At 44.2% G+C, this 132,467-nt stretch overlaps 3 protein-coding genes across 16 annotated transcripts; 2 read left to right on the forward strand and 1 right to left on the reverse strand.

Annotated features, from left to right (window-relative positions):
* Positions 1–11,072: 11,072 nt before the first annotated feature.
* RANGAP1 (Ran GTPase activating protein 1) lies at positions 11,073–34,195 on the reverse strand. Of its 3 annotated transcripts, none has more exons than XM_063395997.1 (16): positions 34,044–34,176; positions 32,028–32,166; positions 30,352–30,479; positions 29,377–29,436; positions 28,593–28,772; positions 27,622–27,756; positions 26,276–26,434; positions 25,988–26,101; positions 24,062–24,161; positions 23,237–23,321; positions 22,723–22,852; positions 22,126–22,239; positions 21,704–21,806; positions 19,791–19,879; positions 17,193–17,314; positions 11,073–11,869 (listed from the first exon to the last, which is right to left on the reverse strand). In XM_063395997.1, exons 2-16 carry the CDS (start codon positions 32,137–32,139, stop codon positions 11,800–11,802), a joined length of 1,701 nt encoding a protein of 566 aa, XP_063252067.1. In that variant the 5' UTR covers positions 32,140–32,166; positions 34,044–34,176; the 3' UTR covers positions 11,073–11,799. The 3 variants fall into 3 exon arrangements, with proteins under 3 accessions (XP_063252067.1, XP_063252069.1, XP_063252068.1); XM_063395999.1 differs by lacking the exon at positions 11,073–11,869 and adding an exon at positions 14,999–15,107 and having other exon boundaries at positions 34,044–34,195; XM_063395998.1 differs by lacking the exon at positions 11,073–11,869 and adding an exon at positions 15,160–15,839.
* Positions 34,196–36,810: 2,615 nt separating this feature from the next.
* Positions 36,811–84,492, forward strand: ZC3H7B (zinc finger CCCH-type containing 7B). 8 transcript variants are annotated; one of them, XM_063396001.1, is made up of 23 exons: positions 36,811–38,485; positions 44,053–44,113; positions 45,994–46,027; positions 46,407–46,604; positions 47,453–47,611; positions 50,194–50,274; positions 51,750–51,809; positions 53,981–54,023; positions 59,225–59,478; positions 60,937–61,285; positions 62,246–62,304; positions 63,209–63,371; positions 63,457–63,618; positions 64,349–64,554; positions 67,243–67,343; positions 68,030–68,211; positions 71,750–71,835; positions 77,637–77,770; positions 79,332–79,437; positions 80,498–80,606; positions 82,276–82,409; positions 83,201–83,364; positions 84,138–84,492. In XM_063396001.1, the coding sequence occupies exons 2-23, from the start codon at positions 44,061–44,063 to the stop codon at positions 84,328–84,330; spliced, it is 3,030 nt and encodes a 1,009-aa protein (XP_063252071.1). In that variant the 5' UTR covers positions 36,811–38,485; positions 44,053–44,060; the 3' UTR covers positions 84,331–84,492. The 8 variants fall into 8 exon arrangements, with proteins under 8 accessions (XP_063252071.1, XP_063252072.1, XP_063252070.1 ...); XM_063396002.1 differs by having other exon boundaries at positions 36,811–37,660; XM_063396000.1 differs by having other exon boundaries at positions 36,812–37,856.
* A 14,415-nt stretch (positions 84,493–98,907) lies between these two features.
* Positions 98,908–121,617, forward strand: TEF (TEF transcription factor, PAR bZIP family member). 5 transcript variants are annotated; one of them, XM_063396017.1, is made up of 5 exons: positions 98,908–99,244; positions 109,660–109,983; positions 111,493–111,713; positions 112,355–112,566; positions 114,459–121,617. In XM_063396017.1, the coding sequence occupies exons 1-5, from the start codon at positions 99,142–99,144 to the stop codon at positions 114,478–114,480; spliced, it is 882 nt and encodes a 293-aa protein (XP_063252087.1). In that variant the 5' UTR covers positions 98,908–99,141; the 3' UTR covers positions 114,481–121,617. The 5 variants fall into 5 exon arrangements, with proteins under 5 accessions (XP_063252087.1, XP_063252086.1, XP_063252088.1 ...); XM_063396016.1 differs by having other exon boundaries at positions 120,217–121,617; XM_063396012.1 differs by lacking the exon at positions 98,908–99,244 and adding an exon at positions 103,549–104,208 and having other exon boundaries at positions 120,217–121,617.
* The last annotated feature ends 10,850 nt before the right edge of the window (positions 121,618–132,467 follow it).

A 132,467-nucleotide genomic window follows, 5' to 3' on the forward strand; every position in this document is an offset into this window, starting at 1 on the left:
TGTGTTAATCATGGACTCAGAGGGACTGTTTGCGATGGTTCAGTTTTATGTTACTGTAGCCATTGTGACTTTTGTGGGGAATGTGGTTTGGGGGTGTGGTTTGGGACAGAACTTCGATTTGAGTGATTTTTTTTTCTTGGAATACTCCTGCCTTTGCATGATATAGAAATTTGGAAAATGAAGGTTGTCTGGTCAAACCATTGTAGAATATGCTCGGGGTACTCTGAGCAGGTTACTGCAAGGGGGATTCAGGGTAAAACCCTGCATAGCAAAGGCAGAATCAGGCAAACAAGCAACCTTCACACCATGACCAAAATGAAGGTCGGTGAACTTTGTACAGGTTTTTTTTCTTTCTTTTTTTTTTTCCCTGTTGTACAATTGTTAATTTTTCTTTTTTTTGTTTTCTTTTTTTAACAGTTAAAAGGGTGAGATGTTACCATGAGATTTCTTAGTTTGCTGAGCGTTCATATTAAGTAGAAGGTTTTGCACCTTCTCACACCTGGTTCATGTAAACAGGAGATTGTGTTTTGTAAATATTGCCATTGCTTTGAATTCCTTCTCCAAGAGAAGGGGAGGTTGAATGACAGTCCCTTTGACCAATGTGGTTGAGAGGTGGGAATACCACTCTCCAATCCATGGGCACCTTGCTAAAAGTATATAATAGGAAGTAATAAACAAAGCAGGAGATTCTCCCTGCTGCTCTCTGCTCTCCCGAATTCTTGTCTCTGTGTATCTTTTCGAGCGAGGCTTACAGCGACACTGTTTTAAATTCCATGTCCTCTAATAAGACTTTAATACATCTACTTATAAAATGGAGAGGAACAAGAGTTCAGATCATAAATTTGAATAATTGTCTCATCATCCACTTCGATGCAGTGACAACAATTGACAACACTAGTAGCTGTGTATATGTTGTTATTCTACTCTGTGTGTTGGAAAAAGGGGACATTTCCCAATTGACTAATTGCTTTAGTAACCTCCCTTGCATAAATTTTTCAAGTTTTCCAGAAATCTTCATGTTCAGCTGCCAAAAATTGAAACAAATCTGAAATTATATTCAGCCCCTGTTCCAAGTCTGGCTCCATTTCAGTATCTCCTTAGGAAAGGATAAATAAAGCAGCTGCAAACAGAGCTGGAGGGAGGAATGTGGAGGACCAGAATTAAGAGTGCCAGCTGTGGATACGCTCTGCAAAAGTATTTAGCCAAAAATTAGAGACTACCTCTCACTTCTTCCCACCTGGTTAAAAATCTTCCTTTTGCCATTGACATATCACACAGTCCTACAAATTATTGCCATTTCAATTTCCACTGTGTCATTTCTATGGCTGAATATTCAGCCATATCAAATAATTAATCAGTCTTAATATTGAGGTCATCATGTTAAAGCACATCTCTCTTTTCAAACATGTTCTTAAGTATTGTGGCATTTTCAGATTGCTAATATATTAAAATTATATCAATAGATAAATATATCAGCAAAGTTTCTTCCTTTTTAATACAGATTTCCTTCTGAGAATTCAGCATATATTTCTGCATAAATTTCTGTAATCATAATGCTATTAATTTTAAATAGCCTAAATTTTGATCATATGGACATTTTCCCTTGAAGTAGTTGAAGACATTTGTAATTGTGGGGTGGGATGCTGTTATGGATTAAAATGTGATTAATTTTTATGAAGAACAGTGGATAAAATGTTCTGTTCTCTACAACACAGTTTAAAAGTATTGAAGTTCCTTATCAGGGTTTTTAAGAGTGTATTTTAAACAGCATTTTGCAACACTGAAATAGCTGAGACAAATGTAGAATTTAGTACGTTTTCATGAGTCTGTGATTATTTGTAAAAAAGTGAAGGGGATTAAAAACATATAATCAAAGAATGATGAAAAAAAATTTTGAAACCCAAAGATAAAAGCCATGTAAGATTTGATATCTCCTACAATAAAAGATAGGGCATAATTGGATTTTGTAATGAAAGCAACTTTCTCTGAACCTGACAATTCTTTGGTTATAAGGATTTTTCCAACAGCACTGAAGGACAATGCCAGCTTAAAAATTAGCCAATAAATATATCCTAAGTATCAATTGTCAGTGTAATAAGTATGTGGTGTCACTGTCATAACAATATAAAAATAGATTAAACTTATATTGTTCTACAACAGAAGATACAAATTCAATGGAAATATGAACTATAGTTACCAAATGACAAAAACCTAAAAAATCAGACAAAATTATTAGCAAGATACTGGCAGAAATATTGAATTGGATAAATAGTCTCATATATTCTTAGCCAATCCCAAATTTAGAGATTTGTGATTTGATACCAGAACAAAATTCATTTAAATTTCAATTATTAGTATTATGGACAGGACATGTTCTGAATTATTGAAATCTGACCAACTCAGGCACCTGCTTATGTAGTCAATAAAGATATTTCATCACTATGGCTGCAAAAACAAATCCTGACTGGCAAAATGTGTTTAAGTGAAATGAAATGCTTGAGAAATAGAATGACACACAGTCTGAATTGCATTAGCTTCCAGAGTGCTTTAGCAAAAGTGGATTTAACTGGATGAACTGGTGGAGTTTGCTTCTTAACTGCTACAGCAAGATATATTTTATTCTAATTTAAACCTGCAGGACCTGGAAGCAATTCCTACTTCCTTGATCAAGGACTTCAGTCCTTACTGCCACATCAGAGTGAAATCTGTTCTGAATCATCCCTCTCCTGTAACTTCATTTCCATTGAAAGAAAACCTATACATGTGTGCATGAGCTGAAGCTTTATGAAATTCATCTGTCCTTCATTCTGCTCTTCCATTGCTTTTTATTTTCCTTCAGTAAGTCCATTAACACTCACCGAAAATACCTTACAGTCAACTATAAGTTACTCTGTAACTAAAATTGACAAACAGAAAGGCAACTTGTTTAGATGTTGAATATTTGGACACAGTGGAATGTTTTCAAATCTTTTTTTAATTTATAGATCCCTTACATTTTTCCATCGATGGAAAGAACACTGTGCAATAAATCTGATCGACTGACAATAGAACTCTTGTTCCAAATCCATTGGTGGGCCACAGGTGGAACAAAATCTCATTTTTGCATAGCAGGTTCCAGAGTAATTTACAATTAACCTGAGGAGCACACTGGACCTCCAGTGCTTGACAGAAATTTCGTCATCACCTGCAGTTTTATGGAGAGTCAGATGTTTTCTTTTGGGAGCAAATCATTCAGTAGGCATCAAGGAAAGTTAAGTTTAAACAATATGTGTGTTTTGAGTCTAATCCAAAGCACACTGATTGTCAAAGGGAGCATTTGCCCACACATTCCTCTGCTAGCAAAGATAACTTTTATGAGAAGCAATCATTTTAATGACTCAGAGTATAAAAAAAGCATGAAGTCATAAAGGTATTTCCTTTGCCTCCCCTGCAAATCTGTGGTTGTTGCATGGCCCAGCAGTACATATTTAGAGTCGGACAGGCTGCTCACAGAGGTGCACTGCCATCCTCTATAACCTACAGGGATAAGACTCAGTTTTATTTGAGAAAAGGTCTGTTTAAAATTAGTAGACATATACTGAACCCAGCATGGATCCTGAGGCCAGGAAACATCTCAGCAGTCACACAACTTCACAGGACAGATGATGGATTCTCTTGCCTTGTAGTGACATCACACCCAGGCTGGATTTCACTGTGCACCCAAAGTGATGTAAATGTGCACTTAAATTACAGGCAATGAAGTGTGGTATATTAAAAAAACCCACCAGCTTCTAATTTAAATCTATGATTTAAAATTTAGAAACATCTTGCTAAAAGTAGACCTGAGTTTCTGCTTCCTGTAAAACAATGTATTACCATCCCGATGGAATTAATTAACTCAACTGAAGAACAAGTGGAGTGTACTGAAAAAAAAATTCTTTGTGACTCTGCTATCAGAGGATGAGAGAAGGAAAAGTTATGTAATTCCTTAGGACATGTAACTGAGCCTTTCCCAGCTCAAGGGTACCTGGATGCTGTGGATCTCAGTTTCCTCAGAGTATGTCAGCATCCCAACCAAATTCCATTGCCATGCAGTGTTTTCAGCCTGTAGTGTAAGATCACAAGTTTCTTCTAACTTAGAAATTGCTATAAATTACCCACAAGCACCATGGCTGTTTGTTTTTTTCAGTGGATGTGTTCATCCTTAAAGAATGTCTAAGAGCTATAAATAACCCTTAACCACCTCATGGTCGAACTGATGGAATGAGAGCTGGCAGTCAGAAGCCAAATGCTTTCCCTATACACCATAAGTATTCTTTTCAGTAAAATAAACTCCACATATTTCATGATTTAGGCACAGAGGCTCAAAAAATCCAACATGAGGACAGCCAACTTTGGTAAATAATCACATTTTGGAAAAATGCAGGACAAATTTCATGATGGGCAAAAGTGTGTTGACTTTCACAGACACTTTGTATAAGCAGCAGAATTACACCATTGGGTGTCAGAGACATCTAGACTTGAATATGCCTCAGGCAATGGAGCTTCTGTCATTTTTGGCCTTTGCTATCCCACTGGAAGACGTGAGAAATCCCTGCATTCTCAGAGCCCACTGAAGTAGCAGCTTGTGGTAGCAGTTATTGAACATGTTTAGCTGAGCTTGAAAAATCACAAATCTCATCTGTTTGAGATCAGAGCAGCTGATTTTGACAATTACACAGTGTCCACTTCTGTAATTTATCTGGGCCTTTCAAAGGCCCAACAAATGCAAGGAGCAAAAAGAACTAATGCTTATAAACCCAGCCTCTCAGGATGTAGTATCTGGGAAGCATGTATTAGCAATTTAAAGAATCCAAAGTCCCAAACTAAAACTTTACTCCCCTTTATCCTCAAATTACAGGAGTGCCAAGAGGCCAATTTTAAGCATGATTGTATTCACTGGGAGATCTACTGACCCTGTTGGGGGTTAGATTTGCCTCTTTTTCACTTTTTCCATAAGTTGCTAGGAAAACTTAACAACAGTGCTTAACCAGAACAAAGGGAGTAGCCGAAGGAGATGGCAGCACAAGGCTACACCTATTGTTCTGGGTCTCAGGGAGCTTCCCTCAGAGGGGAGATAACTCAAGCTTTGGGAAAAGTAAAAGAGCTGGGGGGGCAGTTGCTCTCTCTCGCTCTCGGCATCGAGGACAGTCAAGCTGCCGCTCACTGCAAGGAGAGTTCACAGCCATCACTCCATCTCATCCTAGGAAATCTACCATCATCTGCTCGTGTACCCAGGAATCCTGAGCTTGCTTTCTCCGGCCCTCCCCCCACCGCCACTGCTCCTTCAATGCTTTGAGGTTTTCCTCCTACTCTGTAGCCCTGCACTGCCCAGCCCTGCCGGGACGTCCCTGCCATTCCAGCTACCAGCGCAGTGCAGCTGATCACATCCACCAGACTATGACTTTCCACCCTTCCAGCTTGGCCTCTTGGAGTCCTGCAGGGGCACCGAGATCAAACTGCCCTGGGCTTTTGTGAAAGAAAGCCCTCGAGGTTCCTAGTTCTGTTTATTATTAATGCTGTGAAAAACATGAAATGATTAATTCATGTTCTTATGGTAAATTGGAAAACTATAAAATTGTATAAAATTGTATTGGGTAAAAGTCTATGTTTTAGGAGACCTTGCAGCAGATGGTGAAACTAACAACCCTGAAAAAAGCAGGCGCCTCCATTCAGAAAAGAGACAATAGGCTTACGGGAAACGGACAGCCTCCTCGAGCACCCGGCAGGAGACCCATCGAGATAAGGTGGCAGAAACATCAACGGTTCCTGACTATTCCCTCTCCGGTCATCACCCATATTTCGATCATTCATCAACCATAAGGATCTATAGAAATTGGACATTAACATATGAACTGAGAAAAGAACTCTTTTCAGCCTGGTCGGGGAAACTCCTGAATTTGTATAGCTAGTTGGGAAACAATGGGAAATATGGGGAAATATTGCCGAGGGCACAATAAAGGGTATAAAAACCAAGCCCCAAACCGGGCAAATTTGTGAACCGTTGGGGAGATAGCAGGTTGCCAGGCCCTGTATCTCACGGTTCACCCTTGGTGTTTTCCCGGGAAAACTCTGTCAAGTATCTCTGCTGTTGGTGGGTTATCGAAATTCTGTGATTCGATCTTTATTAATAAACCAAATTATTATTTTAATTGGAATATCGTATTGGCATTTATAACAATGCTGTAGTTGTTGTTTGTTTGTTTTGTCATTTATACTAGTAAAGAACTGTTATTCCTATCCCCATACCTCTGCCTGAAAGCCCCTCTAATTTTCTAAATTAGAATAATTTGGAGGGAGGAGATTTGAATTCTCCATTTCTAGGGAGTTCCTGCCCCCTTCTTAGCAGATACCTGTCTTTCAAACCAAGACAGGCCCTCAAGCAAAGAGGATCTTGAATTGAAGAGTTAACACCCTGAATTAAAAACAGCAGCAGGACAGAGGCAGCCAGCAAAGCCAGGGAAGGAGAGATACAAGTTAGTTATATAAATTAGCTCTGGAAGGAGTTAAACCTAAAACCAGAAACATTTTATGTTGTCTGAAAGCAACAGGCAAAGCCAGGTCTAAACCAAAGTGGAATCCACCTTTGTTCTCTGCTTTGAGATCTAAATGGAAGATCTAGAATATGGGGTGTTTTCTTCAGAAAAAATGAGAATCAGCATCTACAATCAATATAAAAAAAATCTGTCACTGCCACCCTTCAAAAAACCCCAAATACTACCAACACCACAACTCCCCCCCAAAAAAATCTTTTATTTGAAGACAGACAAAACCAGGTTGTTATTTGTTGGAGTCCTGGGCATCCCTCTGGTCGCCCTGGAGGGTCAGGGACCCCGTCAGGGGGGTCTGCAACCCAGGCAGTGGGGTTTGGAACGTGTACACAGAGGTCTGGGATCTGTACAGGGGGGTTCTAAGCATTGGCACAGAGCCCAGGGAGATGCAGGCTTTGACTTCAGTCCATGGGAGAAACTACCTACATTGCAGGAGGAGTTACAAGTCACCAAAGTGTGAAATAGATAATAATCAGTTTATCACTGGGGGTGCATGTATTTTGGGTGTGTGGACTCGAGAGGACAAGATGGAGGATTCAGGGTGTGGTCCTGTGCTTCTTCTTCTTCTGGTCCAACATTTCTGCTGTGAAGGTGGCACGTTTGGATAGGGTCAAAGTAGATATGACCTGTCTAGCATAGGTGTTGGGTATTGGTGATTAATTGTAAATAATAGAAACATAATGCGTAGTATAAGAGGTCAAGACCCTCCCAGAGGAGGAGAGAGCATCGTTGCCCCTGCTGCTGCACGGAGCTCCGCAGGGCACGAGAAGAGCTTGTGAGATAAGAAATAATAAACAGAGAGCGAGACCTTGAACATGAGAAACTTGAAGACTCCGTGTGTTTCTTTGCACCCGGCTCACGACTCATCAAAGGGCAGAGACATTTTATTACCCTAATCTCGGGGGTTTAAACCCGAGAGTTATTACCTTTAAAAACTGAGTCACACCATAGGGCCAGTTCTGGGTTGCAGCAGACCTCTGAAGAATGGGCATCCCTCCCAGAAGAGCTCTGAGAGGGGATGGCTACTAATGGTAAATAACTTTTTGGGGGGTAGGTGAACATAGGACAATGTTCAAGTTTATTATTTCATAGCTTGTGGATATAAATTTTAGGTCAAATAACCCTGATTTATAACTGCATATTTTTGTTATCTAATTTTCTATTTCTTCAGGTGGGGTCACATAAATATGAATCTTTCCCTGAAAATAAGAGTCCTTTGTGAAAAGAAGTGTGGCATTGTCACAGATCCTACACTCACTCAGAAAGTATAAATTGATACGCTTTTAAGAATTTTTAATTTCCTAGGTGAGCTTTTTCCTGTTGCTTTAAAAAGGGGAATTGTGAAAAATTTTCATCAGCTGGGTAATTTTTCTTGAAGACAAAAAATTCTTCCCTGTGAGGGTGGTGAGGCCCTGGCATAGGTTGCCCAGAAAAGCTGTGGCTGCCCTTGGATCCCTGGAAGTGTCCAAGGCCAGGCTGGAGCAGCCTGGGATAGTGGTAGGTGTCCCTGCCCATGAAGGTGTCTTGGGCTATGTAACAAAAAAAAAAAAAAAGTGTATTCTATCTTTCTATTTCATCTGTTGAAAACAGTTGGGGGATGATTTCTTTTTTTTCATTATCTCTTGTAACTCCAGGGGGCAGGAGGGTGGATGCCTTCTGAAAATAGACAGCCTGTTAAAACCAGGCAGGGAAGTGTTCCTTACCTCTTTTGCCACTGTCCACCTTCAGTGGGGGGTGGGGAAAGGTTTATCTTCTGTTAATGGGCCATTAAGGCTCACCAGTGACATGACACATTACATCATCCCATTGTGAGATGATCCACTCAGTGAGGGGGGAGCCAATAGCTTCTACCTAGATAAAAACTTAGATACAGGAACACCAAGTAGCCTGTTTTCCACTGGATTCTCAGAGGAAGACCGGACCCATCTCGCCAGTACTGGACCCTTTTTCTACAGGATCATCTCTACTCCACAGAACATCTGTTACTCCAGGAAGACTTATTTGGACTGCTTCCAACACCCTGACAACAGGGTGTCAGGTCATATCTCTGTCAGGGTTTTCTAGGACTTTTGTTTGTTAGCTTGTTTTGTTTTGTTTTTGTTTTTGTTTTGTATTACTGCATTTGTATTTTTAATATCCCTAGTAAAGAACTGTTATTCCTATTCCCATATTTTAGCTTGAAAGTGCCTAATTTCAAAATTACAACAATTTGGAGGGAGGGAGTTTACACTCCAAGGAGATTCCAAGGAGAGCTCCAACTTTCCCTGACAGATACCTGTCTTGCCAAACCAAGACAGAATTGAATGATATGAGCTTTAATGTCTCTTCCACCCAAACCATTCTGGGATTCTGTGATTTAATGAACAGGCTGAATAATTATCTTATAGCATGGTTTTGGAAAGTTTGATGAAATTGCATTTCCCATTTATGCTTTTTCTTCAGCATTTGATGTATTTTAAGACTCAGAACTTCTGTTCATTTCATAGGCTTGCAAGAAGTCAGAGATGACGGTTTAAACAAGCTTTCCTCCAAAAGTAGTATTGAGCTTAAAGAATTCCACCCATCATTTTTTTTTCTTCTTTTGTTGCTGCTCATCCTACAGTCAGGAATATTAAGTATTTTTTTCTTGTGTTTCTTAGATTAATTTTAAAGTCAGGTTTTCCAACTCTGTCTCAGAGCACTGAGAAGCCCTTTTTCACCTCTGAAAAGAAGCCCTTCTTACTTCAGCCTTGCTCTCTTGCTTGTCTTACCCTTTCTAAAAGACTACCGAAATAACTGAGTGATGCAGTTTGGCTGCTGTTCAGCTGAACTCAGGGACACAGAGAGCTCAAGTGTTCCCAAATGAAAGGAAGTGGAAGTACTTTTAAATTATAGAAATAATCATCATTAGTTGTGTTTCCTGTCACCTGCTGGATCCAAAGGCTTCTTTCCTTAGGAAGGTGAAAGAAGTTGTGGAAGAGTGAGGCACTCTGACAGTTTTAACAAGCCAAAATTAATCTAAAATTATTTTGTTTTCATCTTCAAGAAAATTAGGCCCATAAGAGAGGTATTGCTGTCCTATAGAATACATCCTAACTCCTCTCTATTTCTGCCTGGAGAAAAATCTTTATCTGCAGTCTCAGAACCGTGGCTGAGAATCTGAGCTGGAGCTTCAATTTTCCTTACCTGCCTGTGAGCTTTGTACCCACAACCACAGTAAACTATAAAAGTGGTAGATGAGCAAAATCACTGAGGGAGGACTCCATACAAAGCCACTGTGCTGTAAGAGCAAAGCACAGACACATTTTAGCAAGCCGAGTGTTCTGGTTTGCTAAGTAGGCCACATTAAAAAATATTATTTTACATATTTACAAAGGGCCAGCAGATATAAGCTAATAAGCCCCAAATTCTGAAGAAGCGCAAGACTGACCACACCAATTTGGAATCTGGCCAAAGCCCTAAATGTCACGTTACTCTCATGAGTCTGTAACCATCTGACCTTTATGAATGCTGGGGCAGCGCAAGCAAGTACACTGAGCTCTGCCTAACAGATCTGGCCCTTTGATTACATTTATTTTCTCACATCTGCAAAATTCAATAACTACTCCATGCAATTGGATAAGAGAGGGAGAAAAAAATCAGTATTCTAATGATGAGAGCATCAAGTCACAACTTTCCAGACAGAAATTCAGCGAGACATGGGCTGGCCAAATCCTGGTTGTGCATGAGATCACAACAGAAAGACTTGTGATGGAGTTTTTAGTCCAATCATTCTTATGGAAAGCTCACAGGTTCCTGTGAATATTCATGTGAATTCCAGCCTGTTTTTTTAGCCAATGAGATGAAGTACTTAAATTTACCTCATCCTGGGAATGTGGGACAGTAACAAGTTCAATGTTCGCCTCACGCTACTTACAACTGAGTAGCAGGATAGTGCACCTAAGTGTTGGCACTGTTTTTCCTATTTAGACCATGCTAGGAATTTGAAGATGCCTGGAGAGAAATCTGCTCCTCTGCCATGTTCCTGTTTTGGACAGGAGCAGGAGACCACCAAGAAAAGAGATGGGGTGCTGCAGAAACAAGGTTTGTGACTTGAAAGCTTGGCTTTCTCTCGCTTTACTAGTGCCTCTCTCCTCACACAAATCAGGCTCCATTCCCACTCCCATTTTGTGTTTCACTGCAAACTCTGCAATCACACAAAGCTGCAAAACAGGCTTCCAAATCCAAGTGTGTTATAAATCAAGATAAGGCTGTGGAGTAAATTTTAATTTACAAAACATTTCAGGCAATTGACATAAACATTTGTAAGTTGTATGGAGGAACGTCATGGTGGTTTGAAGGCATGTATGGGAACATGGTCAATCTTCCAGACAGATTTAGTAGCATCTGCTGCTACTTGTTCAGTGTAGGAGAAAAGCACAGCCTTCTGTCTCCATATTCTTACATGTGCTTGGCTTTCAAACATGTGAACAGTGTACACAGGCCCAATGTTTTGTCAAAGGGAAGAGAAAGACATTCCATGGATTGTATTAATTTCCAAACCAACCTATTTAATTAGGGCGAGAAGGAAATGGGCAGGAAGAATAAACAACATAGGCAATGGCAAAAAAAATTACAATAAAATATGCTCGCTCCCTTAAGCAATGGCCACCAGGATCAGCCACACTACACAAATATTCCAAGCCACAGCAGAAGAGGAAGAGTATATTAAAATAAAAATCAGCTACACACTGCCTTTGACAACAGACTTAAAAGAACCAAAGGGGATCACACCTCACCCCTCTGACCCATGAGCAGCACCCCCATGGCCTGGAGAAGCAGGGCAGTGCAGCAGCACAGCCTCCCTCTGGCACAGTGCTAAATGCTATAAGGCAGGAGTCAAAGTCCAATAAAATAAAACACCCATGTGGGTTGATCAAGATGAGAGCTTATCTGGGCCCTGTGTTAGTCTTGGCATCCTTGCCAATGCAACCAAGATAGAGAACTCTTCAATTCATGCTGAGCTCACAGCAGTACAGACTTATTTTAGTGTAAGCACCTGCCTTACAGACCAGAGAATCACTTCAAGAGGAGTAGGAAGACAATTCAGCAGGATTTGTTTATGAAAGCAGAAGGAAGAGCAGACTTCCTACAAGGAAAAAAAGAAAAAGGACAGCATGTCTGTATGGGCTCTGAGATCCTCTCCCACTATGCGGCTCCAAGCTCTCTGCTGGTGACAGTCCTATGAGAAAAGAAGGTCACATCTCGTCTCTTACAGCTGGTGGAGGGTCTGTAAGAGCATGTGTCGAGCAAATGAACAGGAGTCAAGAGCACGATTGGGTCTGTGGAAAGAAGAGAGAGAGAGATTTTTAACACTGAATTTAAGAATAGCTTTGTGTCTGCCTTTGACTGAGCAAATAAACACTATTTCCAATGCATTGGGTGTGTATGCCCCAAAACCTACAAATTTTGCCCTCAGTTATCTCTTCCAAAACCATTCCATCACTGCTACCCAGATCAATGCTTCCCATTCAGAGCCTGCTGAGGAAAACTCTCTCCTGAGAGTCCAAGTCAGGAAGACAGTAGCCAAGAATCAGAATATTTATTTCCCTAACTATAAACAATCTGCTACTGACTTATCTCTGCAGCTCAGCATCTCATTTTGGATAGAATGATGGAGGTAAAAAACCCCTTTCCTCTCTTCTGGCAATGGGTTTTTTCCAAAAAGTTTCACTGTTTAGAGCACCAAAACACAGGGGATGATCCTGCAAGCACTCAAATCTTTTCTCATCAAGTTTTCTGCTATCTATAACCTGATGGTGACTTTGGTCTTGGGACTTTTAAAGTCTTTAAAAGAGGCAGCATAACCTCCTGTTACTCTTGCCTGAGGTCAAGTAATACCTGACTGGCTTTGCTGGGCTGATGACATTTAGGTTTTGCCTTTTTTCCTATGTTCTCTCACACATGTATTTGCAGCTCTGTAGTCTATTGTATTAGTGACTAGTTTTCCCAATACTTTTCCACGGCCTTTCCTTAAGCAGAAAGTTAAAACAAATACCAGAGCTCCAAGCCCTGGGAGGTACTTATCTTAGCTCCCAGGAGGTATATACAGAGCCTTCTCTGTACTATCTTAGCTCTTCCTGGGAACCAAGGCCAAGAACAACTCTTCGAGATACATTTTCATGGACATAGTACCACTAGTGCTGAAGGGGAGCTCCAGAGAAGGGGCTTAACATGGGGGAGGAATTGCATCACCACTTGTCCTAATTGGTGCTGGTATCAATTATGCTAATTTCCTAAAATCTATAAAATTTCCTAAAACCTATAAAATGTACTCACCCCTGGGAGGGGTAGGCTTTTGTAGACATCTTTCCATAACTGCCTCTGGGGGCCTTCAAATAAAGATCCCCTTTTATATTACCTCTTTACTAAAATTATCTGGAGTTTCATTTCCAGGTTGGGAAAAAGGTAACAGGGCCATCTTTCAGGATGCCTTACAAACAGCCCACAGAATATGCAGAACATCACCTGAAAGGGCCTGAAAGACAAAGGCTGCAACAGCTAAGTCAGATTTACACAGAATAATCTGCTCCCTGAAATTAAACCATGGAAATACACTCACAGCAGGGTTAACATGAGGCTAAAGTTTCTGTAATGCTTCCCTTGCCTCCCAGTAATGTGTATCTGTTTCTGCAGCCTAATTGCTGGCTCAGCATCACTCAAACTTTAACCAGTCTCAATCCATCCATTAGAGAACTTCCTCCAAAGAATTTTAATCCAATGTTTTCCACCGTTCTGAGAATAGAAATCATTAATTTTACCTCTCTTCCACCTCACCACAGCAAAATAACCCTTAACAATGAACAGCTGTGAAGCCTAGTCAATTTGGGAAAGAAGGGTGAGCTGAAATAAAGAGTGGAGTATCTAGGAAGGAGCAAGGAGTTCACCTCCAGGTGTACAGCACATGACCAGTAGTTGCAGGTGTTGTTTGGTACATCTCTCCATGGCTGCTGCAGTTTAACAGAAACACATCTTGGAGAAGATTTAACTCTTTTTATTTCCCCCAAGAGCTATTCAATGCCTCATATTGAACACATAGTGTCACAGAATTACAGCTTGGAGTTTATCTTCAAAGTGACTAGCAGACATATTTCAGCCCTCATCTTTGGATACCAAGCTCTATTTGCAATGAGGGAGCAGCTTCTATCCAGAAAGCTGCCCATTTTTAGAAATAGAGAACCTGGACCACTGACGTTGATCACAGACAAGATGCTCAGCCTCTTCTCCTAACACTAAGCCTCCTCTAGCAATAAAATCCTCATATTTGCTGTGGAGTCACCTGCCTGCTGCAGTATGCTACAGCCTGCTGAAAGAGACCAGTGATGTGATGCAATTCAACAGCAAATAGCAATAGTAAAAAAAAAAATTCAAAAAACTAACCAAACGCAAACCCCATCACCTCCAGCAAGTCACAAGTGGGCAGGCAGACATGCACATACTTACAGTATTTCTATCTAAAACATTATGAAAAAGCAGACATACATTCACAGCACCCTCCTATATCAAAAAAAAACCAAGTAAGGCTTGACAGCAAGCAGAGTAAGATGGATGCTGTTTACAGTTTGTATCCATAATTCTGTAATTATTATTGAATAGAAACACTGCCTACAACAACAAATTGTCACAAAAGGAAGGAGGTAAGTGCCTATTCCAGAAGTCCTTTGCAGTGGAAGACAGCAGAGCTCCGGCCTAGGCAGCTACAAGAACTTTACAGCTCTAAAAGCCCAAAAGAGCTAACCACAACCCAAAAGGAGAAAAAAACCCCAGAAAATACCACAAAAATGCATACCAGTTTTCTGCAAGTGAAGGAATCATAGGTTTGATAGAGTGAAATTAGATTTGTTGCAGAAACAGAGACCAGATGAATTCTGAATATTACCAGGTTAACCAGATAGAGGTTTAACTTTAAAATTGCAATTTTACTCTGACTGAATTCCAAGAAGAGACAAGGGATGGAGGCTAATTGAGAAGCTGTGTGTTGGTTTTGGCTGGGATAATTTTCTTCACAGGAGGGGCTGTGTTTTTGATTTGTGCTGGAAACAGTGCTGATAACACAAGAATGTTTCAGTTACTGCTGAGCAGGGCTCACCCAGCATCAAGGCATTTTGTTTCCACAAGTAGGCCAGGGGTGCACAAGAAGCCACAGAGGGGACACAGGCAGAACAGCTGACCCCAACTGTCCAAAAAGATATTCCATAGCAAACGCATCATGCTTATCAGATAAAGCAGAAGGAAAAAGCTCGCTATGATGGAGCTTTCCTGGAGCTGTTGGAAGTGGTGAATTAATTCCTTGTTTTACTTTGCTTACAAATAGCTTTTGCTTTACCTATTAACTTATCTTCATATCAACCCCCAAGTTTGCTCACTTTCAGACTTCCCCTTCTTCCCACTGGGGTGGCTGTGTGAAGTTTAGGTGGCAGCTGGGGTTAAACCAAAAAAGGCTGTTTTACCTGGACTGTGGGGTTCTTGAACAGTTTACATTTACCCATAGACAGATTTAAGAGCTGTTGTCCTTGATCCCTTAAGGGAAAGCAGTGTAAGAAATGAATATGTTCATACAACACAGAGAGACTTCTTGTATCTAGTGTCGACTTTATTATGCAGCACAGAAGTTTCCCCATAAAAATCACACCTTGCAACAAATTTGTAAAGCAGAAAACTTCAGCTCCAAGCATTTCACAGCACCAGAGACAGCAGAGGCTTGGCATTAGCACTGGTATATACCACAGCAAGGCAGGAATATCTGCCTTCCACTGAGAGAGACTCCCAGCTCTCACTCAGCTTTTACAGAACCTATTAACAGTCTCATATTTCCACCAAGAGACTCTCTCCTCTAGTTCTTGTAGTGAAATGCTGGCTTTGGATTTAATGGGATTTTTCTTGATAAATTCATGAAGATCAAAATTTTACTCTTTATTTTGTCATATACAGCATCATTTACACAGCTTAAAACCATTTATTGGGAAAAGCCTACATGCAGACATAGTGGTAGAGGGGAGACAAGTGTCTTTTCTGAATAAAATTTGTTAGAACACTTAGAATTAAAATGCTACTCTGGGCACTGTTATAAACAAAGGCCCTGAACCAAAAGTCTTTCTTCTGTATTCTCAGCTTCCAGCAATTTAAATTCCATTTTGAGGGCTGGGGTTTGATCAACAAGCAAGAGCAAGGCAGCAGTGTAGGAAACAGCAGAAATTCAGTGATATGTCTGGGTAATTTCACATGGCAAGTTCTGGTACTTCTGGCTTAAACCTGTAATGATTGAGTTGGAGGTCTATTTGTTCAGTTGGTAAAGCACATGGTCACTAGCTTGTAAGTGCCTTAACCTAACCAACACAAAGACAGAAGGCAGCAGGCAGAGTTCCACAAGGGCCTTCAGTTAGCATTTGCACATGTGCAAAGAAGATACTTTATTTTCCAAAGCTGACCTTAGCATGGTTGGTGTTTATGGACACAAACCACTGCTACATATCAGTTTTGAGAGCTTCAGCCACACCAGTGCTTGGAAAAAATCTTTTCCCCTATCACAACTGGCCAGCTTCCAAGCCCAGCAGAACCAAGACAGACTACCAATATTTGACTGCATTCCTACTGTCCATGGTTCATGCTGACCACAACTATCTGATGTGTCTACCTTTCACCAGCAGCTAGTAATCCTAAGCAGCTGCTGCTAACCCATACCATGAAATTCAGGAAGGCTTAAGCCTCATTCTAAAAGGTACCTGCTAAAAAGCTGCTCTCAACCTACAGGGCACATGGTCCATGCTGAGCCAGCCACGAAGCTCCAAATGGATTTCAGGTCTCAGCTGTTTTGCCTAAAGTGACATTTTTGGAGTATTTTGCCTCTGTATACTGCTGTTTAACAGTCAATCCTATTGCAAATCTCCTTGGTGTTTTTTTCCCCTAAATCTCATCAATGCTGAAGTTGACACTGACTTAATTGAGTAGAGATACAGTTTCCATAGCCACTTAATACATGAAAAAAGCTAAAGCTGGTGGGGACAGGGGTTCTATACCTACACTGGAAGTAACAACATTAAGTACAGGCAGTCAGTAAAAGCAGCCTCTTCAGTACTTATGCTCCTCATTTAATTCTCAGAAAAACCATTAACTTTGTTGCTGTCACAGTAGGAAGTTCCATTCAAAACCAAGTTTGGTCTTCGTGTTTTGCAGTTTTTATCTGCTGGTGTTCAGTGTCACACAGAATGACAACTCCGGCAGAGCTCTGCTGACCCTTTTAACTCTGAAGTATGACTTGAAGGGCATAGTTAGAGCCAGTGTACCCACAGTTTACTCAAGCGGCAGCCAGAAACCCAGCAGGTTTCCTTAAGCTCAAAACGGTTCTTCTGTGAGAGGCATTAGCAGTCTCTCCTTCAGAGCCACTTCCTAGCAAAGCAAACTTCCCACTTTTCCCTCTTCAAGATTTTTTTAACTCTGAATCTCACATACTGAAGTAAACAAGATAAAATAGAGGGCCATTAAGCTATTAATTCTCATTTTCAGAACAGACATTTAGTGGCGTTTCACAACAGCTTACATGTAGCTATTAACCCTCAAAACAGTTTTACAAGCTCCCACACAGAAGACTGCAAATACAATACTCACTTTGTAACAAAAGCTGAGAGAATTGGGACCATGGATTTAGGGAAATAATCCTGCTGGACCATATGGTTCAAGGTCATAAGAATACCATAGAGGCTTGGAACAGTTTTGATCTTCTCTTCACTCTGAGAAATGGACAAGAAATGAGACATCAGACAATTGGGATTTGATCTAACTCACTGTAATTCACAGACAAGGAATTCTCTGCTGAATGAAGTGCTCTCACACACTCCAGCAATGAAAGCTGGTCACTATACTAAGTACATGACATAGGTGGCCAATTCCATAGTCTCCCAGCACCTGAAATAATGTATCAGGACAGTTGATAAGCAGTACTAATTAAGAAAGGGAAGTAGTGAACCTGCAAATGAAACATCCAAATCTTCTCAGAGGCTCTGTATCAAAGTGTTCTCCTGAGGAATTTCACCAGACTTCAGTCCATAAAGAATTCAGTTGCCTTAACAATTTTTATTGTATTATTCTGTAGCTCATTTTTATACCACCTCCAGCTCTTTGACAGGCTCCCTCCAAAACCTGATGCAGTGTTCCCAGAACTGGTCTCATAGATATGTACACAATAAAGCAAACAGTCATCCTCTTGCTTACATGATGAATAAGTTATTCTTACTCCTAACATGATGCTACCCTACATGTCCCAATTCTTAAATTGTTTTCACTTATTTCTCTACTAGCATTTCAACAAAACACCTCATTCTGCAGACACAACATAGACCCGTGTTCCTGCTGTATGACCCTGGAGTTCACCATACTGAGAATATCTGTTGATCACATGCTTCCAGCTACATAGGACTGAAAACGGAGATTGCACCTTCTCCACATGTAGGGGACTGGTGATGGATTAGGCATCACAGATAACAATCAGCAGTTTGATCCTCCAGGATCCTGGAAGAATTCTTCAAGAGCACAGGTTTGTGTCTCATGCATATATTGCTATTTTCCATACAAATAAGAGGCAGGTGGCAGTCCTCAAAACAGGCATTCTGCAGAACCAAATGCCACCTTGGATTCCATTGACCTTTCTTGGAAGTAGGACATTCAGTGTTGGTCCAGCATACAATGAATAGAAGGGTAAACTGATTTTTAGGAAATTAATTCATATGCATGCATGTCAACAAGGGTCTGGACCCCAAGCTGGATATTACCAGAAGGACACTCATAAACCTTTAATGAACAAACCTTTAATGAAGGACATTCATAAACCTGTTTAATAGCAGGCTGCTATAACAGATTACAGCTTTTCTGTAGTTTAGAATTGTCTTAGTCCAAGTTTATATTCTCAGTTTCCAGGTCTTGAGGCAGCGAGAAATGCTAACCCTTGTAGCACAAGCAGGCAAAGGTGTTTAAGGTTTTGCAGACAGAACCTCTCCATAGTCACATTAAAAATAAAGCTAATAATTCTATGAAAATCACAGGCTTCTTACTGAGATGGGGAACATATATGGCTAGGAAAATTTTAGAAGCATGTAAGAATTTAGAATTTTAGAAGCATGTAAGAGGTTTAAGCAGGTGAAGGGGAAACAGAAATATATACTGTTTGCATAATGATTTTTGCAAAAGAACAACTTGTAACAGCATATAGAACATAACTTGTTACGCAGAAAGAACTGGTAGCAGCGCACATAGGAATTTATCTGCTAGGTAAAAACTATTAAGATAAGATGTATATTGTGAAAATTCGGTAAAGCGAGACTTAGGTATTGTGAAAAATCAGTAAAGCAGAAAGCTATGGCTTGAATCCAGCAAAATCAGGCTCCTAATTTTTGGCAAGAATACAGTGACCTGAAAAATAGCCAAACCTCCACTGCACCTGCCCAGAAATGAAGATCAACCAGCAGACACCTGAGGAAGATATATGCCTTCCTTCCAAGACCCCAGCTCATGACCACCAGGAGGTGTGGCAGCTAATTAGAATACACAGCAAGAAAAGGCAGGGAATGGGCAGGTGGGGAGGTGTGGGATCAATAGGTATTTAAACCTGGACCTCATCTTGACCAGATACGCATATTTGGTGGAAATATCCCCTGTATCCCAGTTGGAATAAAACACACCTGCTTTACAATTTCTAACTGTAAAGTCCTTATTCCACAACAGACTATTGACCCTCCATCCTCTCACAATAAGTTTATTCCTTGCAACTTATTACTTAAAACTAGCATTTGGCAAAGAGTCTCTAAAACATGAAGTTGAATGCCATTGATCTGGCATGAGCAGCTGATACACATTTTTGAGACATGCTCTCAAGAAATGCCCTAAAGGACTCCAATAACACTGACATGGTTTTTATAGACACCATAGTCCAGCAACAGCATTATCACCCTACTTGACCCTCCCTACCTTCAGGGAATGACTGAGAATGCAGAGCATATTAAGCAGATGCACAAAAAGGTGACACTTCCTTCATCCTAATGCAACCTTGCAATTTGCAGTTTCTGCTGTACCTGCAGATTTCCATTGTCCCTGGGTATCAGGCATGCACAGGCATGTAGCAGCTTCCATGGCAATGTAATTACCCCAAATCCTGCCAGTCTGGCCTTCAACAGCCTAAACAGACCATGACTTAACTCCTTCCTGCTTCCTCACCTTAAGTAGTCCCATGTGGACCAAGAGGTTTGTGATGAAAGCATCTGAATTAAATGTGGCAGAACTGAAGGCTTTTTTCATCAAGGCATCTAAAAAGAGATAAGCACATTAGTTTAAGCAATACAGAAAAAGGACATTAATAGATTCTAAGATTAAAATGGATCATACAGAAACTCAGCCGTCAAACCATTTTTGTGATATAATATCTGTTAAGATTTCATTCATCTCTGTAGCTATAAAAGCTCTGAAACGCTAAAACAGGTAAAACCCCTTAAATATAAAGGAGAAAAAAACAAATTAAAAAAAAAACAGCAAAACACACAAACCCCATACAAGAATTCCCACACTGCCAAGCTTCAGATGCAATACATCCCAGTCCTATGCATCACCAGATGCTCTGCTCAGTGCATTTGAGCATGCGTGTTATGTGTACACTAGCATATAAACATGAGCAGGTGAACTAGAGCACCAAGAGGTAGAGCCTTGACTTCTTAAAGGCCAGCAACAATTCACCTTTCATTTGAAGCCATAAGGAATGAGAGAGCACAATGGGAGTTTGTTCAGCTGTTTTCTGAACAGCTCAGGACCAATACTGCGCCACAAATAATGGGGAAAACAGTGCTTTAACCTCTCATGTGTACAAGGTGGGCAAGGCAACCCATATTTGACCTCTGACAACTCTCTTTTCTTAGAATGGGCAGAATTCACTAGAGTGGCTGTAGAACAGTGCTGGACATTAACGAGGGCCCTCGTTGTCAGCTGATGGGTGCTTTTATGGAAGGAAACTAATTGCCAGATTCTATCTTTCCTAAGGAACCAGGAATAAAGATAAATATGCACACAAAGACACTTGGGACAACAGTAATGTCCTCTGTTCCATTTTTTACTGGAGACAACTCATAACAAGCATGAGCCAAGGTGCAAACGGACTTTTTCACTGACTGGACCCATAACCAACTGCAGAGAACTACTGTGTTATTGTTTGTAAAAAACAGTTTCACCATGTTTATGAATTCCAAACAAACAAAACAAAACAAAACAAAAAAAAAACCAAAACAAAACAACAACAACAACAACAACAAAAAAAAAAAAAAAAAAAAAAAAAAAAAAAAAAAAAAAAAACACCACCAAAACAAAAAAAAACCACAACACCCCACACACACAAAAAAAATCCAAACTAGGGAAATGCACAGTAGACCAGCTTAAGGGGTCTTCAAAATAATTGATCCAAGTCTTTTATACAATAACGATAGGTAGCTCATGTGTGGGAAAACTGAACTGCTGGGGGATTCGGAAAAGATGAGAGGCAGTGGTCAGATGCCAAGGATTGTTTTGAAATCCCTATTTCCAAGCAAAACTATGAAGGGATATACTGTTACTCCATACATCAATCAGACCTAACCTGAACTACTACTCCAATACAGTGTGAGAAATGGTCCCTTGTTTGAACATTGATTTCTGTGTCTTGCCCCATGTTGGAAATATCTGCTTCCTGAAGGAATTAAAGATAAGACACATCAACTAGGATGTGTCTCTTTACAATCTCATAACATTACGCTAGGCAGCCTACTTCCTGCAAAACACTTTTTAAATAAACAGCCATGGAAAGGTAACCGACATTAAAACACAGGACTACTGGCTATGGACAGTCCAACATCAAGGAGATGCAGTAAGGGCAGCACTGGTCCACTACAACACCAGCTACAACAGAGACAGGCTTTGGCAGCACAAAATATGCCAGGTTCAGAATGAATCTTCCACTCCACATGACAGCAGGGCACAGCTTGGCACTTTGTTATCTGCCAGGGACAAAAAGGCCCAATGGCCTGGCCTACACAGGCCTTATCCCACCTTGCAGTGGTGTCTATGGCACTGAATCAGGTCACAGCACAAAGGAAGAAAGGCACAGTCACCTGTTGTTTCATGCACTGCTGTTTTCACTGGGGCTTCATCTTTGAAGACTGAGGATATCCTTAGGAGGGTTCCAACTACTTTCTCTACATCAGATGTATCTGTCTGAAAGAGAAAAAAATAGAGATCAGTTAGCTGCTAGACAGCTACACAACATGAGTCTCTGCTAGGGCTGTGGCAAGAACTACAGTCTTCAGCTGACTGATATCAGCTTTGCCTTTGGCTATATCACAAGTAACAAGCAACACAATCAAAATTTTGTAGAAGCTCTGATGCCAGTTTAAGCATTAGCTGTGTTATCTGCTTTCATAATGTTCTTTGCAATCACTGGAGAAAAGATGCAAATCTAGGTCAAGTTATTACCTCTGGAAATTAAACAATTTGGAGAGAAAAATCAAGCCCAGACAAGCACCAGCTCACCTACCTGCTGAGCTATCAGGACAGAGCACTTTGGTCCTAATCGCAGCAGCTTCTCTGGTGATGGGAAAGCAAGGAACGTGGCAACATCCACAGGAGGAGATGGCACTGGAGTTGAAGCCTGAAACAGGTGGGATCCATCTCAGATTTTCTTGGAAATAAATAAATTGGTTCAGCAAAAACAGATGGGACAGCTCAAGGCACAGCTATACCAGGCCAGAATCCGTTCTGTTTGAAAACAGCCTGAGGCTGACCTAAGCCCAGAACTGGCATGGCCAGGATACACTAGCATGAGAGCATGGCACTGCATGTACAACATTCTCATCACTTTCTGAACATGGAAGACTTTTGCTACCCATGTGCTGCTACACCCACTATTCAGCCCATCCCTCTATGCACATGTACAACATGCACAAACATTAACAAAACACATTTTTCAATTAATCCATTTTATTTCCTGAATGTTATCCCTCTGTTACAATAGTGCCAGCCCATGCAGGAATGTGACTGCCTGTCAGCACTTCAAGTTCAGACTCCAGAATCTCATTTCTCCTTTACTCTTCTCCCCCTGATGAAAAAAGAATCCATCTGGCAGGAAGTTTACCTGTGAATCAAATATCTTCTTAGGAGTCAGTGACCCCTGTTCTTCTGCTCCTCTCTCCTTCAGCTGTTGTTCTTCCTCCTCCTCTTCCTCCTCTTCATCTTCCTCCTCCTCCTCATCCCCTTCATCATCACTAAGGTTTGAATGTTACATATTTCATTAATTACACACCTGGAATTCCTGTACACTGGCATTCAAAACTTTAAGAACAGAAGAGCAGCCTCTCCTCAAAGTCCTACTGCAAGAAGGACATCTCACCTACAACACACCAAGACAACACTCAGATATCAGTCACCCAGCTGAGAACAGCAAGAAAAGATCAACAAACAATTAGTTACTAATGTTATGGTAAGTCCATCAATGAAAACAAGACAAGTTTAAGACACATGTTTGGCTGTGCTCCATACTCAGATCAACATCCACCAGCAATGGATGGTAATAAAATGAGATGGGTCAATGAAAGTGTTGATGAAAATTGTCAGAAAACTTCTGATTTAAACACTGATACCATGCCTACCTCAAAGATCCCAGCACTGATGCCATACTGAAGCCTTCAAGGATCTCATGGAGTTGCTCACACACCTCTTCTCCCAGACAGTTACCTAGGTTGATAGAGGAAAGGGGGTGGACTTGGCAGATGCACACAAGTTTGTTCTTAAGGGCTCAGCTGTATATTCTTGTCTATCTCTTGTTTCTGAAATTAAACAGTTACATGCCATTTCTGCACAACACCTTAGAGGCAGCAACACAAACTGCACTTATCACATATAATCAAACAGTCATTAAACAAATTTCAGCAGCACTACACAAAAGAAGGTTGGAGACTAAAACCTCCTAATGCTTCAGAGTCTGTTTGAGAGACTTCTTTTATTTCTCTAAACAGCTCTTGTACTTAGTGATTCTAAAACAAGGACGCATAGCACCAGTGAAATGCAGTGACCCGAGGTATGAACAGCAAAAAAAAAAAAACCCAAACAAAAGTCAAAATTCTTATTCTTTTCTACAGAGGTGCACATAAAGGTTTTTGTTTGCAAGCATAAAGTATCTGAGATAGCACTGAATAATCAGTGTTTTACTGAAAACAGGTATAGATATCAGCCTAATCTTTCCACCTTATCAGGATTCCAAAAATGCTTACCAATTAACTGAGTTCATGGTTTAAGAAAACTTTCTAAGCATCTAACCATTTCCTGTCCCAAGGTCATGCAAGTTCAGCTACTGAGTATTGTTTTTTATATGCTGATAATTGCAAGGATAGAATATACGGTTCTGTCAATATTCTTCCTACTGGTTTCTCACTGGAATCAAACTAGACATACTTTGATCTAGCAAACTTACATACCATTGAGATCCAGCTTCTCCAACTCTGTCTTATCTTCAATAGCTTCAGCAACAGTCAGAGCAGCATCTCGTTTGATCTCACAGAAAGACAAATTCAGTTCCTAAAAATGCAGAAGAACTTTTTGTCTGCAGAATTCCTATTAACATCTATAATACCCATAAATTTCAGGTCCTCACAAGTGTCCTGGAAAGACCCTCATTTCAAGAGGCTCCCAGGAAAAAAAAAAGTGTTACTTATTGTTACTTATTGAAAATAAAGCCTAACACACTCCTACCTCATACACTTGAATGGAGAATTTTGAAACACACTGGTGGTTAAGAGCAGCACTATTAAAGGTGGTGATTTAAAAATACCTACAGACCACTGCTCATCTAAAAGGTAGCAGACATTTCAGTCCTTAGCAGTCAGCTGACTGGATCTTCACTTATCAAGGATCACAAGGGCACTCCAAACCTCACACTCCAGTAAGTCTAACAGAAGAAGAGCGCCTACTGTACTAAAGAGATTGCACATTTCCTTTGACACCTCAGTTGCAAGTTAAGGCCTTCAAAAAACAAGCTGTAAGTGGTACTATTTCTGACAGACCCAGCCAACAGAGAAACCATGTGGACTAGTAAGAGTAATACATCAGCCAGACACCATCCCCCACCATTCCACATTGCGCTCAATCAATCCCTTCCTGACAAAAGATGGAATATTAACAGCAGAAGGGAAGCAGTCCTTGAAGAGAATGAATCAGCTGCAATTGCTTCATGCTACCTTCCTGCCGCCCTGTTCTTTTGGAATTTTCCTAGCCTTCTGATTGTTCACCTTCTTGGAGTCAGTTTCTCACACTTCTAACAGTCTCTTAATGTAAATATAGCTCTGTTTACCTAATGGTTGTTTCTTGTTTACATTCCTTTCTGGAGGAGGAGAAAAACTGATTGACTGTCTGTTTGACCAGTGTGGTTGGAGGGGTCGTGATCCCATCCTCCAATCCACAACCAGTGCCAAAAATGTATAAATATGAAAGAAAGTAAAGTTCTGCCCCTTCTTTCCCATTGGGATACCTCTGAGCCCACATGATTCTTTTGTGTCCGATTGTGACACCTTCCCTTAACCATCTCTGCTCTGGAAAAAATTAACTTCTGTCTGTTCACCTCAATACCCTATTACTTCAGTTTGCTTGGGAGACTCTGACAAGTTCTAGTACAACCAGCAGATGCCAAGCAAGGGATCACACACCACAAAGAACCTACTTTCTGTACCAGGTTCATACACACAAATAAGTATTAGACTAATTTTTGTCTTTGCAAGATTAGGAATCACATGTTCAGCATCTATCTCAGGGCAGTTATGATTCATGCCATGTGTTTCTAGAGATCCTAATTTGCTTATATTATTAATTTGACTTCAGCCTACCCAGAGTGTTGTCAGATTCAAGTCCTGTGCAAATACTGATGTAGAAGGCTGTGGTATTACCAAAAAACTAAAAATACTTGGACCCTTGATTGATGTCCTAACAAAGAAAAAGCATTAACTGTAACTATGAAATAGCTATGTAGCTATGAAATTCTGAAGAGACAAGCTGTCAACGAAGTCCCCTTCATGTCAGTCCCCACTCTTGAAGCTCTGGGAAGTTTTAATGACAGGTACTTTCATTATCAGATTTCTTGAGTAGCACTTGCTGAGTTGAGCCAACAACAAAAACATCAAGCAAAGACTAAACAGATCACTGGTACATCTCCACACAGCACAGCCCTTGCTAGATGGTGGGACGCCACTGATCTATAGCACCACTTGTTGCTTGTCAGTTGTGAGCAGAGAGTCTGAATGGAACTAAATCCAATCTTAAAGAAATCAGTAGCGGTAGGAGAATTAACAGAAAAACACGAAGTTGAAAACTTGGCATTTTTCAAAGGAGCTGAACAGCAAAGAAAACAATACCTTTAATTTATGAAGCCCTTCTTTAACAGCATCAGCAATAGCAACAGCACCCTTAGAACGCACCAGGCAGTCACCAAAGTTGATCACTTCAATCTGTCGAAGTGCCTTCAGAGTCTGCAGAGCAAGATAACACAGATTTGAAAAGTGGACATGCAAGTAAGTGAACATCCTATTACTTCTGCACTGTCATCTTTCCCATTGCAGCATGACATGGTTCCAGCAACCCAAAGGGGCTAATGCCAGCCAGACTTGAGACAAAACCCAAAACAACAGTTTAAAACAACTCACCTCTGCCATGGCCACAGCTCCTTTTTCTGTGAAGGTGTTGTCATTCAAGTTTATAACCTTAAGAAGTGGGTTGACAGCAAAGGCCTGTGCCAGTGCTGTAATGCCAGGATGGTTAATTCCATTCTGTGGCATATGGACCTCTTCTAGAGTCCCAATGATCTGGGAAAGGATGTAGACAAAAAAAAGTTGATACCTCAGCTCAAGAGTATACTGCTCTACTCTTAGGATTTACTTTAAATTGTTTTGAGTTTCAAAACTCCATCAGTTCTTCTACACTGCATTATTTACCAGCAATTCTGTCACAAATCTAAGTGAAATCACAGACACATGGCAAGTGTCAGATAAATACAAAAGGCCTGATTCAGAGGCACACAAGTATCATTGTCCTATGTGCCTACACTAAATAACTTAAAACAAGAGTTCTTCACCCGTGGTTCAACAACACTGAAATAAACCACACAACATCACTTTCATTTCCTAATGAAAAATCTACATTTTCCCCTGACCAAAGAAGGAAACACATAAGAAAGTTAGTACAGATATCATTTATGGACTAAACAGCATGTCACATAGCACAGTAATTAACTCTATTTTGTTAGTGCCATTCAATTTTGATTCTCCATGAATCACATTGTTATACAACTCCTAAGTATTAAAAAAGTCTTCTTTTTCCCATGATTACTGATTAATCAGAATCACATCTAGGTGGTTCTTTACAAAAAATATCAACCTGTAACTTGTAATATCCTTGTCAATATATCTGACATACGTATGCATTATAATTCAGAAGTCACTTCTAGCAGCAATTGAGGTATGAAAAGGGAATTAGGTGGCCTCAACCACAGTGAATTCTCTTCCTGCCACAAAAGTGCAAGTGGGCAAGTGACAGCTAGAGAAAGCCAGGCAACACTTCAAGCTCTGACCAGATGATCCTAGCAAAAACACCGAGCTGCTTTGGACACATGACTGAGCAAAGCAGCACTCAAAGAGAACAAGCTGGAGTATCTATCCTAGTGCCAGTCAACGACCATTAGCATACAGAGAGGAAAAGGAACAGGACTATTAAATTACTTAGGAGATTACTATTTCTCCCTAAGGTAATTACTTTACACAGCTACTAGTTATGTGTTTGGAAATTTAGGTCACATAAACACTCTGTCATCAATTCTAATTCCACTTGTGGAAGACTCCAGTTTCACCAGCAAGAAACATCACGACTTTAGTGAACAGACTACCAGCTCCGGCCTCCAAGCTGAGGCCAACTCTGTGTGCATCATCTTTAACACTAGCACTGAATCAAACCTTGCTCCAATTTGCTGTCAAATCATCTCTAGTTTGATACTCACCCCGAAGGCTTCAGCCAGGGCAGTGGCACCATCATTCTCCAGACGATTTCTGCCAGCCACAAATATTTTTAAAGCAAGACGTTTGCCCTGGGCAATTGATTTCCTGTGACACTCTTTCAGAGCAGCTGCCAATATCTAAAGATAAAACAAGCAGCTTAAACTCCCCCAGCATATCACTCAACAGTGATATCTTACTGTGTTTTGTAGATCCACTTCTAGAGAAATACTTTGGGCATCACTGAAATGTACCTGTTTCTACAACAGGGTATACAATAAGACTGTCTACTGCAACACTTGCACACTGCGGTCTCAGGCAAGAACTGATAGTTTTGCAATACTAAAATTCACTGAGCCACCAAGAGCATTTTGTTTCCAATCAGGCAAGCACATATGGGGAGGAAGTTGACCATGAGCTACCAATACATACTTGAAGCAAAGGAATTTCACTGGGCTGCCTTGGGAAAAAACACTCACAGCAGGTCAGATCCTTCTCTACTTAGTCCTGTGAAACACATCCAAGCAGCGTCCAATACCAGGCTCCTACATGGATTTACTGGGGTGAGTCCAGCAAAGGGTGCCAAGGGCAACTGAAGAACTGGACAATTTTACTCTCTGGGATAATATTGACCCCTGAGATTATTAAGGTTGGAGAAGAAAAGGCTCTGGGGGAGATATTATCCATGTGTAAAAAGAGCCAGAACAACAAGATGAGGGGAGAAGGTGGTATAAAGAAGGCAGTCACACAAGTGCACACAAAGTGCAGAGAAAACACCATTTTAACACAAACTTCCTTTTTTTACTGAGAAGGTGGTGCAATACAGGGATAGACTATTCATAGAGCTTGTGAAGTCTCCATATTCAAAAACCTGACTAGACTAAGCTTGAAGAACCTGGTGTAGTTGTAGCTGCCTTAAGCAGTAATCACAAAAGATTGCTTCCAATTTCATTCCCAGAGAGGAGATAACCCTTACCTTGCCACCACCAATGCCCATGCCACAGTTATTGAGCTTGAGTTCTTGCAGAGTGTAGCATGCAGGGCTCTTCAGCAGAGCCTCAAAGCCACGCACACCGTCTGGCCCAAAGGCATTGTCACTCAGGTCCAACTCCACCAGCTGGGCTCCCGCAGCAATGAGTGCATCCCCTAAAGAGATCTGTAAGGAAACAGATGGCAGTGGGTGGGAGGGAAATGGATTAACTTTTAGTGACAGCATCACTGCAGTGGCTAGGTATGACAGTGATGCTGCAAAAAATTTCCACTTTGAAGACATTTCTGCAAAGCTGCATGGGGAAATAAGTTAAAGATAACCATAAAGCCGTTACCAAGACACCATCCCATCCCTTTAGGTCAAATACTTTTCAAAGTACTCTACACTGCTGAAATAAATACTGTTTTCATCAATGTTGAGCTTTTGTTCTGTCTTCAAAGGACTTAAAGAGATGAGGATCTCTGTAATGGTCTTAGAAGACATATCCATATAATTTATTTAAAAAGCTTAGCTCTCACTTTTTCTATTGGGTCATGAAGATGTTTTTCCCAGTGAAAAACTCCTTTACCAGCATGGACTTGTATTTAACCTTTAATCGACTCCTCTCCATTTCATACAGGAAGAGCAAAAGAGAACCACCTGAGACATTTAGTGCTAACAGCACAGAGAAGGATCAGCTCTGTACCAAAATACAAATTCCCACAAAAAGCACGACAGGTGAGAAAAGAGGTTATATTTGTCAGAAGTCTCAGATCTAGTTTTTACTTACCAAAGCAGGAGGGATCTCAGATCTTAGCCTGCCTGTGAACATGTCACTCCAATGACATCTCTAAAATAAGAAGCATACAGATAAAACCCACTAAAATATTTAGGTCAACACAGCTGTAATAAACACACATACAAGCTGCTTTACATCACTGAAGACAGCTTAATTTTGTCTCCCTTCCCTTGGGTTGTCATTTGATTGTACTAAAGAGCTGCAAGAACCAGTGTTACAATCACTTCACTTGCAAGGACAAAGTAACTGAAATTTACACCATAAACATTATAAAAGAGTTCTTGCTTGTGTTCAAACTGGATTTTTTTTCTGCTGAGAAAATTACCACAGAAAAAGGCAACAGGAAACAGAAGAATACATTAGCAATGTAGATTTTACTAAGGTATAAAGCTCAACTATCTGAACTTACTTGAAAAGCCACACTTGGGTGATTAATGCATATCAATGTCTCATACTACTCTCCTTCAAAGGAGAGTATACTATCTCTAATAGCACAGCATCCCCTTAAAATTAGGCTAGAGCAATAGTAGGAAAACACAGCTTGGGCAAAGCGTCTTGTTGCATTTCCTCCATTATTTCCTCCCTACTCAGACATTCTCTGAAGACTCACTCTCCAGAAGATCCAACTCAGCTTTCCAGAGAACTTCATTTGAACTTAGTGTTTTGTTGCTATGGCTCTTCGTTTAGATATGTTCCCTTCAATAGAGGCTCCTCCTCACACAATTTCCTAGCTTTAAGATTGGAAGCCTTCTAAACAGAAAGTTAGAAATGCAGAAGGTGTTCCCATTATTGCAAACTCTCCAAGTTATGCTGTATTTTCATAAGGTTGTTCTTCCTTCCTGGATGAGCCACCAAGCAAGCTTCAGGGGTAACTCAAGGCAGGTTTCTGCAGAAAGAGCCTAGACAGGCCTTCAGTATTTCCACATTATTTCTTCCCCTTGACTACTCCCCACTTAAGAATCTCACCTTGAGCTCACTTTTCTTCTCCAAGGCTTTGGCAATAACCTTTGCTGCCTCCACACCCACTGTGTTGCCTTCCAAGCGCAAGGCTTCCAGGCCATCAAATTCCTCAATTTGCTTGATCACTTCTTCAGCTGCAAGAAGCAGATAATCTGCTTTTAACCACTGTCTTGGCTATCACAGTAACCGTCTGAGATCCAGTAATACTTGTTCAACCTCTAGTGAAACCAGCTAGAACAATACCTCAAGCAGCAATGGGAACAGTGCTCAAGTGTCAGGTCACCAGAAAGAACACTCTCCATTCTCTACCCTGCCTTCTCAATTTTTTCTTGTTCGATTCTGATAGCCATCCTCCTATTTGCAAAAGTAAGTTTATTTACCTCCCAACTAAAATTCCTCTGCCATTCAACACATGGTTTAAAAGCTCGAGTGCATGACCCTAGTGACATGCAGAGACTAAGTTGATGGCAATTGGTGTCACATCAACAGGAAAAAGTTCCCACTGACTAGCAGAAGTAATGTCACAGTGGAATGATTTAACTGTACAGTAATCCTACACAAGGCAAAGAAGCAAGCTGCAGTCTCTCATGCCAATGGGCACTTGTTATTGTTCCCAAGCTCCAAGGTCTTTCTGCATAGTTCAGTGCCTTTGAACTACAAAACTGATGCCTTGTGAGGCTACCTGGAAGAGAGGCAAGGTGTTAAAGGAATAAAGTAGGTATTTATTAAAAAGGTCTTCAAAGGATACACCTTGGGGCAGTACAAGAGCCCAGCCGTGGCTCTACCCAAGATGGACACCTGGTCATGAGACTTCACACTTTTATAAGTTTTCGTCCATTTACATATTAAGGTTAATTAATTGTCCAACTACAGCTTCAGGTTATGAAGTTCCATCCTCCTAGACTGCTCTACTCAGTTCACTGTTTTTTATACTTTTTGGGCCTGAAGCTGCAACAGTGTCCAGGTCCATGGTTCTCAGGCTGGAAAGAATTGTTTTGTGTAACTACTCTGTGAGGAGAAGTTGCTAACACTTTATATGAAGTTCAGAGTTATATACCAATGTAGTACAGAATCTGGAAAATATGAAAGCAAAACTTAAAGCATCAAAAGCAATCTATAAAAAAGCTCCATCTTCAGCGTTAGCAAAAAAAAAAAAAAAAAGCACTATAGCAAATAACCTCTCTGAAAAACATGCTGTTTTTCTTGGCATGGCAGAAATGTTGATCTAAGAATATACACATTTTCTCCAGATATTTACATTAGCAGCCACTGTGAGACTTATTGCAAACACACATACAGCAACAAGACAGAAAGAAAGTGAACTATTGCAGTGGGCTCACATTCCTCTGTGCACATCTTGTTCCAAGAGCTGTGATGCACCTGTTTACTGTTTTTAAAAGGAGCACTGACTTCTAATGCCCAATGACTGTCAAAAGCACCTAGAACACCAAGAATACAACAACTGCAAACCAGGCACCCAAATATCAGTTACAGCAGCTGCAGCATTGCCAGGGCAGCAAGTCAAGGCAGGGTACCAGAAGGGAAGGAAATGTCTCTATCAGAAGCAGCTGTAGCTGATGGACCCCTACATCACAGATATAACAACTTGTCCATGCGGGATTAGCAGAATGTTTACCACAAAATTTCACGACTTCAGGGAGATGCTGGGTATTTTCTCTTACCATCTTCAGCTGTGTTGAGTTTAAGGCTCTGGCCTTTGAAGCTCAACTGTCCACCACCCACTTTGGTTTTGGCAAGTGACTCTGCAAGCTTCGTGATGTCTTCCGATGCCATTTTCCCGCTCTTTACAAAAGTTAAGAGCTGTCAATTAGAAGAAATTGTCATCATAAAAACTCTCTAACTACAATACATAATCTATTCAAATACCCATACTTATTTGAACACTAATGTAGTTTTTGTTACTCAACTACCCACTGAGTTCTCAATGTCATTACTACTTTTCCCCAGAGATCAATTAAGAAAGCTAGGCTAGATTAATATTCCAAAGCCAGCCAGTCAGACCGTGCTGATTCTTCCAACACTGACAAGACTTGGGTTTTGATGGAATCGTTATACTTCATAAATAAACAGCAGGTAAAATTATGGATTAAGGCCATATTAACACATTACTCTTTGTGCAAGATTAACAACTATGATGTAATATTCCTCTTGTCTCAAACTGAATTCTTTAATTGTATGTGCTGCATATTTCCCCTACTCTCCAAAGCAAGCTACAATGAACAGAGTTGCTTTTCCTTTTCAGTGATATTCCCAGTAGTGCCCTTGTCAGCACAGTTCCAGAACCATTGAGTTGCTGAAAACATGGTGTGTGCTGCATACAAAACTCTCTCAGCTTCCTGGGTGCTCTTTCCTTTCAGATGTTCCACACAAATTCATCACACATTGAACAGGGTGATTTACACTTACAATAAATTAGTGAACATTTAGCCTTGAGGAACAAGTTTGAAGATAGCCATACCTGGTAACATCTACATAGCATTATTTAATGAATAATAATCACTGTCTGAAGGAATTGGCCTCCATCCATTGAGCAGGATAAACAGAGAACATTTCTTATCCCACCACCTCCTCTGGGATAAAAGGCTACACACAACTAATGCTTAGAAACCACACACTTAGACTTTAGACATCAGAAGCAATGAAGTTTCATGTCTACAACAGAAAACTGGTTCCCTTCCATTCTTGTCTGATTAGAAGTGATCCCACAGTCTTGTACCTATTTGAGGTCAACGGTGCTGGTTTTAAAATATGCCCTACACAAAAGCTGTACACACACACTTTCCTCCTGATACCCATCTGTGAAGCCTCCAGCTTCCCCAGAGTATGACTTCTCTTCAGAGGTCTTCAATTTTAATACTGCTTTTGGAAACAAGAGGTGAAAATCTCCAAGGCTGAAGAACATACTTTTTCTAGGATGACTATCAGCTCAAGTAGGTGCTGCCAGTAGAAAGAAAGCCACATAACTTACTCCTACCAGACCACTTAGATGCCAAACTCATGGACACTCTCAGCCTCTGCCAATCCAACACTGAGAAGAAAGAGGACATCCTCCAAACCATGAAGGCTTTACCAGACAGAAACAGAAAATCAAGAACACAACCAAGATCTGGAAATGCCTGAAGACAAGTTTCCTTTTCACTTAAAGGCTGTATGAAACTTTACTCTTCCTGATGATCAAAAAATGAGTTCAGACGAATACTTTAATTACAGCACTTCGCCGACCCCAAGAGCCAACACACCGCCTACCCACCAACACCCGCTGCTCGCCCAGCAATGTGAGGCCCGGTAGCGCGGGCCGACAGCTCGAGGCCCCGCCCCGCCAGCCCTTGATAGCTTCCCCACGTCGCTCGCTCCAGGGACGGCCGAAAGCTCCTCTCTTCCCCCACAGGACCTGCCAAGCGCCGGCCACACGTTCCTCCCCAACCTCATGTAACGGGGGCCGAAGTACGGCCGAGACGCTGCTTCCCGCTCCGCGCGGGGAGCGGCAGCTTAGAGAAAGACCTGCGGACGGACACGCGTGACGCACGCACACCGGGGGGACCCCCGCCTGCGCGTGGGAGAGGCGCGGGTGGGAGCGCCCCACGCAAGCGGGGCCGAAGAGCGCGTCAGCCCGCGCATCTTACGCACGGCCCCCTCCGCCGGCCCCTAACGGCGGTGGCTGCAGCCTCTCCCCTCACCTCCTCGGGGATTCCGTCGCCGGTGGCTGCTGGGAAAGGCGCGGGCACCTCACGACACCGCCGCGCCGGGGCCGCTGGGTGAGGTGTAGGTGAGGAGGCGGAGGATTTGAACGCCGGCAGTTCTACTCCCCGCTTCGGGATTGGCTGCTGCGTCGGAACGTCACGGGACGCGCTCCACGGCCGCACCGCGGCCCCGCTGATGTCGCCGCGCAGCGCGTGGGCGGGGCTGAGGGGGCGCGCGCGGCGGCGGCCGCAGTGCACACCGGGAGCTGTAGTCCTGTGCCTGCCCTCGTCTCCGGGGGCGGCGCCCTGAATGGGCTGCGCGGAGCTGTGCCGGGGCCACGCTCACAACCCGCATTCTCGGAAGTGTCGCTGGGAGAGCTCCCGCAAGCCCCGCAGGTGGGACACGAGCATCTTCTGATGTGAAGCCTCACCCAGATAATATCCCTGGGGGTCTCCTGTTTGTACTTAGAATGTTACTGTTGGACCGTTCTGGTAAGGAAGGCATTTCACAGAATCACAGAATCTGTTAGCTTGGAAAAGACCTCTGAGATCATCGAGTCCAGCCTATGACCAAACAACACCTTGTCAACTACATTGTGGCACTATGTTCCACATCCAGTTTTTCTTTAAACACCTGCAGGGACAGTGACAACACCCCTGCACAGCCCATCCGAATGCCCAATCACCTTTTCTGTGGTGAAATTCTTCCTAATGGCCAACCTAAACTTCCTCTGGCACAGCATAGGACTATGTCCTCTCATCTGTCGCTTTCACCTTGGAATGCATAGTCATTACTGCTTAAGGATGCAAAAAAGCCTTAGTTTGTGCAACAGCTTTGTGTGCACATTTTGCATGACATTTTTTTCCTGAGTATAGAAATAAAAGTACACTGGATGAGGCAGGATGAGCTGTGCACAGGCCTGCCTGCCACTGCAGTGGGTTTGCACAGCACCTTGGTTCCCTTCTCTGCAACCTGCAACCTACAGGCACCAATGTAGGTACCATTTCAGGTGGCAGATACGTGGTGAGATCACTACTGAGGTGGGCCATAGGTAGGATTTATTCTGCATTTTACTCCCAAAACATTGTAATTGGCATTTTCCAGTCTCTCACAAATTTCCTAGCTGTGGTTTTAATAAGCAGTAGCAAATTCTTATATGGACCCTAGAAAAGAATGGCAGTAGTTGATGGTGCTAGGTGACCAGCTCTCATAAATAGTATGAGAAGTTTCTTTTGAAACTGAAGAAAATTAAGAACCACTTAGACACTAGACTATGGCTATTTGTGAGAAGCATAAAGCTGCCAGAATACATAGAGCTGATGAGGAACTAAATTAGTGTGATCTCGAGAAGGAGCTTGAAACTGGAAAATACAAGCAAGAAATTTGGCACTGGTTAGTAGTTCCTCACAATTTTTAGTAATAAACAGGATCTTGTCAAATACATCAGATTCCCTTCCCTGTCATTCTCCCAAATATTGATTGTGCCAGAGGGGCAAGAATAAAGGCATTGACTATAGGTGCAGCTATATTGGAATGTAGGTGTACCATGCCACTGTAGGATAGAGCCATACATTCATTCTTCCTAAAAAATAGCTTTACAAATCAAAGTAACTTCTATGACACTGTATCTGGTTTGTAGCAGGGGTTTGCAGTGTTTGACTCTTGCTGACTACCCGTACATGAAACTGAGACCTCAATAACTGCATTTGCAAACCGTAGAAATCTTCATGTTAACTGCTAAGGAAAGATTTTACTTCATGAGAGGAGTAGTACATCCCAAATCATGACCTTGCAGGACTCCTCTCAGTTTTACAGACAAAGGAAATTGGGATGGAGGAAAGCACAAATCACAGCCTATTTTTCAGAAATTATCAGTTTATTGTGTTGACAGTGCTGTCGGAAGCCAATTCTACTCAGTATAATAAAGTCTTTCCTTTTCTGATCAATGCATTTTAAATATCAAGCAAGTTTAGTACACTTCAGCTATTACCTTCTATCTGCCTTTGAATCTTGGCAGAGCACACAGTTGCAAAGCACAAGGTGACATTCTTGTGGGTCACTGTAAATAGAGAAGTGAGACACTCAGGAGTAAACATGTCACTGATTACAGTGGGGAAAAAAACTGGTAATTTAAGCCAGTGTCAGTCTGGAAATTATTAATCTAATGATAGACAGAATCCTTTAGGGAGAGGGAAACTCTTCTGCCAGGGAGGCTGTACGAGCATAAAACTCATTCCAGAGGGTTATCTGAAATTAGTAGTAGTGTAGCTGGGTAGGGATGGGCGACCCCCCTCCCCCCCACCTAAGATGGTCTGTGTATCTGGATCTTCACAACCACTGCCCATGGTTGTGTCCCATGTCCCACTCAACCTCCCTTTCCCACCAGCAGCTCTCTTCCTGGGGCTCTGCCAGCATGGACTGCTATGGAGATTCACTTTCTGGAAATATTGAGGGATTTGCGATAAAAACAAGCCAAAAATCCAGTTCCAAACAGTGTCTAAACTCATATGTGTATACATAAATATAAAAAAAATGCATCTACATACACATAACTTATATGTAGATTGTATAATACCAATCAGATAAACTTTAATACTATGCATTTATATATATATATATGCACATGCTGCATATATGCATCTACAGATAATATATATACATACATATGTGTGTGTATATATAAAATATAGATATAAATATACATATGTAGACTGTATAATACACAGTCATATAAAATACAGTGTTAATTGAGATATAGTTAAATATTTATTTGTCAGTTTTGTTTAATTTTTGTGTTTAGTTTGGGGGATTGGTGTTTTTCTGGTTGGTTGGTTTGATTTTTTGTTTGTGGTTTGGGTTCTTTGGGAGGGAGGATTGGTTTGTTTGGGGGTTTTTGGGGTTTTTTTGGTTTTTTGTTGTTTGTTTTGTTTTGTTTTTGTGTGTTTTTTTTGGTTGGGTGGGTTTTTTTGGTTGTTTTGTTTTGTTTTGGTTTTTGTTTTTTGTTTGGTTGGTTGGGTTTGTTTGTTTGTTTGTTTTGGTTTTTTTGTTTTTTATTGCATATTCATTTCCACCCAAAGGTTTATGTTTTCAGCCGATCTTATTTACAGGGAACCCCCTCAGCAGTGCAGGGTGGAGTAAGTAAGGTCTGGTTGGCGCAGATAATTGCTCTGCCATCAGCGATGGCTCTGGTCCCCATCCAGCGAATAGAAATGGGTGGGCACAAGGGTCACTGCTTCACGTATGTGATAATCCCAGGGGGAGTCTCACAATTCACTTCCTCGCCGCGTTCGTATGCATGCAATCCCTCTGCAGAGGCAGCTTTGCTTTCTCTTTGGGCTATATTTTTTTTATATCAGCAAAGACAACCAGGAAGAAAAAATGTTGCATTAAAATTAGAATGGACAGTCGACTGCTGAAGCGCTTTATTTTTTAGATTTTTATTTTTAAGCCTAATTCATCTTAAAGAATCTCAACACCAGCCACAAGGGAAAGACTTGTGAATTTTTGTAATGAAAAGCGGTAGCCTCTAGGGCCCAGAGGATATGCAGGGAGGCATTTTCTCTTGCTGGTGCAGCTGAGAGCGAGCGAGAGAGAGCGAGACCTGGAAATGAAAGTAAAGAGATCTGGAGGCACATGGAGGGAGCTACAGGGGCAGCCGATCCAGAAGCAGAATGTTTCCTTCTATAATTAAATAGCATTTACTATAATTATTCCTTCTAGTAATAATACATTAATAATATCTCTAGTAATACAATATCATTTATCAAGGAAAGTTTATACATAGTGTGGGGGGGGAAACCCGAGGAGAGGTGAGTTCTTTATTATTATTTTGGGGGGATTATTTTTGTCTTAAATCAATTCTCTGTGTGTTTGTGTATGTAGAAAGGGGTGGACTTGAGAAACAAGAAATTCTGGATGTTGCTTCATTACAAAGTAAAGATTTCAGATAGTAAATAGATGCATAGATGCATTGTGCATAGATGAAAGGTTGTGTAATTGGAAATTTTAAAAAGGTGGCGAAAAATAATACGAGTGAGATTTTGAAGCTAAACTCTCTTCCGCCAAAAATGTGGGGTTAAAAAAAAAAAAAAAAAAAAAAAAAAAACAACAACAAAAAACCACCACGAAGAAAACCCCCAAACCCATAACAAAAAAACCCCCACATTGTCAAAGATCCTAATCCCACCCCCTGGAAAAAAATGTGGTAATAGTCTAAAATTGCATAGCTAGGGGAAAAGACCCTGGGTTTACATAGAAAACTTAGTATTAATCGCGTTTGTGCCTGTTTGTGTTTTGTGCGTTCGGGATGTGTGGTTCTGATCAGTATTTAGGCTGCAGTTTCCCCCCTCGTTTGGTTCAAAGTCCTTGAAACAGCAGAGAATTGCTTTGGAATTGCATTTCAGATGGACCTTCAGTAGGGTCTTCTAAAGTTTATCAAGTAAGAAGACCGTGCTTTGGTTTTGTTTGGGTTTTGTTTTGGTTTTAATTCTTTAATGTTTTAGACAATTTCCGGGTGACAGGGGACGTTATGTGTTAGGGTGTTTTTTTCTTTTTTCCTCCAGGCTCTTGGATATGCGTGATTTTTATTTAAGCGGATGGGGGGTGGGGAAGGAAGAGGAGTATGTTTTGGGTTGTTTTCGTTTTCCCGGGGAAGCCTGGACGTCTCCTGCCGCGGGAAACCGCTCCTAGCAGGACCGCGGTGGTGGGAGTGCCGGCGTTTGGCAGAGTCGCGAGCGTGCGGGAGGCGCCGCCGGCTCCTCTCCGCTTCAGCGGCCGAGATGGCGCCTCTCCCAGTAGCGGCCTCTACGCAAGGCCGGGGATCGGCGGCCTAGTGCTGGCTGTGGTGGGAGGAGGCGAGCGAGGGTTCCCGCACCATCCGTGTGGGAACCAGCTGCGGGATTTAGTTTTTCAAATGAGGCATGGGAGTGCGAGCTGGGTGGGCAGGAAACTAAGAGCAAGTGGCTTAGGGCTAGGCAGCATCAGCTCTCCTTGCTCCTTGGCTGCACTGCAGTGGGGCAGGGGGAAGGATGGCCTGTGGTACATGAAAGTATTTTGTGTGGAACACGAAAGTATTTTGTGTGGAACACAAGGCTGGGGGGAGTGGAAAATGAGATTATGGGGGCTGATGTGGTCAATTGAGGCTTTTAGCTCCCACCACCATCCCCCTCTCAGGGAAACTTAGAGTCACTGCTTTTATTTTCACTGGGGGGTGAGCTGGTTGTTGCTGCCTTGCTCTGCATTCACTGGGTGCAGTGAATATTGCTGGGTGCAGCTAGTGGCACCCCAATGACCCCAGTGATGCTGCAGAGCAGTAGTGGCACTAGTGGGGTGCTGGGGTGTGAGACCGTGGCTATGAAAGTATCTTGAGGCAGCTGGTGTGGGGAGGGATAGAGGAATGAGCCCTGGTGGGCACAACATAGTGGTAGGGAATCCAAGAGCAGTTGGCTGTGAAAGAAGTGAAACCCTGAGAGTGGGGCATAAAAGCAGCTGCAGAAGTGAGCAAGAGGCCAAGTTCGTGGTGAGCTCTGCAGTTTGTCTTTTGCATGATATGTGCCCAGCTATTCTGCTGCAACCACTAAGGTGGCCAAAGTGCTGGCAGTAAGAGACTCCCATGTTTCAAACCAGTGTATCCTGGAGCCTTTTCCTGGGGAGCTCCAGTCTCAGTTCTACAACCTGCCACTTACATCTCAGTGTTCTTATTTCTAGCTGAAATGTTACAGTCAATGCCTGGAAGTCAGTCAAGTGTCAGCTCATTGCCATCACAGAAATAGTGTGAAAAACTTTGCCCAAATTCAGCTCTGGCAGGGTTATGAATAACAGCCACGTCCTTGATAAGATAAATTCAAGTCTTTCTGTTCATCTCATGTTTCTACCATCTACCCATCTAGAGGATAACTACCCCATTTGTGATTCAGTCACCCAGTTCATTGACTCATGCTTCCTTCTGAAGGCAAGAAAACATTTTGCCTGTCTGCAGCATTTCATTCCTGTCTGGCAAATGGTTTGTAATTTACTGACGAACTGTGAATAAAGTTCTCACTAGATGCTGGACCAGAGAGGATAAATGTCTCTGGACTGAAAGGACAAGAGCTTTTTAGTGGAGATATAAATACTCAGTATTTGAATTTTGCTGGTGATTTGAGTGGACAAGTCTGGACAGAGGGATTAGGTGAGGGGGGAGAAAAGGGACCCTTAGACACCGTGCTTCATAAAATGTTTCTGCTGTGTTCCTAAAAATATTTGAAAGACCAAGAAAACAGAAGCTAAACAAGCTTTGCATTTAAAATTAATAGTGCAGTAGCTGTGGTATAATGTGCAGCAGAACTGAAGTGTTGCTCATGTGGGTAGCTCACTGTGTGTTGCGTTTGCAGGTGTAACAAGTGTATGGCTTGGTCTGAATGTTAAATGAAAAACGGTGAAGAGGCTGGAACGATGAGGGGAGACAGAGGTGACCAAGTTTGCTGGTGAGGTGGTGGGGGAGGAGATGTGAGGAGCAAAAAGAGGCTGATTGGCAGCTTCCTTCAGTGGTCAGGGCAGACAGGACAGGGGAGGTGTCTGCCACACATGAAGGAGATTGCTGGTGTGGAGTCACATCAAAGGGGAAAGAAGGTAGTTGTTCCTGGGAGATGTGCAAGAAGTTGTTGGGCAGCAGCACATAGTGTGCGCTTTGAAGGTGTGCCATGAGGGGATGAGTCGTAGTGTGCAGTCATGACATAAGCCTGGAGGTGTGACAGATATTTAGCAGAGAAAGCTGGTCCCCCACTTGCAAGGAGGGAGGAATGTGGAGCAGTACCAGGGAGCAACGGTCTGGAGGGGAGGTCATGCCTGTGGTTTATGTCTAAAAAAAGCAATGGAGGGTTTTGGGTTGAAGAACATCCCTCTGGAAGATGAGGGTAGAGCTGCAGAGCATAAACAGCATGGAGGGCACAGAAGGTTACTTTTTATGAAAGTTTTGTAGTAAGGATCAAACTGTAGCTGTGTATTGTGAGACTTACAGAGATGCAGTACAGTGGTCAGCCATCCACATGAAGCAAGGGTGGGGATATTCATGTTGGATGCAGTGACAATAGTGATGAGGAGAGAAAAAACGGAAGGGAAGCTTCGGGCTGCGAGAAGAGTTGGGTAACTCTAGTGAGGAGACATTCTGTAGCCATTTTGAGTGGTCCTTTGGCTGCCCTCTGGGTTTGGGTCAGTAATGTTTGAATGCCCTTCTCTCTGTGCAAGGAACAGTAATCAGTTATCTCTAACACAGACTCACATCCTGCTGTGTAGGATGATTTAGCAGGGGGATCAGGGTAGCTGTGAGAACAGGTACTGATCTCTTCTTCACTTCTTGCAGAGTGTTTTAAAGGTTGAGCTCAGAAACAGAAGTAGACGTGTGTAGCAGAAGCTTTTCAAGGTGATGGTCTGTTTTGTAGATATACACAGTTGTAAAGGTGTGCCATGGCATTTTTGGAACGAGGCCACTGACTTGGTGATGACCAGCCAGTGTTCAACTGCTCTCTCCACAGTCGCCAATAATCTCCCTTTTCATCAGATCTGTGGGCTGCTGTTTCACTTCCCTGACTTTTGTTCCCTCCAGCATGACTCAGGGAGCAGTAAGAGCAGGGGTGCACCTCCAGACAGGACAAGTGAGTAGCTGCAGGTGATGGCAGTCACCAGCAGTGCCCTCACTCATAGAATACAGTCCCACCACACCTGAACAGTGTAGCAGAAGTAGATGCCAATAGCAGTAGCCCATCAACAGTCCCAAAGAAGATAAGGTGGTGAATCTGGTCCAGGTCCACCCAGTGAGTGCAGTGGTAGGAGATGGTGCCAGAGATGGGACTGGAGACAAGCTGCCTGCAGTGGAGTTCTAAGGTTTGTCCCAGAGATAGAACCGAGGCTAAGTTCACTTCCAGGATAGCTCAGACAAGGCAGGACCTGGGCCTCGGCTGAAATGGAGCTCCTAGACCGCGGGCAGAGAGGCATAGGTGAGGGTCCAATGTGAGGCAGTTTGGAGTACTTCAAGCCTTTTAGTGTGTTCAACGACCAGACAGCTAGGAATTCTTCCTTCCTCCCTGTGCTCTCCCCATGAGCCTTTGGGAAGGTCCACTTGACTTTTGCCTCCTCTTCTTCCCCACAGTTTCTCTCTTGTTGTTTCCTGTGGGGACTCTTTCATCCCTCTTGTCTCTGATGATGCTCAGTTTCCTACAGTGCTCTGGGGTGGCTCTGTCCTCTTTCATGTCTTTCCTGTTGCCTTTGTGGAAATCGTTCTTACTGCTCCTCTTCTGCTTCTCTGCTCTCTCTTACTTCCTCTGTCTTTGCAGAATTTCACACGAGAAAAATTAAATTAATTACCTCTCTCTCCTTGTCTACCTCTCAAGCCTGTCTGTATCATTAGTAGTCATATTAACCTCACAAACTCCTAGTTAAATTTCCTTCTTTCTTCCTGATTGCTCATTATCCAGGCTATTTATGAATCAATGCAGACCTTCTGTTGGTGTTGAACTGAAGCATATCAGCTCTTCACCCTCACTTCTTTTAAAAGCCTTTGTAGACATGCTGATCATTCCTCACTTTGTCTGTTGGCTTTCCCCTTCTTGCTGCATTGTCCATCCTGTTCCAAGTTCAGCTGCTTAAAATCTCCTACCTGCTGCTTGAACCAGATTGCTCCCAAATTTACTGTCTGATGACTTAGAAACTGCACAGTGTCACTTTCAAGCTCTTGCTTCCTTCTGCTGCCACTTTCTCTCACTCCAGTTTTTCCCCCTTCCTCCAAGTCTTCTTGGTAAAGGGCAGGTATCAGTTCTACATTTTGTGTGGCACAGGGCACAGTCAATAAGGGCTTACTGAATTCTCAGGATTGATTTTTATGTACTTTAAAGGCTCCTTCACCCTGTTCAGACCGATTGTGTCATTGATACTGCAAGATATCTTAGAATTATAGGGGTGGTCTTAATATAAAAGGGAGCTGGATGATAATGCTCTCCAAGTTGTTGTAGTGTAGAGGCGGAGAAATTACTTTAGTATCTTTTCAGAGGCAGTCCTGGGTTGGGAAGGTACAGGGTCTTCACCTTCATCTCATTTCAGTGTTTCTGTACTTTCTGCCTTTGTCCCCAAGTTCCTATTCCTCAAAAGCTGAGCATTATTTGTGGTCACAACTGGTTAAAGTGAAATTTGCTGTCACCAGCAACTCAGTTTTTCCACAAAGTACCATCCTTTCTCCCCTTCCTTATTATGTTCTTGTGTACCTTGGAGAAAAGTCACTGGGAAGCCGTTCCAAAATTTGCTTCCAAACTGCAGAGGATGAAGTGCAGATAAGTCTTGAGCCTTCTTAAGATGCTGCCCACTGCAGTTTAAAGCACTGCAGGATAGGGCTCTGTTCCCTCTCCAAAGAAGTATTCCGCAGTCTGTACTGCTTTTGCCTGCTGATTTTCAGCATGAAATCCCTCTTGCATGGATTCGATGCTGTCCTTTTATGTGGACCACAGCAAGCAATTCCATCTCCTTCGTCTGCATCTCCCATTGTGCTGTACCTCCATAAACCTTATGTAGATAAGGTATGTTTCATATGCTGTGCAGTAAACCAGTTTAAATCTGTCCCAGATAAACAGTGGTCAGAATTGCTTATCATGGGAGGGTCTCAGCACGAATTCCTGAAATGACTGCCAGTGCAGGCAAAGATGGTGTTGAGTTTCTTCCCTTTCCTAGAAGGCAGTCAGGGTAACAGTTGGTTCCCATTGCTTTATTTACTGGCAGCCTAAGCAGAGAGCTCAAATTAAAGTAGTTTCTTTTTGCCCATGTATCCTGTCAGTGGCATGTGAGAAAACGCAGATACTTAGCGAGCTGCTTGCTGTGCTGTATCTGCAGTGTGGATAAATCATGGGCTTCACTGATCAGGGCATCTGGTCTGGAACATTTTGTTAGTAGTAAATTCAGGCACAAATAAAATACTGTGCTTGGTTGTCAGCAAGACCTAAAATGACTCACTTTGTGTTGTTTCTTTTTATTTTTCCTCCACAGCAACTATAATGGAGAGGCAAAAGAGAAAACAAGAAATAGAGAAAGGACTTCAGTTCATTCAGTAAGTGGACAACCTCAGTGTTCCTTGTGGATTTGAAGGTGGTCGTCTTTCTGTCAAGGATTGCAGGAACTAAGTTTTTTCTATTCACTGCTTTGGGTTTGCTGCATGGGAAAGAGATACTGAGGATTTTGACTGTGATTTTTCAGGGTATTTCTTGTCCTGTTAGCTCCCTAACCTTGAAATTCTGTCATTTTAATATCCTTTGGTTTTGCTGTTCCAGAATGAACTTTACAGTCAGCATAATGCTAATAATACTTGGACCTTCTACATAATTTTCAGCATGAAGATCTCAAAGTACTCTCTCAACAAGGTTATCCCACCTTTGTTAGGAAGGGAGATAGTGTTCTGTAGGTTGAGAAACAAGGTACATAACTTGTTAGGCACCCCATATGGTGCCTATAGGAAAAGTAGATAACCTGGATTCTTTTACAGTTGCCAGCCTGGTAGATGTCTCAGATCACTCTTCTATGAATATCATGTGGCCTTGTGGAGCTTGAAGTAGTTGCTTATGTAGTAGATACAAATCCTAGTACTTCCTTATAAGATACCATAATGTTTCTCCCACCAATGTTTGAGTTAACGGAGACCTCAAACTCAGGTCCTGGTTCCATGGTAAGGAAGTAGTAAGATTGTCATCAGATTGGTTTGGGGTTTTTTAAGGTTTGCTTTGAGTCCTGCAATTATTATGCCTGAAACCTGTGCCTCTACAACAGGAAACGCCACAGATCTTCTATGTTATGTATTTGTATCCTCTAAAATGGCCATGATACTTTCATCCCAGTCTGAGACTAAACAGGGCTGATAACCCAGTTTGGAAGAAGTAATTGTGAGATTTATATTAGTAGCACTTATAAAAATGCACAAGATTCTGGAGAAGAAAGTAATTTAGAAATTTGAGGTGTAGTTCATGCATATGGGGCGTATCTCGCACTCTGAACCAGAAGCAGTGCCATATGTTGGGTTTTTTGATGCGAAAAAGGGAGTCCAAGTTTGTAAGCAGCATGAATGTTTCTAAGAAAGCCATTACATTTCCTGTAGTTAGTTTTAAGGAGTGATTAGATGAATTCTAAAAGACATTTATTCTGTAACTAAGGTTATGTATGCACTGTTGGTGAGAAAAGCTATGAAAGGTGCTAAGGATTCCTCTAGAGCCTATTGATTTGTCCTTGAAGAGAAAAAATAAATATATATGGACCAAGCCTGGATGAATTGGGTGGTCCAATATGAAGAACAGAACCTTTCTCAGTGCTGTTGTGCGTTAGGTGTTATCCTCACAAGCACTGCCAGTGTTTGTGGCTCAGCTTTGGCCAAGGAAGTTGGAGTTAAATGGTCTCCTGAACCTGCATTATGTTCTCCCTTCCTTTTGTGCGGTAGGCCTAAAGGCATATGGCTTAGTTAAGGCAGAGAAAAGGGATTGCATTTATCTGTGTACGTCTCTGGTCTCACAAAGGATTTGAGGAGGTTTTGCAGTGCCACTCTGGTGCGTCTCATAAGAGCCAGATGCACATAAAATACATTTGAATTCTTCATGGCAATCTCTCATGGGACTTTATGGAAGATGTTTTTTTTAGGTGACTGTCAAAAGGCAGTTACACATTACAGAGGATTGTGTATGCACAGAAAATAAATGAGAATAAGACTCCTCTAGTCTCAAGTTTCACTTAGCTGTGACCATCACTTGACAGCACTGTGACTGTCACTGAGCATAATGCTCCTTAACTGTGTGTTCTCTTTGCCTCAGCTGCTGTTGCAGTGATAAAACGTTCAGTAACTTAATAAGATCACCAACACAGGACCAGAAAAGTGATCTCTTCATCAGATAAAAGCCCTTGTTTGCATGGATGCCTGCTTCATGAGTATTTTCTCTTCTTTTTCTTCAGGTCCACATTACCCCTAAGCCAAGAAGATTATGAGGTAATGGAGATTTTGTTTGTTGAAACTGGGAGCCCTCTGGTTAGCAAGATTTGTTCTGTTGCACAGCCATTAGTTTACATGCCAGAAGTGAAGAATGTGGGATGGTCTGTCACGATTTGCCTATGACTTAAAGTTTTAAGGTTTTGATGATGACAACTTTCAGGGAAAGGAGAAGACACTTGAGTGTTCAAGAAGAGTGGGGATTTGACTATAGTATTCTCTACAAAAAAATCTGATATTTTACAGGAGAGTAGTGATGCAGGAGTATCTTAGTGGGCAAACAGTTAGCTAAAAAGTATGGAAAGGAATGGGAAATTGGGAAGTCTCTCCTGTCGCTGAACATTCACTTGTGTATATTTACTCTCTCTCTGCTGCCCAGGCCTTTTTGCAGAAGCTGGTGAGAAACTTGTTTGCAGAGGGCAATGATTTGTTCCGAGAGAAGGATTTCAAGCTTTCCCTGGTACAGTATGTAGAAGGGCTGAACATAGCAGATTACGCAGCCTCCGACGAGGTGACCATCCCAAAGGAACTCCTCTGCAAGCTCCATGTCAACCGAGCTGCCTGCTACTTTGCCATGGTGAGTGCTTTCCCAAGACATCTCCAGGAGCCAGGGTTGCAGTGCTGTGGAGTTGGAAAAGATATCAAGAGGCGTTTCAGCTGGTTTTGTCCATTCCTTGTTCAAACACTGGAGGAGACAACAACACACAGAAAAGTCTGCAATCTCCTCAAAATAGCACTGTGTCTTGCAAGACCACAGGAAGGATGTAAGGAGAGAGAGCCAGGCCTAAAGTACTAACAACGCAGTTCTGGTCTTCAGTGGTGAGGAGTTAATACCATCCAGTGTCTTCCAGTATTGAGCAAATATTTTTCTGGAATACTGTTTATTGCCCTGGAGGCTTTTGCCTTCTCCTTTGAGACACTGGAAGGTAGTAGGAAGGCTTTGGGTCTTGAAGGAACTTATAGCATACACATGGAAAAGGATTCTGAAATACCCAGGCTCTGAAAGGCTGCATGCTTCCATTTTACTAAGGCATGTAACAACTTTCCTTTATGGCACAACCCCAAAGCAGGCCCATCCTGTTTGTAGGGACACCGAGTCCCCTGAAAGTTAGCAAGCAGTCACATAATTAGAGACTTGCAAGTATAACATGCTCAGGGTAGAGGAGGAGACAAGATAAGGTTGCTCAAGCAGCCTTAGTTCTGTCATTCCTTGACTTCGAAATGTTTTGAGTTTTTCAAGATTTAACAAAATGTTCTGTTAGTGTAGGTGTGTTTGCACGCTGGTCTGTGCATGAGTAACATATGTACTTCCACCTGCTGCTTGTATTCCTGTTTTCTGCTGAGAGATAGAACATTTGCATTCACAGAGAAGGGCAAGTTTGTCTGCTGTGCCTCAGCTGACTCCAGGTGGTCTGTTCCATGCAGGGGTTGTATGAGAAGGCGCTGGAAGACAGTGAGAAGGCTCTAAGTCTCGACAAGGAGAACATCCGAGCATTATTCCGGAAAGCCCGTTCCTTAAATGAACTTGGAAGACACAAAGAAGCATATGAGTGCAACAGCCAATGCTTGCTGTCCCTCCCACATGTGAGTTTTCGACATACAACTTATCTTGGTTTTTGTGGCTCACAATCTTCCTCTCTTCAACATGCTTAGTGTGAGGCCAGAGGACAGTGGAAGAGAACTCTTGGCTGTTCCCAAGAACATGCCCAGAAGTTCTGTCTCTCTAACTCAAAGATGTTTGTTCTCACATGTTTCTTCGGGCCAAATAACCTCTTACAGATATTGCCAGCCAGGGACACCCGTTAGTGACAGCAGGTTCATGGTCTGTTTGTGAAGAGCAAACCCATACTCTAACAAAAGGTGAACTAAAGCCATGAGAATGTTTTAATTGGCTGCTTTTGTATCCCTAATGGAAGTGTCTAGGAGGATGGGATAAATGGGAACTGGAGCCCTGAAAGGAAAACATGTATGGTTTTCCTGTGTTGGATACAAATGTCTTGCATTTCACTTACTGATTGCTAAAGCAAAGTGATGAAGCTTTTTGTTTCTTGAGGAATATTAAAGGTGTCCTTGACATCACGTAGCATAGTTATTTTTGTGTTCAGGGGTGTGTAAATTTTTGCATGCGAAGAGGACTATCTGCATATAGTAGGAACTAAATATTTTTCTGATAGTGCTTTTGAGCATCCTCATAGGCCAGATATTGATCAGGAAGGCAAACTGTGATTACATGGACTCAGTTGAGCACTGTGCTGATTTTGGTTCTGATCCATCACAGTAGTGTTATTACAAGAAAAATGCATCCACTTCAGCAGAAGAAATTAACTTTCCTTTATTATTAGTGTTATAGAAACAATCTTTGAAAGCCTTGTTAGCAGATAGTCATTCCTTTTGTATAGCTTGTAAGTTCTAGCTTCTTTGACTCGGCAGAACAGGGTGACCAAAACTTATTAAAGATACCATGTTTGGGGAGTCCCAAGGAACTGTTTTATAAACAAACCCTTTGTTTAACAAAAGCATCTAATGTAGGTGTTCTTGTAAAGATATATGTGGCTATATACTACACTGCAGTTTAGCCACTTAATTTATATGTTAACTGTATAGTCATGTTTACATAGCTCCCATTATTATCATTACTTCATCAAACTTCTCAGTGCCAGGAAAGTTCAGCCTAAAAAACTCCATATTGAGTGATCTGTGTTTCCTATTCTAAACAATTCAGCCTTGTAAATTAACATGCCCCATTGTCTTATTACCTGCTTAACAGAAATCATAAGCCTTCTCTCCATCAAAGGCAAGTCATGCTATCCATCATTTCACTCCTGTTTCCATTACCCTCTGGAGCACATAGGTATTTCCATATTTGCATTGCTGTAATTGCTGAGAACTTTGCTGTGGTCAAAACAGAGCCTGTCTTAAAACTTCTGGTAATAAAGGATCTACCACTCATTTGGCTCACTGTCTATCAGAGTTAACTTATTTCTGGGTGCAGATACTCAGTGCTGCTAGTTTGCAGAAATTCTCAGTATGGTGAAGTTAATATTTCTCTGCGGTAAGTTTGTGTTTGGTATGTCATGGGGTGTTTTAGAAGAGGAAATTGACAAGCTGCATTTTGTTTTCACTGAGTTCAGTGAAGATGGTGCCAAGACTAATGTTGAGGGTGTGGGGAAGTGAGTACAATCAAAAAATGGCACTCCAGATTGAAGGGAAAAGTTACTTATAATGGTGGGCTGCAAGAATCAGAGGTTTCTCAGCTGTTGAAACGGAAAGGCCTCAACCTTCAGGGAGAAGGAGATTGGAAAGACCAGCATGGCAAGTAGAGAGAAGAAGGCAAGCTTCAAGATGGGACACGAGGAGGGAAATGTTGGAAGATTCAGGAGGGCTATCACAACAAAACTGTTATGATGAACTGTTAAAGTACTCTGATATTTTTGCAAACATGGAGAGAGAGGAGAACAGAAGGAAACAGTTGTTGGTGATACAAGTGTAGGAAGTGTAGAAGACTGTGCCAGGTTGTTAGTCTGGGCAGAAAGCCCATGGTGTGTGAGTGGGTATGGACATTGGGCAGGGAGGATGGTTAAATGCCACACAATGAGGAAACCTGAAGGATCTGCTTGACTGGAGCTGGAGACAGTCAAAATGCCTTCTAGCTAGAAGGTTGAAAACTGAGACTTGGTTTCAGTTTTAAAAACAATCAAAACAGGCTAGTGGGTACTGTCTGCATATCAACTGATTATTAACTGTGCAGCTGGAAGAGAGGGAAGACATGCAGGCTCCTTCCCAGGCATGGAGACCTTGCAGAAGCCATATCAGCAGCCAGTCTTGGGAGTTCCTTCAGCCAACTTGTGAGCAGGACTCCTGAACCCTGTTTTCGCAGAGCAGGTGGTTTGTTGGAAGCAGATATTTGATTCTGATTTTCTGCGGCACTGAATGAGTGTAGGGCAAAACTACAGGTGCAACTGCAGCATCTTGGCAGGACTGAGTGACAAGAATGCTGAAGTCTGTCTGGATTCTTCTGGGACTGTTCTGGAAATTATCTACCTACTGCTGTCTGAAGTTGAGGCTTCTTGGTGCAGCACAATGTGCATAACTGCATCTCTCTTTATTTCATTCCGTGTGCCACAAAGGCAAAACTGAAAGTGTCTCATCAATGGTTTTGTCCCCAGGATGAAAGCGTCACACAACTGGGACAAGAGCTTGCCCAGAAGCTGGGACTGAAGATTCGAAAAGCATACAAAAGACCTCAGGTATGACTTTTTTTGTCTTAGAGGCCATCATTTGCTTGTATATATTTACTTTTGTGGAAGTGGCAGGTGCTGCTATGCAGTTACAGACATGTGTACACAACCCTACAAACTCTAGCAGGGTGCTGGCAACCCTCCTTGTCCTGACCCTCTGACTCGCTTTGCTGTGATCCGTTTCTAACCCCATTACTGCTCTGTGTCTGCTGCCAGGATGTTTTCTGAGTTCCTAACTGGTGCTGCAGGAGAAATTTCTGATGCAGTAGATATCTACTGTGCTACAGGAGAGGAACATGTGCATTGCATGTTTTTTGCAGGAGAGAGGCCTGATCCCAAAGCAGGTTTTGCTTCACAAACCTCTCCCTGTTACTCAATGAGAAGGATGGCATCCTCTGCTGCCTTGGAGGCATGGCTGGTTTTGTAGTGCAGTGGATCATGAGGGGTTCCTGTGCCATTTCTAGGCATACACATCTTTGTGGTGGGGAAAAGACTTGACCTTGGGGGAACAACGGGTACACACTTGGTCAGAAGCTAATTGACACCAGTGGCTGGATCTGTAACTTGGCTCTACAAGGAAGTGCTGTAGGTGTTTAAATGTGTATCCTGGGATGGAGCAAGAGGGCGTTAGGCCACGGCTAGCCATAAAGCTGCCTTAGTCATGGATTTTGTTCTCAGGAGCAGAGAACATGAGCTAGCAGTGTAGGTGGACGTTTGTGTTTGCATTCTTGGTCCCAAGCATGGGGGTGTGTTAAACAAGCAGCGTGTTCCATCTGCAGAGGGGCACCTTTGTAGCATGAGGTAGGCATCCGGTTTGCAGAGGGCTTTTAGGGTAAATCTGGCTGTAACATGTTAATCCTCTCCACAAGAAACCTCATGTGTGATTTGCCTACCCTAAGTAAACTCCTTGATCTTGTAGCAGTTTTCCACACTCCCAAATTATTTTGTCTTCAAAGGAAGGGAAGTTTATGTAGAAATACTTTTTTTATCTGTTCACTATGTTGGCCTTGCCAACTTTTTTGCTGCTGTTATGTTATCCAGCTGAGATGGACTTAAACCATCTCTATGTTAGAAATATAAAAATTAAACACTTCAGAATGCTTTTTATTATTTGAAATTCTGTGATTGGTATTTTGTTAATGCTTTGTGATCTCATGTTGAATTCCAGCTTTCACTCCAATGGGGTAATGCCTTCCCGAAGTAGTGATTTCTTAATGAAAAGCAAACCCATCTGTTTCTCAAGGAATTTTTTTGCCTCCTGGTTGTGGATCAGATGTTCTGAGGTGTACAGAACACTTGAATGTCCCTTTTCAGTGTTGACAGATGTGTACTCCTGTGCTATCACAGTGGGGTAACCTTTTGGGGTGGCATTTTTTTTTTTTTTGGATAGTGCTTGGAAGGAAACCATATTGTAACCCAGCTTTACCTAGTTTATGAGCATTCACTGGCTGAATTCTGCTCTAAGACCTCTCTCTTCCTTGCAGCAGGAATTGGAAACATTCTCACTACTCAGTAATGGCACGTCAATCAATTCATCAAACCAGGTGAGAGTTTACATCATGTCGTTGTTACTGTTCATGGATTGTGCTACTAGGGTGCATAAAGTTTTATTTACATGCAAATTTATAACTGTCTTTTAGGTTTTAACTGTTTTAATTAGTGTTTTCTGCTTTTAAGGGATATTGCCAAGAAATTAATTTATTTGAAAATATTTCTACTGACATAATTTTTATGTCGGTAATTAGATCACCAAAGATGGTTATTTTTCTTAGTTATTGTTAATGTTTGCTTTCTCTTACATTTTAAATAAATTTTTATTTTCAAGTTTTACATATCTCACAACAATGCTAAGTAAAAGTCAGAAAGTGCAACTGCTGAAGAAGCATATAAAATTAAATCCTGTGATGTACTGAGCAAGGTACATATACAGTTTCTGTATTGTTTGTATAATTCTGAGAGATCCAGCTGGGCAGGGCAGTGTACAAATACTAAGGTAAAAATATAAGAAATTGCTGATTTCTGTGTTCTACCACTGAGCAAAAAACTGTCCCAACAAACATGCACTTGCTGTTTTTACAGGCTATTTAGTACTTCACAATGCTCCTTAAAGCACATGAACAATAAATAACACTGTAAACTTTGTAATTTTGTACAACAAGATGGGATACTAAAGGACTAGTTTACCTCTCACTGTTTAGTGATTTGGCTTCATATCTTTCTAAGAAGGCCAGTCAGCTTTCTTTAGTAGTTGTGCCTATTTTTTATTTTGAAAATCTGTTCCTTTTATAAGAATTGAAAATAGTGCAAAACCCACCGTAGTAGATAAAATATGAAAAGACAAATGCTTTACTTGTGCCTCTCAGGGTTGTTGTTTCCCTGAGATTCTCCTTGGGGTTGCTGGTCCCCAAGGTAATAAGGGTTCCCCCAAGGTTGCTGTTCCCTGGGAGTTTCCTCTGGATTGCTGTTCCCAGAGGTAATAAGGTTTTCAGTCTTCTCTTCGCCCTGGGTGTTTCACACCGAAGCCAGAGACGACAAGTTGAGTCCAGCAGTTCGTGTTATCAAGCTGTTTATTCCTAATTATCTATCAGTTCTTGTCCAGCTTTGCAAGCCGTCCCCAGCAAAGCAAGACACGTGGCTGGACTTGGGCGGATCAGAGAGCCCTGCACCTTAAGTACGGTACCCTTGACCCAACCACTGTCCGAGACGTATTTTTTATTTACAAAATTTTACCAATACCTACTACCTATACTAACATGTCAGTTCTACTGTAAGCCAATCTCTAAAACCCAACTCAGCACAAGATGGGGGACGAGAGCAAGAACAAGGAGGACAGGGGCCACTCCCCAATTCCTCCATCTTGTCTCTTCAGCCCCATATACTAAGAATCCTAATTTCTATATTTATATTCTATAATAAACCATCCACTACTTATTTTAAATTCTTAGGGTTTGTGATTCTTCCTGCATGTGAGTGTTCACTCCCATGGACAGGAATCAGAGTCAGTGTCCTCCTGGGATCTGTGTGGGTCTTACTGACCCCCCTGTACAGATCCCAGACCCCCCTGTACAGTCTCCAAACCCTCCTGTACAGTCTTCAAATCCTCCAGGGCGGCCAGAGGGATATCCTGGACTCCAACAGTGCCTTTTTAAGCTTAAGCTAAAGGCACATGTACTTACCTCTATTTATTATTCTGTAAAATATGGACTCAATTTATTCCTTGCCTTCAGCTCCAAGTTGTCTTGGTGGAAACATTTTCCTGTTTTGAATTTGCTGTAGAAGTTTGTGGTTGTTAGATTGCAAGATATGTGAACTAAGAAAATGGACGTTGCGTAACATCAGGCTAATCAGATCTCCCATGCAGTGGGCTGATTGGTGTGTCCTGGTGCTTGGGACACAGTGTTCTTATCTACACGTGGTGGAATACCCTATTCTGTGCATGGAGTTGCCCTCATGGTTGGATATTGTTCAGGCATGGTTTTCTTTTGCAGCAAAAGGGTTTGTCAGCTGCTGAAGGTAAACATGAATAGATTCCTTGGATTGATGGCCTCCTAAAGTTCATTTACTGTTCCAGCACAGAAAGAACTCATAAAGGAAAAGAAAGAGTTATATATATTTAGGAGTAGTAAAGAGTCCCATGTGTGAAGTGTGGATGTCTTTTTAAATATTGATTTCTCACAATATTTTTCCTCTCCTTTTTCCTACATCCTCTTTGCAGACTACTTCTAATGGATTTGGCTCGATAGATGACATTGAAACAGGTAAAGATACCTCTCTCCTCAGAATTTTGTGGCCTCACTATGGTATGTGACCAGGCTGGCAGGTTTGAGAGGTTGATCACATGCATTTGTGTCTCTTCTGCATGATCCTGACTTTGGTAACTAGAAGGAGAAAGTGGTGCAAAGCAGAAGTGTTTTTCTTGCCAAAACAGCTTTTTGTCCAGGCCCAGTGAGAGACACATATGGGAGTTAAAAGGGTCTGCTGAGGTACACAGGTCTCTCCAGTTACGCTTTCTTAAAGCTGCTCTTTGGCAAAGCTTCTTGAACTCTGCTCCAAGGCAAAACAGTACAGATCAAGTGAAGGTAAGGTTGTTTGTGCTCTACGTGCATATGGTCCTCCAAGACATTGAGGTGGAGAAATTGAAGACACAGGAGTTGGGAGGGACCCAGGGAGAGCCGAGTGCAGGGTTAGGCACCCAGGAGGAGAAGAAGGAAGATTAACAGGGTTGCTTTTCTCATGCTGAGAAACAAGTGGCTTTAACTCTGTGCCTGTAGAAAGGCTTGCTACCTTGTGTACCAGAGCACTGAACTTCTGCCTCTGAACACATCAGTCTTTGTTCCTTTGTAAGGTAGCTCTGTGTGTGTGAAGGTAAGTGTGAGAACATACCACCACAAGTAGCAATTGCTGTTTTTATAAAAAGAAACTAACTTCATTATTAGGGTGCTTTGGAAAGCATGTTAATTCTCTGTTGAATGTCAATTTAGTATCTGCTTGCTACATGAGATTATGAGACCCAGTTCTGTGAATTAAGGAGAGTTTTTCTTGCTGTGCTAAAATTAACTGGACTTCTGGTACAGACTAACAAATGACCGCATCCAGTAAGTTCTTTATCTAATCTGGATTTGGTGTAAGAGCAGCATGCCACCTTTGCTGCGAATCCAGCAGACAGAGCCTTTACTGCTGGGAAATCTTTGCAAAAGATTGCTAGGAAATCTTTGCAAGAGCATTGGAATTATGTGTTATCCAATTGCCCTGAGAGTGGTGTACCACCAGGATGGCTGTGGGTACTGGGTACCCTGAGAGTGTGCCTTGGTTTGGAAAGACAGGTGTCTGCCAGGGAAAGCTGGAGCTTCCCTTGGAATGGAGAATGTAAACCCCTTCCCTCCAAATTATTAATAGTTTTGCAAATAGTGGCTTTCACGCAAAGATATGGGAATAGGAATAACAAATACAAATAGTAATAACAAAAAATACAAATGTAATAGTACAAAAACACACAAACAAACAAATCCTAGAAACCCTGACAATCAGAATACAGCTTGACACCCTGTTGGTCAGAGTGTTGGAAGCAGTCCAAATAAATCCTCCTGGTGTAACAGATGTGGTTCTGTTGGAGTAGAGATGATCCTGTAAAAGGGTCTAGTGGTGGCAAGATGGGTCCAGCCCTCCTCTGGGAAATCCAGTGGAAAAACAGGCTGCCCTGGTGTTTCTAACTCTCAGTTTTTATCTAGGTAGGAACGGTTGGCTCCTCCCACAGGGTGGAGCATCTCACAATGGGATGATGTAATTGTATCAGTCATGTGGTGAGCCTTAATGGCCCATTAACAGAAGATATCCCTGGGAGGGAGGATGGGTCGTGGAAGAGAAAATGAGAAAAGGAACATTGCTCCATATGGTTTTAACATCTAGCCCATTAACAGAAGGCACCCACCCCCTCCCCCCTGGAGTTATGAGGAATGGGTTATACAAGAAATAAGGAAAAAATCTTCCCCAGCGGGTTTCAACAGACGGAAAGTAGAATATACATTTTTGGTTACATACTGCAACCCAGGACAGAGTTTCAGATTCAAAGGTTTTTTTAGCAAGGCTTTTTGTGGTTGTTTATTTGGTTTGGTTTGGTTTGGTTTGGTTTGGTTTGGTTTGGTTTGGTTTGGTTTGGTTTGGTTTGGTTTGGTTTGGTTTGGTTTGGTTTGGTTTTGTAAGATGCAGACTCTTGAAGCCCTTTCCTCCATGTTTTGGTTGAAGTAATCTACTTAACTCAGCCCAGTCCTGCAGAGAGATCATGGCTCAGATCTGGCTCAGTATGGCCATTGGCCAGCTAATGCACCATGGAACCACTGCTGTTTCGGAGAGCGGACCTAGAAACAGTGCTTTTAAAAGATCTTGTACTTGCCCCTTGGGGACAGGCAGGTGTATGGCCAGAGAAGCTACCAGCTGGGAGGGCTTGGTATGGGAGACTTGGTTCATGGGGATGTATGGACAAGCCCTTCGTTGACCTTATAATAATACATGGGGCTGAGTGTGATGGCAGGGGCAGAAATCAGCGGCTGTGAGCTACTCATCAAAGCAAGCTGTTTTATTCTTATAAGATGGAGCAAACGTTAGGGGAATGCAGAGGATGCATGATCATTCTGTAAGGAGAGTATGTGAGATGTGGGTATCACAGCTGGTGAGTGAGGTCAGCAGATCTGGTGTCCTGAGGAAAGCAGGAATGGGAAAGGAGAGATAGGAAAAAAGATTGGACAGAGTCAAGTGGGAGGAAGTGGCTGAAGGAATGACAGGGTTTGGGTGGTCAGGGAGAGGGGAGTGGGCATCTTTCCTCTTCCACTTGCAAGTAGTGAAATCTGTTGGTCCCTGCTTTTTTCCTTGCCCTTCACATACACTGAGCTGTGGGGATCTAATGTTATTGTCTGCCTTTTGGTCATGCATTCAGCGTTTCTGGGTTTGAGGCCTCTTAGGGTGTGTGAGGGCCTCTTGAGGTGTGTGAGGGCCTCTTCGCTTCCCAGTCTGAGTGGAAAACGCAGGGTCTCATTCATTCCTTGGAGAAGATCTGAACGGCTGGATCCTTTGGGACCCTGTCACTGTGCACCCTTTTGCTTCCCACTGCACATGTCCCCATGCCTTCTGGCGTGTTCTGAACTTCTTGTTGGCCTCTGTAGGAATCTTGACAGTACTCCAGATTTAAACATCTGAAAAATGGGAAGGCACAAGCCATTCCTTTGTACTGCAGGGAACCTGGCCAACCTTCCAGCCATGAGAAAAGCTGGATAGCTGGCTCCCTGGCAGCTGGGGGTTCTGCACCAAAGGGAGATTGAGATGAGATGACATGCGATGCAATGCGATGCGATGCGATGAATCATTGCAAAGGGGGCAGTGGGGTTAGAGACAAGCCTGATTGGTGGGGCAGCTACAAAACTAAGGACATGCACAGCCTTCCTTTGAGTTGCTGCCAGTGGGAAATACATTCAGCTGGAGCACAAAAATCCTGTATTGGATCCTATAAGGTACAACACATGTTTGCCTTCAATAGCATGCTTGAGGATGTGGAGAGGATGTTTCTGTTCCTTGGCACTTCCTGCTTCCCTGTCTTTTGTCATGGCTCAGCCTCCAGTGCCTTGCAAAAGTGACCTTTGCTGTGGTCCATCCAGATGGACCATTCACAATGAATACTGGAGGAAAGGTTGCAGGGGTTGGTGATGTGCTCCTGATAGGGTTAGAGATAAGGGGGCATGCCTATGTTTGTCATCTCTGCTGTTGTTTTGTTCAGAACTTGGGAGTTTGCTGGAATTGTTAATTTGCTGAGCTCTCTGAGACGGCAGCAGCACATTCCTGGGCCAGCAAATGAGCTGCTTGCAGACAGTAACATGGCTAACTTGTCTGGTCCCTGCTGCCAAGGGACAGCCAAGTTCTCGTGGGGGCTGAGTGAACAGACCTGGTACAGACAGGATCCAGCATTTCTTGCTGGATCAAGTTTTGTGTCCCTGAAGCTTGTCTAGTTTCTTTATCAATTCTGTCAGCCTTTCTAATAAAAGCTATTGTCTTTCCTTCCAAACTTTTCCTTCTCAGGGTTGCTTTTCCCTGAGATTCTCCTTGGGGTTGCTGTTCCCCGAGGTAATAAGGTTTTTCGTCTTCTCTTTGCCTTAAGTGTTTCACACCAAAGGTAGAGATGACAAGCTGAGTTCGCCAATGCATGTTTCCAAGGTTGTTTATTCTTCATTATCTCAGTTCTTTCTCAGCTCTGCCAGACCTCCCTGGCAGGGTACCTTATCTTAGTTCTTTTTCTGCTCTGCAAGGCATCCCCAGCAGAGCAGGACACGCGGCAGACTGGGCGGATCAGAGGGTCCCAGACCTTTTGTACCATTCCCCTGATCCAACCACCGTCCAAAACGTATTTTTTATTTACAGAATCATACCAATACTTACTACCTATGTTAACATGTCATTTCTACTCTAAACCAATCCTTGAGATCCAACTCAGCAGAAAATGGGGGACGAGAGCAAGAACAAGGAACACGGGCCACTCCCCAATTCCTCCATCTTGCCTCTTCAACCCCATATACTGAGAATCCTAGATTCTACATTTACATTCTATGATAAACTAAATACTACTTATTTTGAATTTTCTCAGCTTGTGATTCTTCATACAATGTGGGCATTCACTCCCATGGCCAGGGATCAGAGGCAGTGTCCTCCTGGGCTCTGTGTGAGGCTGGCTGACCCCCTTGTACAGATCCCAGACCCCCCTGTCCGGTCTCCAAACCCTCCAGGGTGGCCAGAGGGATGTTCTAGACTCCGACATTCCTTGCTTTTATAGTGTTAGTTGGTTGCAGTTACAGTGCAGCCAATGGGATGTGGCTGGAGAAGGTAGCATCTTTGTCTTACTTCTTTTCTTTTATTCCAGGACATCTGAAAAGGGGCAGAATTAAGGTAGTTTGAGTGCTTGGTTTGAGAACTGCAAATGTGATGCTGCATTTTCCAAATTTATAACATTTGAACTTTTTTTTAACCTTTAATTTTTTTGAGAATAAAAAGTTCTTTTGTGAGGAACATGTGCTTGCAACCTTAGCTTCACTCAACAGAGGTTTATATTGCATGATAGGAACATCTTACTACTTCAGTAATGTACTCAAGGGGGGAAGAAACCTTAGGGAAAACCACCGCCTCTTTCCTGCCACAGGTTTTGTGTTGTTCCTGGTTGCTGTATGTGCTTGCCAAATCTTGACAGTCAGACTGGGCACTGGCCCTTAGAATGTATTTCAGATATTGGCAAGCCATTGGAGAGGGGGGACAAAAATGAAAGAGCAAGTACTCTTCAGACTAGAGCCTCTCCTCTCAGAAAGTTGGCATACTTTGTTTTTGTGATTTGATGGAGTTGTACAATATTGGTTTTGCCATGCTGTTCTCTATTTGCCTCCTGCAAGAGGCTCTCGTAGTGACTGGCTCGGTTTCTCTCTCATCACAGACTGCTCTGTGGACCTGCAGTGCCTCCCAGCTCCTGTGGCCATCCCTGTGAAAGAGGGGCTGGCCCCTTTGCCGTCTGACTCAGATGTAAAGGGCTTGCCCACCTCGCTTCCTGCTGCCAGCTTGCTCCCGTCTCCAGACTGTGTACCCTTGCCAGTTCCTGAGAACATGGAGGACTTCACAGATGGGGACATCATTGGGGAAGAACTAGACTCCCTCCTGGATTCCCTTGCTGAAGGGTCACCATACCCTCTAGTAAGAGTGGGCACTGTGTGAGGTCTGCTACTTCTTTGTTCCGAATAGGTCCTTGGCGGTCCTTAGAGCATGAGGATGTGCATGCTGCCTCTCGTTTTCTTTCTGTAATTCTTTTCTCCTATCTTCCTCTAGCAAAACTCATTCATTCTTTCCTTTATTTCTGCTACTGTGAGTATGTAGAGTCCTCCTCCAAGCTTATTTTGCTGTGTGCAGCTTCAGGGAGCTGCCTCTCAAAATACACCCAAGATAGCACTCCCCTGACATCTCCTTTCACCTGGCCTTCTGTGTCAATGAAAGTGTAGCCAGTCTGAGAGTAGAAATGAGTGTGATGAAGCAGGAATGATGGATGTGTTTTATACAGTGGGCATGCTCTAATCTCCTTGTATTTTGTGCAGGTTGCACTCAGCCTAAGCTTGTTGAACAGGTCTGGGAACTGCATAGACAATCTGTATTCATACTTACATTGGTTTTTAGTTGCCAGTGTTGCTTATGTGAGCCACCTTGGGTCCGGAGGCAGTATAGTGATTTTCATGTTGGAAAAGCCCTGATGAGAGGTGTCATGGGTTGTGATCATTGCTCTGACGTTTGCACTGTGTATACTCAGCTGCCTTGTTTCTGGACCTGAGCTGGTTTCAGTGCCCAGCACAGGGCACTGTCTTGAGGACCGACGAACTCAGGTATCCCAACACCTCCTCAGGGGTCCCGGTCCAGACTGTTTGCAGTACAGAAAAATTGGAAAGTCTGTGGGAAGTCTGCAGGTGGATTGAGCTGCTAGGTATCCTTTTGCTCCAGCTAGTATACCCTTCACTGGGAGCCTGTTGCTCTCTGTTGTCATGGTTTGACTCCAGTGAGCAACTAAGTACCAGACAGCTGCTCACTCACTTTCTTCCTGCCCCTTCCCCAGTGAGGAGGGTAATTGAAAAAAACCCAAACTTGTGGCTTAAGATAAGAACAGTATAATAATTGAAACAAAATACAATATTAACAACAATAACAATAATAGAAAAGAAGAGAAGAGAGAGGGAGGAATAAAACTCAAGAAAAACACGTGATGCACAATACAGTTGCTCACCCCTTGCTGACCAATGCCCAGCCTTTCTTGAGCAGCAGTCAGTGACCCTGACCAACTTCTCCCAGTTTATATCCTGGACATGATGTTCTGTGGTATGGAATATCCCCTTGGCTTGTTCAGATCAGTCTCCCCTATCTTCTTGTGCATCCGCTTGCTGGCAGACCATGGGAAATGGAAAGTCCTTGACTTAGAATAAGCACGACTTAGCAAGAACCAAAACATCAGTGTGTTATCAACATTATTCTCACGCTAAATCCAAAACACAGTGTTGTATCAGCTACTGAGAAGAAAATTAACTCTGTGCTGGCCAAAACCAGGACATCTCTTTTCAGTCTTTGCTCCTCAGTACTAATTTGCTATTTATCCTCCTTCCTGCTCCCCTGAAGTCTCTGGTCCAGAGCATCGTTCCTACCAACCTGCCAACAGAGATGCCCCAGTTGATTCCTGTGTTTCCCGGGGGAACTCCGCTGCTGCCTCCAGTTGTGACAGCCAGCATCCCTGTCTCCACCCCTCTGCCACCTGCCTCCTTTGGCCTGGTGATGGATCCCATCAAACAGCTCTCCTCCTCCTCTGTCCTGGATGCCTTTGAGGCCCCACCAGGAGGAAGTGGCAGCTCCACTCTAGATTCGCTGGATTCCCTGGATCTGCTTCCATACACAGATACACGGCTTGATGCCCTGGACTGCTTTGGGACAAGCAAGGGGTCACTGGATACCTTGGATTCCTTTGCCATTGGTAGGTGTGGGGTGATGTGGTTTTGTGTTGCCTTAGCTGTGAATGCATGCCAAAATTATTTCCTTCAATGCTGAGAACATCTGTCTTGTAGCTTTCTCTGATGGTGTGGTAGAACAGGAATATAAATGTAGAAGAGAGAAGGGAATTGTCTTGACAGAGTAACTGAAGATGTTTAGTTCAAAAGTAATGAGAAAAGCTGTAGGTATATAATCCCAGATAACCAGTACTTGCATTGAGTGAAATCTAAAGAGGAGAAAGAAACACAAAGATGTATAATGATGGGTGATGAGATTTAAACTTGGCTTGGTGTCCAGAGCACCTCCTTTGGCACAATTTGCTGGACTATAGCATGATTCCTCCACCTTCCTCCTCAATGACTCTGACATTTTGCACAAAGTGAGCAGAATGATGATGACTATTTTAGATGATACAGGACCCTGTTTGTGCTGGGCAGAATGGTAGAGGCCAAGGTAGGTCTTCCCCATTTCTGAATTCAGGGCAATGAGTGTCCTCTTGAATGAGGCTCTGAACTTTCATGTCACAAGGAGAAAACTTGTGGAGAATGGTGGGCAAAGACTAAGTCCCTTCCTGTTCAGGAGGGAAGTAGTCTTCTTCTCGATTAACTTGTTCCCAGTATTGCAGTATATTGGCAGCAAAAGTATTATGGGGACTGCAGAGATTGGCCAGTCAGCACTTCAACACTCACTCACAGTTTTGGGTTGCCACCTTAGGAATGCCAGTTCTTAGCAGCATAGAGTTGGGTTCAGTAGGATTTCTGGGACAAGAAGGCCTTTTCTGGAATTTTTCCGTGCTTTGGGAAGAAAATATTAAGATATTATGAAATAAATAAAACAAATTAATTTAATAAGCTGTTGTTTGTGTTTTTGTGAGTAGAACTTCCTCTGAGAGTGAAATGATTGTTTTTGTTTTGTGGGGCTCTTTTCCCCTTCTTTTGCCCAGAAGAAACTAACTCTCAGGAACTGCGACACCTACCTGGCAGCCAAAAACCAGCCCCAGTGGTGAGTGAGCTACTGCCCCATGCTGATGTCCCAGGGTGCTCTGGAGCCAAAGTAGTAGTGGTGGTGGTAGTGGTCACTTGGATGATGTAGGTAATTTGAGCCCCTCTTCTTACCCTGCCCTGGTGAATGTTGCGTCCCATGTGGCAAGGCAGGTAAAGATTCCCACAGAGTCCGTAGGAAGACATTTGTTTCATCTTTGTTTTTTATCTGTTACTCCATATTGCCAAGGTTAACATGGTGTGACCAAGGTTGTATGGTCAGCAGGGGATCATGGAGGCTGGCAGCCTCCATGTATCTGGCAGCTACATAATGCTCAAAGATGGGGCAGAGTAAGCCAACTTTGACTTCAGCCTACTGAAGTTCTTTGCTGCTCTCTGCCCATGTCAAGAGGCTTCTCCAAGATGTTCTGCCTCGGTCCTATGTTTCCAGTCTTGGAGAAAAAGGGGAGGATTAGTAAGCTTGGAACAAAAGGTGTTCTTGAGTTTTGTCGTCTGATGGTCCTGTTAACATCAATTTGAATATCCCTGAAGATTGACTGATAAGCAGTTTGGGTTTTCTCTTAGGTTAAGGATAAGGTTGATTTAAAAGTCTTTCATTGCAGAGTAGATTGTGATGGAAGGGATGGGAAGGAGTGAGGAGGGCATTTTGTTCTGTGGCTTGTGATAGAAAACTGAGGTCTCGCTAGTAGGGAAGAGGCCTGTCTTTGAAGTGAACACACCACAGTGTTCATTCTCTTTGAAAAAGTTGCATGCATCACTTCTGGAAATGTCATTTAGATGTGAACATTTTGATGAGAGAGGAAATGAGACAGGTTTTGAGAGACTGGAGTGAGGCGGGGGTTAGAGAAGTTTCTTGCTCGTGTGGTTGCAGATCTGGATAAAGAGGTGTGTGTGTTTTCACTCAGGTTAGCCTTGGTGGAGTGAGTCAGCCAGCTGTGCCCAAGGCCACCGAGCACCTGCTGTCCCAGCCAGAACCAGTAATGCCCAACACGGCTCTGCTGGTGAAGAACCCCCTGGCGTCTACTCACGTTTTCAAACAAGCCTGTCATATGTGCTACCCCAAAACAGGTGATGCATTTGGTCTGCTACCAGAGCACTGGCACAGACTAGGAATTGGCTTTTCCCAGGTTGATGGGGTTATTCTCTCTGGCAGGGCCCAAGGCTGGCGATTACACCTATCGAGAAGGCTTGGAGCACAGGTGCAAGCGGGACATCCTGCTGGGCAGGCTGAAGAACTCAGAAGACAAGACCTGGAAGAGGATCCGTCCTCGTCCAACCAAAACCAACTTTGTAGGATCCTATTATCTGTGCAAAGGTGATCTGTGGCGGTTGGTCACTGGGAAGGGGCTGTGCCAGAGGCTGTGCCAGGGGAGACTGTGAGGGAAATTCTGTTTGATGTTGCCTGATGGCTGTAGGGTCTCCTGTTCCATCAGTAGCCTATGGACTGGATGGCTCAGTACAGTGAAGGGCAATGAGCTGCCATGTTGTGGAGAGCAGGCAGCTTCTAAAGTGGAGGAGCAGAAGAGTTCCAAAGGCTCAGTGAGCTGCTCCGCACAGTCGAGCACTCAGAGCTGCTCTACTGACATGGGATTTACTGAGAACCTGCCTCCTGTACATGTGCTCACATTAGTCCCACTCAACCCAATTGCCCCACGGCAGGGCTGTGGTTCTGCCAAGCTAAAATAGCTCCTTATTGCTAGACCTATGGAAGAACTTAATCTGTGTTGGCTTTAAAAGGAGTTAGTTAAGTCATGATCTGTCCCTGGCCAGGCACTGAATTAAAGCTGGCCTCTTGTTTTGAGATGGTTTCCCCCATAGCAGTGTTACTGGAGATTGCTGCCATTCAGTAGTTTGCATTAACTCCTGAATGATTTGATGGAGGTCAACTTGGGAGGACATGTCTTTTCCTTTTTCTTTTAGCTCTTGGTTTTCTTGCTCTTAGTTCCATGTGGAAGTGTGGGCAGTGGGAGAAGATGAGAGAGAGTTTAGTTTCTGACTGGGCCACCCTGCCTGTGTGGTGGTGTGTGCTGTTTGTTGCTTTGTAGATATGCTTAACAAGCAGGACTGTAAGTACGGGGATAACTGCACCTTCGCGTACCACCAGGAAGAGATCGACGTGTGGACGGAGGAGAGGAAGGGGACCCTCAACCGTGACCTTCTCTTTGACCCACTAGGTGGGATCAAGCAGAGCAGCCTCACAATTGCCAAGCTCCTCAAGGAACATCAGGGCATCTTCACCTTTCTCTGTGAGGTACAGAACTGCTGGGAGGGGACAGGCATCCACCATCTCTTCAGTATGTATCTGGACTGCTGATATATTGATAGTTGCCACCACAAAAATATGGTGGGATGACTTGCACAATGGGAGTGCTTGCAGTGGAGGTCTATAAACTCTTCAGGAGGGACAGATGAGGAAGGAGAGGCAGTGGGGGAGCCCTGTGTGTTAGGGAGTGTTTTGACTGTCTATAGTTTAACAATGATGATGATGATAGGATTGACTTGTTATAGGTAGGAATTGGGGGAAGGCCAACAAAATGGGAGTCTGTTACAGACCACCCAACCAGGGTGAAGAGGCAGACAAAATATTCTATAGGCAGATGGGATAAGTCTTGTTTGTTGGCCCTTTTTCTTGTGGGGGACTTCAACTTACCAGGTGTCTGCTGTAAGTACAATACAGCAGAGAGGAAACAGTCCAGGAGCTTCCTGGAGTGTGTGGAAGATAACTCCTGAGACAGCTGATGAGGGAGACAGCTAGGGAAGGCATCCACTGGATCTGGTGTTTGTGAACAGAGGTGGGTGATACAATGGTTGGAAGCCATGCTGGGCCCAGCGATTATGCAATGGTAGAGTATTCAGTCTTTGGTGAAATAAGGAGAGGGTTCAGCAGAACTGCCACCTTGCCACTTCACCTTCTGAAGGGCAGACTATAGCCTCTTTAGGAGACTGGTTGACAGAGTACATTGGGAGGCAGTCCTAAGGGAAAAGGAATCCAGGAATGTTGCACATTCTTCAGGAGGAAATCCTAAAGGTGTAGGAGCAGGCCACCTGTAACTGTGTGTCCTAGCCAGTGCCCCGCTCCCAGAAGGACAGTAAGCATCGTATACAGATGTGTAGGAGAAAGGAGGAGTTTTCCTCCTTAGCTCTGCAGCTGAACCAGGTGCTCACAGCCTCATAGGATCACCTGTCTCTTCCTCCATCTTGACGCTGAAATAAACAGGGCTAATGCCTTTATTAATATTCAGCTCTTTATTAGAGAGATCAGCTGAGTGGGGGAGCCTGACAGAGTTTTCCCACGCTGCTGTAGCAATCCAGAGGAACAGGAAGAGTCCAATTTCAGCACTCAGCTGCAGGCAGTAGGTGCAGAGTCTTTGTTCCCATGGGACCAGCTGGAAGTTCCCTCTGGTCAACCCTGAGGAGTCAGAGTGGTGCAGGTCTGTTGCTGAAGGGCAAAGTGGAAGACGTCAGCCCTTCACCCTAAAGGAAAAACCTCGAGTATTTTTTTCTGAATCAATCACTCGAGCTGGCCCAGTCCCACGCCAGTCAGATTCTCAGTAGATCGTGGCGAGTCCTCAAACCAGGCCGGGGGGTGCGTCCACTTCCTCCTTGGCCAGGGCACCATCCAGTTCCTCTCCGCTGCATCCAGGTCCCCATCCTGGGGTGCTTTTCCTCTCAAAGAACCCTCCCAAGATTCACAGGATCAGTTTTATTTGCATATGCATCCTTCCCAGTCCCTGCTCTTTCACACAGCTAGGGCATTCCTGCCACATTCCTGCCAAAAAAGGTAGTCACAGCAAAACAATAAAAGGGTCATTTAGACAGTAGTCGCCCTTTTTCACATTCTAATGATGTAGAAGAATGCCACACTGGCAGGGCAGCTGCCCCAAACTTGCTGGGGTGTCAGTGCTTTTTCGTCATCTCCTGCAAGGCTACATCTTGCCTAGCCAGGAGGGGGGCCAGCAGCTCTCTAGGAGCAGCAGCATCACCCCAGCTGTGGGATTCCCTGGAAAAACCCTTTTTTCTAAGAGGCTGAGTGACAGCATGAATTTCGATGGGGCGAGGGGGTTGCATTTTGAGCAATCACCTAACTAGTAACTCTTTTAATATGCTAATTCAGGAATGTAGGTGCTCCACATTCTTCTCTGTGGGAATGGGGTGACTGTCTTGCTAAGGGGCTCGGGACAGGGATGGAAAAACTCCTCCAACAGGGGGTTCACCCGTCCCTGGGAAACGATGGGGGTTTAGTGCTCCCCATTTGCTCTCTTCGTAGCCCGGCCGTTGTTCCCTCCAGCAGCGGCTGCACCTGTCAGGGCCGCAAGGCGTGGCTGCCTGGCGGCTGGTGTTCTGGAGGCATAACCCCGCCACATCCCAGGGCCACAGCAGCAACAGGGGCAGCCTTTGGAGCACTCACACCCACTGAGAATTCGTTCATAACAACATGTTGCTTTGAACTGTAATTTAGCCCCAGTTACTTTAGAAATCTGAATTCCATAATGCAACAAGTTCCCACTTGATGTATGTGCAGAGCTACTGAATCGGTCAGTTGAGAATTGCCTTATATAATCTTTAAACTTTGCAGCACAGAGTTCTCGGTGTTGGCAGTGCATGTAAAGGGATATGTTCTTTGCTGTGAAGTAGCTGTTCTTTTATTTCTCCCTTGGTTTTGTTCTGTTGGCTAACAGGGAAAGAGCATATGGCTCTGACCAAAATTTTTCCAATCACAATGGTAAATACTGTTGAGAATAAGCCAAAAAATGTTGTCTAGAATGCATGTCAGAGATTGACTTGCTTTATTTTAAAGCCACAAAGTTTTCACCACACTTCTTTCTAACTTTGAACATTAGAATAGACTTGCTTTGGTTCTTCCTCCTCCTCTAAGCAAAGTTGCTCTGGTTCACTGCTCTCTAAGATTTTCCCAGTATGCTAATTCTTCTCTTCTCAGATTTGCTTTGACAGCAAACCCCGGATTATCAGCAAAGGGACCAAGGACACACCATCTGTCTGCTCCAACCTTTCTGCAAAACACAGTTTCCATGACAACAAGTGAGTGAACAATTTTTTCTCCTGATGGGAACCATCTCTCACAAGTCCAGCCAGTTTAACTCCAGGGCTCTGGTCTTTTTCTTCCTTTCCTCCCTACAGGTTCCAATCATAGGACAGCTCAAATCCTGATAAATAGCACTATGGGCTTCAACCCTGCATGTTTGCTCGTGGTGCTGAGGGATTTGAGGCATCAGCAAAGCCCTTTGGAGTCAGTCTGTTAAGTTCTCCATTGACTTAATTTGCCTTTCAGTTTGGCCTTTACAGAAAGGTCAAAACAAAGATCCTCTAGCTCAGGAACCTGCTTCTGACTGTCTGGTAATGAATATTTAAGAAAACAAAAGTGTAACAAACATGTCAAATACAGTCATACAATTCCTTCTGGTTCCTGGCAACCTGAGACGTGAGGAGATGCTGAACCAGAGGAGTTGGTAACTTTGCTGCGTATTTTGAAATGTGTCTGATCTCTGAACTTAGGCAGAGCATCACCCATGTGCTGAGGGTGAAAATAACTACACAGGCTTGGTAGGGTGGGAGGGCAGGAGTTTGCTTTTCCTAGACGGAATCTGTCTCTTCTGGAGTTGATTTTCTTGTGTCCTTTGCCTGCCCAGTTAAATGTCTGGATGTCATATGTAAAGAGGAGGAGGTGGGGAGGGCTTGATCCTCTGGTGCTTTGTATTTTTCTGCAGGTGTCTGGTCCACATTGTGCGTTCCACCTCCCTGAAATATTCCAAGATACGTCAGTTCCAGGAGCACTTCCAGTTTGACGTGTGCCGACATGAGGTGCGTTATGGCTGCCTGCGTGAGGACAGCTGCCACTTTGCTCATAGTTTCATTGAGCTCAAAGTCTGGCTGCTGCAGCAATATTCAGGTGAGTGTGATTTGGCTGTTCTTGTGTTTACCTGAGTTTCTTCCAGTGTGTACCCAGGGCAGTTGAGAGGGGAAGAAGGTGATTTGGGAGTACTGAGAAGGTGTCACTCGCTCGTGCATATTACTTACTCCCTCCTCAGAGAGTAAGTAATTATTACTGCCTCCTCAGGGACACAAAAAAGAGGACCAAGGTGTTCTGTGAGGTGATTTAGCCCTTGTCCATTTCCAGGAACAGGGTTATTATAATTTGCAGAATAGAAAGCCTTTCCCTTGGGATCAGCTGAATAAATCAAAATTATAATTAGGTAGAACTGAATCCCAGGAGGTGTTTGGTGCTTAGATTTTGTACAAATAGTAGTTGGACCCCTGAGTGAACTTGTCTTGCAGTGAGAATGGCAGCATGCACAGGTGACAAAGCAGTTTGTTGTATAAAGAAGGCTATGGATCTCCAGTTTCTCAAAACAAATTCACCACCAGCAGGAACTTGCAAGATACCTGGTGTTTCCCAAAAAGCCTTTGATGACATGCCTCAGGAGAGGGTTTTACAGAGATTATACTCAGGGAAATCGTATAGTGACACTGCCACATCTGGAACTTTCAGTCCTATCTCTTTGTCTCTGTCTGATATATTGGAGGTTTTCTCTGTCTGCTGTCCTGTTGGCTGTGTAGATATTAGTCCACCCACAGTGCTACCTACATGTTTTTTCACCACTGGGTCTCATTTAGTGCAACACCCAGCCTGGTAATGGGAGTACTTCAGAGAGGAAATATACTATGGATGTTTCTCAACATTCTGTGATATCACAATTGATGTTCAGTGTAGTCCTTGGCCTTGTCTTCAGCTCATGAGGGACAGTAATGAACATGTAGCACACTGTGGCAAATGCCATCTTTAATCTTTCTGTTTGCCCTCATTTACTTGTGACCTCAGGAAATGAAAAAAAATACAGCTCTGGAGTTTCTAAGATAACACATTGCCTTTGAGTAATGGGTCACCATTGCTGCCCTACATGCTTGTGATACTACTCATTGTTCTCTGGGCAGTAATATTCAAGTACTTTGCTTTTTTCCCCATCCCATGGTAGGTCTCTTTTTGTTGTTTTGGTCTGGTTTTGTTATTTGAAAAGTTTTTTTGCTCCTTCTTCCTTCCCTTTGTGTTCTTTCCTCTTCATCCTGCAGAAGAAATAAACTGATTTTTTTTCTTGCCTTCTTGACTTGAAGAAATTATTTCAAAGGGAAAGCTTAGGAGATGAAACAAGCCATGAGTTAAGCTGCAGAGTGTGCTTGCTTCCACAATAGGACAGACATTATCATGTGGGTTTTTTTCTGCAGGGCTGTATACATGAGCCTGCTTTCCTTATGAGTTTGCCTCTCCGAAGTGTAGCCTTCATTATGGAAACTGAGATTATAGGTAGTTGTCGCCGTTCTGTGGGAATGCTTTAGCTTTGGAGCAGGAAGTTTCGTTTGGGAACTATTTGCTCAGCAAGAATAGGAAGAAAGCAGCTTACATTTGAAACACTTCACAGCCATTTGAAAATCTACAGAGCTTTTGGCTTTGTTTATGGGGATAAAGGATTGTATTAGTGGAGTAAAGATTCCCAGTATCTGAAAATTGGACATTCAGGACTGTTTTCTTGTTCACTGTGGCTTTTCACAGACATCTCTTGCTATCTTCTTCCACCAGTGGTAATAACAGACTCTTCATCTTCACTAATTATGTTGCAAAAGATGCTGAAATATTATAAGTCATCAACCCATGAGCCTTTTGGTTCCCAGCTCATTTCTTTGTGATGGTTCATGGTTTGAAAAGCTAGTAGATTGGAAACCATCCTTTCACATTTGAGAGGGTTTTTCTTTCCCAGCCACCACATTTCTAGACTGTGTTGTTGAGATAGTTCAGAATTCTGGAACTAGAAGAAGGCAGTCACAAGAACTACATTTGAAATTCAGTCTTCTGACAAGACCTTTGGTTCTGCACCCTAAGGATCACAGGTGTGTGGAATGGAGAAGGTAGGAGCTGCTCCAGCCCCTTCCCTGCCAGGTCCAGTGCAGCATGTTAACTTTTTATTGTGGTTTTCCCAGCTTTAGAGCTTTTGTCCCCAAAATACAAATCATCATTGTATCTGACCCTGGAATACTTGTACATGGAAGAGGGAGTTGCAATTTTTCTAACTCTACACCATTTCTTCTGAGATTAATGGTTAAGAGGTAGAATATTCACCAACAGCTCTGACCTGTGAGCAGTACCAGCTATGCAGTAGCTGCCATTTTGAAGAACTGAGCAAATGTTCTTGAAAAATGGTGACTTTTTTGAGCACTTTCCATCCTGTTTAAGGCCAGTGCAAATGGCAGTAGTGTTGTCTGATGGGGACATGAACAGCCAATATCACAGACAGGAAAACTGAGGTCAGGGTTGCTGTGACTTACCCAAGCTACACGCAGCCCAAGATGAGATGAAAACTTTGGTGGCCCTTAAGCTGTGGAACATGCTGTCTCCCAGATCAATGATTGTATTTATGTAATACTCCTGGGGAACACCTCACTTCAGTAATAAAAGCTGTAGGCATCAGCAAAGCAATCAAAATAGCAGTGTCTGTGTCCTGGGGATGCTGCATCAAGGCCATCCTCAGCAACCCCTTGTTGCAATCAGATGCCCGTGCAAGGTATTTGCTTCAGTTTGGTTTGACAGCTGCCTTGGGTCTTTAGAGTACTTAATAACTTGAATGCCCATCTAGCTGGCTGGTGCTGACAGAGGCTATTCCCTCACCACTTGAGCTGGTCAGGAGTTAATTCTTTAGATAAGATCTGACCAATCCTTTTTCTCCTTGTCTGATGTTGTATTTCTGATATCTGAGACCTTGCAGATCTTTCCTTCCTGGTTATTTACAGCTGTCCTTAGGTGGTTTTGCACTGCTGATATTTCCTTGCTGCCTTGGGTGGGCTTGGTGTCTCTATGTGTTGAATTTCAGCTTTCCTCTTTGCCTATTGATTGATGGGGAGCCATCTCAACTTGAAGGTGTAACAGGCTAATTAATCCCAGCAGGTAATAGGTGAGAATTCTGGGGTCTTGGAGATGGTAAATGTCTCAGTGTGTATTTGTGATCTTCCAAGCTAGAAGCAAAAACTCCATATACAGTAGATCAATAGTAACAAAGCATTGCCTTTAGGACCTTGGTAGAATTGATAAGGGGTTGGGGGATAGCCTTGGTCAAGCTCTTGACTATTGTGAAGAATTATTGACTTGGAAGCAGTGTCTGGGTCCTTTGCAGACTGCCTGAGCAGAAAGGCAAGTCTAAACAAGCCCAGGAGACCAAACTCTCCTCCTTTTGTTTGGCTTATGTAATCCCTTCCTTAGCAAGTTCTTAGCAAGTTCTGTGGTGGGTTCTGTCACAACTCAGTCCTGACATTACCAGGGGGACCGTTGGAAGCTCTCAGCTACTCAGGGGTTACTATGCCCAAACTAAAAAGTCCTGCAACCCCTCCCTCTCTTCTCTTGGCCAAAGGAGTGTAGCTCAATTCTGTCTCCTTTTTGTTCCCAGGAATGACCCATGAAGATATTGTGCAGGAGTCTAAGAAGTACTGGCAGCAGATGGAGGCACATGCCAGCAAACCAGCCAACAGCATGGTAAATAACGTCCATCTAGAGCTTGGAGCCAGATTTTGCTCCCAATGGTTCCAGTTCTTTCTCTCTTTTCCTCCCACTAATGTGCCTGACGGGCCTCAGGCAGACCAGGCTGGCCATTGAGAAGAGCTGAGAGCTTTCCTGGTTGCAGTGCTGGTGTTGAGCTTTGTGCTTTGTTTTGCAGTGTTATTATCTGCTCTATTCCCTGCTATGGTGAAGCCTTCAGGCCACCGAGGGCAATACACACGAGAATGGTGTTTCCTGTGACACCTTGCTGGTGAAACTGCGAGATTTTGGGGCAGTGGCCACACAGTGGGGACCAAATGTGTCCTACTGCCCTTTAGTGGCCAAGGAACGGTAGAGCAGTTTGAAGGACTTAAAAGGAATAATTCATGACCTATAGGACTGATCTAAACACAGGAGTGGGTGGAACTGGCAGGCCAGCTGCTGTTGAGGCTGACAGACCTTAGTGGTGCTTTACCAGGAGGAGGCTGGGAGCTTTGCCTTTCTTTTGCCACCAGTCTCTCAGTGTGCACCGTCCAGCACTGCCAAGAGTGTACCAGGGTAGTGTGAGAGGGGTTACAAGCAAAGGGCTCTTAGTTTACTTTCCTCTGTCTTGTTGGCTATGGGCAGTGCTGTATCACCCTTTTTTTCTTTACCCCAGAGGGGATTTATGTACTGTAGGAGCAGAGCCCATCCAGTGAGGACAATTTTCCACCTAGTCCTGAGGTTGAACTAAAGCAGTTTTTGCCATTAGAACGGGAGAATTGTGAGGAAAGTGGTGTAAATCCTTTTTGTTCCCACTTGACAGCTTTCTTTAACCTTGGCAAACCTGAGCTTGCCATCCATTGGCCTGTGCCTTACTGTCCAAGCAAGAGTGTTTCATTTTTGTGTGGGATCTGTCACCCAGGAGTTCCTCTGCAGCGACCAGTGCTGAGTACAGTCTGTGAGCACCCTGTGGAGAAGGTGTTTTATAGGAGAGGAATCTGAGTCATGCATGTGATGTTTAGCCACTGTTTTTTGTCTTGGTTGTGGACCAACAGATGTGTTCTAAAGGCTTTAGGGCACTGATGCTGGGGAAGCATGTGTGGGAAAGTCTGATGGGCATAGCTTAACCTAACAGAAAAGATGCAGGTGACTGCACTGACACTTGCAGTGGGCTCTGTGTCCACCTATGCACTGGTTATGCTGCATGAGATGGATTCATCTTCAAGGGGATGCTCAGCAATAAACCCGTGCAGCTGTTGTCTGAAACGATTGGATGAGAGGAATGGGAAGCAGTGGTCCAGAATAACCAAGGTCTCTAGTTCTCAGAACTCTCTGACTTGCTTAGAGAATATGTTCTAGCATCTCAGGAAGCTGAGCAGGACAAGTTTCCACATACTGTATTATATGAGAAGTGATGATTTGAATGGTCCCTGCAACCAGAGCTGTCTGTGATCTCTTTCTGCCTGCTGTGGGGACAGAGGCAGTGGCCTGCATCTCCACATGGGAGGAAACTAAATGTGAATTTGCAGCAGTTTCTGACAGCCAACTGGATTTATATCAGGAATCCCTGCTCCTTATGTGCCTTGCCCCAAGAGCACAGTCCAGAGATTGGTTTTGTCCTGCCTGCTGTGAATGTACCTGCATTTTCAAGAAAGCTCTGTCTTGTCATTCTCTGTGCGTAATGAGGGGATTTAAAAAAAGATAAGTAGACAGCTGTTTTCTGTTGGAATCCAGGACATCCCTCTGGTTGCCTTGGAGGGTTTGGAGACCAGACAGGGTCGTCTGGGATCTGTACAAGGGGGTCAACCAGCCTCACACAGAGCCCAGGAGGGTACTGCTTTTTATCCCTGGCCATGGGAGTGAATGCCCACATTGTACGAAGAATCACAAGCCAAGAGAATTCGAAATAAGTAGTAGTTAGTTTATCACAGAGTGTGAATGTAGAATCTAGGATTTTTAGTATATGGGTTTGAAGAGGAAAGATGGAGGAATTGAGGAGTGGTCCTGTCCTCCTTGTTTTTGTTCTTATCTCCCATTTTCTGCTGAGTTGGATCACAAGGATTGGTTTAGAGTAGAAATGACATGTTAACATAGGTGGTAAGTATTGGTAAAATTTTGTAAATAAAAAGTAAGTTTTGGACAGTGGTTGGGTCAGGGAAACCATACATAAAGTCCAGGACCCTCTGATCCGCCCAGTCTGCCGCGTGTCTTGCTCTACTGGGGACACCTTGCAGAGCTGAGAAAGAACTAAGAGATAATGAAAGAATAAACAACCTTGGAAACACGGACTGGCAGGCTCTGTTTGTCTTCTTTGGCTCTGGCGCGGGACCTTTCAGGCAAGAAAAGCTCGAAAACTCTACATACCTCAGGGAACAGCAACCCCGACATGAATCTCAGGGAAAAGCAACCCTGAGAGTTTTACTATAAGCCTTGCAGCTTCAAATTCATCTTTGTCTGGAGGTGCTGCTGCTGGAAGAATAAGCTGTACAGCAGACATGGTCAGAGCATGTCCTCTGAAGCACATGGGATCTGGATGCTAAGTGAAGGTTCCATTTCTGGCTGCTGGGGCTTGCAGGGGGCAGAGGATTAGGAAGTGAAATGCCAGAGCCTGCTACATCAGGGGATGGGCAGAGAGCTACAGTTTCTGGGCCCTGTGGGCAGTGCTAGGCTAATGACCAGTGGCAAAGTCTGGCTGTGCCCCACAAAGGCCTATCACAGAGCTGGACTGCACCCACCACCCTTCCAGGTGCAGAGGCAAAGCAGCAGCTGTGTTGGTACAGTGAGAAAATGCCTACCAGCATTTCTCACTGTAGCTGTCTGTAAGGATTGGCAGCCTGGCACTGGCACTGTGCAGGGAGACAGTCAAGTCAGTCAGATGCATGTGTTTGCAGTAGGACACCATGGCTTTGGCAACAGCATGTCTTCAGCCAGAGGGCTCTGCTTTGGGATGAGACTCTGGCTTGCTGCCGAAGACCCTGCAGGCAGGACTAGCTATCTTTTGAGAGATGTTTACTTTTTCATTGTTTTCTCCTGTCTGAGCAGGCTAACATGACTCAGTTTTCTCAGCATCCTTCCAGCTTTCAAAGGTGGCTGCCTGGCAAAGACAACTTCCCAGAAGTGCTGTAAAAACAGACTCTCCTTCCCACCATCCTGTGTGATCCACTCTCACTCCAATGCCCTCTGGTCAGTGGAAGCAAAGTTACTTTGGAGGATTTTGCTGCAGTTTTGTCACAGCTGCCAGCTGGACAGCACCCGGGGGTGTCCAGTTGTGGGGAAAAGAGGCAGGCAGCATGCAGGGGCCCAGTAGCTGTGACAGTGAAGGTCAGGAGGCTTAGCAAGAAATGAAAAATGAAGATACACTGCTTGCCAAGCATCTTCCGGGAATCTTGCACTTGGCCTCACAAATTTGGCTTCACAGCAGCTGCTGTAGGGGTAAACCCAGTGGCAGATGGAAGAGGCAGTCAGCAGAAGGAGCTGTTGTAGGGAGCTGGGTGTCCTCTAATCGCATCCCTGCAAACTGAGGGGTTATAGCCGTCATTTTTTCTGGTTTTCAAGAGCTGTCTTGGTTTTATTCCACTAGCCAGCACCAGAACCCCCATGAAAGCTGACTGCAGAATTATCAATTTAAGCATGGAGTGGGAAAAAAGGTCTCCATTAAGGAGTACTTGCACCTAAGTAGTGCTCACTCAGGTGGCTGAGTAACCTGGGCTGCTCATAGAGTCCCTGAGGCATGTGGCTCCTCCAGAGAACATTTAGTATCGCTGAGAGGAGTTCTTAGAGGTGGGAAACATAAGTGGCCATGCAGGGTCTGTTGCTTTCTGCAAAAGCACGAAGTGGAGAACTGTCCTGCCAGAGAGTCATATTTATTTGGTTGCCATGGTGCATACCTAGCACTATATTGTCTGGTTTCATAGCAAGGGGTGGTGCCATATCCCACGGCACTTTTGCCTGGCTTCCTCTGCTAGAGACTCATGTGATATAATTTCCACACTGTTGGTTATCAGCAGCCTGCCAGGTATGTGTCTTGCCTTTACAAATACAGTCATGTAACATTAACAGCAGCCACTTTGATTTTTTACTTGGCTCCTAATCCCCTGGGAGCATACACGCCCACTGGATTGACCAGCAGTGTGCATGACTCAGATGAAGACATCCACGGGGCTTCTTTTGGTTAAGAATTTGTGGAAAAAGCAGCCCAAATTACTGGAACTACCTGAGAGATATTTTCTTACTCTCTAATCTCTTGTCTCTTCTGGAGACACTCAGTGTTTAGTTTTGCTGGGTCAGTAGGTTTGAGCAAAGCTTCCTGGCTGTGCTGAGAGATATGTCACCAGCAGGATAGCATGAGACTGATAAAAGGGAATATGCCAGCAGTGCCATTTTGTTACTATAGGCCTGTAGGTTTGATGGTCAGTAGGGAGCTGTAGTGGAATTTCCTTTGGAGACCAAGTGAAGATTAAAGCTACTGTTCAAAGGCTACATATCTGAGAGGGAGGTACCTTATTGTCTTCCATGGTAGCCCAGATCTCAACTCTGCTCTTCACAGTGACAGAGGACCTTGTATATGTCAGCTCTGGTTCTCCAAAAGTCTAGGTCTGGAGGATGCAGAGTGGTAGTTGATAGCTGATGTGATGTCTCTTGGGAAATGCGTTGATTCTATGTTGTCTGTGCTTGCTGTTTTTCCTTCATCAAGGGATGCAGCCAGGCTTCATGCTGCTGCTAATCAATTGCTGGCAGAAACCTGCTCTTCAGAGACACAGCTTGCATGTCTGGTAATTGTGAGATGCTCAGGGTTAAAATCAAGGCATGGCAGGTGGGACAGGCTGCTGATGTGGCTGACAGTCAGAGAATTGTTTTGCTGGTGCATGACCTTTGTGCTTCATGGCCAGCTCAGTGACCAGGCTGTTCTCTTGTACTCTCACATACTCTTCTGCCCAGGGCCACTGGGCATCCAGTGGGGTTTGTTTTTCAGTTTGGAAATGAACTAGAGACACCAGCCTCATCTTCCAGTGGTGATACAGAATGCAAACAGTTTTCAGAAAACATGAGGCAGCAGTGATATGAGATTGGCTCTTTTTTTTTTCCTTCTCCACAACCTGTTAGTCATAATCCCAAACCAACCTTCTCAAGTGGGGTGGGTGCAATAAGTGTAATGGCTGAGAAGATATGAAATATGTGCATTGTACCTCTGTCTACAGACTGTGATTTAACTGCTTATGAAACCCAGTGCAGAGGAACTGTGAGAGGAGCTACCCAGAAAAGGCTTGTAAGGATATCAACAAGAGGACCCAGCTCTGACTTCATTGTGTCAAATGTTGGGTATGACACAAGGTTCTTGGTCCAAAAGGTTCTTGGTTTTGAGTCCTGCATTGTGATATGATCCAATTTCCTCCCAAGGAGGCTCTCTCAGCTGTGAGCAAGTGCTGTCCAACAGGCAGAATGGGACATGGATTGCCCTCCCCACAGGGAACTGGGGATTAAGCTCTGGGACAGGTCTCACAGAGCTTGTCTGTACAAGGATATACACTGCAGGGATTTCAAAGCCAGGCCTGGTCAGTGCTGGAAGCTGCCAGGCTGCCTGTGCTTTTGATCAGATGTCAAAGCCCAGGAAATCATGCTGAAGCAAGCAGTGGTTTTGCTCTTGTCTAGTATCTCATCAGCTAACACTGGCCACCAGCTAACACTGGCAAAGGAGAGCTGATTTAATCTGGCTTGTTGCTGGCACACAGGCATGTGGGGAGCTGCCAGCATCTCTGTGGCTGATTTGAGGGTGCATTTTGCCTCTGTTTGCCTGAGGCTGTGGTTCTTTTCCCCAGGCTTCTCCCCGGACTCCCACGTCAAGCACCTTTGACCTCCAGATGAAATTTGTGTGTGGCCAGTGCTGGAGGAACGGGCAGCTGGTGGAGCCAGATAAAGACCTCAAGTACTGTAGTGCCAAAGCCCCCCACTGGTGAGCAATTCAACCTTCTCTTTCCTCTACCCCTCTTCAAGGGCAGGAATTTTTCATCCTACCTTCTCCATTTGGAGTCATTTGGCATCTTTGGAAGAGGCTGTAAGGTTTCCTAGCAGCCTCTCACTGCTTGGGGTGTTTGTCACTATAGCAGGCATTGCAGATAGCTTTTTTGCAGCTTCCTTCTCTCTTTACTGTGTGTATATGCTGCCAGCATCCTACAGATTGTTACTCCTGGCACAGGCAGTCCAGGTCTCACAATTCCCTTTTCTCCCAGTTTCTATCATTGCTTCTTACCAAGGACACAGAGTTCTCCTCTGCACATGTTTATACTCTCAGCTGTTTGCAGATTTTTGTCAGGTCACAATTTACAATGATTCAAGATATTCTGCTTCCTTTTAAATTAGTTTCCCTTGGCTCTTTCATTGCTTTGGTTGCTCCTTTGTGATGCATGTCATGTCTGTTTGCACCTCTTGACTCCTTAAGGCCGGTGAGAATGTTTGGTGTGATAGAAGCATTGAATCATAGAACAGTTTGGATTGGGAGAGACCTTTAAAGGTCATCTAGTCCAGCCATCCTGCAATGAGTAGGGACACCTTCAACTAGATCAGGTTGCTCAGCCTGACCTTGAATGTTTCCAGGGGTGGGGCATCCACCACCTCTCTGAGTTGTGCCACCTTCATCATAAAAAATTCCTTCCTTATATCTTGTCTGAATCTACCCTCTTTTAGTTTCAAGACACTGCCCCTTGTCACAACACTACAGGCCCTACTAAAAAAATTTGTCCCCATCTGTCTTAAAAGCTCCCTAGAAGAGAAATACTGGCTGGGAAATCACTGTTCATGGAAACTGTGGCCTGTCTCACCCAGGCAGCCCGCAGAGATAGAATGGAAGGGTTGATAGAACTTCTCTTCCCATAACACAAGCCACAAAGGCACAGTCTTGCTTCCTGTTGTAAATATAAGACTTTTGTTGAAGAAGAGACAGAAGCAGCAGTTTCTGGAGGAAGTAAGCAGGTGAGGATTGCTTCCTGGGATGGGAAAAATAACACCTCTTTGTGCTTGCTGAAGAGAGATGGGGTTTTTGCTCACGGTATCTCTTGGTGATCCCTTGCTGGAGCTGCAGGAGAATAAATACTTCTGGGCACTGTTCATAAGGCAGTGCTTGTAATGACTTGCATTTCTATTGCACCTTTCAAGCAGAAAATATTCTCAAGTGTTTTTCATGGATCTGATTGCACAAGAATTGGCTGTGTCAGAGGATGGAATGCAGCTATTTAATAATCTGTGGTAATGCCATATGAGATTTGGGGGAGATTTTTGTGGCTTTAGGAAAAGAGTTACCCCAGGAAACAGGTAGTATGTGCAGGGAGGAGTCCTCCTAAAACAGCCTTCTTATGGGTTCTCCATCATACATGTGCATGCCTAGGAACAACCAGATAGTGCAGGGACAAGCTGGATGGGAGGGTCTGCTCATCTCTCAATATTTAAGGGTCTCTGAGGTAAAGAACCCTTGTTCTGCTCTTCCTTATATCTCTCTTGATTTATTGTCTCTTCTTCAGTTGGACTAAGGAACGCCGTGTCCTGCTGGTGATGTCCAAAGCTAAGAAGAAGTGGGTGTCAGTCCGACCACTGCCTTCCATCCGTAACTTCCCACAGCAATACGATGTAAGTCCTGTTGCCTGACATGGCCAGGTGCCCCATCCCTTTCCCTTCCACCATGGTGCAGTGCCTTGAGGGCCTCTCTCTTGAAGCCTTGTCAGAGTGGCAAGCACATGATGGCTGAGATGGGAGTTAAGGACAAACTGAGGGCAGCAAAACACATCCAGCAAAAAGGTGGGGCAGAAGAAGGAGCAGAACCCATTTAAATCACTCTATGCACAAATGTGAGTTTCCAGTGATGCTGCTAATATGTAACAAGAACTGTTAATGCATCTCTGGCTGGCAAAGGGTTTGGGAATGAAATTTAAAACTCCCCTTACATCAGGGTTCGTCAATGTGGGTGAGAGGCGAGACGCTTAGGAGAAGCCTACTCCTGCTTTGCTGTGACTGTGCTGCTTTAGATTGTGAAACTTGTTCACAATAGGTTTTGAAAGCAAAACTAAGAACTCAGCTAAAAAGCCACATGTTGTGCAGAAAATTACAGATATCCAGCCTCCAACCCCAGCCTCAAATGTGGTGATAGAGAGTTTCTCTCTCCCTCTCCTTTCCTTTTTCTCTGAAAGGAGAAAACTCCTTCCCCGCATCCTATTGTAGGTCCTCCTTTTGTGCCGGACAGGGGGAGAAGAGATGATCAGTAAATACGATGTTTAGAAAGCTTCTCATTTTCTCTGGCAATGATACTGGTGGTAGCTGTGTGTGCACCAGTGTGGTCTGAGCAATCCATAAGGCCACTCTTCACCCACTCAGAGATGGCTGGAGAATGAGTCACCTTTGGGGGCCAGCAGCTTGATCAGCAGGAGACACTATTCGGTCAATCCAGGATGCTCCCTGCTGTTGCCCTGTACCTGCACCCAGTCACCTATGGAAATAGCAACAGCTGGTGAACTGCCTGTGTGTTTACATCATCAAGAGACTGAGGAAAAGAATCATGAGTTAATGATATATAGTGTCCTGTTTGTGACCTCTCCTGTGTAATTTAATGCCCCGGCTGGTTATCAAACCCACTTTCCCCTCTGGCAAGGACTGATTGTGCAGATGCTAAATTTTTCTCTCTGTCTTTTAACAGTTGTGTATCCATGCACAGAATGGCAGGAAATGCCAGTATGTGGGCAACTGCTCCTTTGCCCACAGCCCTGAGGAGAGAGACATGTGGACCTTCATGAAGGAAAATAAAAGTGAGTGGGAGAAATGTGGGCCAAAGAGACTGGGGAGAGGGAAGAGAACATTTGGGCATCTGGAGGGTCTGTTAAGACATATTCTTGACAACAGAGATGGAGCTGCACAAGGCTGCTGCCATGAGTTTAAGTGGGATTATGGGTCAGGTCTGTCTACAGCTGCTCTTTTCATAAATGTGTATGTATCTCTTGAGTCCCTTGCTGTGGAACTAGTGCACAATAGTTTTATGTTGTATATTGCTTCACTGCTGCTCTCTTTCTGTATCACTTTTGAATCCACCCTGTACTGTCCCTCCAGTTGCCTGTAATGTCCCAGGCCTGACTCTATATGGAGCCTTGCCAAAACACCAATCCTGGCCTGTAGCTGCGCCTATATCTTTCTTGTCTGTCTTCTATCTGCCTTGGCTAACTTACCTAGCTTACCTACCTATTCTGCTCATATCCCTTGGTCCTGGGCTGTGGCACTCCCTGCTCATGGTGTGGAGATCCTGAATGAGAACATCATTGGGTGGTGCCTTTGTGCAGGGACTTGTCTATTTTTAATTCTGTGGGCTTAGCTTTTGGGTGATAGTTGGGGGGTTGCCCATATCCTAGACAGCCAGCTCTGTGGCAGAAATCCTTTTTTATTCAGATCAACAGGAAGATGAGAAAAAAAGAGCTCCAGCTGCTCACCTACCATTCTTGCAGCTGCTGGAAAGGATTTCAGGCTTGGCGAGTTTTTTGGTTCATATGGTTCTGTGGAGAGGCCTTTTCTCTGCTGAGCCAAACTTACTTTTTGCAGTTCAAAGCCTTTTATTGCTGGGGCCTTTAAAGCACATCAGACCAGTCTAGGTGTGTTTCCTCAAGCATAAAGGTGAATTTTCAAACCACAGAGTTGTCTCAGTTTGGAGGAATTTGCATTCATTATCCCCAGTTGCCTCAAGTTCCTCAGTTACCCAGCTAGCAAGGAGTAAATCTCTAATAATCACATTTAGAACATCGTATCAATGTCTGCAAACACTTATGTTTCCATAGCCTCTCTCAGGAGCTGATTTTGCAGACGCAGATGTCTAGTTAAAGCTTCCACCTCAAATTTCCCTTCTCAGAAGTATGCTGAGTGGGTTTTAAATCAAAATCTATGAGAGACATTGACTGCAGTTCTCTGGGCAGGTATTGAACTTAGAGCAAGCTATCATTAGGTCTTCCTCCCCTCTGCAGTGCTTCCTGTAACCAGCTTGCTTAGGGGTTCTCCTCCCTCTCAAGTGCTGAGGATAAAGTTTGGGCTTACAGGGAAAAGATAGATCTGAAACCAGCCCTGCCTTAGCTTCCTGGCTGGATGAGATGTCTTCTGAGGTCAAGCAGAATCAGGCCTGTTGTAGAATAATTTTGTGGGATGAATTCCAAGGAAATCTTGTGGCACTTTACCACCTTTCTGAAAAGTTTGTGTGGCTGTTGTCACAGTTGTCCCTCAACTGATAGAAGACACCCCCCATGCCAGGTGGTGTGGTATGAATTTGGCTTCTCTCCCAGGGGTCTTATCTGAGGAGGTGACATGGGGCATAGGCCTTCAGTCTGGTGCTGCTGCACAGGTGAGGGGAGGGAATGGCTGTCCCAACATTTGTCCTTTTCTCATAGTTTGTGCACAGAGTGAGAGGTAGTTCAAGTGGCTTCATGTGTCACCTTTGTGCAGTACTAGATATGCAGCAGACCTATGACATGTGGCTAAAGAAGCACAATCCTGGGAAGCTTGGAGAGGGAACACCACTCACCTCGCGGGAAGGGGAGAAACAGATCCAGATGCCCACTGACTATGCAGACATCATGGTAATAACCTAATCTCTTGTCCTTCATTCCTTCTCCTCCTCAGTGCTGCCAGCCTTCCTCTCTCCTGTGCTCAAGGTGTGGCTAGCAGGGACTCCATTGCTCTAGTGGAATGGAACTTGTAATAACGTAGGTTAAAGGAACAGCTTGGAGCAGCACAGCAGGGCCAGCACAGCTGAAGTGAACAGAGATTGACCTGGGGTCAGCAAGGCTCTACAATGGCTTTTCTTAATCCTCAAGTCATTAGGAGTTTACCTTAGGTTCCCTTTTGTGTGAGCTCAGCCTCTTTCCAGGGTTCCTGCCTGCTTGTGGGCAAGCTGGCAAAACCATTGCAGGCCTGTCAGAAGAGGGAGAAGTTTGAAGAAGAGCTGGCACATAAGCCTTGGAAAACTAGAGGCAGATATGTCTCCTTATGCCAGGGGTGGTACTGGTATAAGGGTCTGTGCTGCTGAAGAGTCCTGCATTGCCTGTGAACCTGGGGACCTTGCAGTGAGACCCCACTGGGGCCATCAGCAGGGGCAGGGAGACCATGTCTATGAACTGAGCTGCCCTGTTCCCTAAGCGTGTTTGAGCCATAGATAAACTCTTAACAGAGCATCTCCTCTCTTCCCCTTTAGTGTCAGCACAGTTCCCTAAAGATGATATGGCAGAGAAGTGTGGGTAGTCATAGACTGAGTGGAGCTTCCAGGATGCTCTAGAAGGAGAGGGGGAGAGGTAGTGCTGGCACAGGGAAAGTCAATGGATATGAATGTTATTGCACTGACTGGCCCTTTTTCCCTGTCTACACTGGTTAGATGGGCTACCACTGCTGGCTCTGTGGGAAAAACAGCAACAGCAAGAAGCAATGGCAGCAGCACATCCAGTCAGAGAAACACAAGGAGAAGGTCTTCACGTCAGACAGTGACTCCAGCTGCTGGAGCTACCGCTTCCCCATGGGCGAGTTTCAGCTCTGTGAGAGGTACCGTTGTCTCACCTCCCACCTGTGCCGCTGCTGCAGAGATGGGGTGACAGGCCCAGGGTCTCTGTCATCTCTCCTCATCCTCTCACAGAGTTCTTGGAGACTTCTGCATGGAGGAGGAATGGGATGAGATGACAGGTTTGGGTGACAGTGAGGTTGCTGTTGGATCACAGAGGTGCCCAGCCAAAATACTGAGGGGTAAAAACACATTCCTGAGCTTTTGTCTTTAGAAAAGGAGAGCTTCCTATCTGCACCTGTGCCCTTCATAGCCTGGATGCTGTCAGTGCTCAGGCTGCTGAACACTGAATATAAGTCTCCTTGGCCCAGTGCTTGGGGGAATCCCAGGTGCCTTATTAAATTCTTTGAATGTCTCACACTGTCTGAATCAGCACCTTAAGATATCTTCAGAAAGCTTGTGATGGTTAAAAATGCCACTTTTAGTTAGCAAGAAGGTTCTTACCTTTCTTGCTGGTTACCTGGCATTTCCTTTGCTGTGCATTGGTTTTTCCTCATCCCTGCTGATCCAGTTCCTGCTCACCTTTTTTTGTGCTCGTGACTAAATCCTCTTGTAGCCACTGCTTTTTGGCACTCTGTTTTTTTTCCTAGCCTTGATGTCTTTCCCACCTGCACATGGGTTTGTAGGAGAATCAGCTCCACCCTTAAAAAGGAGAGTTCACAGCATGCTTCAGTGGGTCCTGATCAAATATCTCAGATTGGGAGCTCAAACCCCTTTACTGGGGGTGCCCTCCTGACTGTGCTCCTTGTGCTGGCAGGTTCCAGAAGAACAAGGCCTGTCCTGAGGGAGAGGAGTGTCGCTATGCCCATGGGCAGGATGAGTTGACAGAGTGGCTAGACCGGAGGGAAGTGCTGAAACAGAAACTGGCCAAAGCTCGCAAGGACATGCTGCTCTGCCCCAGGGATGACGACTTCGGCAAATACAACTTCCTATTGCGTGATGACATATAGTGTGAGCTGAGGGGAGTCTGTCAGCTGCAGAAGTATGGGGTGGGTTTTCTGAGCGGCAGTAGCAGGGAGAGTGAGATCTGCGTCTTGCAAAGAAAAGTTTTTCTTTTGTTTTAAGATTATGAGACAATGACTTAATAGTGATGAATGAATTTGTGAATTTGATTCTCGTTGGCCAGCGATGCCATGCTCACTGAGTTTGTGATCCATCTTTTCTGTCTTCTTTCCCCCAAACTCTCCTTACACTTTATCTTTTTGTTTTCACTGTCCTTCATTCAAAGGAATAAGTTCAGTCTGTATTGGGCCGCAAATCAGAGAATTTCTCCTTGTGTCATATCTCTGTCTTTCAATTCAGAGTATGACTGCAGAGGTCTGAAGGACAAAGCTGAGAGAGGGGCACAGAAAAGTTGTGGATGCCCCATCCCTCGAACTGTTCAAGGCCAGGTTGGTTGCTCTGAGTAATGTGGAAAGTGACAGGGGGATTGAAACTAGATAATCTTAAGGCCCCTTCCAGCCCAGACCGTTCTATGGTTTTAGGAAATCTGGTGAGAATGTGACCATTAATTTCATATGTTCCTTTTCTCAGTGCTGCAGACTAAGCCCCACTTACTCTGCTGCGGTCCTCCTGCTCTTCTGGGAGTTTGGTACACAGAAGAAATAGGAATTGTGGTGCAAAGAAGGAAAACCTACTAGATTTGTCTTAAAACATCTAGGCATATGCTCCAGCTGTCTATATTGCCCTAAGGCCCTGATGCTGAGGTGAATAACAGCTGTGTGGTATAAGGAGTGCACGGTAAAAGCAGCAAAGTAGTGAAACTGCTTGCGGCAGCGGGAACCGGGTTGTAGGTGACTTCAAAGTTCAGCTGACTTTCTTCACTCAGAAAACAAGTTGGTGACTTCTCATCAGATGTGTTTTTCATTGTGTGGCAGGTATTCAGGGCAGATAGTTTGGGGGGGCTTTTTTTGGCTGGTGTCACTGGTGCAAGTAAAACAGAACCCATCTAGGAGGTGTAGTGCAGTCTGTGACACACTGTGTGTCACAGAAGTCCACACAGCAGTATCAGTCAGGAGGGATGTGGTCACCAAAAGGAGCTGGTGTTTCTGTGTTGTCTTGTCCTGAAGAGAGGGAGGGAGGTAATGATGTTCCTTTCTTGCTCTTTAAATGGCATATGTTTCTGGTTACTTAGCGCTCCATTTTTTCCCTGCATTGCCAGAAGAACTGGGTGGGGACCCATTGAAAAGGACACCATTGCACAGCATGGGTAATGTTGAAATGGGAATCCAGGTGGAAGTGCTTACCAGTATCAGAGGTCCAACTTCCTCCTCCTCAGAGCCAGGGCAGGGAGCTTGTAGATGCACAGTACACCCAGGATGTGACTGAGAGCAGGGACAGTGGTGGAGAGAGAGTGGCACAGCAGGACCCAGCCATGGTCTGCCTCTGTGCTGCCTAGTGTGTGCTTTGATGAGGTAACCAGTAATGCTGAACTCTGGGACAGGAGTTTTGCTTTTATAAGTGGCAGCAGTGAGAAGCAGTACGGCTCTGAATGCCAGCCTTGTCCTTTCTGTCAGTCTCATCCTGCAAACAGTAAATGTGTCCCGTGTCCTGAGCTTCCCTCTCCTTCTCTCTTCTGCAGTCCAGCTGTGCTCTGCAGTTTTGCATGCATGGATGCACCATCCACTCAAACACAAACATATCTCCTTCCCTTTGTCAGGGATGTCTTTTTCATACAGAGTCTCCCAGGACAGCAGTCTCAGAGCCCTGGGGGCTGGTAGGGTAAATCCATGGTAAATCCACGGTAAATACAATCTGGCCATTAATTACGTGGTGCTTTGGCATTGCTGTGTCTTCCCATTCTCTCTGCTCCCATGTCCTTAGGATTCAGAACTTCAGGAGAGAAGGGATGTGAAAATCAGGACATGTGGAGATGGTGTGGGACAGCTATCACCTTTCTAAACAAGCCTTCAGGAGGGTGCTTCAGCTCCACTGGGATAGTTAGGGTCTAGTTATGGAGCAGAGAGTGCTCTGCATTCTGGTCTGGAATCTTTCCAGAGACATGGTGTGCTCTAAGTAAATTGAATGTGCCTCTGCACTTAGAATCACTAAGTTGAAAAAGACTTCGAAGATCATCAAGTCCAGTTGTTAACCAGGCACTGCCAAGTCCCAGATTAAACCATGTCCCGAAGTGCCACATCTACATGTATTTTGAAATACTTCTGGGGATGTTGATTCAGCCTCTTTTCTGGGCAACTTAACCACTTTTCTACGGAGCTTTTTTTCATCTCCCTTAAAATATGGATGGTAGTCTCTGGGTTGCTATGAGCAATATCAGACATGGCAGGCATGTATTTTCTCCTCTGTTCTTTGTGGTAGCTATGGTACCTTCTCCTGGTCATCCTTGTGCTCAAGTGGTCAGCTTCAGAGATGGTAGGAGACAGGATCATCAGCTCCTGGGTTATCTTGTTCTGCTCTTCTTGGGCAGAGATGCCAAGAAAAGAAATATGGATTGAGGGACACTGGAATGTGTTTTTTATTTTTAAAACAAACCTGCATCTCTGGTGTGACTCTAGCATTCGCTGAGCCGTGATTTCTCATTCAATTACTTGTTTAGGTTACAGAGTGGGTCACTGTCCCCTCTCCTCTCTTCAATGAGATCTGAGCTGTTCAGTGGGGCTTCAGAGGTTTGAGCTGGGGCTGAGATGGGGAGAGGGTGAGAGGAAGGGGAGGGGAGGGGAGGGGAGGGGAGGGGAGGGGAGGGGAGGGGAGGGGAGGGGAGGGGAGGGGAGGGGAGGGGAGGGGAGGGGAGGGGAGGGGAGGGGAGGGGAGGGGAGGGGAGGGGAGGGGAGGGGAGGGGAGGGGAGGGGAGACCCACGGTCACAGGGGTTGCATCAAGTGTCTCTTTGTTTTCACTGATATGATAACCTGGTCTGTGGTGTTGCAGTACGTCGTCACCAGACTTGTTTTAGTGTGTATATATGTGACCCCTCCCACAAAGCATATATACACAGGTATTAAATATATTGCTCTATATAATATTATATGTGTGTGGTATTGAAGGAATCTTTTAAATGAGGGTAAGGAAAAGGATTCAGGCCAGGAAACACAGCATCTCTAGTTTAAATATGAAGCCTTTTATTTGGGATAGGGATAGGGAAATAACAAAAGAGGGGAGGGTTTTATACAGATAGGTATAAACTTTGAGATGGGACAGGTTTCCCTATTTGCATTTTTTAAACCCTTTAGGATGTTCTTGCAGTCCCATCTCAGAGAGAGAGTATTATACTGCTAACTAGTGAGTATAGTTTTAATATAAGGCTTTGCTCATATTATTTAATGGGACATTGTGAAAGGCAGGAAGTTTGACACTTGACTTACCAGTCTTGCTTTATCAAGCCAAGAGGGTTTTCTTCAGCACATTATGTGCTCTCAGCAGAAATGCTCAGTGCTCGCAGCTCTACAGCAGATAAACCACAAGCTGTAGGGGCTGCTTTAGTGGTGTGTTCACAAGACCCTGTGATAACTCTCTCTTCTTTATTTGTGTTAGAGAAGAAGAAAATTCTGCAACACAGAACCAAATTTGAGGGTTATTAACAAAGGAAGAGATGTTTTAATTTTATAACATTAGAAGAAAATCTTGTATCTTGTAAAATAACCACAGACATTCACACAGAGCAGAAATTTATTAAATGCTGAAGGACTTAGTGAAAATCTTTTCCCAAATTCTTTGGTAGTGGCAGGGATTCAGGTGACACTGGCATTGGAGTTAACCTGGCCTTTACAGGGAGAAGAAAAAAAAAAAGGCAAAAATACCCTATTTAGCTTGTATGAAACTGTATGGATTGGTTGTAGCAAGTGAAAGGAAAAGATAGCAAGGGGATGCTGCAGTTCTGAGCTAGGTAGTAATGATTTTGAGTCCTTTAATGTGTCTTTGGATTAATATAATTTAAGAATACCACGCTTTACTATTAAAAAGAACTTAGTATCTTTCATAAAATCTAGTATCAGGATAATTACACAGATGTTTTAACAACATTTTTGGTTTTGTTCTTAAATAAAGAAAAACCAAATGTGCTTCTTCTATCCTTTGTAACAGAAAATAAAAGTGTGCACTTTAAACCCTCTCCTGATCTAGAGTGTTTGTGTTTTTCAAACAGCCTGCAAAGGATTTTATCTTGCTTTTGGGTTTTCCTGCTGTGAGGAGGGAAGCAAAGGGAGCACATCAAGCATTGGACCAATGTGACTTTCTCCCATCTTTAAGTATAATCAGCTGCTCTTCTTGCTGAGTGGAAAATTGCCTGTGTACGTATTAACAGTTGATGCAGTTCTTCATCAGACACACAGTTCTTGTGTAGGTGTGTTTAAGATGTTTTTCTTTCCCCCTAGTGCCAAGAATCCATGTGCTCTGCATTAACACAGTTTCAGGTGTTTAGGTAACCTGTGTTTTGAAACCTCCAGTAATCGTGTGTTGTAGACACCTTCATACACAGATCCTTCTGTGTAGGCTGTTCTGTTCCACTGGATTGGCCAGTTCTTTTGCCTGGCAGTGTGCACCCTGCTAGGGAACGTGCCTTTGGCCCTACCCACTTAGTTGCACACAGCTTGGGCCATGGAAAGCGTCTGTGCACTTTCCTCCTAGAGAAGATGGTGTGTGAGGAAACTGCATTGGGGGAAGAGGTCAATGCAAAAACGTTTATTAATAAACCCAGCTTCTTTATTTTTTTAATCCATCATGATGCAAATTGATCTAGATTCTTGATAAAATCAACACTGGAGGTATGGTGAAGACAGGGGGCATCCCATGGATATGCCCTGTTACTGCTGTATAAACTGGTAGTGACCAGAAGGTCATATCCAGTGAGGCCTGAAGACACAAGATTTGTCATACATCTCCTTGACGTGCCTTCATACAGACATAAGAACTCATGTCCTTCTGGTCAAAGAAGAGGTCTGAACACATTCTTGTACTGCAGGGGGAATGAGGGGCCCAGTGCACTTCCAAGGTGCATCAGTTGAGTGCATACAATGTGAGAGACATTTGTTTTACATTCCAAAGATTTTTGAGGCCATGCTGGCAAGAGTTGAGGGTAGCTTTTCCAGTAGCTTTGGTAGTTTGAACCAAAATTGTCAAATTGTGAGTCAGACAAAGCATCTGGAGAAAAATACCTGTTTTCCTTGCAGGTTTGAGACTCAGCTGTAAACTGGTGTTTCTTCGCTGAAATAAACTTGTATTACGGAGAGGAAGAAAAGGAGTGGTGATTTCAGTAACCAGATCTTTCTAGGAACTTCAGCAGATACAAAGAAAAGGCAGAGAGACCCAGGTCAGCCAGGAAAAATCCAGATTCTATGGGAGATTGAAAGGAGCCGGTAGAAACTCCTGAGAGGTGGAAGGAAGGCTTCGTATGGAAGATGGTTAATGCCATCACACAGCAGTCTGGCAGAGGGAGTTTGCTGCAAATGAGAATCCTAAGCAATCCTGTAACTGAGTCTGCCTGCCACACTATAGAGAAACATTTCTGGGCAGTGACAGCAAATGATGCAAATGCTGCTGCCATTGCAAGCAGGACCAGTGAAGGAGTACCTCGGTGACGGTAGAGTCGGCAACAAAGTATCTCTATAAGCAATGTGCAGGGGTAACACGTGGTTTATTGTGAAGGCCTTGCTTGTAGCTGCTAAGCACAGCTAAAGCAGGCCAGGAGAGCAGGAACAGCGAACAGAGCTGAGAGAGGAGAGCCCCGAATACCGTACATTAAATATCTTTCTAAGTTGAAGAGTATGAGTTGGACCAACCAATCTAATACAAGATAACAACACATACAGCCAATAGAAATGTCCTACCACCCAAGGCAAGCAGAAGGGGATTGTTTAATCAAACGATCTGGCCCTCAGCTTAGCAGGAGTATATTGTTTAATCAAGGGGGCTGGTCCTCAGCTTAGCAGGTCGTTGTTCACAAGCTGATGGCCCTGCACCCCACACCCTAAATCTCAAAGCATGCTTTTATTTCTATCTCGCTTGTTGAACTCAGACTCCCAGAATCTAAACCACCATATTTGCAAGGTCTTTCTACTTCATCCTTCCCAACAGACCAGGATCATGTTGATACCTTAAGAAGCTGAAACAGAGTTAAAGGAATAAAGTGAGTATTTATTTAAGTGCCTTCAAGGCCACAGCCTGGCAGCACCAGAGCCACAGTAGTGACTTCGCCCAGATGGCTCCACGATGGAAGCAAAAGGAGGGCCTAGTTTAGGACAAATTTAGGGGAAAATTCCCACAACTCCCTCCCCCACCACCGGGTTCAGGAGGAATTTCCTCAGAGGAAAAGTGGAAAAAACTTGTTTATTGAGAAACAACGAAAAAACACTCCCCAACACAAGAAAAACAGTCTGAGATGACAACAAATGTTTTCACCAGTCCAAGAGAGGGTGAGCAGTCTCTGCTGGGGAGGGTGCCAAAGCTTCTCTCAGGTGCAGACTCCGGGGGGTTTTCCCTTGATGTTCCCGAATCAGGGCCTGAAGCAGGTCCGATATCTTCAGGGAAGGAAGGAAAGAAGGGGAAACACAAAAGCAGAAAAATGGCAAAAAGCAAGCAAAAAGCAGAAAGCAAGAGAGCAAAGCCAGCAAAAGCAGCCTAAAGCTAGCAGCAAGCAAGCCAAAAGCAAGCAGCCGGGGGAGGGGCTCAGCTATAGACAAAACAAACTGGGAACATGGGAACAGGAAAAAAACCCCCACGATTTGGGATACAAAGCATGAAAATGTCCTGTCACCCCAGGATATTCCACCCCTTATCCCATATCGTGAACATGTTACTGAACACAATGAAAAAAACCTTTCTTCTCACTTGCTCAAACCTTCCACACTTACACATTTCCTTCCATCTTACTTGCTCAGACCTTTGACACTTTCACGTTTCCTTCTGTCTCATATCTGTATGATCTAACGTACAGAAAATGGTGGTAATGTTCAGCAAACAATGACAATCAGATCTCCCTGAGGTACACAACAGGTTGTCCCATCTTTCTGCATTATCCACCAGGTATAACCTGGTCCTTGAGCAAAGACAATCTCACGAATGGGTTTGCCTGTACTCAAGGCAGGATTAATCCATACTGTCTTCCCCAACAAACCTCTGACATGGGCCACTGGGACTTTATCTCCATCTACTACATTAAGGGGCTCAGACTGGGCAGGACCTGCTCGGTTGGTAGAACCTCGAGTGTTAACTAACCAGGTGGCTCTTGCTAAATGCTGCTCCCAGTTCTTGAAAGACCCCCCACCCAGTGCTTTCAAAGTGGTTTTTAACAATCCATTGTACCTCTCCACTTTACCTGCAGCTGGTGCATGGTAGGGGATGTGGTACACCCACTCAATGCCATGTTCCCTAGCCCAGTTGTTAATAAGATTATTTTTAAAATGAGTCCCATTGTCTGACTCAATCCTCTCAGGAGTACCATGCCTCCAAAGGACCTGCTTTTCAAGGCCCAGGATGGTGTTGCGGGCTGTAGCATGAGACACGGGGTAGGTTTCCAACCATCCCGTAGTGGCTTCTACCATGGTTAGTACATGGCACTTGCCTTGGCGGGTTTGAGGCAGCGTGATGTAATCAACCTGCCAGGCCTCCCCATACTTGTACTTGGACAACAGCCCCCCATACCAGAGGGGCTTCACCCGCTTAGCCTGTTTAATGGCAGCACATGCCTCACAGTCATGAATAACCTGAGAAATGCTATCCATGGTTAGATCCACCCCTCGGTCTCGTGCCCACTTATAGGTGGCATCTCTACCCTGGTGGCCTGAGGCATCATGGGCCCATCGTGCTAGGAACAGCTCTCCTTTGTGCTCCCAGTCAAGATCTATCTTCAACTCCCCTATCTTTGCAGCCTGATCTACCTGCTGATTGTTCTGCTGCTCCTCATTAGCTCTGCTTCTAGGGACATGGGCATCTACATGGCGAACCTTCACAGGTAGTTTCTCTAACCGGGTAGCGATGTCTTTCCATTCTTCAGCAGCCCAAATTGGTTTTCCTCTGCGCTGCCAGTTCGCCTCCTTCCATCTCTTCAGCCATCCCCACAGAGCATTGGCTACCATCCAGGAATCAGTATAAAGTTTTGGCCACTTCTCTGCTTCAGCAATGTCCAGGGCCAACTGAACGGCTTTGAGCTCTGCGAGTTGACTCGATCCACCTTCTCCTTCGATAGCTTGTGCAACCTGTCGTGTGGGGCTCCACACGGCTGCTTTCCACTTCCAGTTCATCCCCACAAGGCGACAGGAACCATCAGTAAAAAGAGCGTAGCGTGTGTCTTCTGCCAGCAGTTGGTTATATGGTGGAGCTTCTTCAGCACGGGTCACTTGCTCTTCTCCCTCTTCACCAGTGAGACTGAAGCTTTCACCCTCAGGCCAATTTGTAATTACCTCCAAAATCCCAGGACGATTTAGTTTCCCAGTTTGGGCACACTGTGTAATGAGGGCAATCCACTTGCTCCATGTAGCATTGGTGGCATGGTGGGTGGAGGGAACCTTTCCTCTAAACATCCACCCCAGCATGGGTAGTCGAGGTGCCAGGAAGAGTCACCCCAGGACACTGACAGACAGCCCAGGTCCTTACAGACAGCCTCGGTTTTGAGAGGGAAGCAGCCACAGGAATGTGTCTCTTGCTGTCCCACCCAGTGATCTACCATGGCACAACATCACTGGCCTTGGATTCCCCCATCCTGCTTTTGACCCCTTTGTATATTGCTGCTCTTGGCAATATATTGCCTCCCGGACTCTGTCTCCTGCCAAGGCTTGTTCCAAGAGTTCCCAGAGCTGTCTCTGCCCAGGCTGCCAGAGTGTTTTCAGAGCAGGGAAATGCAAAAAAGTGCTCTAGATGTCCTTCCTGCCCAGAACAGTACAACTTCTGGTGACCCCCAAGGCCCTTTCTCACATTTTCTCCCTGCCTAGGACCTACTTCTCTGGCAAATGGCACCTCACAAGGGAAGGCCACATGCAGAGAGGCAGAGCTGTGATGAGCCCAGCTGCCATGTGAGCACCCCAAGAAAGGGGAGATGTCTTGGTGGGGGTGGTGAGGAAGCAAAGCTCATTAATTTCCTGGCATTCATTTTGGGGAATTAGTTATTAGGAATTCTTTTGCCTCAGGTGGGAGGTGCAGGCACTTCCTTCCACTGAAGTTCACTGGTTGGTTTGGGAGATCACAGCACTGCTTGTCCACACAGGGAGACAGGCAGGCACATATGTACACATACATAGGCACATATATGCATGCCATACCCTGCTAGGGAAATAAGCCCTTTCAGAGGTAGGAAGGGACCTCTGAGGAGTGAAGCCTCATCAAGCCTGCATCTGTGTCATGTTACTACCATCAAAATAAAGATGGTAGTAACATGTCTGAAATTCATGTTTCAAAAGTACCCAAAAGTACCCAAAAGTTTGCATGCCCATGTTGCAGGCACCAGGCAGGGTCTTTAGCCAGTACAGAGCCCTAGTCCCACTCTTCCCTCAGCTATCTACCCTCCCATGCTGGCTTCATCACTCCTTTTCTCACCTCCTTTTCTTCAAAGTAATCTGCTGTGGATGCTGACATCCCTGTGGTCTGGCCATGGCCTTCCCTGCTGCTGCTGTTCTGGGTATCCCTGCAGCTCCATGGATGACTGTTGGCAGTAGAAGCATTTCAACCCAGAATAAAACAAGTTTCTGGGATGTGGTGCAAGTGTCCTTTTAGAACAGCTATGTTGAAACTCAGTCTGCAGGCCTCTGCCAAGGTGAGATCCCTACCAGGCCAAATGCACCACACAAATAAACATTAAAGTCTGGAAGCTGTAAGGAGAATGTACAATTGTCCTAGGAACTAGTATAAGAACAAAAAATTGTACAGATGTCTGTAAAGAGACAGTGATTGACCTCTGGCAAAGGGTTTGCTTGGATAAAAGAAAGATGAAACCACTTACCAAGCTAGGTTTGGTGCAAGAATCAAACTTTGCAGGTGGGCCTGGAGCCTCCACACAGACTTTGAGGAATAGGTTTGATTTGTGGAATGTACAGCAGAAGATGTCTCATGTAAGGAGGTATGGGAATTTCCAAGTAATGGCTGCGCTGCCAATGTGGTCTTGGATGACTGAAAGAAATGGAGAAAAAAACCAAAAATGCTCTTGCTTCAGGAACAGAGAAATTTCTAAGTCTTCTAGAGGTTTCTACACATTTTTATTCTTTTTTCCAGATTCACTTCAGGGGAATGTCATCTTGTACATCACCACAAAGTCCCTTCAGTACTGCTGGCTTCTGCCTGTCCCTTGTCACTGCCAATAGGCCCCAGATCATAAAGAACATATAACAGTAGGTTTTATCTCTGGGGAGACATTCATTTGACTCTCTTTGTCCTGGGTTACAATGCAAGATGTAACCAAAAGTATGTACTCTACTGCCATCCGTTGAAACCAGCTGGGGAGGTGTGTTTTTATCTCTTCTATGACCCCTTCCTCATAACTCTGTGAGGGGGGAGGGGGGGTGTCTTCTGTTAATGGGCCAGCTGTTAAAACCAGATGGGCCAGTGTTCTTTATCTCGTCCATGACTCATCCTCTCTCCAGGTAGATATCTTCTGTTAATGGGCCATTAAGGCTCACCACATGACTGATACAATTACATCATCCCATGTAAGAGATGCCCCACTCAGTGGGAGCAGCCAAGCATTTCTACCTGGATAAAATCTGAGATTTAGAACATTAAGACAGCCTGTTTCCACTGGATTCCCAGAGGAAGACCAGACCATCTCACCACCATTGGACCTTCAGCGGAAAACTACATCCTTCTACAGGATCATCTCTGTTCCAACAGAACCATGTCTGTCACTCCAGGAGGACTTAACTGGACTGCTACCAACACCCTAACCAACAGGGTGTCAGGTTGTATTCTGACTCTGTCAGTGTTTCAGTGTTTTCTTTTTTTGTTTGCTTGCCTTTTTTTTTTTTTTTTTTTTTTTGTACTACTGCATTTTTATTTTTAATATTCCTAGTAAAGAACTATTATTCCTACTCCCATATCTTTGCCTGAAAACCCCTTAATTTCAAAATTATAATAATTTGGAGAGAGGGTTTACATTCTCCATTCCAAGGGAGGCTCTGGCTTTACCTGGCAGGCACCTGTCTTTCCAAAACAAGACACTCCTCTTCCTAGCTTATCTTTCAAACAGAATAAGAGATTTAAATGTATTTATCCCTTTACCAGGTGGCATGCTCTGGGGATAGATGGATGGATACATAATACTGTTGCATAAGCTTTGTGTCCTTAGAAAATCAGACAAAAAGTTTTTATTTTCTAAGAAGACCCATTCTATTACATTACCAAGCCAAACTTGCACCCTATTGGAGGAAGCTGAGATAACAGCAATTAGTAATAATAAGCACTAATGCCTTTCTTTGGTCAAATGTCATTGCTGCTGCTGGGTTTCCCATCAGGTGTACTTTCAGACACACCTGAGAAACAATTAAATTCCCTTTTGTAGTGGTGGCTTCATAAATCAATGAGCAGCCAGGTGCCACTACCAAGGACAAGACACACAGCAATAATCTGCAGGAGTTTCTGACTGAGAAGGGACACAAGTGTGCCACTGGCTCTTTTTTTGGGGTCTGAGGGTGGCTACAAGACACTGACAGGAGCAGAAACATGGGAAAGGCTGCTCCAGAAGTGCTGTGAAAGTGGCCCTGTGGAGGAGTTGAGGGAATACTCCTGGGACTTGGGGAAAGATGGCAACCTGTAGATATGCACAGAGAACTCCCTTACCCAGCTCCTTGTAATGAGCAGGGTTGTATCAGAGGTCTGAATGTCTGAAAAGATTCTTCAGGGTCTCAAACTGTCATCAAGACTGTACCTACAAGTACACTTCAGCAGTGTTGCTCTACAGTTCACTTTGAGCCTGATGGCCTCAGAGAGGCCCCATACATACATATATATATAGGAGTATATACATACAGGAGTAGAACTAGAGGTTTTAAAAGAGACATTTGCATGCTTTGGTGCCAGCAGAAGCACTTGAGCACTGCAGAAAGGCAAAGGGGAAGGTACAAGAATTGGTTGCTTAAAAGAAGAACAATTCTTTTGAATAAAAATGTAAAAGGAGAGAGAGCATGGACCAAGACAAATGTTGAAGGACCCACAAGCCTCCCCTCAGGACTGCTGAACACACTCCTTGGGCAAATGTGCCAAGAGGTTCAGCCAGCACAGCTGGGTGGTGTGGGTACCTGCCACAAGAGACCTGCAGAAAATACAGTGAAGTTAGCCCTGGTCTCTGCGAATTAAATTGGTGTTCCTGGATTTTGGCCTTTTCCATCACATTAGGTGCCTCCTTTTGTGTGCCATCTACTTAGGGTCAGTATAAGTTGACTATGACTGGTTGAGTCTGTGAGAAAATGTACTGTTAAGGGCTGACCAGACTTATGAGTCATGGCTGGAGCAGAGCTGCCAGCACCTGCACTAAAATGGGATCACAAAACCAGTAGAAACACATCTGATCTGACAACAGTGCAGCCAGCACAAGTGATGCAATCTGTGGCCACGCCTGTATCTTTCCGGGGACATTTCAACTTCATTCATCAAAGCAGCTCAAATGCTCTGCTCTCCATGGCAGGGACATGGAGGCAGACAGATATTCCCTACTGCTATGACTCTACTCCATAGTATAGTTTCTGATTCCTCGGGCTTAAAGACAGGGTGGAGTTGATGCATACAGCTAGTGATGTTATGCAAGTTCTTGTGGGCAGGAGCTCATTATTCAGGGATACTGAATCAAGAGGGACATACAGTGTTGGTAGGAAACTTTGTGGACATGGCAAATGCCAGATGAGATGTCTATCTCGTCACTCTCAGATCTCTAGACAAAAACTTAGAGATGTCCATTGCAGGCTAATAATTCAAACTGCTAAGTGACAATTTAGATGATCTTTAAGGTACTTTCCATGATTCTATGAATTTTTGCTGAATTAATGTCTTCATTTTCTGAAGTCATAAATGTCAGTCAGTTGCTGCAGCAGCTGCCGTGAAGTTCTTGGGTCCCTCCAGACATGTGGTCAGATGTTTGTTCAATTTTCATAAAAAGTTTGAGCCTGGGACAAAACCAGAGGGTCCAGCTGCACCTGGCACTGGACAGCTAGCTACCATGTTCCCAGTCACTTTCTCTGGCCAGCCTGTGATAAGAAGCAAAACTAGGTGTGAAAGCATATATGAAAGTAGTTGTCCCAAACATCAGTGATGCCTGACATGACTGAATGACTCCAGAATGGACTGGAAGATTTCAGGAAAGGACATGAATCTGCTGGCTGGCAGGCTGTGCTCCAGGAAGGAGAGATGTGATCATGTCTCTTGCTCACAGGAGCCAGAATGCACTGACTGTCTGCAGACTCTGCTGGCTCCAGCTTTGGGTAGGTGGAGAACACTGTAACAGCCCAGGGTTAGTATGGGACTGTTCTCCCTGAATAGTTTCATCACTGATGGTTATGACTAGCTCAACATCTGAAGAGGTTGTATTATAATTACAAATTCTACTAACCAACTATTGTGTGATTTTTGAGCCTGATTAGATTGGGATCTAGATCACAAGGCTTCTCCAGCTAAACTGAAATTCTCAACCACCCAGCCTGGCTAGGTAATTCTTTCTTTTTGGTTTCTATTGGGTTAAATCAAATGCATTTCCTTATGGAACCAACTACCATGCATGGATTTGCTGGGCTGTGTCCAATTGCTGTGGCTCAACAGACTGGTGTTGGAATACCTGGTTTCTACCGACTGACACTGGCACTGTAAGGTTGAACCTGGCAAAATGGACAGGAACAAACTGAGAAATAAAGGCACTTCTGTTGAAATACCACACTCAGCAAAAGACTGCCGCACATGTAAGATGCTACTTCCCACACCAGGTTCTGTAAAAATGGATCAGACCTTTATCCTCCTGTCTCTAGTCCTTTTCTCCATGTTAAAAATTTCACTGACAGGAGAGGAGGGGCTTTGTGTGCTCAAGGTCTTACTTAACCAACTGTTACCACGGTATTTGCAGGGTTCATGAACTCTCTTCCTGTACATCACTGCTCTGCGAGGAGGCTGCTTGCTTTCTGATAAAATTCTGTGCTACTTAAGAAGAAAAACCCTATATTTTTGGGGATGCTTCACACTTTATAAGAAAAAAACCTTGTATTATTATCATCAATATTGACTTAGGAGGGACACACAGTCATTGTTGCATCACATACAAATAATGTCACTATCTTCATGTCAGCTAAAAAGTTAGCGGGCACATGCATAGAGTATGTGTTATCACCCTTTAGCAGCCTGCACAGCTTGGAGCTCCTCAGAGCCTCCCAAGAACTCGTCAGAGGATCTCTCTCCTGTTGTGTTTGCAGCCGACGGGTACCCGACAGTGCACACTTGCTTTTTTTCCCCCTTCAGACACATGTATTTGTTATAACACCTAGGGAAGGCAATGGGTGCTGCCTTTGCAAAGTTAGATAACTGGCCCAGTTCTCTGCTGCCGGATTGGCTGGGAGAGTCCCTGTAAAACCACGCTGGCCAGGCGCCCGGCCCTGCCCTGCAAGGCTGCAAGCTATTTCCTCAATTGGCCACTTCAGAGTGGGAGAGGGGGAGGTGAAGGCAGTCGGGCAAGCTGAATCTCCGCCAGGCTTCTTCCCTTCCTCTTTGTTTTTTCTCAGCCAGAGTAGTTCGGCAAACCCGCTCTGGGTGCCTCCGAGCCCGTCTTGCAACGCCCAAGAGACCGGGGTCTAAACGCTGGTGGCCGGGAGCCTGGCCCTCCCTTAGCCCTGCTGGCACAGTCCCGGGACAGGACATGTCAAGCTGCAAAACCCCTGGGGCCCCCACTGCCCTGGACTTTCCGGAAGTCCTGAAGTCCCTACTGGAGTATTCCTTGCCCTGGACCAACAAGATGACAGGTAGGACGGAGGAAATATGTACTGGGGATTCTGTTTTTATTTCTTCTTCCCCTCCTTCAGTTAAAAAGTGAGAAAGGGGTAGATCTGGTTTGCTGCAAGTCCTTCAAGGGTGTGTTTCCCCAAAGTGTCCAAGTCAGGGAGTTCTGGCACTGTGCATGTTGTGCAGCTAGGAGGAGAAACAGCAGCAATGGATTGATAATAAAATCAGTCAAGAGTCCTGAGCTCCTGATCCTTTTAATCTCTGTGCTCAGCTACTTCTTGGAAACCCACAAAGATTCATGCATGGAAAAGGCTTGGGCACAAATTTTCATGCTCACATAGAAGCGACTTCCAGGATTGCCATTTATTGTTGTCCTATGGTTAATAACCACTATGCCTCCAGACATTGCCTCTTCCCAGACTCAGACTGTCCAGAGAGGCCAGCCTGCATGGGGCAGGCTCACTCTGTGCAAACTTTGTTTGATGCTGCAATTGTTTATCAGTGAAAACCTGGGGTAGAGAATACAGCAAATGCTGCATTTTCTTTGCAAGAGCACTTCTGTACCCCTAGGCTTTGTCACTCTCTGCGCAGCATCCTAAAAAACAAGTGGAAAGGACCCAGGAGGTTATTTAGTTTGGGCTTTGGATGTACTGAACACTTTGCTCATGCTGCACTGATGGTTTTGCTAATGCTGAGTCTGCTCCCATCACACAGCTTGAATACTCTCTGGTTTTGGATAGGATGCTACACACCCTTGACAAGCTGCTGTTTGGTTGTGTTTTGACGTTTGCTGCTGAGCACGTGTGTGGGAACACCTCAGCTCCACAAGCCTATGTCTGGGCATGAGTGAGTTGAGCTCACAGAAACAAACATGCACAGAGCTTGCTCTTCCCTAGGGAATCGCTACCGGGACATACAGGCAGCTCTGCAGTGTTGAGAGGTAGCAGGACCCATGAACAGAAAAGCCAGACACAGTGTGGAGAGGGACCCTGCTCTTGCTCCAGAGTAAATGGGAGAAAAGGCTGCTGCTGTGACAGTAAAGCATTCATGTCAGGAAAGGCAGCTGCCTACACCTGCTGTAATACAGTCAGCCCTATGGCACATGTGCAGCTCCCTGTAGAAAGGGAAATAGGGCAAGGTGAACTGCCCCACCCCTAAAGGGCTCATTTTGTCACATTGCTGTGCTATCTCCTCTGACTCTCTCTTTTCTTGGCTGAGACTGCCCATTAACAGGTGTGTTTAAATACCACACGATATGAAGTCCCATTGTTTGTGTGGACCAGGGCATTCCCACCTGAGTACCCAGCTAGAAAGTAGAATTGTCTGGGAGGAGGCAGTAACAGCCAAGGGCTCATGTGGTGCAGATTCTTGCTGTGGCTAGGCTGAGTTTGGCTGCTTTTCTGGGTTTTCTGCTCTCCACAGCCAAGTGGTTTCAACTAATCCAAGGGAGGAGTGCTGGCAAGACCTATCTGTTTAGAGTAGGGGGATAGAGGAGATATCAATGATTTAAAGAGAGAATAATTTAGTCTTAACTTGATGTGACTTATTTGGCAGCTGAGTGCTGTTTTGTGACAACTTTCTTCCTCAGCTCCAAGACCACCCTATCTCTCTGCCTCACTTCCCATAGTCTTCAGAACTGTCTGTATTATGCTGGCTCCTTCTCCAGACCAGCATTCCCATCATGGCCCTCTTCCTACAGAGCTCAGTTTTCTCCTCCTGGGTCTCCATACTTGGACAGCACCCATCTGGATTTGCTAACTCTCAGACCTCTCTCTGAAATTCTCTATTCTGCTATTCAAACCTCCCAGTGGGGCTTGCTGTACATCTCCCCCTCACACCCTCTGCCCAGCAGTGAGCTGCTTGTCACTTGCCTACACTGCTACACCCCAGAACTGGGCTGTTCTGTATTATCTGGCGCTGACAAGACTCCCAGCAGTTAACAGGCAAGGCTGCTGCTTTCCTCTCCTTACATCTCACCATCCTCTACTCTTCCTTCTCAGCTGCAGACTGAAAGCAAATGTAAAAATCCCAGGCAGATCCCAGCTTAACCAAGAAGCTTGTGGTAGAGTGCCTGCTTTCTGCTGGCAATTGCTTGAGCACCTAATCCCCAGAGGCAGTGAGGAAAAGCTCTCCGGGCAGCCTCCCTCCTAGATGGCAGAAGTGCTAGGGGTGGAGCAGGGTAATGTGAGAGACAGTCCACAGGAATGTTCCTCAGGAACTCCCTCCCTTCCTGTCTTTGGGAAGAGCAGCTAACACGGTGTAGCCTAGACCCTCTCCAAGAAAAGTCACAGCTTTTGGTGGTGTAGAACAAACCTTAGCACAGTGGGGCACGGGTGGAAATGTACTGAAGGAAGAACATGGTCAATCTAAAGGGAGTAAAAGCTGCTAAGTGGTTTTAATAACCTCCCTTCATACAGACATTACTCAGCAAAGCAGCTGCCAGTGAGCTCTGCAGGGGTGATGTGCGCAGACCCTGTTCCTTGAAGGAGTGTTGTACAGTACTGAGGCACAGCATCATCCTTGGGGGCCACCAGCATTTACAACAATGGAACAAAGTGACCATGAAAGCCATAACTGAATTGGAAGCTTGCAGCCTGCCCCACTTTGGCTGTGTCCACATGCCTAAAAGCTGCTCCTTTGTGACCTCACTTGTGTTCTTTATCTACCACCTATCAGTAGCTGTTTCCTAGACAAAAGCATCACTGAGGGCTCACTGCCCCTTGCTAAGCTGTGTGTGATGCCTCTGTTGTGTGTTGTCTGACATCTGTGTCTCATTAACCTCTGTGAAGTAGCATCTCCCTTTCTCACATGTGCCTTTTCTTCCTGCCACCTGAGCTTGGCAAGGCAGAGGGAGTCCATGGAGGGCACGTAGCAGCCCTGGAGCACACTGGGCAGTGGAGCATGACCTGCTGTGCCTACTTCTTGCAACTGGATTTATCCACCTTGATAAATGATGCATTAACCTGTGCCATTCCAGCCTATATTAATAGGGTGTCCTTTTCCAAGCTTCCCATTGGGCAGTATGTGTGCAGGAGTTGCATCAAGAGTCTCCCCATTTCCCTGTGAAGGAGGAAGCAGATTGGGCCTCCCAGCCCAAACAAGAGAAGTAGCTGCTGGGTAGGGCAGCTCCACATCTGCCCAGGCTGGATGGAGATGTTCCCTGGTCCTCATTGCCTTTCCTTCCAAGACAATGGAAGAAAACACCTACGCTGTGTGACTTTGTGTGACTTCAGATCCATTTCTTCTCCTGGGGCATGTGGGCAAGAGCTTATACCTGATTTTATTTTTTTTTTTTTTTTTTTTTTTTTTTTTTTTTTTTTTTTTTTTTTTTTTTTTCCCACGAGGACCATCAGGGTTTATTAGTAAGGGTCAGGTAAAATTGTGTCTTGCCAGTTCAATTAAATGTCTGAGGTTTGTGGCGGGGAAATTCAACCAAGCAGATGCCCAAGTGCCTACCTGAGAAGATGTCTTTTTTCTTTTTTCTGCTGGCACATATGGGAATGCACGTGCTCACTCCCGTGGCTCTGTTGCATGCAGACGGGCCAATCCCAGAGGAGCAAACCCTTCCCTTTCCCGGCTTGCAGCACGGTGTAGTAGGTTCGCTGCAGCCCATTCTGCCGAGTCAAGAGCAGCTATTGCTGACAGGAGAAGCCTGTGGCTGCAGCATCTGACACTTGTGTGAATGTATTAATTCTGTGGGAGATGCTCCTCAGTATCCACCTGTGCTCTCAGGAACGAACTTGGCAATATTTGCTCCCTTCGTGTGTTTAGAAGCTTAAATCCCAGCACGGCTGGATTGCTGCTAGAGCAAGGGGGCCGCTTGGAGAATCACAAGAATTTCTTGTGATTATGACAATTTGGAAAGGCAGCCTTTCCTCCCTTCCCCCAGCAGCCCGCCCATGCCGGCACTGCAGTGAAGTCCTTCTCCCCGCCCATGTTATGTAGGGCACACCGCTGCGGGCATCGTGTGGGACGGAGGGAGATTCAATCCAGGGCACGCGCGAAAGGTGATTTTGGGATCCTAAACGAGGATACGCAAGGGCGCGATGGAATGCTGGCGCCGGGAAAGGGCAGGGAGGGGCTCGCAGGCGTCGCGTTGCTGGAACGGCCCTCACGGACCCCCAGCCGGTCGCGACACTGCCGGGTCGCGGGAACAGGCGGGCGCGCGGGCGCAGGAGGCGCGCGGGCGCAGGAGGCGCGCGGGCGCAGGAGGCGCGCGGGCGCAGGAGGCGCGCGGGCGCAGGAGGCGCGCGGGCGCAGGAGGCGCGCGGGCGCAGGAGGCGCGCGGGCGCAGGAGGCGCGCGGGCGCAGGAGGCGCGCGGGCGCAGGAGGCGCGCGGGCGCAGGAGGCGCGCGGGCGCAGGAGGCGCGCGGTAGGCGGCACTCCTTCGCACGCTGCCTCCGCCCGTCTCCTCCGCTCTCCTGACGGTGACGCAGCACCCGCGGGAGGAGCAGGAGGGGTGTGGTCCAAATGCTATATGATCTCAGTTGAGGCCCCGCCCCTGCACGTGCCCTGGCGGGGGTGGGCGCGTGTCCGCGCCGGCCACGGGGAGGGGAAGGCGGGGCCTGCCTGCGCGGGCCACCCCCCTCGGAAGGCACGGGCCAATCCCGAGGCGCGGAGAGGCCGGGCCGGGCCGGGGCTCCGTAGCTCATGAATACTGAAACACGCGAGGAGCGTCAGCCGCCCGCGCCTGCGCCGTTAGCTCTCCGCTTCGCTACTGCTGGTGCTGCCGGCCCCGCCGCTACCGGGTCTCGGGGAGTCGCTGCCGCCGCAGGTGACCACTAACAGCCCTCCCGCCCGCCCGCGGGGAGTATGCCTGGCCGCGCCGCGCACCAGGAGGCGGCGGCGGCGGGAGGATCGGAGCCCACTGCAGCTGGAGGGAGCGCGGGGGCCGCCGCGCAGCAGGAGCGGCGTGGCCTGGCGGGCGCGTTCCCGCTGGTGCTAAAGAAGCTGATGGAGAACCCGCCGCGGGAGGCGCGCCTGGGTGAGCGTGGGGGCGCGCTCGGGGGCGGCGGGAGCGCGCGGCGCCCCCAGTTGTTCACGTTCACCACCCCGTGGCTCGGAGGCCGGGACTGGCCGCGGGAGTAGAGGCCGCACACCCCGGCCCCCTCCATCCGCCCCGTCCCTCCCTCCCTCACTCCGCCCCCCTGGCCGGCCGAGCCAAGACCGGCAGCACAGGATCTCTCCCCGCCTCCCAGGGGTCGTTCACTCGGAGCATTATAGGTGCCTGCAACTGGGCAAAACCGAACGCCGCGGGAGCGAAGGGTGGGTAGGAGCCGAGACGTGATCCGCTGGTTTTAGTCCCTTGGCTCTCTGGAGCCTCCTCCGCCTGTAGACATACAGGAGCACCAGTGAGAAGGTTTCGAGTCTTGTTTGACCTTAATTGCTGGGAAGTTGCCCGATGACACGAGTAAACAGCAGATCCCCTCAGATTAGGTTCGGTGATAATCCATAAGGGTATGAGTGACTGCCTGCATATGCAGGCCTGCATGGGCTTGAGCTACCTCTCTACCACTGGTGATGTGGATAGCAGCTGTGTAAATAACAGTGCTAGTGCTTATAGTCTTTGGTGCTGATGGCACGCTTCTTTTTTTTTTTTTTTTTTCCCCCTTGGGTTTTTTGTTCGGTCTTTATTTTTTGTTCGGTGGTTTTGTTGGGTTGGTTTTCTTTCCCCCCTTCTCATCTGGCAGTATTTTTGCCTTTCTGAGTATCAGTTTCATTTCGAGGAAGGCTCAGGATTCTCTGCACTGCTGTAATGCCCAGTGTACTGGTGTATAATAAAAGAAGTCCTTACACGTAAGAATTTTGAGATTAAAAATAATTTTTGGAACAGTAGACAACATCCAGGGTAAACCACAGCATAAGCAAGGTTGGCAAGATTGTTGCCAGTGAGGATCCTGCCTACCTTGTATGTCTGATATGTTTACAATACCCTGTAAATCTATTTTGTGGTCCTGGAGACTATCTTTTTCCCCTTTCTGCTAAAAAAAAAAAATCAGCTTGTGATACAGGTTTTAGTGATGTTGCTATGGTGCAGGATGCTGCAGCACACAGAATCTTGAATCTACAAAATCATGGCATTTCTTAAGATATTTCTGCACCCAGTCCTTTTTAAAGTTATTGGTGCCAGCAGCAGCCATTTCAGTTCATGTATGGTTGCTGACAGGGATTTGGTAACTTTGTCTTGGGGGTGATTTTTGTGTTCAGAATCATGTGACGTGGCCTATAGAGATGTAAAATTCTGAAATTAATATGGTTGTGAGTTGCATTTTTCTAAAATTAGAAACATTTGATACTAGATTGATTACTAGATGACCCCATTCCAGCTTGTGAAGGTGTTCAGCTGGAGCCTCTAAAGCTTGCTAGTGAGTCCATTTCATCTTGATTATCCCTCTCTGTTCATGGTGTGATAAAGTTCAGGTTGTTCTTGTTCTTATAATTTCTCCACAGATTTCCTTAGTTCACCTTGTTCTGTTTCACTTCACACTTTGTGGAACTTGTTGCTTTCTGTTTATTTTGGTCTCTAATACTTTTCTTGTTTGCATATTCAAGACAAAAGGAAGAATGCCTTCATTGTCAGCAGGTAGTTACTCCTAATTTACAAAAGGCTTGTCTTTACAGAAGACTTGTGACTCAACTGACTTTGGAGGATTCTTGATTATTTTCTGTTCTTTTAACAATGATACACTCAAAATGTTAAAAATTACTTATTTGCTTAATCCAGTGGTGCAGTTTCAGCAAACTTTCCCAGAAAAGAGCCTGCGCTTTTGTCTGGAATGCCTGTTGACAAAAACCCAATTTTCTATCTTATTCTGTAAGAAATTATATCAGCTAGCTGTAGTATCCATTTATAGTCTCTGCAACCTACCTGTGGGTTTTCCAACCGCTGTGAGTAATTTGACTACCCAGTCAAAGCAAGCAACTTTTTAGTCCTCCGACAGAACAACAGAGGAGGGAGGTCAGCCAGTTCCAGCAGAATGCCATCCCCTTGAATGGCCTGCCATGTACCAGGTACAGCTCACCAGCCTTTCTGGGAGTTGTTTTGTGTATGTTGTAAGGATTAAATAAAATAATGGTATTTTTATAAAAAAGGAAGATTCCTGTGGGTTAAAGGAAGGCAATTAATATTCTGGAGCAGGAGTGTAGGTGTCTTCCATTAGTAACAAGCTGCTGCATACTGCCCAAAGGATGCTTTAATCACCAGTTGCATGCTGCTGTGGCAGGAGAAATGCCTCAGCAAACATCACAGCAATGGGTATTAGAGACAGGGAAAGCCTACAACCTGCCTTGTTGCATCCTCACAAGTGGGACTAAAGATTTATGGAGCCTATATATGTATATAGTGGTTTCAGTATAATTTGTCAATATTTTTTTGGTGAACAAGGGGGAAAATTTGTCAAATAAGTATTTGTTCTGTCTGTGGCTGGGATAGCTCTTGACAAAATCTTTTGGTTGGGTTTTCGTTTGGTTGGTTTTTTTGGTTTTGAGGAAAAACCAGGACAGGGAATAAAGCTCTTTTCAGGCTGCTGCTTTTGGTTAAAACATCAGTATTTCCAATAGTTCAGTAACTGGAGTAGTCCACTTAAGTCACTGAACATAAACTGGTGTCTTCACTGTTAACAGCAGATGTACAGCCCAGTTAATAGGTCACAGTAGCAGAATGAGGGGGCTAAATCGGACATGAGCCGTCATCTGCAGAAGTACAGCCCAGATTTATCAGGATGACCTTGAATTGCTGCAGATGGAGCCTCTTAGGATACTGCAGGTAATACCTGTTTACACTATAAATATCTTAAGAGAATTAATCTTTCAGGTCCCTGTGCTGAGGTAGGCAGAAACTTCCCCCTCAAGATGCAAGAACTTAATTAGTGTTTCATTAAATATTGTGCACCCAAATAGGATGTTGTGTGGCAGAAATAAAGATTAAATTAATTGAAGGAAAGCCTGTGGGAAAACATCAATGTAAAAATGATCATACGAAGGTTTTACCATGTTATGTATCACCTTTGAAATAGATGGACTTATGATATGTGTATTAACCGCTGCTATTTTGTTTTCAATACTGTCAGAAGTGAGGGAGGAGAGAGAGACAGCATAGCTGAACAAAGATAGCAATGGGGACCCAGTGGTTGCTACGTTGTCAACTTGTAGCAAAAGGACCAAAAATATCAGATGCCAGTAGTGTAGTCTTTTTAGCATCTACTTTCTGAAAAATATTTTTAAGCCTTGTATGCAGTCTATCACTTAATGATTTTTTTCTCCTCTTGTGGAGGTGTTGCATTAGAAGTTGCAAAACAAAAGCACTGCTGGTTTGTATTAAAACTAGTGTAACTTATAATGGTGTACTTTTTTTTTAATGGTGTACTGTTGTTTTCAATAGTAAAGATTTTTTTTCTTTTTAGTTGACATTTTGACTTGACATTTCACAAGTTTTTTTATCATGTTAATTAAAAATAGTTATTTACAAAAAATTCATTACTGTTGCTTGGATTTGTTTTGGTGCTATCTTTACTAGGTTATCATCCACAACATCCGATGCAAATCTGGGTTTGGTTGTGCTGGGCACTATGAAATGTTGGGGAATACACAATCTCTATTCACAGGTGAAATGTTGGTTCCAATTTGGCAGAGTGTGCTCCAGTAGTAAGGGAGATGCTTACTTAGAGAGTAGATGCTATTTATTTACTGGCTTCCAGTAGGAGCTGTTTAGAGACATTCTGGTTATTTGCATCATTCCTGTTAACCTGCTTGTTTGCTTTGCCCAAGCAAAAGGTAGGAAAGTTGCAAAAGTCCCTGCAAAAAGGAGTTTATAGCAGAAATAGGAGCTGGAAGATGGCAGTTTGGAGGCAGCAATGTGAAGTGGCAAGGAGAAGGCCAAAAGCTGCAAGGTGATGTTAGTAAAGCTTAGGTCCAGGAGCCACTAGTCTGAATTTAATGTGTCCTTTAGGCTCTTGGTCCCAAGCAGGTGGCTGGTGAATACTTTCTCAGCTGCTTGGTTTAAAATCAGTATCTTCTTTTGTATAAAATATTCACAATATAGATAATTTACTTTGTATGGCAGCACTGTTCTTTAAGCTATAAGAAGCTCTTTCAGTCTTAGTTCCATACCAGCTAAGGCAACAGTGGAAAGAATGCCACTTTTATCAGAATAGGTTTTATATAAATAGGCTTTTCTAATTTAGAGCCGAGTTTCATCCCCACTTCCACTCCCAATAAAGAAAAAAGCTTCTTTAGCATATTGTAACAAGTCTAGAAAACCCTAATGCCAAAGATTGGTGCATTTTATTGGGCTAATCTCTGTTAGTACTGGAGGTCCAAATGTCCAGTGTGTGTCCTTGGAGTCCCTGTTCTGTTGAACTGAGTATTCGTTGGCTTCCATGGTAATGCCCTGTTTACAGGTAATTAGAGTACAACTAGTGACAGTCCCTTCCTTTTGACAGCAGTGCTGGCTCAGTGCTGGCAGTACTAGCACTGCTTCTGGAATGCCTCCTTCACTGCTAATAGAACTCGATGGCTTCATGGAGAACTGGATCAGGAAAATTACTTGGATTTAAATTTTTTTTTTCTGCCAGCTTATTTTTGCCTCCTAAATTATGTAATTATTCCAGAACTTGAATTTTCTGCTTGGATTCTGTCCCAAACAATGGTTAAGATTTAGTAGCTATGGGTAAAATAGAAACAGCCATTTTTCTGTCATATCTGCACTGTAGCACAGTAAATGGAGAAAAATTCATCTGTCTCTTGTGACTTGGGGGTGGGATGTGGGAGTGTGCCTTATTAGACATCTCCCCAAAGAGTGAAAATTGTGTGTAGGTACTCTGAGCTATCTGTAGTGAGCAGCACTTGAAGCTATTGCTTTCTGTGGACATGCTGAGTCATTTCAGAGAGAAATGCTTCTAAAATGCTGAACAATAGGCATCCAGGTCTCTGGTGTCCTATGGACCTTTTGACTGATTTTCAAATGTAATTTGAAAACCCATATTCCTCTCTGGTTTGTAATTAAGTTAATGTTTTGCACCTTCCTTCTTTGTGCATAGAATAAGCTACTCTGCTTCCTCAGAATTTTCATATTGGTTTCCCATATAATCCTGCTTAGGGGCACTCACTTTTGTTATCTTCTGACAGGGGTATGTGAAAACCAGGCTGTTTTGCAGTGATTGGTTAATAAGCTCCATGCAGCACTTAATACCTTGGTAAGCTATCACAGCAAAGATGCTGGTCTCCAAGGCTGCTCAGCTGTCTGTGCTCCAGTCATCACAGGGGGTTAGATCATTCCATACATAAATGTTGCTTTTCAGCATCTGGTTTTCCAGATCATGTTATGAGGCAGAACCATGAGCTTACTGAATTTTCTTTCATGGAAGTTTTGTTGAACTCTTAAACCTTGAGTCTCTCCATGTTTCAGCTTGTACAGTGACTTACTTGTATCTTTCAGATAAAGAGAAGGAGAAGATAAAGCTTGAAGAAGATGAGGCAGCAGCTGCCAGCACTATGGCAGTCTCGGCTTCCCTCATGCCACCTATTTGGGACAAAACTATTCCTTATGATGGCGAGTCTTTCCACTTGGAGTACATGGATTTGGATGAGTTCCTGCTGGAGAATGGAATTCCTTCCAGCCCTACTCACCTGGATTTGAACCAGAATCCACTCTTGCCTGTGGCTGAGCTGGAAGCGAAGGAATCTGCTGGTGCTTCCACCGGTTCTCCTGCATCATCCTCTTCCACTGCAGTTTACCAATCTGAATCAGCCTCCAGCACAGGTAGATGGAATAATGCAGGGTTCTGAGGGACTTCTGTTGTTCTCATATTAAAAGGTGCCTCTTTAGATCAAAGAAGAGACATGCTAACCCCTGTCAGTGTTTGCTGTGGCAGGTTAAACAGTACAAACATGCTCAATGGAGAGACTTAGTTCATGTGTCAGTTCATGAGGATGCTGCCTGTTATTTTCTTCCCGTCTTCCCATCCTATGAAGAATAAGTGTCTATCGATGTGCAGTCTGTTTGTCTATCAGTCTACGGTCTGTTTTGCTTTTGAAATTATAAGAGCTAAAACAGCAACATAAAGTATTTGCTTTCTTGGTACTGCTGATGTAGTGAGAAGCTGGACATACTGAGAAAATACTTTCTCAGGTTGTTTTACAACAGATTTGATAGCTTGTCACAAGTCATTTTTACTACCTTGGTCTGCTCAGATGAACTTAAGTGAACTTAATGTACCTCAAAGAACAATGTTAAATAGAAAAACAAGGAAGCAATCTTTTTTGTGGTAGTCTGGGAAATGTGAAAATGGACACTTGGAAAAGGTGTTCTAATGAATGCAGTTTGAGGTTCTGTGGTGCTTTGGAGTGGGAATGGAGGAACAAAAAAACAAAACTGTGTTTAAATGGTACTAGGTGATACTAAGTGGTACTAAATGGTACTAGGAAACTTCATTTCTAATGTGGAGATCTTCTCTATTAAAGAATTCAGCTGCTCAGTTTGCCCTAGATGTGGAGTTTAAACATGATAGCCATCACAGTACTATTTTATGAGCAAGCTTTACAGAAAGCATTTTGCTCTGGACCTCTTTTATGAATCTGTGGGAAAGATAAAGTGTAACTCCTTCCATAAATTACAGGGTGTAGCTTTCTTCTACGTGGTATATGCAAAACTTATTTATTGATCACTACTTCACATTGCAGTGACATGCAGTTTTGCAACTCATATGTATGAAGCTTTGTAAACAATACATTAATATGATAAAGTTCATATAAACACTACCAGTGTCAGATATTATGTTGGAGTGTTTGTTTCTATGTAGCAAAGAAGAAGAATACTGTTGCATTTGTAACAAACCTCCTTTATTAGTCAGTTGTTTGGAAGTCCATTTGTCTGACCTTTGAAGGTCTCAGGGCCGGGTCTTTGGGCAGGCTTGTTTCTGTAAGGATTTGTGTGGTACAAAACTCAGGTTGATACAAGTTTCTCCTTTCTTACTGCAGTTGAAGGTGCTTTTTATGTGTACAAAGCATGTAATTTTTGCCAATGAAGTATTAACTCCTGTCCTGCATCTGTCTACTCATGTCTCTTAGGCTGGCGTATGTTCCTAGACTTACGTTACAGACTGGACTGTGACTCTTTCTCTGTACCAGCAGCAGTACAATACCCACTGCATCTCAGGGAAGCACCAACTAATACTATTAAATATTTCTCACCACAGGGCAATAAAGTTGGCTTCTTTGTTGATTCTCTTCATCCTCCTGAATATATTGTAATTTCTCATGTTGTTGCCAGAGTCCCCACAACAAAATGAGAGAAATACACCCAGCCCCATTGATCCCGACTGCGTAGAAGTTGAGGTGAATTTTAACCCTGATCCTGCTGATTTAGTGTTGTCCAGTGTGCCTGGTGGTGAGCTCTTCAATCCTCGCAAACACAAGTTTACTGAAGAGGACCTGAAACCACAACCTATGATTAAAAAAGCCAAGAAGGTTTTTGTCCCAGATGAGCAAAAGGTAACAATTTTATTGCTGTAAACTCTTCTAGGCTTTGATAAAACTTTCTGACTGCTTGTCCAAACACTTTGAGATACTGAGCTAATGCAGTTTACTTACATGATTGGGCAGAAGCACTGCCAAGAATAGAATTGGCAAGCCAGGTGCTGTGCTTGCTATTTTGCAGGTTTTGGTCTCATGACCTAATTACTGGCAAGGAGCAACTGATCATGCTATACACAGAAATTAGAAGAACTATCAAGTCAAATCCTCATCACCTGCGCTTTTGAAGGCCATTGTCTGTATTTGCCCAACATTGTGTCTAATCTGGATTTAGGCAACCCAGACAACAAAACAGGTGGTTTTATGTAAAGGTTCACGCCTGAATTAAAACTAAGTAAAGGAAGCATTTCAGTTGGACAGCTTCTTAATACCCAAGTCTTTAAATCTCCTTAGTTCTAGCAATGCACTTGGTTTATCCTAAAAGAAGACTTGTGTAAAGATGAAATCTTACAGTACTGCATGGTCTCCATTTTGATGTCAGAGCCCTGCAAACCTATGGAGGAAATTCCTCAATATCGCAGTCAGTGTGAATATCATTATACAATAAAGAAGTGTCTCCGAAACAGTTGTCAATTTGGCATCTTTTTTTTTTACTACAGGATGAAAAATACTGGACAAGGCGAAAGAAGAACAATGTGGCAGCAAAGCGTTCCCGTGATGCTCGGCGATTAAAGGAGAATCAGATCACAATTCGGGCAGCCTTTCTTGAGAAAGAAAATACAGCCCTGAGGACGGAGGTGGCTGAACTGCGCAAGGAAGTGGGACGATGCAAGAACATTGTTTCTAAATACGAGACCAGATACGGACCCTTGTAAGCACACCCTTTTCCTTGTTAGGGCTCTTTATTTTAGCCTCTTAGACTTCTCTGCCATCTCTAGAGACTCCAGAAATAAAGTTTGTGGAGGCTTTGCCATTTTGCATCTACACTAGGAAAAAAAAACAACAAAACACAAACAAACCCTGTTTCTGTTGGCACAACTCATTCAGGCCCTTTCCTGATCATTCAGGTGTCCAAAATCTTAGTGTCCATATGTACAACCTTGTTTCCCACACAGAACATTATCTGATGTCATACAATTGAACAGATTTCACCTGTCTGGAGGAATAAATGTGGATCCCTCCAGATTGGACAGAGCTTTTGCTGTCTGTTCAAACCTTTTTTAAGAGGAGGAAGAGCCTAGGAGATGCTCCTCCCCCGCTCCCCCACTCCCCCACTCTTGCTCTTCTCTCCATTCCACCTCCCCCTCCCAGTAAAAGTGTAAAACATAATTTTAGGATATAAGTAGATGTTGCTGGGCAGCATCATGAAATTGTTTCCTCTCCCATTCAGAGGCACTAGAAAGTATCTGTTGTATAGAACTCTGTTCCTGTTGAAGAGGAATAGGGGAACCTTTAGGATAGGAAGACAGGAAAATATTCAATCTCTTGTAAAAACAGCACTATTGTGAGCTTAATCTATGAATGTTATGCAGAATGGAGTCAGTGCAGTTTTGATAACAATATTGTCTATATGTCTTGATAAGTTATAATCGTGGATAACTTGCAGAAAGCAAGGAGAGAGAACAGTAGTGAATCACTCGCTTTACATATGTGGACAAAATAATTTGATGTGGTTTCTAGACTGTATTTCTACCACCACCCCTCCTTTTTTTCTTTAGAGGGTCTTCCCTCTTGAACTTCTGATAAAGCAGCATGTTGCACTTAACCGAGAAATAAGGGAGATTGAGCAAGAGATCTGACTCATTAGGCTGAAACTTGAGTACCAGCTTTTAAAAAATGGCCAGCACATTATGCTTTGAAAGAAGGGGATTTTTTAAGGAAGTAAACAAGCCACTGTTATTTTACTACACCTTACCAGTTGTGCAAGAGATTGAGAAAGAATTTTGCTTGATCCTCTGCCTCGTGAACACGCTATGGGATAAGCTACACCCACTATATACATGAAGAGTTTACCTCACTATCTCCTATGTAGCAGTATATCTGGTCTCTCCATGCTTGCTGGTTCTACCTCCAGCATGTTTCCTGACAGAAAATTAGCACACAAGACTTGCCCTCTTGGAAGTAATCCATTCTCAGCATCAAGCACTGCTTCAACAATATATGGTGTTATAAGAAAAAATATGCTCTGTGTGATGTTGAGACCTTCTACATGATCCACAACTGCAAGAACTAGAAGCTTTACCAGAAATATATGTCTAGAAGTCCTCTTAACAAGCAAAGCTGTCTTAGGATAGTGGCTGTGTCAGAACTCTTAGGTTATACTTCCTGGGATAATATTTATATTAAGGTGTAAATGTGGGATGATTATGATGTTGAGGGTAGTTGCCATTCCTCTATTGAAATCTGAAAATATACTTAAAAAGCATTAGGGTTTATTTTCTATGCTAAAAACTAGCTTGTCTTTTAAATGTAACATGGAAATTACGGATTTAGAGGAATTATGTGTTGACTTCTTAAGGAAGTGGAGAAGCAGGCTAATGCCCAACAGTTGATGTATGCTTCGAGCTAGCCCCTCCCTCTGTTATGTTCTTAATTTGACTAGAGTGGCTCTTGATGCGATGTTGGTCTAATATCTTTCAAACATACTAAAAATTGTCACCCTTTCAGTAGGGTTTTTTTCTTTCACAGGGTGGTTTGTGGTGGTGATGGTGGGAAGTATGTTATAAATAAATGGTCACACTTAACACTTTGCTTTGTTTAAAGTGACTTATCTGATTCCGAGTGATGCAACTTTAAAGACATTTAAAAACAAAGAAACTAAAAAGCACACATGAATCGCCAGAGTTCCAGTGTGCCAGTCTTCAGAGTGAGCAGTGAAATCTATGAGGTGTCCCAACACAAACAACTGATGATGACCCTGCCTGCCTCCTTGCCTGCAAGTACCCCATCTGACTACCCAGGGCTGGGCATGATGAAAAGTGCAAAGTCTCCTTAATTCTGTATATGGCTTTCTTATCTGTCTTTCTCACTGTAACTATGAACTACAATAAGCTTACCTACTGGGGTTTTGTCAAGACACTCAAAGTTCATATCTCAAAGTCTGTTGACAGCCTGTGTGAATAGTGACTCTTCATTTTGGCACTCAAGTGGAAGAAGAAAGGGAGTTTTAAATGAAAGTGTCTATATATATAAAGATCTGCTATATTTTAAGACTCTTTTCCCTGCAGTATAATGAATTTTATTTAATACTGTGGCTCACTTCTGGTGCAGTGTAGTATATTGTGGAGTACTGTGAGTGCAGAACTAAAGACACCAGGAAGACAGCAATGTCTTCTGCCTGTAATGTGTGACACTTCAGTGCAGAAGATTACAGCAGATGTACTGAAATAATCCAGAGAGCACCACAGTGTGCCATACAGAGAATAATAAATCTCTATCAAATGACCCGTATAATAGTAAACCATGTCAGTCGCTTTCCTGCTCCACAGCTGCACTGCTATAACCTGCCTTTTCCTTCATTTCATTTATGAAGCTCACTTTATTTTATGATATCTTGCTGAAACAGGATCTATTCTTCTGCTAATGATTTAGCAATCATGGAAAAGGTGCTATTATAAGTTGCTGGTCTTCAAGTCTTTTGGCAGTCTGAAACTACTAAATGAGTATTAGCTCCAGGAAAACAATAGCTATTAGCTGCCATATTACAATTTTCTGAGTCTTGACTGCAGGACAGCTGCAGTGCTGAAGGTGAAACAGCCAATAATATCCCACAGTTACAATGGGTGGCTTAAGTGTGAGGACCCTTGTACTGGTGTGGGAAGGTAGATGAAAGCTTGGACAGATTGTGGAGATGTTTATTGTGTTTAGAAGATGGAGGAAGTAGATGGAACTTCTGTTGTAAGAGTTTCATCAGCATAACAAAAATCTGCTCTTATATTAAGGGAGTTTGAGAGCTAAATCTATGTGGAAGGAGCAAGAGTACTTACTTTCTAGGAAAGGAGTACAGGACCATGCTTGTAGCCAAAATGGAGCTTGTAAACAGGAGTGTGTTCATGCCTGGAGATTGATGAGTAGCATACACCTCAAGAAAAATAATCTTGAAAGCTTTCTGAAGCACAAGTGCCAAAATTAGGAGGCATGACTAGTTACCAGCATAACTCAGTGCTATATTGAACAATTATTTTGACTTTGTGTTTACCCAAGAGATTCCAACCCTAATTTCAGAGTAGAAATGCATAGAGAAAAATGTGAGAAGCAGCAGCTAATTTTGTAAGCTTAATTAAAAAAAAATCAGAAGTCAGGATTCAAACCAGTGTTTGGCAGCATAACCTTTGTACAGAGCTTATATATTAAATGTAATTTTTGACCTATCATTTTTAATGGACAATGTACAGAAGTCAAGAAAGTGTTTTTAACTTTTTGCTGGTTACCAAAGTATACCTATGAGTGTATTATTACAATTTGGGATTATAAAACTCTGATAATCTTGGGATATTTTTATCAAATAGATTAATATCTTAGTTCCATGTTGCTGAAATGGCAGCATGTATCTCTACTTGTATTGAGTATTGCTGATTTGGATTGATATTTTTGGTATGTACTGGTTTTTGCTTTATTTTGCTAATAAAGACCCAAACCGTGGATAAAAAAAGAACACCAACAAAACAAACAACCATGACAGCATGTAAATGTAGCAGTTTTTCCATTTATAATTTCCAAATTTTCAGTTAGCCCTGGCTGTTCTTAAACTTCATGCTTTCTGTTTAAATCACAAAGCCAAAAGCTAAGTAACTGGGCAAGGAGTTGCTTCATTTGGATCCTACTGTGCTTAGGAATATCTTTTAAATACTTACATATTGTGTCCAGGATTTGGTTTTGCAATAGGTCATGACATTTGAACAGCAAAATATTCAGTCAGTGAAGTCAGCATGTGCAATTCTGTTGCTTTATTTCTGTTATCTTAAAAGCTTACACAATGGAAACTAACAGTGACCGTTCATTAGATCTTTGTTTCAGAGAAGACTGTTAGCAAACACTTGTGCTTCCCTGTAGGACAGTGCAGATTTGCACAATCTGTGATTCATGGGTCTACGGGTTGCAAAACTGTAAAATTGCACTCTAGTGTGAGTGGGGCTCAACTTTTGTTTCTGGAGAATTTGTTGTTGTTGTTATTGTTAATAAGCAGTATGTTTAAAGATAGAGGAGAACCTAGTAACTATTTAAAGGAGTGCAGATACTGCCAGATAAAAAATACCATACAATGCTGAATTCCTTTCTCAGTTTTTGCAGTCTCAGGAAGTTAAGTTTATTGCTCCAGAGCTCTCTGCTCCTCTCGGAATAATTCACTGCATCATTTTGTTTCTTTGACTAGGATGACAGTTTTATCTGTAATGATAACTTGGACATGTTTTAGTGATCATAAGACAAATATTCTTTTAGCTCAATTTAAATATTAAAAGATGCTGAATTGATACTGTTAGGGTTTGAAGTTCTCTAGCCTTGGAACATACTCTGTAGAGGCCATAAGTGTACCTGATGCCAACCTATCCCATTCCAGCCACAAAGGGACCGTCTCCAAGGGGAGAGAATAAAGGGCAGGTGCACCTTTCAGCATCACTGCAGGGAGTTCCAGGAAAGAGAGCCATTTATGACAGAAATATCCTTTCATTGGGAAGTGGATTGACACCACATGGCCATTTATGGTTCTGACTTTGAAAATATATAAACTGTGGATGAGATTTGTGGACAATGAGTGTTGCTTTACTCTACAGAAATCAGCAGCTATGAGTAAATGACAGGCATTATTTAATACAGTATTGCTTTCATACATGAAGATCTAATCTACATGTAGTGGGTTTATGTCTAAAAATTCCAAGAAGCTTAATCTTTCACCTGTTTCCCAGATCTGCTCCCACTGAAGCTAGTAACAAAGATCTCATTACCTCCCACAGGAAAAAGTCTTTACTCTTATGTGGTTATTGTGACATTTTACCAAGTGCTGGAGTCATGGGTGTCTTTGCTTTACTCTGAAGCATTCTGTGCTGGGGTCAGATGGATACATCTCAGATTGCAGCTGTAGTGTTGGTAATCTGGTCCTGATAGTTTTGATATTCAGATAATCTAAATTCTGCCTTTTTTTTTTTTTTTTTAAATCCTGCGTGGACAGAGTGAAAAAATAGCGTATTATAAACTTGTGTTGGAGAAGAAATGTTTTTGGGTTGATTGGGTTTGCTAAGCAGCTTTTTGCAGTAACATTTTATGTCTTTTGTGACAATTCTCAGTTTCATTTCCTTGTTCTGCTGTTTGAAAGCTCAAGGTGTTCTAACTAGAAATCACTTTCAGCATTATCTGCAGGCCTGGTACTAATTGTACCAAATCAATTTCAAGTTGGGAGGTGCAGCGGAAGGCCAGCAGTTTTCGGAATACTGTAATAAAACCACTTATGTGGAAAAAGAAAATTGTAGATAGCAAAAATAGTGGACCGGCACAGAGGAGAATATTGCTGCTTCACTATTGTAAGCCACCTGAGCATAAAAAGGCTTTGTTCCGTGTGATCAGGTGCTTTCATTTTTAGTGAGAGAGAAGGTATCTCAGACCTTTGTAAAATCCTAATAGGCTTTTGTTTACCCTTCTAGTTTTAGCTGCTAAACACAAGATGAAAAATGCAAACTTACTTAGTGCCTAAGTCTCATGTTTTTGGCAGCATATACCTAAATCCATAAAGAGCAAAATCATTTGTTAGTGCTAGCATTTTGCCTTTGCAGCAGTACAAGACTCTGGCTTTCTAGATGTTCAGATAATTACTCTGGTCTATATATCTGCCACTGTAACATGGTGAAGATAGATAAACTCACAATTGAAGACTGGGAGAAAGGTAGAAAGAATAGGCTTAACTAAATATTTGTGGAGATACTAACATGCTATTTGAGAAATTATAGTGATTTAACTCATGATAATGCATATTGTCATATAGATGTAATTTGTTAGTTTGATAGTCTGCTGTCCCTCATGTATCACTTTTGGAATGCAAACTTCTTGAATTTCAGACACCTACAGGGAAAAAAGAATCCTTTGAGGAAGATACATATATAGAAAGATATAGATACTTGGCAAGGAGAGCAAAGAATGAAAGAGGAAGAGAAGAGTAATGAAAGAGTCTGACCCGAGTGAGTTGCTAAAACTGACACCTCACTGTTTATAATTTTAGGCCAATTTGTATCCCCTCAGTTTAGCATCATACTGAAGATAAGTACTTGTTTAGGGCTTGGGAATCTCTTTGTCTTGGTCCTACTTCCACAGTCCAGAAGCAAATGAAAGGAATATATAGATAGGGAGGAGAGTTACTGCAGAGAGGCCTGAAAAAATGGCTGTTGCTTCAACTAAGTGTGCTGTTGCACTGGGACTTGACCTGCCAATGTGAACTGGTCAGTGCTGTCTCATGAGGAAACTACTATCTGAGGCCCCAAGCTTTTTTAAGGCCTCAATTCTAATGTCATTTCTGCATGGGAAGAGCCCTATGTCTATAGAGAACCACATGGACTTCACAGGATCTGTTCTTGAATGTGAAGCTCTGCCCAGGCAGTCAGCTGCAGAATTGTGTCCTTAACACACTATCTAGTTGTAGTTACAGGGCTGTTGATATTAAGTGTAATTTGGGTGCCTGTTGTATAGCCAAAACCCTTGTTACTTCATTTTCCTAACTAAGGCATGAACAGAAGCCCTTCGCTGTACAACATCTGTAAAAAACTTTAAAATGTACTTCACATATGTCTAGTAAATTAAGGCATGTAATTTTGGTCTGTGGGTCTCAACAAACCTTGCTCGTGTACCTGCCTGAATGTTTCCCTAGATCTGCAGCTATGTTTCAGTGAGAAGGGATGGTGGGATTTTTTTCCTGACAGGGAACAATAGCAGCTCTCACCTGTCACACAGGGGTGATCGCTTGCTACTGGCTAGAATAAGGGATGGATGCATCCTCTGCACTTTCATGTGAAGTTGTCTGAAATATGGTGATTAACATGATTATTGGAATACTGTATTTGTATAACGTAGAACATGTAAATACACTTTTAAAACTAACCTGTTCTATGAAGTAATAAATAAGTGCTTCCATTGTAATATCTGAATATTGTTAATGCTTCATGTAGCTTGATTTGGGATTATTTCTTTCCTAGAGAACTACAAAAATCAAAACAAAGATTGATGTTGTGGAATTCTAGTCTAGTTGTGATGCTTTCTATCAAAAAAAAGTTTTAAAAATAATAATGAGCTACTTAAGCAGAGAAACGAAGATTTTGAGGGAACTGATTCTCTTTCAGTCTGTCTTTAACAGTAGTCACTGATTACATTCATAATTGTACTCTTCCCGTCATGTTAGTTGGACAGTTGATATGTTTGTGAGAAGCATTTGGAAAGTAGCAATATTAAATTATTTGTAAACTTTAGTGACTGAGGAAAACTAAAGCTGGGTGTTTTTTGTTTGGTGTGTTTTTTTAACTGTTCTCTCTTTTGGCTCAAACAGATCTGTCTCCACCCTTCAGCCAGACTGCAGCAAGTTGCAGTGCAACAGTGAGTGACTTTTACTGAAGCTCATTTGTGGCCTAAATAGTCTACATCTTTATTAGTTCCTTTATGTGCATAGATGACACAGGTTTCCTGTTGTGTGGAGGGAGAGAGAGAAAGTGATTAATGACTTGTGGTTTTGCTGAGTACATGTTAACTGGATGCTGCACAGCTGGACCTTTCATCAGATTTCATGACCTTTGCTATCTTGCATTAAAAAGAAAAAAATAGAAAACAGAGGAATGAGAATCATGATCAGTCTGCTAGGAAATCTGAACACTTGGGTTTTGAGGAGGAAGTGAGATTAATCCGTCAGCATTCATGTAAAGAGATTAGCCTGTGATGACACTTTCTCCAGCCATAATGTAACTTTGTCTTTAATGCTGTGCTGGAGCAGTCTCCTCTCTAGTAACAGCTGTGTCTGCAGTGTTCCATAAATGACAAAGCCACATCTTTCATAGTGGGCAGAGGCAACAGCATCTCTTTTTATTTTCTTCTATTTTTTCCTTCTCTCTCAGTGTCTCTAGGCTGTAAAATAGCTGTGAAACAGCTAAGCAAATGTGCAAGTTATTATGAAATCTCTGTTCTTGTAAACCTTTTCCAGACACATACAGTTTTTAACTAAATAATTTGAGGGAACTCCTATCTGCTATATTTGGCCTGAAATTCTGTTGCCTCTTGGATAAAAGTTTTTTTTTGCCTTCAGATATGACAACAATCTGTCCCATTCATTTAGTGGGATGGATGATAAATCTGCACAGTATTTATAGAAGATATGAATCTGATCTTAGTTTTACTGCATGTTAAGTTGTTTAATCTCTTGGATGTCTGCTCCTTGAGGTTGTCTGTATAATTCCTGTATATGTAGCTGCTTTTTGAAGCAGTCCATCAAGTGCATTTGAGATCATCCTGACTGAAAAATTCCACAGAAGTGAATGACATAATAAAGCTTGTAAAGCAGCTGGGTTCAAACTGTATTGCTATAAATGGTTTTAATTTATATATTAATCTTCTGTCCCAAACTGCTTATTTTGTACATAAACCTAACCACTTCTGGCAGATGATGGGTGAAAATAAAGGTGCTTAAACAGCAATCTCATGAGGAAAGGGCATTTCACTATTACAGAGTTGGTATTATTTTATATTTCCATTTATTACACTTTTAAAAATGTATAAACCACAGATTTGAATTCTCAAAATCTTTGGCTTGGATTTTGTGAGTAGTTTAAGTCCTCTCACCTCTCTGCTCATAACTGGTTTTTAAGAAAAAGAAAAGCTTTTGTTTAAAATGTACAATTTTGATTGTATTAAATTCTGTTAGTACCCTTCCTTTTTAAGAAATAAAATGTATATTCCACTATGCTGAGATACAGTAATTTTGTTCTCTAGATAGCATACTGTGTGGTGCACAGCTCTGCTGCCAGCATTACACCTGCAATTTGCAGTGAAGTTGGTAGACTCTAAAGCAGCTGATCACCTATTGGGAGCAGGTCCTTGCTGTGCATTTCCCATGTGTTAAGTGTACTGGTAACTGGTATACAATTCCCTGGTTTTATTTTCTGGATTAACTGATTTCAAAATCATTAGAAGGTTTTGTATTTGTCCTGCAGTGATTCTTGGTTTAACTCTCTCAGGTAGGGGGAGAAATCTGAGAAAAGTCAGACACAGACACTTGGCGCTTTGTCTGTTACGTTGGAGTTGAGAACATCCACAAAGTAATCAGAATTTTACTTTCTTTCATGGGAAGAAGTAAGGTTCTGAATAGATTTTGACAGCTTTCTCTGTACCTTGCCATTCTTTTTTTAACTAAACATCAGTTGGTTGGTGTCGTGGTTGCGGGGGAGGTGAATTTTTTCCAGGGGGATGTAGGCAGTCCAATCAGTAATCAGCTTTTCTGCTGGCACCTGGATTGGTCACTCGGAGGTTTGGACACGCCTCTGAGGACACAAAGAGTTAAAAGCAGGACCCCAAGGGGGTTCGGCCTCTTTTCAGATCCCGGTTTCAGCAGAGAGATGTGTCAGGCCTCCTTCCCCTGCCCAGCCACGAGGCTGGGTGGGGGAGGGGAAACACGTGGTCGGCTCAGGTAAGCCGGAGCTCCGGGGGGGAGAAGAGAGGGGACAGGACTGGAACTGAACTGCCCCGTCCAGGATGGAGGGGTGGAAAACTGTGGAAGTGCCTTCTGTGTGTGCTCACCCCCCTCCACCCCCAAACTCTGGGAGAAGGTGCCCAGCCACGTGGGAGTTGTGGAGCCTGGGAGTGCCTGAGCCTGCACCCTGCCGAGAAAAAACTGTTAACCCTTGCTTGGCAGAAAGAAACTTTTCTTAGACATTGATTCTCATGACTGGTGGTTTCGGAGAGAGGGAAGCGGCCTGAGACTGAGATGATAAAGCATGATTGGAAGGAACCCGATGGAAGAATGAGAGGAGTAGCCTTCTCAGCTGGACTTCTCTTGCATAATGTCAGCCATGGACTGAACTTGAGTCTCTTTTGAACATAAACTGCATTTTGGGTGGATGCAGCTGCCCTGCTTTTGCTACAGTGACTGGCACTTGAAAAGTGGAGCGAGCAGAGAAAAGAGGGGGAGGGTGAGGTGGCGCCCTCTGCCCTCAGGGCAGACCTGCTCCTAGAACCCCGGCCCCTGGGTAAAAAGGAAGAGAGCTCGGCATACAGCATCCTTAAAAAGCCCTGTATGTAGTTTTGGCCTATGAGACAGCGGTGAGAGCGCTGGACATAGGAAAAAGAGAGAGCCACCCTGGCAGACTTCTCCGGGCGGTGCCACGGGTGACATGGGAACACATAAGGAGTAGACCTGTGTGTTCTGGAGAACAGTCTGTGGTGCCAGAGAGACTCCTCTCTCCCTTGCTGAATTGAAGATTAGTTTGTTTTTGAGTGGTGATTGTTTGATCTAAAACCCAAAGGTTGGTCTGTGAAGAGTGATGGGTGGGGAGGTAGAAACTGGGAGAAGAAATGTTCTAAGAAGTTTTTATTTCTGTCTCTGTGTGTGTTTAAGAGTATTTCTGTCCCTGTTCTTATGTAATTAATAAAGTTTTGGTGGGGTTTTTTTTGTTTTCAAGATTTAAGCCTGCTCTGCTCTGTTCCTGATCACATCCCACAGGAGTTGTTAGAGAAAAAACATATATTCATGGGTGCATTAACATCTCGCCAGTGCCAACCCATGACAGTTGGTTGACTGATTTGTTGGGGGTTTTGGTTGGTTTATTGTTTTTTCTGTTGGTGGTTGGGTTTTTTCATTTTTGTTTTCCAAAAGCTGGTAATTAAAGATCAGCCTGTAAGAAATTTATGTCTTCTGTATATTCACTGCATATCACACATGCTTTCAAGATAGATAAGATCACTGGTGCTTCTCTAGAAAAACTGCAGTAAGGATCTTTATTGGATCTTCACTTTTGTAAAAGTGTATGATTAGTGTATGACTAGTGATGAAGAGTGGTAGCAAGGAACAAACTGAGTGAGTTGTTAATCTCTGGCTGTCTTCCAGAGCCATGGCAGGATTATTGACCCGGGCAATTTGTTTATGAACGCAAAACCCCTTCCTCTTTAGAGGGAAGGGCTTGACTTCTACCACATACCAAAGGCCAAGGACTTCTCATGGCCAAGCCAAGGATTTGCCCTAGAATCCTTTGAGTGGATGCAAAGCTGTGCTGGATGTAGCCTTCTGGTGTTACATGGCTTTAACAGTGGAGGGTATTTGGCATTTTTTCCCTCTTGGGATATCAGCTGGAAGCATCACCAATGTTGTTACATTGCCTTCTTTTCAGGGACCTTGAATGTTCTCTTGGGTGGGTGGGGAGTGAGTTTATAAATGTACTAACTCTGCACATTATATTACTAGTTCCCTTTGGGAAATGTTGCAGCTATTAGTGATCTAAAAAATGGCAACTGCTTACTCAGCCTCCTTTCTGTTGTGTGTTGGGGAGATCTGCTAATCATGGGAGTTTAGATACATTGGCACTCAGTTTTGCTGCTGCTTGCTACACCAGGTCCACCGAAGAGAAAGGATCTGTCTCTAGTTGGGTCTGTAGCACTCTGTAATGGCAATGGAATGCTGTGGTTAAGAAATGCGCAAGAGCTGCATCCACCAAGCGCCTTGGGGTTTTAGCTTGCTCTTGGCTGTGGTTGTTGGCTGGACATGACCATTGAGAAAATGTGTCTTAGGCTTCTGAGGAAATTGAGAGCAAACTGACAATAAGGGAGTAAAGCCAAAAGCTGATGGTATAGCTATGATAGACTTGTGCTTAGGTGGGTGGGGTGTCACTGGGAAATAATTGCAAAAGAGTAATTTGGGACTAGCCTTCCTCCCATAAGGAAAAGAAAGGAGGTGAAAGAGGCTGGCTTGGGGACATAGAGCGGAAAGTTGCTGGCAGTATTCCAGATGTTGCAAGAGGTGAGTTCATGTACCTTATCCTTCTGTGTCTGATCAGAGTTTTTATGATCAAAACTGGCTCTTGTACACTTTATTCAGGAAATATGCTTCCAGCTTGCACGAGCAGGCTCAGCACCTGCCCCACCCCCGGCTGAAGGCTGGAGCAGCAAGGCTTTGAGACAGATCCACGTGTGTTTGCCACGGTGGCAGTGAGGCGGCAGTAGGGCCCCTTCCCTGTCCCAGGCTGCACCTTGTGCCGCGGTGCTGCTTCAACCCACCTGTGCTGAAGAAGGGTGTGAGTGGCTCCCCAGCAGCTGCTGCTTCAGACCTTCGTTGTCTGCTGGTGCATTCATTTTATCCTGCTGATTGCTTATTTGTTCCTAAAGCTTTATATATTATAAAATGTAAAATGCCTAATTGGAGGAGAAGTAACCTCATCTCCTAAGTTCGCATATTGCCTCGGTCTATCAAACCATGGTTGGTCCAGAGTCCTGCTTTTTGCACACTGCTTGCAGCACAGGATAAGCTGCCGTTCCATATCTTTATCCTGAAGGAAAGGCTGGCTTCTCAAGTCCTGAGACGGCAGTCGTACCGCAGGGCCCATGCCGTGCTGTGACACGGTCTGGGGACGCGGGCACGGGGCGCCCCAGACGTTCCCTCATGGCCCCGGCGGCTCCGCAAATGGCGGCCGGGCCGCGCCCTCCCGCGATACCGCGAGGTGGCGCTGCCGCACCGCTCCGTCCATGCCCTGCCCGCCCCAGGGCGTGACGGCCGCCGGTGATCCCGGCACACCGGGACCGGCACCGCTCGGTTGGAGCAGGGTAACGAGCGGCCTCAGCCTGCTGCTACGGCACTTGTCGGGCTCAGACAGCTCTCCGAAATCCTCCGAGCTGACTTCTCGCAGGCCTCACCGAGGCTCCCGCGTCAGGGCAGGTGTGCCCTGCAGCCCAGCACTGAGGGGGATAAGGGACAGGCAAAAATAGCAGGTCACAAAAGCTGAGGGTCTTGTGATAGTGTGGGCTCCGTGCCGCGCTGAAACGTAGGGCTGAGATTTTGGACTCTTTTGGGTCCGCCCGAAACAAGGCACTGAGGGACCATCCAGGGAACGTCCTGACTGCCTAAAGGCACCCTCTCCCTTCCCGGTCCCAGAAAGGCATTGCCTGCCATGAGGAACACCTCAAGCTCCCCAGGTTGCCACAGCACACCAACCAAGCCTGAAGGAAATGCTTCCCTAGCCCTACAGCTGGGTTTGTCCTGAGCCTGTGAGCAAAGCAAACCAGCATACCCTAAGTGTGACTAAGAGCAGCAAGAGTGACCTGATTCTCCTCCCTGCCTTCCCAGCCCTGTGGCTACAGTGGCCAGGGGAGTTACAGAAATGAAGGAAATTAATTTCCTAAAGATCCAGAAGGAAAAGCCTCTTTAAAGATCTGGGAGGACCCTGAAGCACGACATTAATGACACGTAACCAACCTACAGAGGATGCAACACACTGCGGTTTCAGCTCGGTACCAATCCCTTTGGGGACCAGTTTGGGGACATGATTCATTTCCGACCTGAGTATGGTTCATGCTGGGTTCCCTCCTCTCCTGCCATGCAGTGACTACCAGCCTGCTGAGTCTCTTACCAAATTAGGCTTTTTCTGCCCACCTTCCAGCCTGACAGGCTGTCACAGAAGTTGATACCGTGGCTGGCTAGGAACTTCTTTCTAATTTTAAGTTTAAATGTATTTATGATCCAGACGAGCTTCTAAGAGAACAAATTAGACTTTTGCCCTAGTATGATATATGGATGCTGTCCCCTCTCAAACTCTCCTGTTTTAGATTAAACAAGCTCCACACTCAAAATGGCCACTCACAAGCCTGCTCTGTACCTGCTGCAGGTCAGCTCCATCTTTCCTGAGAAGAGGTGATGAGAGCAGCATCTGCAATGCCAGGTGAAGAGGTACTTCACACTTGCTGGTTTCTCCAGACAATTCTTTGATGGGCAAATCCTTAAACTGAGTGTCTTTATTCAGAGCCAAATTGGCAGCACATGGGCAGTGTCCACCCCCTGCAGGCCTTCTTCCAATGCTGTGACTTGAGGGGTGCCTTGTTTACAGCATTCTGAGGCAAAACACTGCTGGTTTTGACAACTCTTCCTGTGACTGTCAGAGCCCCTTTCTTAGACAGCTCCTCACCCACCTTGCCTCTTTCCTACTGATCCCTGTGCCAACAGCACTCAGTGGGAGATGGTACAATTATGCAGGTCCCTGCTCCAGACCATCTGTCTCTTGCTCTCACTCTGATGGACAGGGTGGTGCTGGGGTATCATGTTTCTGCAGTAGAAGGTAGGTTTTTCCCCAGTCTAGATCCCTTCTGCTCTTCTCCAAGGAACTGTGATAACCCTGTGGCTGAAGGAGGAGGGAATGACCTTTCTAAAGTTACAGAGAGAAGCTGGGAGAAAGAAAACGCTGCTGGTCCTGCCAACAAGCAGGGCTCTAAGAGGTGAAGGACAAGATGTCAGGGGACTGTTGATGGCCAAAGAGGGCTGGAAGAGGACATGTCCTCTGGATACCACCAGCCCTGTGCTGAGGTGCTGCATGCCCCTCTATGGTAGTCCAAAGAATTGTTCAGGACCTGTTCAGCAGAACCCAGCAGGACCAGTTGCCCTCATGGACATCCACACAGCCTGGCTGGAGCTGTAGGGAAAAGAGCTGGAGAAGGAGGGCAGAGGAAGTTTTAAAAATAGTTCCCTTCTCATTTTTGCAGCTGTCATTCATGGTGCACAAGCCAGCCCAAGGCCTCCCAGCTTCCATCCACATTACACCTTACATAATGGGAGACACGCGGGCATCGCTTCAGGCTGGGAACAGGCATCAGTCTCGGAAAAGCAGGGACGTGACATTTGCACTACCCTGCCAAAGTCGATGAGCAGCTCCAGGGTGTCCAGGCCCTGAAAACAGCCTGTGGGTTGAGGAAGGCAGCTCATGTGGCTGTCGAGGGTAATCCAGCCAGAGCCACAGCCTGGAGAGGAGGCAAGGGAGTGCAGGATGCAAACTAAGATGAAGGCTGGCCTCCGTATGGGCTGCTGACAGAAAGCTGGTCCAGCCTGCAGAACCACTGTGGTGCTTCTGGAGCAAACAGCTGTGGGAAGGGGTTGGAGGCTGTGGGGAGGTCTGTGGGGAACACCACAGAAAGTCCTGAGGGGTGACTATTTGCCAGAGGGGAAGACGTGGCCCCAAGCAGCAGACAAGGAGGGAGGGGTGCAGAGATGGCCCAGAGAAGCAGAGAACAGGGATTGCAGAGCAGCCCTCCAGGGAGGGGAGCTGGAAAAGAAGTGCAGGAGATGTTGGAGGATAGGTCTGGGGGAGGAGGAAAGGGACAGACAATGAGGGATGGGACAGTGCTGAGGGGAGCTGGTGTGAAAAGGAGGCTGAGTGGATGAGGAGAGTTTTGAGAGGGAGGCAGAGTGGGAAGGGCAGTTCTGGAGCTGTTGGGGGCTGGGGAAATGGAAGATGATTGAAGTGCTAGAGGAAAAGGTGAAGGTCCACCAGAACCACCAGAACTGCCTGTCCTTTTCTGCCTCCTCAATGCTACAGGACAAATGTTGCCAAGGGCAAAAGAACATTCCATGTCCCCCCATGTCAGCCACACTGGTCTCAGGCACTGCTCCTCCATGCTTTTTCCCTACCCCCCAAGCATCCTCAGCTTGGAAAACTGCTAACTCAGGGAAATTCCAGAGACAAGGAGCTGCGTATATGGCAGCAGATCAGGAGGACAGAGCTGGGCAGCATTGGGGAGGCCACTGGTCTGCACCTGCAAGCCTCAGCCTCCCAGCCTATCTCATTTAGAAACGCTTCCACCCCTCCCACCTTCTGGCCAGGAACTGAGCCGTATGTCTGCTCACTGTAGGATCCTCTCTTCTTCCAAAGATTACTGGCTTTCATGCTTTACATGCCAGCAGCCAGGCTGCCTTGGGTAAGGCATGAGTCAATGTGTGGTTACTTAAAGTGTGTCTCCTTAGTGCCAGCCATGTGCCTGTGTTGTGGAGGCTAAGAAGGAACACAGTGCTGGACCCCAGAGTTTGCAGAGGGCTAACCACTGAAAGGCAGGCTGAGACAGGGTTAGCTTCTGTCGTGGTTGCAAGGGAGGTGAATTTTTTTTCCAGGGGGATGTGGGCAGTCCAATCAGTGATCAGCTTTTCTGCTAGCACCTGGATTGGTCACTCGGAGGTTTAGACACGCCTCTGAGGACACAAAGAGTTAAAAGCAGGACCCCCAAGGGGGTTCGGCCTCTTTTGAGTTCCGGTTTCAGCAGTGGAAACATCTCCTCTCCCCTGCTCAGCTCTGGGCTGAGTGGGGGAGGGGGAAGCCACGTGGCCAGGCTCAGGACAACCACGCGGTAGAACTAAAGTAAGCTGGGGCCCCTGGGGGGAGAAGAGAGGAGACAGGACTGGAACTGAGCTGCCCCGTCCAGGATGGAGGGGTGGAAAAATGTGGAAGTGCCTTCTGTGTGTGCTCACCCCCCTCCCCCCGCCCAAACTCCGGGAGAAGGTGCCCAGCCACGTGGGGGGTTGCCGAGCCTGAGAGTGCCTCAGCCTGCAGCACCCTGCCGAGAAAAAACTGTTAACCCTTGCTTGGCAGAAAGAAACTTTTCTTAGACATTGATTCTCATGACTAGTGATTTTAGAAAAAAAGAGAAGGAAGCGGCCTGGGACCGAGGTGATAAAGCATGATTGGAAGGAACCCGATGGAAGAATGAGAGGAGTAGCCTTTGGAGCTGGACTTTTCTTGCATAATGTCAGCCATAGACTGAACTTGAGTCTCTTTTGAACATAAACTGCATTTTTGGGTGGATGCAGCTGCCCTTGCTTTTGCTACAGTGACTGGCACTTGGAAGAGTGGAGCGAGCAGAGAAAAAGAGGGGGAGGGTGAGGTGGCGCCCTCTGCCCTCAGGGCAGACCTGCTCCTGGAACCCCGGCCCCTGGGTAAAAAGGGGAGAGCTCGGCATGCAGCATCCTTAAAAAGCCCTGTATGTAGTTTTGGCCTATGAGACAACGGTGAGAGCGCTGGACATAGGAAAAAGAGAGTGTCACCTTAGCAGACTTCTCCGGGCGGTGCTATGGGTGACATAGAAACACATAAGGGGTAGACCCCTGTTTTCTGAAGAACAGTTTGTGGTGCGAGAGAGACTCCTCTCTCCCTTGCTGAATTGAAGATTAGTTTGTTTTTGAGTGGTGATTGTTTGATCTAAAACCCAAAGGTTGGTCTGTGAAGAGTGATGGGTGGGGAGGTAGAAACTGGGAGAAGAAATGTTCTAAGAAGTTTTTATTTCTGTCTCTGTGTGTGTTTAAGAGTATTTCTGTCCCTGTTCTTATGTAATTAATAAAGTTTTTGGTGTGTTTTTTTGTTTTCAAGATTTAAGCCTGCTCTGCTCTGTTCCTGATCACATCCCACAGGAGTTGTTAGAGAAAAAACATATATTCATGGGTGCATTAACATCTGGCCAGTGCCAACCCATGACAGCTTCTCCTAGAGCAAATTTCTCAGCAGCCCCCTGTCAGTGGGGAGAACAATGTGGCTCGTCCCAGTCTCAAACCCCACCAGGCTATTTCCGCATCCAGAAACCAACCATACTTCACTGTAGATGACTGTGTTGCCTGGGGCCTTGGCAAATCTGGGGCTGATTTGGCAGCCATGCAGTCACCTTCTGCACAAGAGGCATGACTTGTCAGGATGGTGCCAGGATGGTGCTTGGGTTCTCCTGATGCTGGAGCAGAAGATGAAGTCCAGTCTTGAAATCTGAAGCCATCTAAGAACTTCTAACAACTGTTGGGGAGATGGATGCCTTAGCTAGTAAGCTCACTCCTCGCTGCTGTTTTCCATTAGGACTGACATCCCAGAGCAGTAAAGTCCCACTGTGTGCCCTCCCTGCCTCTGCATCATTCAGGTGGACCCGCTGCAAGGCTGCTGGCCTGTGAATTAGTCCAGGCACTGGGGAAGCTCCTTCTCCCCTGCATCCCACTGGCGCCAACTGAGATCCTGGGCACACACTCTGCTTAGGCCTCACCTCGCCATTATGCCCCACTGAGGAGAGGTGGTAAATAATAGCCTTGGCAGGAGGTTTGAGGACCTGCTGCTGGCCAAGCTGAGGCAAGACTGGGCATTTCTAGCATATGGAAAAGGAGGTGTCTCTGGTGATCATGACGTCTGTGTTAGCAGTCAGCACGAGGAGCTGAGAGTGGAGTAGAGTTTTGCAGGGGCACCATGTGCAGGCCAGTTAGACAGAAGATCTCATCTGTGTTTCTTCACACAAGTGATTTTCTCTGACCCAGAGTAGAGACTGCACCTCTGATCTCCCAGTCTGGGGCAGTGAAAGCTCAGAGATGTTGTCACTAATTGCAGGACACTGAGATGCCAAGATGTATCCGAATCTTTCTCTTCTTTTAGACCAGACCCCTCAGGACCAGAACAGCCCTTCCCAAAGCCTGGCTGCTTCTGCTGCCTCTTGTGCAGGCCTGGACTCACATTAGCCTTTCAGTGAGGGTCTTTTCACAGGGGTGAGATGCCTCATTGAGTCCATGCAAGATAACTTTTTCTCTCCTGTAACACGTCATTTAGATTCCCAGTGTCACAGAATGTATAAGGGAAGGTATTTGTGGTAATTGCTCACTAGGCATTTTCAGAAGAAGCCAGGCTCATCTCTTCCAAGACAGCACCAGCAGGAGAGAAATGTGCCAGCTATGGAACCTGTTGTCCTCTTCGCACCCAGGTCCCTCCTGCCTCTCTTCTCTGGCTTGTGGGAAGGCTGCTCTCTCTTCCATCTGTCTCTTTGTGTTACCCTCTGTTTTCCCCTCCCTCCATCTCCTTTGCCTGGCTAGGCTTCCCACTGATGCTATTGGTACCCTAATCTTAATCATGCCACACTGAACTATGAGTCTGTTTGCAATCTGAGACACTTTAGGCCTGCCTAGTATTAGGCCAGAAAAAACTATTGTTGTTGGAGTTGGCACCAACCACTTGGGAGCCAGCAGTGAAATGCTCTGACCAAATGCCCAGTCTGAATGGTGAGTAGCCTGGAGCTGCATTCAGGCAAGATGCTACCCTGATACCTTGGCAACAATGTGTTCAATTAAGCCCTGTAGTACTTCTGTAATAGCAGAGCTATGAATTGCAGCTTCCCAGCTAAATTGCACTTGAGTAATACTCTCATGACTTGACTATCTCTGCAGCATTTTAATTAGTCATTTCTGTCTTCCCTACCGTGATATGGTATTAGTACAAAATCATTGTTATTAGTACAAAATGGCTGCCATGACACCCACTGTCATACAGCACTTTTCAAGATGGGGTTGTGTTTCAGCAGCAGTGGGTGTTTTTTGAGCCACTGGGGGAAAGAAGCATGAATATAATGGATTGTTATCCAAGTGTAGACTTGTTCAGTCCTTTTCTTTGCAGCCCACTGAGGGCCTGACATCTAAGGGCAGTAATGCTGCCATAGAAGTCAGCTCTGATACTGAGTGCAGCAGAAGCAGAAACAGGCCCCAGAGAAGGATGGCAAGGACAGGCACTTCACATGGAGAAGATTCAGTGTATCCTGACTCCTAAAGCATAAGCAAGCAGAGCTGGATCTATACTCCTGCTTTATGCAGAGCTCTGAAAGGAGCAGTTTGTAGGGTAACACAGCATGGTGATCATAAAAACCTGCCTCCCTTTTTGGCTGAAGCAATTAGCCCACACTCAGTGTTTCCATTAGTAAGAGAACTGAATGATAGCATTAGGCAGTTTGACATAATCCTGTTTATCTACCAAGAAGGTACAAACTCCTGCTTATGTAAGCATAGCAGGA

The sequence above is a fragment of the Prinia subflava genome, chromosome 4 (assembly GCF_021018805.1).
Source record: "Prinia subflava isolate CZ2003 ecotype Zambia chromosome 4, Cam_Psub_1.2, whole genome shotgun sequence".
In the NCBI taxonomy this organism is placed as follows: Eukaryota; Metazoa; Chordata; class Aves; order Passeriformes; family Cisticolidae; genus Prinia; species Prinia subflava.

What these genes read in the sequence shown, in the direction of transcription:
- RANGAP1 (XM_063395999.1), bottom strand. Translation starts at nt 32,139, where the DNA reads ATGGCATCGGAAGACATCACGAAGCTTGCAGAGTCACTTGCCAAAACC. An exon ending in TGGGCATTGGTGGTGGCAAG is followed by an intron (nt 27,757 to 28,592) that starts GTAAGGGTTATC and finishes TTTTATCTTTAG; the next exon opens with ATATTGGCAGCTGCTCTGAA. An exon ending in CCCTGGCTGAAGCCTTCGGG is followed by an intron (nt 26,435 to 27,621) that starts GTGAGTATCAAA and finishes ATCCTTTCCCAG; the next exon opens with ATCATTGGGACTCTAGAAGA.
- ZC3H7B (XM_063396001.1), top strand. Translation starts at nt 44,061, where the DNA reads ATGGAGAGGCAAAAGAGAAAACAAGAAATAGAGAAAGGACTTCAGTTC. An exon ending in GCTTGCTGTCCCTCCCACAT is followed by an intron (nt 47,612 to 50,193) that starts GTGAGTTTTCGA and finishes TTTTGTCCCCAG; the next exon opens with GATGAAAGCGTCACACAACT. An exon ending in CTGACTATGCAGACATCATG is followed by an intron (nt 82,410 to 83,200) that starts GTAATAACCTAA and finishes TACACTGGTTAG; the next exon opens with ATGGGCTACCACTGCTGGCT.
- TEF (XM_063396012.1), top strand. Translation starts at nt 104,037, where the DNA reads ATGCCTGGCCGCGCCGCGCACCAGGAGGCGGCGGCGGCGGGAGGATCG. An exon ending in TGAATCAGCCTCCAGCACAG is followed by an intron (nt 109,984 to 111,492) that starts GTAGATGGAATA and finishes TGTTGTTGCCAG; the next exon opens with AGTCCCCACAACAAAATGAG. An exon ending in GAGACCAGATACGGACCCTT is followed by an intron (nt 112,567 to 120,216) that starts GTAAGCACACCC and finishes TGGCTCAAACAG; the next exon opens with ATCTGTCTCCACCCTTCAGC.